This window comes from Micromys minutus (genome assembly GCF_963924665.1).
Source record: "Micromys minutus genome assembly, chromosome: 1".
Classification (NCBI taxonomy): Eukaryota; Metazoa; Chordata; class Mammalia; order Rodentia; family Muridae; genus Micromys; species Micromys minutus.
The window spans coordinates 246,165,120-246,309,298 of NC_137969.1; the positions used below are offsets into that span (position 1 = coordinate 246,165,120).

Genomic DNA, 144,179 nt, shown 5'->3' on the forward strand with positions numbered 1-144,179 from the left:
GGTGCGTAGGTTGAGAAACCCTGAACTATGCATAGTTCATGCCGAATTGCTGCATTAGCTGCATTAGCAGATTCTCTCCAAGTTGGCAAAGGGCAGAAGCTGATGACCTCTTTGTTGATCCAGGTGAGAAACTAAGGTGGCTCAGTCTGAACGGGACAAGGTCTGTGCGGACGCCTTCTTTGTTGTTATTTTTCTCTTTCTCCAGCTCCCTACTTTCTCTCTCCTCTCTCCCAGTAAACATTAACGGGGATCCCTTACCAGTGGGCCAACTTCTGGGCAGATTGTGAGCTCGAGTTCCCAGGAAATCCTTTTGGTTCACTCAGTTTCTAAGCTGAAGGAGAAACGGAAGCAACTCACTTAAGGGTATCTGCCAGAGGTGGATGGAGCACCAGCAGGTGTCACCCACTGAGTCATTAAATCAGACACAGAATGAGTGGTGGGAGGTGCTCCCGCCTCCCTGACCTCTATCCCTCCACCTGTCTCCCAACAGAGACTTCTGTCTTTGTCAGGCCACAAATTTATCTCGATAGCTCTACTCCAACCTTCTGTGTTTGGATTCACAACCGAAATGTCCCTCCCTCGAAGGCTCACGTTTTGAACAGCTTTCCACTTGGTGGGAGGTGCCTCACTGACAGGAATTAGATCACTTGCAGCAGTTCCTTGAGTGGGGAATGCGATTTCTGCCTCTTCCCGATTTGCTCTCTGCATTATGATACATCATCAACAGCTTCTGCTGTGGCTCCTGTTGTCATGGTCTGGCCACATCGTCAGAAGCACCATGATGGATTAAAACCTCTGAAACCATGAGCCAAAATAAATGCCGTGTGTGTGTGTGTGTGTGTGTGTGTGTGTGTGTGTGTGTGTGTGTGTGTGTGTGTCTCTCTCTAATAGTGTCTGCTGGGAATGGTGATTATGGTGATGAAAAAGTAACTAATCCACACCCCCCCCCATCACGCTGCAGCCCCACAGTCTTGGGATAAGTGTTGAGGGAAACATGGCATCTCAATGATACAATACAATAAAGGTTCAGTTTTTACTTATGCAGCAGGAAGCGGGATACCACCTACCATCTTTCCCTTTATAGATGCCAAGATGTAATTAAGCATTGGGTGGTTATTGACTGTGACTTCCGTGTACTGACTGGTCTGTGCACCCCTTGATGGTATGCTTGCTCCATGGCTGTTTGTTGCTAACCATTCCTAGTATGTCAGTCACTTTTGGTTACCGAGACAAACCATCTCAATGAAAACCAGTGATAAGAGTGTTGTTTGACTCCTGGTGTCACAGGTCCTAGTCTGCGGTCTGCTGGCTTGGTTAGCATAGATCTGGGCAAGGCTGAAGCATCATGGTGTGAAGCAGGTGTCAGAGCAGAGACACTTATCCCTTGGGAGCTGGAAGCAGAGGGAGACAGAAAGGGGCCTGAGAGAGGATATACCTTCCAAAGACATATCCCAACGAAGTTCTCCCACCAAATTATGAATCATCAATGAAATAGGAATCCATCTACCCACTGATTTTGACAGAACCATCCTGATCACCCTTTAGTGATGGGAGCTACTAGCTGTTTGGGGACCGAGTCTTCAACACATGGGTTTTGGTAGACAATTCATATCTAAACCACAATGCCTTTTTCTAGAACAATTATGAACATATTTTTTAACAGAATGGCTAAATCATAACTAGAAATCAAACAATTGTCCTAATCTAAACAGTTTTAAACTATGGTCTGGATAGATGAATCAGCAATTAAAGCATGGTACTCATTTTAGGTAGCTCACAATAGCCTGTCACTCCAATTCGAGGGAATCCAACCCCCTCCTATGGATGCCACAGACATTGAACTCATATGCACAAACCCACATACAGACATATACATGTGATAAAAGTAAAACTGGGGCTGGGGAGGTGACTGAGCAGTTAAGAGTACCAGATGTGCTTCCAGCCAGTGTCTGATTCCCAACACCCTCATGGTGGCTGACACGGTCTGTAACTCCAGTTCCAGGACATCTGATGCCCAGTTCTAGCCTCTGAGGACACAGACATGCAAATGGTGCACAAGCACATATGCGGGCAAAATACCTATTGTGATGGCCATTCTCGGTTGTCAACCTAATTATATCTGGAATGAACTACAATCCAGAGATGGAGGGCACACCTGTGACCCAAATCTTGAGGCTGGTAGACATACGCTTCTTGAGACATACCTTTAATCTGAGCCATACCTTCTATTGGAGACCTACATAAGGACAATGGAAGAAGGACAAAGAGGTTTGCTCTTCGCTTGCTTGCACTTACTTTCCAGCACATCTGTTGGAATCTTTAGGATTCCAACTTATACAGAAGACCAGCTGAGACATCTAGCCTCTTGGGACTGAGCAACACAGCTGTCCATTGTTGGGTATTATATATGTTCATTCCATACATTCTGTGCCTCTAGAGAACCCTAATTCACCTATATCCATAAAATAAAAATAAAATTTTAAAAATTAAACAAAATCTAAAATATGAACTCATACATGAATTACATGAAACAAGTACACACCTCTTCTTTTATTTTATTTTTCAAGACAGAATTTCTCTGCATAGTCCTGGCAGTCCTGGAACTCACTCTGTAAGCTAGCCTAGAAATCAAGAGATCCACCTGCCTCTGCTGCCTGAGTTCTGGGATTCAAGGTCTGTGGGTGTGTGCTACCACTACTGCCTCCATAAGCAAAGGAATCTTAAAGAGAGATAAAAGAAAAAACGTTGGTTACTTTGTGAAAACAAAACAAAGCAAACCAGTACATTCCAGTGCCTCTGTGGGTCCCACTCTGGTTACAATTCACTGCAAAAGTTAAACAGCAGATTGCATTCTGTATATAATCTAACCATGGGGGGTCATCTTAACCATATCTATATTACCTATATTAATGTTTTAGAACCCCATGTGATGGTATTGTGGCATAGATAATCTTTGGCAATTTATATCTGTGGTTCAAAGTGTTCACAAAATGTATCTTTGTGAATGATAGAGTCATTCATTTCCACTTTCAGTTTCTCACTTTAGGGCCTAAAATTGTTAATTTATCTATTTGTCTGTTGATTGTTGTTGGGGTTGTTTCCAGGTTTTTGCTACAGTCTGTACTGCTATGAATTTTCTTGTATATGTCTCTATGTGAAAATGAGCAAGAATTTTCTAGAGCATATGCTCTAAAGAATGTTTATACCTTGAAGAAGCAACATATCTCATTTAACAAGCAAGAAGCAAATTCTTTTCCAATGTGGTTGGATCAGTTTACACTTCAGTCAGAACATGTAACTGTTCCTGTTTGTCATCTGCATGATCTTTGCCCATTTGGTGGATACATAAATGTTTACCTCATTTTGTTAATGAATGTTAAGCTTAGTTATTAAGGTATTAATTTATTTTGTATGTGGTATATGCATGTCCATGTACACATATGTGTGCAGGTTTATATGTATTCGTGTATGAGGGTGAATGCTGGGTATTTTCCTCCACCTTGAATTTTGAGACAGATTCTCTCATTTGAACCTGAAACTCCTCAATTTGGCTATATTGGCTGGCCAGAGAGCACCGTGAATCTGCCATCCAAGTTCTCTTGGTGCTGGGATTTACATATATGTGCCACGGAGCCTGGCTTTTACATGGCCCTGGAGGTCCAAACTTAGATCTTCATACTTCCACCATAAGCATTTTCCCAGCAGAGCCATCTCCCAACCCTTGCTAATGATGAAGAATTGACATTAGGCTCCATTTTATGGTTTTACAGGCAATTCTTCTTTATATGGTTTGTTAATCCCATAGATATGAGGGGAAATCATCATCATCTTGAATTACGGCCAAGTTAATTAAAGCAAGAATTTCAAAATCCATGTACATGGTTTGTCTTTCCCTCAAGGTTAGGAGTCAAGAGATCAGTGTTTGAAGTGGAAAAATAAGAGTTTTTATAGCTACAGAGTAGAGGTTTTTCAGATGGGAAAATATTGGCAGAAAAATAGGCAGGGTTACAGAAGCAGAACATAAGTATAACATGTTGGTCATAACAACCTCCTGAAATAAAGACACGGTTGCTAGGTGATTATAACAAGGTGGTCATAAGATAGTAATAAGGTGGTCATGACAAGGTAGTAATGAAAGAGTTAAAAATTTAAATTGGCCCCACTAACCCTGCCTTGAGGACAAGTATGTCTCAAGTCTGAGAACAAAAACCGCAGACCACCTGGTCTCAATAAGGTCTGGCTCTGCAGTCCTGAGAAAAACTAGTATGAAGGTCAGTGTGCTTCAAAATAGGGTGATCTGGAGTTGAATCATATCCAAAAGAGGACAGAGTGTGCCAATTTGAATAAATCAATGAAATTGTTATGCGCTTGTTGCTAACTACCTATGTAATGTTCCCTATAATATGTCCCCCTAATTGAGTTCGGAGTCGACTCCTCTATCTCCTGCGTGAGATATGTGTTGTCCCCAGAGCTCTGGCTCCCCCCCTCCCCGCAATAAACCTCTTGCCTTATTGCAGCAAGATAGGTTCTCTGTGAGTTCTTGGGTTCGAGTTCTCCAGGTACTAGAGTGAGGGCTTCCCCAATTCGGGGGTCTTTCAGTAACAAGGTATAATAATGTGGTTATAACAAGGTGTAACAGGTGGTCATAACAAGGTGGTCATAACAAGGTGGTCATAACAAGGTAAAACAAGGTGGTAATAACAAGGTGGTCATAATGAAGGGATGGTTGCAAGGTGATTATAACAATCTCCTAAACAAAGGCATGGTTGTTGTTTTCTGGAACAGGCAGCACAGAACCATTTGATGTTAAGGTTACAGGTTGGACATAATTCAATCCTCCAGAAACAGATTTAATCATATAAAGGAATGGATCTAGTTTGCCTTTACTAAAAGATGGTTTTCAAACCCAAGACAAAAGCAGGGTGCTTTTTCAGGTTGCATACATATTTTGCATGCTTTTATGTTTACTTAATTAAAAAAAAGATCCAGGTTCTGGACAGTAATTCCTTAAGGATTAATTTGCTGAAGTTTTCCCCAGTCTATAATACACCTTATCACAATCTTTGATAAATACAAATTCACATTTTTGAAGTGGGTTGTACAAAATAGTCTCTTATATTTTTTTTCAAAAGTTGTAGATATATATGTCTTTTTGTTTCAGTTTTTTTTTCCTGGAGAGGGATTCTGAGGAAGGGGTGTTTGAGAGCAACCAAAGAATGACTGGAAGTCAAACCGTGGGTTACAAGCGAATGCCCATGTTCTTCTTGAGACAGCTTTCCAGACAGCTCTCCCACAAGACCACCTTTTCTTACAATCCTAAAAACTCTGGACAGTTCATCTCTTGCAGTTTAAAAACCCAGTATTTATTTACATATCAACTCAGTCTTTACCCCAGATTCCCTTTAGATTATCTCATGAATCAGTATTCCGTGACATCAGCTCCTTGATTCTTAGAAAGAGATAGCAAGTACCTCTTTGTAACATTGCAAATGAATTCAGAGATCTGCCCTTGTAAGCACAGACAATAAGTTAGCCTGGTCATGAGCTAGCTCAGGATACAGTCCCTGAGATACCATTTCCACTATGAATTGGCCCTAACTAGCTCTGCCCCAGGCTGACTTTGAACTCAGCTATCTGCCTGCCTTTGTATTTTTCTAACAAGTTGGATCATAGTGCAGCTATCTGTTTCTTTAGGTTTGCAAAGTTCCTTATACAATTAATATTGTATCATTATATTTTATATAGCTGAGAAATTATATATATTTTAAACTCATGTTTTCAGAGTTCTTTCCCACAGCCTCAGGGGCTACCCTGAAGGATTCAGCATTTACCATTGGGTAAGACATTAGAAATACTCTTACCTCTCAGACTCATGCTGTCTCTGGTTATCATGGAATAATTAATTTTGGCAGAGAGGACATTTCCAGAAGGAGGAACATGAAAATATATGCACTATTACACAAACAAGCCCTGCTAGCTCTGCTCCAGGGGAGGGAACCATGTCCCTTCCCTTATGTGGCCAAGCAGGACTCAACATTTTATATTCACCTGAAATTGTTTCCTGGAGTCTGGTCCAGGTAAAATAAAATTCCAGTTTGTTTTTCTATATAGATCATTGTGCTCTGCCTATTGCTGCTGTAACAAGTTACTACAAAACTTTGTGGCAGAAACAACAGTTTTTTTTTTCTTTCACAGTCTAGAAGGTAGATGTCTGAAGTAGTTTCCACTGGGCTGAATCTGAGGTATCAGTTAAGGCCAGGTTGTCATCTGGAGATCTAGAGGAGAAATTTCAAGGTTTGGGAGACTTGCCTTGCCTATCAGACTTCTACAGATCATCATCTCTCTGTTCCTTTGTTTTTGAATGGGCACAATGGTTAGCCTAGTCCTCCTTGTGTGGACGAACTCTTTCTGGACTGCCGAAGTCTACCCCTCTTTCACGCAAAAGGTCCTCTATGACAAACAATCGAGAAGAAAGTGGAAGATCACCTTCCACCATAAATCAGTCACCTCAAAGTCCATTTTCTGTGCAGACATGATTCACAGGCTCAGGGAATTAGGTCAGGAATGTCTTTGAGGAAGTATTACTTTAACTCCCATAGAAATCAATGAGCTCTTTACAGTTTATTGATTCTTTTCTGAACCTGAATCCAGATGGTCACTCGTCTGCTAGCAATAATAGTAAGAATACCCTCTTATGCTGGGAAGTTGTTTATTTTTTTAATTGTTTGTGTTTTGTTTTTCAAGACATAGTTTCTTTATGTAGACCTGGATATCCTGGAATTCACTCTGTAGACAAGGCTGGCCTGGAACTCAGAGATCTGATTCTGGCTCCCAATTGCTGAGTTTAAAGGTATGTGCCACTCCCGACTGGCTCTGGAAAAGTTTTAAAAAATGGAATACTGTCTTAGTTAGGGTTTTATTGCTGTAAATAGACATCATGACCAATGAAAGTTTTTATAAAGGACAACATTTAGTTGGGGCAGGCTTACAGGTTCGGTTCAGTTCAGAGGTTCAGTCCAGTATCATCAAGGCAGGAGCATGGCAGCATCCAGGCAGGCATGGTACAGGAGGCGCTGAGAGTTCTACATCTTTATCCAAAGGAAGCCAGGAACAGACTGAGCATCCTCAGGCAGCTAGGAGCAGTGTCTCCAAGCCCATCCCCAGAGTGACACACTTCCTCCAATAAGGCCACACCTTCTACTAGTGCCACTCCCTGGGCCAAGCATATGCAAACCATCACAAATACATATTATTTTAACAACCTTTGGAAATAAATATTATTATTTAAAATTTATTGTGTGTGTGTGTGTGTATGCACATGTGAATGCAGATGCCTAGAAAGTTCAGAATAGGATATCAGAAGCCCTGAGGCTAGGGTTACAGACTGTTGTGAGCCTCCTTATATCAGTAGTTGGAATTGCTCTTAGGTCTTCTGGAAGAGCCATATCATGCGTGCTCTTAATTGCCGAGCCCCTATTGTTTCTAGCTCCTATTGTTATTATTATTGTTGTGTGCATATGTGTGCATTTGGTGGTATGTACTTGTGTGTGGATTGCTCTCCCATGTACTTATGGGTAAAGGCCAATGGTGGGGAGTCTTTGTTTTCTTCTTTGAACTTTATTTTTGGAGACAGTCACTCGCTGAACCCGGAGTTTACTGGCTGATCATAGTCTCATGGTCTACATACTTCATAACCAGCAGAGGTTATGGCCATGTGTCACTACACCCAGCTTTTAAGTTGTTTGTGGGGATCCAAAGTCAGATCCTCATCACAATGCACTGTACGCTCTTTACCCACTGAGCCGCCTCCCAGGTTCCCTACACACGATTAGTCTTAGCTTAGCTGTACTCAAGGACAATGACATTAAGTAGGATAGTGGGAAGTAGCTGAGCTCTGATCAAAGCTGAGCTCCAAAGTCCTTGTTCTTAGCCTCATGTTATGATTAAATGAGCAGATGAAGTGACTATGTCTAGTTTTCCTTAGCTGTGTGCTCTTGCCTAAATCACACACCTTCCTTCAGCTTCATGTCTGGTCAAACAGTAACATGTTTCTGTGCTGCTATGAGGGCACATTGAGTCATGTGTGAAATCAGGGCAGGAAAGAAAAACAGCACTCGGGGAACTTATGGTCCATGTGTCACACTGGCAGCCAGGCTCCTTCCATCCCAGGATGGTCGTTAGAGCACTTACAGATTCCACTCATCAAACTGAGTGTTTCTCTTCACCAACCTCCTGCCTTCTAATAGCCAACATTAAAGCTAAGTCTGTGTATTCAAGCAAGTGTTCAGTGAATAGTGTCACCAAATCTTAGATGACACTATGATAGGGTCCAAATATGCCATACCCCTTAGCTCAAGCAGGGCAATGTTCCTAAGTAATACTTAGTTTCAGTAATACATCAAAGGAAAGGGGTAAATTTTCAGTAGTTAAGAGCCAAGGGAAGCTACATAGGCTTTGCTCCCTGTGACTTTGTCTTTTCTTCCTCCTCATACTATTATATTTCTGCTCCTTCCATTGCCCCTTGAACCCTCTTTGTATAGTATGGAACATAAGCCAGGATTTTAGCTTTGGGCTCAGCACCTATTATTTTTGTTCCAAAGAAACATTGAAAAAGGAAAGTAAAGAATGGAGAGATATATGCTCTATCAGATGTAAGTTTACATTTTTCAAAGACCCACTTTGAGTGTGGGTTCTTAAATGTTTTAACCTCCCCTCTAGCCTGCCACCCACCTGAGGTAGTGGAAAAGAAAGGTGATTAGGATACGGGGGAAGTGGACCTGTTTAAAAATTGTTCTTTGGAGCAAATCCAAACTTCGTTGTCAGAAAATCAGCAGCAACAGTTGATCCACTCCCAAGCATTTTATGAATATATCAGCAGCCCAGTTCAATGGTGTCAGGATAGCAAACATGTATCAGCAGCGGTGGCATGACCTAGCAGCCAGACCTCCACTGAATCAGCACAAGTCAGTAGGAGAAACCATGACCGTCAGGGATGCCAGGAGTTCTCTTGTGCCTCTCTCAATGACGTGAAGATCAGTGAAGACTCAAGACCAACAAAAGCATTGCAAAGCTAGCTATGCAAGCAAGCTTCTGTCACTGTCCACTGAGTCCACTCCTAAACATCACATGTCCTCCCACGGGTCTTACCCTACCACGAGAGTCTGTCTCAGCAAAACTCCATGTGAGCCTGTATCAGCTGGCATTACTGTGCTATTATTGGCCCTAGTCCGAGGAAGCTGCCAGAACACCACCAAAAGTTTTTTGGTGCATTTCTCTCCATGGAGTCATGACAAACAGAGCTCAGAAATGCAATGCAAGGTGAACCAATACATGTGTGTCATCAGTGTATCTCATCATGTGTCCTTTTACATGCTTACTTTAACAAAGCATCCTTTCACCTGTGTTTGCTTCAGCAAAACACTGTTTTACATGTCTGCCCCGGCAAAACACCACCCAACACTTCTGACATTCCAAAGAAACTGTAAGTTTCCCCTTCAATCAGATGTGTAGATGGACATTAATCTCCCCTTCTATACATAGGGGATAGATTTCAAGGTGCCTGAAACCTAAAATAAATATCCAACTCTGCATATTAGGTTTTTGTTTATAAATACATATCCATGACAGTTTAATTTATAAATTAGACATGGTAAGAAAGTCACAACAGGAACTAACAATAAAATGGAACTATATTAAGTAAAGTAAATGTAACTAAAACAAGTACTGTGACATGAACAGTAGTAACACCTGATAACCAAAATGGCTTGCAAGTGGCTAACAGGTGAGTGGAGTATATCATATGGAAACTCTGAGCAAATCGACAACTCCTGCTCTATTCTAGCTCTGCCTCAGCTAGGATAGAACTGAATGGCCTGAGATAATCTCTGCTCCAAATGGACCACAAATGCTGGGTAGTAACTTAAACCATGAAAAATAACATTGTATCTGGGGGACATATACATATGTATACACACACACACAGACACACACACACACACACACACATATATGACATATAAAAATAATCACAAGCTGGGGAAATAACAAGGCTGGCAAAGTACTTGCCTATGCATGAAGTCCTAGGTATAAACCCCAGCACCACACCAGGAATGGTAGAATACATGTGTTAAGTCCAGAACTCTAGATGTAGAGGTAGGAGGATTAGAAGTCAAAGTCATTGTTGACTACATAATGAGTTTGAAGCCAACTTTGGCTCATAAAACCCTATCTAAAGCAAGCAAGCAAATGAACAAACAAAAATGCAGTTTAATTAACATGGCACTGGCCTAAAATATGTGTATTAAAAGAGCCACAAGAAGAGTTAGAAACAGATGTGTCTATGGGTACTTGTCATAACACAGAGAAAGAAGCACATATTGTTGGGGGCAAAAATGTGTTATTAGGTGCTGCTGGAACGTGACTCACTAAATAAAAACAGTAATATCACATTCCTATTAATATTACACATTGAAGTGATCCCCCCAGGTGGTGTAAGACCTAATTATGATAGGTGGAGATGTGAAGCCAGATAGAGCAACAGGTAGGGGAATAATATATTTGGGTTTGGGTGATAAGTTATTCTTTTGTTTTGTTTTGCTTGTTTGCTTTTTTATTTGTTTGTTTGTTTTTGTTTTGAGAGAATGAGAGAGTCTCAGTATGTAGCCATATCCTAGCCCTGGTTGCCCTGGAACTGGGTATATAGACCAGGCTGGTTTCAAACTCCCAGTGATCTGCCTTGTGAGTGCTGGGATTGAAGGCATATGCCAGCACACTTAGCTACAATTTTTAAATAGGTTCCCTTCAAATATACTCCCTGTACTAGTCAGGGTTTTAGGGTAACAGAATTATAGAATGAATCTCTATATCTAGAAAGGGAATTTATTAGAATGACTTACAGGCTGTGGTTCAGCTAATCTAACAATGGCTGCCTAGGAACAAAAGGTCCAAAAATCAGTAGTTGCTCAGTTCATGGGGCTGCGTGTCTCAGCTGGTCTTCAATAGATGCTAAAATCTTGAGCTTCCTTCTTCTATGTCCTTATCTAGGATTCTACCAAAATTTGTGGCTCAGATTAGAGGTAGGTTTTCCAAGCTCCTAAAATATGGATTAAAGATGTGTCCTCCTACCTCAAAGATCTGGATTAGAAGCTTATCTTCCCATTTCAAATTTAGTAAAAACCCCTCACAGGTCTGCCCCTCTGTTTTTGAGTTTTAGTTAATTCCAGACATTGTCAAGTTGACATCTAAGACATATCCATCATATGTCCATGTCTAAAATTTCATGTGTTTGGCTATTTCAAAAGAAACATTCTCATTAATTGTAGGACAGCAAGGGCAGAGTGACTAGGCACTGAAGGGCTGGGAAAGCTATTTGTGATGTTCAAAACTATGAATTATTATTTAGAACATAAGACAGTCCTCCAATTTACTTAGGAAGATAATAGGACAGCAGGAAAACAGGCCAAGAACATAAATAGGCATATCTCAGAAGAGGAAGATCCTAGTGGTTAAATATGTAGAAAGTGGTCAACATATCAAGTCATCAAAAAATACAAGCCAATATTAAATCGACACTACTATCTAACATGAACTGGCCATCAGATAAGAGCATGTGCCAGCATGTGGCCTGAGGAAATATGAATTCCTCCTTCATTTATGCACCACTGGTTAGCCTGTCAGTGGATAAAGCCATCCTAGACGTCAGCATGACAGAGAGGCCAAGGCTCGGAGGCTCCAGGACCCAAGCAATTTCTCACTGTAGGTCCATTTTTGAGGACTTGATGACATCATTGGGCATATAACTTGTGGTTTAAACAGGTATGGCCCCCATAGACACAGTGTTTGATTGCTTGGTCACAGTAAGTAGCACTATTAGGAGGTATGGCCTTGTTGGTGTAGGTATGGCCTTGTTATAGGAAGTATATCACTTTAGGGGCAGAGCAAAAAAGACCTCAAAAGGTCACCTATGTTCAAGCTATGCCCAGCCTGGTACAGTCAGTCTTCTTCTGCTGACTGCGATCAAGATGTAGAGCTCTCAGCTCCTTCTCCTGGACCATATCTGCCTGCATGCTGCCATGTTTCCCACCAGGATGATAATGGGAAACTAAACCTCTGAAACTCTAAGCCAGTCCCAGTTAAATGTCTTCCTCTCTAAGAGTTGCCATGGTCATGGTGTTCCTTCACAGCAATAAAACCCTAACAAAGACAGAAGTAGAGTTGGTCAGTGGCAAGATTAATGCCTTACTGATGTACAGAGCCACATGCCAAGCTACAGCCTTGTTAAAGGTCATATCTTAAATCTCCCCCAAAGGCCATGTCTTAAAACTTGGTTAGCAGACATGGTGCTATCTGAAGATGTCAGAAACAAATTAGGTCACCAAGGGTATGCTCTTGGGACCTCTGGCAACCCACTCCTTCTGTGGTCCTGAGGCAAACAGTGTTCTGTCACAAGTTCCCACCGTGATGGCCTGCCACAGCTGTGCTCAAAGCAATTGGGCCAAATGACTATAAACATAAAATTAGGAATCATGAGCCAAATGATTTTTTCTTCCTTTACACTGATTCTGTCCAGTATTTTGGCAGAGGGATGGGAAATGAATACACCGTCTGAAATATCAAACTGAGGAAAAATTAAGCAACCGAATGGGTTCTGACCATAGCATCACTTCGTTTTTTTTTTTTTTTTTTTTTAATAAAAGCAGACACACAAACCCAAAACATTGATTCGTTTTGAGGTATGTACATATACTGGGCATATTTTAAACCCAAGAGAGTGTGTCTGTGAGTGTGTAAGTGGGGCGAGAGCATGGAATAAGAGGCAGGCTCATGATTGGCATGAGGTGAAGAACATGAATAGCATAGCTTATTCCTCTTCCCTTCTGTCCCTATGTGTATATCCCAGCGTGCACCCGTGTGTATTGTATACAGGAAATAAAAAGGAAAGGCCATGACTGCTACTTTGACTTGAACCAAAATGTAAGCGAGTCGAGTCAGCTGCTCCACCAAGGTCTTACATGTCTGTTTGTTTCTTCCCACTGTGCTAAGCACTACCTCCCAGAACTCTAAGAGAGCTGAACTCATCACGGGTCCAAATTTTACCCGAAAGGGCGGGCTCTAACCTCTCCTAGAAATGCCTCACTGATTTTTTTTCAGGATTCAGTTTAGGCCTTTTTTCTAGAAGGCCTTTTGGGATATTTCCCTTCCTCCCACACCAGCACTGCAGGACTGTATTCCCAGACACCAGTCTCCTAGCCTCAGGCACACACTAAGCACTAACCAGCTTATTTTGGCCAGTCGAGGGTCAGGGTCCCCTAGGCTGGGAGTTGAGCTAGCAGGAGGTTGTCTGCACCAGCGGCAGGTCAGCAGAGCAGAGCAGCCACCAAATAACCAGAAAGTTACTCTCACAGGTGCGTGAGAGTCCAAAACACCGCACACTTCCCCCGCTTCACTCTCATTGGCTCAGCCTGCCCGCGCCCATATCCCGCCCCCAGCCCGCCTCCCGGCCGCCTGGGGATGTGAGGAGTTTTGCGCACGCGCCGAAGGGCGGGGCTTACCCCATAGGGGCGGGGCGAGGGACCAGGGAGCCGAACCGCGGTGAGACGTTGCGCGGCAGTTGCGTCCTACCGCGGGCAGAGTCCCCCCCCCCGGGCGGGGGTGGGGCCGAGGCGGCCGCTAAGGTGTCTCCCTGTTCTGGCCCCGCCCCCTCCTCGCGCCCCGCCCCCTTCGCCCGCCCCGCCCCCTCGGTGCGCTGTGCTCGGGCTCCTGCCGCGCTCGTGCTCCCGCGGCGTTCGTGCTCTCGCATCCTGCGGCCTCTTACTCTGCTTCCCCGCGGCCGAGAGCGGGACGAGAGAGTTCTTCTGGTGGGCGGCGCGGGGCTGCGCGCGTCCGGCATCCCGGGGCCGCTCGGGCGGTCCGGCGAGGGAGCCCCTCGGTGGTCCATGCATCCGCCGCCGCCCGACGCCGGCGTCGCGATGGATTTTGGGCAGAACAGCCTGTTCGGCTACATGGAGGACCTGCAGGAACTCACCATCATCGAGAGGCCGGTCCGCCGGAGCCTCAAGGTGCGCGGGACGGAGAGACGCTCCCCTCAGGGCTGCCCGCCCGTCCGACTGCCCTTTGGCGCTCCAGCGCCAGTCGCTGTTGTCACCGCAGCCACTTCAGAGCTTCGTTTCCTGCCGATGGTCGGCCTGTCCCTGACCCCTGACTGGAACCAGCCCTTTACCCTGACTAGAGCTAGCCCTGTCTCCTGACCGAGGCTAGTCCTTTCCTCTGACTGGAGCCAACTGGGTCCCTTGATATGGCCATCTCTGTCTCCGAACTGAAATCAATCGGGTCCCCCGACTTGGTCCCCGACTGCGGCCAGCCCTATGCCCCACCCTGCTCCGGCCTCCCCCACAAACGGCCACGCCGCTGTTCTCTGGGCCAGCCTCCGCAGCCGGCTTCTCAGCCCGTGGTGACTTCCCAGGTTCTGCTCGCCGGCCCATCCTCGGTTTCACACAGCCTTAGTTCCATCTCTTGCCCGGACGGCTCAGGTCCCATCCTTTCAGGGTCCTCCCCCCACCTCTGCATAAGATCAAGCTTGGGTCTCCCTGTGCAGCATGGCCTCCCTTCATCTCCCAAGGAGAGGCACCTTTCCCAGAGTCGTCCTAGTTCAGGGTTTTAAAACCTCTCTCAACCCTTTTCTCCCATCCTGAGTCACCGTGCATCCTCCCAGGCCCTCCAGGACTGTAGGCAGGACCCTGCTCCCCAGGCCTCTTGGGGGGGAGTCAACCTTCTGTTTGTCCCTGAACCTCCACTCTCTCTCCAGCCCAGCAGAGTCATCTTTCCAGCCTCCTGAGGCTCCCTCCAACCCTCACCCTCACAGATGACCGACCTAGTTTATGGTCCTCTTCCCTCCCCTTCTAACCCATCCCTCATTACCTATCTAGAACCTTTAGGTTCCTTTCAGTCTGAGTTCATTTGGTTCCTAACAGGAGCTACAAAGCTTTTCCTTTACTGTCACATTCAACTCCCTTTTAAAACATCTCTTGGTGTGGAAAATGCTGTAGCAGCTTGGGGTATTGTGTTGGAGATAAAAAAAAGTGAATATATAGGTACGTGTGTTCACATGTGGTATGTATGCGTATGAAGTTGATTCCATCAGGTCCTGCAGTCTATAAGAGTAAAGACAGTCCCCCTCTCAGCACCCAACTGGATATCTGTGTTTGATACAGTGTAGAAGATTCACCAGATTAGTTGTCATTGCTAACTTGTGAAGCTTTTTCACAGATAGGGTCATCAAGGGATTTTTGGGAGCCAACAGTGAGCAAATGTTTGTGTGCCCTAATTTGCATTTTGTACTTGACAGACAGCAGAAGAAATAGAAAGATTGACTGTTGATGAAGACCTCAGTGATATCGACAGGGCTGTTTATCTGCTCAGGTATGTCTCAGCCTTTCTTTCACATTATTGCCCTTTGCCTGCTGGGCAAACATGAACTGTTTCTGCAACATTATGTTTCAGTTGCCGATGGTGTTCAGATTGACTGTTCCCCAGGGACAGAGTACTTTTGTGTGCATCAGAATTATGAATTATGTTAGGTCTGGGCTTATGAATCTGAGAACCGAAATCAAATAACATATCTAATTTAAAGAACATTGCCTGGAGGAGGTACTGCAGGACAGCTAATGGTTTGAGTTGAATCACATCCCTTTGAAATTACTTTCCAACTTGCTCAGTAAGGATAGGTAAGATTTAAGGGTACCCAGTGATTAATTTTTAAGCTTGTTGTAGAGAATGAATATTGTATGCAATACTATATGGAAAAAATTCAAAAATGAATTTTTGCCCAGAATATAGTTTATATTACCTTTGCAATGTGAGCTTTATGTTGCTTGCAAGCTTCTTTTTGAAAAGATTAAATTGAGTCTACTCTCTTAAGTTTCAGAGCATCTCATAGGCTCTACAGAATAGCTTAAGACAAGTGGTTATGTTGTTGCTATATGCTTCTGATGATTCTATTAATTATATTAATCACAAAGGTTTCCATTTGGGTTCGAGGTAAGGGGAGTATAGCACTTTGTATACATTTAAGAATTCTTTTCACCTGTGTATCTATCTATCTATCTATCTATCTATCTATCTATCTATCTATATATTTTTTTTTGGTAAATTAGTCTTCACTGTTTGGATTCAGATTCTGAAAACTGGCCTTACCTCCTACAATGTCTCCTTTGCTTAGGTCTGCTTTACTAGCTTCAGGTGATGTCTTTCTTCTTATTCTGTTCTTGATTATAGATCGTAGTTCTAGTTCCATGGTATTCACTGAATATATAAAAAACATTCCTTCTTTAAGATTCTTTCCCCTCTTCCTCAAATTCAGGGCCTTGTCTATGTCAAGCAACGTGTTTACCACCAAACTGTATTCTCAGCCTCTCTTAGGACTTTCCTTAATTATTCTTTACCTTCCTGGTGGCACCCTGATTTTCTGTTCTTACTATCAATGTACTTTCCATTTGAACCCTGTTGATCATGGTCTTCAATAATCATACCAAATAAAACCCAAACCAAACAGACAAACCAACAGATAAACAAAAACAAGCAGGCAGGCAAAACAAAGTGAAGGTGGGCTTGGTGGGTACACCTGTATTCCCAGAGCTGAGGCAGAAGAATTGCTGGGAGTTCAGAGACAGCTTGGGCTACCTAGAGAATGCCAGGGCAGCCAGTGCTTCATAATGAGACCTTTCCTGCCAATTGGCTTTCACCATAAATCTTCTGCAAGTGAACAGACAGTTGAAGAATATTGGATACATTTCTCTTGATATGGAGCAGTTAATGATAAAAAAAAACAAAAACAAAACAAAACAAAAAAACAAGTCCTGCTATGCCTATGGCATTCTTTGTTTTCTTGTAGTGCAAACCCTGGCTTAGTGTCAGGAAACTGAGAGTCTTGCTCTACTTAAGCTGACAGCAGACACCTCATTCTAGATGTCACTGATAACCATCCCTCCCCCCCCCCTTTTTAAAGGTTTTTCACTTTGCTTTTATTGTAGGTTAGAGACAACTAAGTTGTTTTCATTTTATTCAGACATAGAATTTATGGTCCCCTTAATTCTAGAATTTTACAAAGGCCGGATTAACCACTCCCACCTCCTTTTCAGAGAGTTTAAAAAGAGATCACTCTCCTTTAGTTTCTTGTGGTTTACCTACCTGTGAGGAGGCTTGCAAGGTGCTTAGAAAGGGGAACACTAGTTTGCTTGTGTGTGGGTTACCCCACTAAATTCTTCTTTAGTATTGCTGCCCCCTCATCACCTCCTGGGGACAGGTGGAGTTTGTCTTTCTGGCGAGTATCTAGAGGGATCATGGCTGGATTGTCTGAAGGATTCTTCTCCAAGATTCAGGGGAGGAGACTGGGTAGTCTCCTAGATGTACTCACACTGTTTCTGTTAAAGCTTTCCTTTTTATCTGCTCTCTTAGAATGAGCCCCTTGTTTTAAATAACTTAGTCCTTTAAAAATTGTTCTTAATATTCCAGAGCCCAATAGGGACTTCTGTCTTTTTCCTGTGTAGATGATTTTCAGGTTCAGTTTTGAGTGCTTTATCTTTCCTGGTGTTGGCATGTGTATTTTCTGCTTTTGTGTGTTAGATTTTGGTTCTTTTGTTCTCTTACTATATTTAAACTGTTAGAATCCTTTAAAAAAAAATACATGTTCTATATATATGAATGTTTTTCCTGTATGTGTGTCTGTACACCACATGCAGTAAGTGCCTGAAGAAGCATTGAATCCCTTGGAACTGGAGCCCCAGTCCTCTGGAAGAACAGCAAATACTCTTATCCACTGAGCCATCTTTCATCTCCCAATTCTTGTAATATTAATGATGCTACATTATGATTCAGCCAAATGTGTAAGCGTCAGTAGGCAAAGCTTTACAATAATGGAGGTTCTCATGGCACTTAAATTGAATCCAATACCCCATGACAAATAAGTGCACTGTCTATTACTTTGGTCTGAAAGTATGACAGGTCAGTTATCATTGTGATTTTAGCAGAAAGTTTAGAACATTACGATGCTTGAAGATTTAACACAGATGACTGTGAATTTTGCATAAATATGAGGCTGATAGACCCATCTGTGGCATTTAGCACCAAAGCAAAACAACTTTTTCAATAGTCACAGCTTGTATCTTAGTCAAACCCAGATCACAGCATCTTTTTCCTGTTCTCTCTCTTCAGTGTGATTTTGGCATGTATTTTAGGAATGTACTCAAAATATGTGAATAATTTTATTAGAGAAGAGTCTTAAGTATGCATACTGTATTTTCATTAAGTAAAATTTCACTCATACATCTCTTAACTGTTTCCTAGATAACCCTAGGCCCTTAAGGCATTTAAAACGCTTGGTAGGTGTGGCTACCTTGGCTATGCATTGTGACAACCCTGTTCATTCCTCACATTTTAAAATGGCTTTACTGATCTGAGTTTCACATTTTATATGATTTCTTTTAAAGCAGACAGTATTTCTCATGTATTCACAGAACTGTGCGTCTAATGCCACTCTCAATTTTAGAACATTTTTATCTCCCTGTAGGCCTGTAACTGCATCTCACGCCTGAATCCTTCCAGCTTTGGGGACCCCTTTACTAATCTGCTCCCTGTCCTCCTGGACCTGCTTCTGGCATCCCTAGAAATGAATGGTCCATGATGTGGCCTTTGCATTTCACTTCTTTTACTTAGAAACACATCCCCAAGGTTCACGGTAGATCATCATTACTATATTCCTTTTTATTGTTCTACTGCCTGGGCATATGGTAGTTCCCTGCTATCTACAGGGTATGTGTTTCAGGACCCACTATCGGATGCTGGAACTACAGAGTACTAAGTCCTGATATTTAACACATTTTCCATCATTACTAGGCATATAAAACGCACTGTGGCCTTAACTCTTGTAGTTTGAGACTCTCTCTCTCTCTCTCTCTCTCTCTCTCTCTCTTGCCTTCTTGTTGAGAAGTTTACTTTCTTACTTAAAGGAAGCACTTCATGGCTTCTTTCTGGCATATCTAAATTGCCAGCACTACTAGCCCTGTGCTTTAGCCATTACTAAGACACACACACACACACACACACACACACACACACACTGATGTATTGGAGGGCATTGCAAAAAGAGAAATCGTATCATTCTTGCAGAAATGTCATCTTATTTTCAATTTATGAATTTTTATTTCTTGAAATTTCCATGTAATATCTTAATAGTAATTGAGGGTGAAGAACAAAACACAGAAAGAAATGTCTTGCGTAAGGAGGGACTATTGTACCACATGTTCTTGATCCGTTTATCAGTGGATGAACATTTGAGCTGTTTCTACTTAGGTCAGTACTTTTTGGAGCAGTAATGCTGATCTCTTACTGTCACTTAGATCCATGTTGTCTTCATTCACTCTGCCTTTCTTCGTCTGAGAGTATCCCTTTGTCAGACCTGTCTAACATTTCCCATCCCAGGGTCCAGATGCAACCTTGCACCTCGTTTGAGGCCTTCCCTAATGCTAAAATGGCTTCAACTCCCCTGTGGTTTTAGTACCAGTGTGCCTCAAGAGATAAGTATTCCTTTATGCTCCCTAACTTGTACATGTTGCTTTTTATTTTTAACAGATCTCACACTTTTGAAGGACAGGTCATGTTGTTTTTCATTCTTTATTGTTTGTGTTGTGATATGAATATATACACTTCTTAACACAGGGAAGAGAATTTAAGATGGCTAAAACTCTAGAGGAATTAAGCAGCTTGTGATTTTGGGAGTGTATGTGTGTGTGTGTGTGTGTGAGATGGCCAGTAGAATCAGAGTATATACTATTCTGTGCTGATTACTTTTGTGTTTATAGGAAAGCTACTAAGGTTTTAGATCTCTCATGTTTTTCATTTGTAAAGTAGAAATATTCCTGTTTTCCCAAAATGTGAATGGGGGGGCACCAAGCACTGGGGTGCCCAGTTAACTCTAGCCTTCTGTCTGTTTTCTGTTCTCCCTGCTTCCCCGACACTCAGAGCTCAGCATATGAGTCAAAGCCTTGGAGAGGATAGTGCTATTGCTTTTTCCTAATAATTTAATGAAGTTTAAAATAAAGTTGTCAACTGCAGTTTGCGATAGATACCTGTTAGCTTCTTTTGCTGATAGTACATACTCAGAAACCAGACTCTACGAAAGCTTTTTCCACCGAGTGACAGTTGGATTGGCTTGCAGATTTATAGATATTTTGCAAATGGTGCCCTGTCCTAGCATTGTGCTATTGATATTTTGTACTGAATGTGTTCATTGGACAGAACACCTAACAAACTTTTTGTGTTGCTTACTTTTAAAGTCTCTAGAAAATATTTTCCACTTTTTTTGTGAGTTTTCAAACATTTTGCACTCTGGCTTGAACCGAGGAGGTTCAAGGGCAATGAACACAGGGCAGTAAATTGTGGTTCCCACTAAGAACCCCAGCTCACTCTGTGTTTAAGACCCCAGTGGGAGGCAGGCAGGGGCAGCACCAATGGTGCACTTTGTTATCTAGTTTTGGATATATATTTTACACAATACCTGTTCTTGATATCTGAGATATCTGAAAGTGAACATTTGTATGGAAAACCCCACCGCATGCCCGTGTTTTAAAGGGCTTCCATTTCTTCACATGCCCCTGATTTTCACTATTGTTGTGGTTTCTAGTTTTGAGACCGTCTGCTTTTTAGTGCTGATTTTGTGACTCATGGCCCTATGCTGAAGTCCTACAGTGCAGTTTGTTGTTGCTACCCTTTAAATACTTAAGGTAAAATTAGTGAATTTGGGATCTAATTTAAAGGTGTGTGTGTGTGTGTGTGTGTGTGTGTGTGTTGTCTTCTAAAGCAAGCTTTGAATACACACAGAAATGTTCACAGGTCATACATATATAGCTTGTTGAATTTTCCTAAATGGATACAGCTAAGGAGCTAGCATTCATATTAAGAAAGAGAACATTGTTTATTGCGTAGCCTCCTGTGAACTCATTGCATTTTCTTCATCCTCTTTCAGAGGGGAGTTACTCCTTGACATTACAGATGAGTTTGTCTGACTTAGAGAGAGACATACTGTGGTGTTTGTTACATTCATAGTCTCTCTCTCTCCTCTTTCTCTCTCTCTCTCTCTCTCTCTCTCTGTGTGTGTGTGTGCCTGGTCTCCTTGGCTTACCATTACAGAGAGCTTTATCCATATTGATTCAAGAAGCAATAGATAGTTTGTTAGTAGTCTGTTTTCATTGCTTATGGTATTCTTGTAAGAGTGATCACAACTTATGCCCGTGGTGGATATTTACCTGACTTCCAGTTGGAATTTTTATGCACAATGCTGCTGTAAGCATTATATGCAAGTGTGTTAGCAAATATATGTGTTCCTTTGTGATCTTTCTAGAAATAGAATTAATTGGTTGTAGCATACTCCAATGTCTAGCTTGAAAGAGCTGTCTAATGTTTTCTGAAGTGCTGTTATCAGTTTCTGTTTCTGTTAGCAATGCATAAGTGCCCCAGTTGGCGTATTTTTTAGGGAACAAAAGTGACAAACTTTCTAGCACAGCAGTGATGATCTGTCCAGTTAACAGCTTTGGATGTTTCTGTCCTTTGTCCTGACTTTCTCATGTCTGCCAGCTTCTCTTCTTTCCCTACAGGAGAGTTTCTGTATGCTTTTATAGCTGGTGTCTGTTCTGCCGAGGCTGTGGTTAGAAGAGTTTCCATCCCCTCTCCTTGTTTTCTGTTCTGAGGATGCCACTGCAGGCATCTGCTTCCCTTTGTCCTATGTACTGAAGCTTCAGGTTAAAGGACATGAGGTGCTTTGTATATTTGTTTCAGAAAGAGAAGCAAAGTGTGTGTTGGAGTTCTTTGCTTTTTTCCCGAAAGTTCCACTCCAGGTCCCTATTCTTTGAACAATTCCAAGAGGTTCTATTTTTTAAAATTGCTGAGGTTACATCCCCTGTGAGATTGATATATAACTCATTTACCCTTTTACATAAAAATTTCACAACTGCATATTCATTTTTGGCTAGGACCATTGTTTTCTCCAGTATGAAAGAGTTAGAGGTGGAGCTCAGCTGCTTGTCTTCCACCATCACTAAGGGCAAATGACTTTAGTTCTCGGCAAACTATGAATTCCTGTCTTGGAAAAGTTCTAGGTCCCTGAATCTAAGAGGCTTGAAGACGATTTTTCATCTCTGTTTCCCTGTCTTCTGTTCTGAGGACAACCACAGCAGGCATCTGCTTTCTTTTGTGCTATGTACTGAAGCTTCAGGAAGTACTCTCTGTGAATCAGAAAACAGCAGTCTCATGGGATCTGCCTGAAAAGCTTAAAAAATTTTAAAATGGACTATTTTCATCATTGTAAAAGTGACCCATATAATGTCATTGGAAAGGCCTGGGGTTTAATAGCATGACACTACTATGGGAGAGCTGGGTAAGTTTTCATCTTATAACTACAGCTATCTGGTTACTCATTAAAATACTCAGACATTTCTATAATAAAACATCATAGAATTATTTAAAATAAATGATTATATATGTGTGAATATAGCATAGACCAAGTCATATCATTATAATATAGCTGTAATAAATATATGTAAGTTTACATACATGTATATATTTTCACTCCATACACACCTTTCAGGTATAAGTAAGGATTGAATTTTATCTTAAGAGTAACCTATTGGGTTTCCAGTAAACATCTGGGATTGTGTTTCTTAGCTTGAAGCCCTAAATTGAAATGATAGTAGTTTCTTGGTGTTTACATCAAGAATTCATATTTATTATAACAAGTGACAAAAATCATACTTGTCATCAAATTAGGGCTAAATGAAGGCAGTGAAACCATTGAACAAAGCAGTAGTAATCATTAAATATGTATATCTTTGACATAGACATTTACTTAGTACAGAATCTTTTATGGCCCATGTTGGCCACCAGAAGTAGGAGTCAGGGGAAAATGCTGAGGCTCAGGTCCTCATGGTCTCTCTGCCTTATCCTCCCAGGACTGGTATGTGATGATTATATCAGAATTGTTGAATATCTTAGGTGTGCCCTTCTTGATCACATGCCTCATGATGTACTCTTCCCTTCAATCGATCAGGGATGTTAATAAGAGACACACGTTATAGCAGAGCTAGCAGTCACTTTCTAACGAATTTGTGAATTTAAATGGAAACATACCAAATTCTCATCAAGCATTTACATGCCAGGCTTCTCTTAAGAAATGAGTGGGGTGTACTAACAGATACCTGTGTTCAAGGAGGTCATTGTTTAGAAAGCAAATGGTTTTTACAGAGTTTTAATGGCGTAGCAGTCATCCTTGATTCACAAGCATTTTTATCACTGAAGACTAAGGCTTGCTCACTCACTGTGATGGAACTTGGGTAAGCTAGGTCCTTTCTCTGAGCCCAAGCTCAGCCTAATTCTCAGATCAGAACAACCTAATTTAAGTAGCAATACTAATACCTACATTGTAGGATAGAAAGTATTCAAGGAAATGTATGTAGGTTGCACTGGCTCGATACAGAATTGTGTGTTCATAAAGGTGATTTTTTTTACTGTCTTTTAACCCCCCCCTGTTCTCAGGGCACAACATACGTCTTTTACCTTTAATGTGGAGGAAAATTTCCAAGCAGAAATATTATGTGGTGAGACTTTTCTCTCTGGATTTCTAAGTTGCACTATTCACACCTCCAACAATTTTATGAAAATTATTGTATTGAGGTACACTTCAAATAAGTTAAACACACAGTTTGGTGATTTTGAAAAGTAGATCCCAGCAGCTGACTGAGACAGAAGTAGATCCATCCATGCAATAGACAGAAGCAGGGAACCCTGTGGTTGAATTAGGGAAAGGCTGGAAGAAGCTGAGGAGGATGACAACATTGAAAGACCAGCAGTCTCAACCAACCCAGATCTCTTAGACACCGAGCTGGTCCAAGGCCCCCAACACATACACAGCAGAAGACTGCCTGGCTTGGCCTCAGTCAGAGAAAATGCACCTAGCCCTTGAGAGACTTGAGGCCCCAGGGAATGGGAGGCCCAGTAGGGTGTGTGTGTGTGTGTGTGTGTGTGTGTGTGTGTGTGTGTGTGTGTGTGTGTGTGTAGATGTATGGGGACATCCTCTTGGAGACTGGGGAAGAGGAACTGGAGGGGATAATGACTGGACTGTAAAAAAAGATTAAAGATAATAATAAAAAAGAAAAGTAGATCCCTTGTATGACCAGCATTTCAGTCAGCATGTAGTCCATGTACACTGGTGTCCTTTTTCAGTCAGTCCCTTCCCTGACTCTAGGAAACCCCTGGGTTTTATGATCGTTGATCAGCTTTACTTGTTCTAGAATGTACACATGTGTTTTTGTACCTCTTGAAAACGTACTTTACAGTGAAGTGCACTGAGTCATCGGCAAGTGTGTTTTTCATTTTTATAGCTTTACTGAGATGGAACTGACATCCAGTAAGCTCTGTGTATCTAAACAGAGAGATCTGGTGGGTATTTACACCCGTGCTTCTCTGGAACTATTATGATCAGGTGATAAACATCCTAGTCACCCACATCCCCTGCCAACCTTTTTACCTGTTTCCCAGCGCTTCCTCCACTCAGGACAGTGGTGGGCCTGTTTCTGTACTTCTGTAATCTCTGTCACTATAGGCTGGGTTTCAACTTAAGGGATTTTATAGATGCGAATATTGAATATGATGTTCTTTTCTGTACAGCTTCCTTTATTCAGTATAATTATGTTGAAATTCATGTTGATTATCCCACTTTATGGATGTGAGATATTTTGTTTATCTGCTCACCAGTTGATGAACATTTGGGTAGTTTTAGGTATTTTGGGAAGTTTGTGTAGTTTTTGAGTATTAAAAATTAAGTGACTGTAAACATTAATTTACAAACCTTTGGGTGAACTGAGCATAGTAGAACATGCTATAATCCTACAATGTAAGAAGTAAAAACAGGAGGTTCAGGAGTTCAAGAACAGCCTCAACTATAGTGAATTTAAGGTTAGGTTGAGATAGATGAAACCCTGTTTCAAATGTGTGTGTGTGTGTGTGTGTGTGTGTGTGTGTGTGTGTGTTATGTTCTTTCCTTGCTTACTATTAAACATCTAGAAGTGTGTGGTGTGATGTGGTATGGTGGCACATGCCTTTAATCCCAGCATTTGGGAGGCAGAGACAGGTTGATCTCCGTGAGTTAGAGGCCAGTTTAGTCTATAAAGCAAGTTCTAGAAGTGGACTGACTAGGTTATATGCAGGGTCTATATTTATAATTTTATGAAATGTCCAAATGCTCTATTTTATGTCAGTCTGTATGAGCAGCCTCTTTAATTTTAAACCATGCTAGTGTGTGTGTAATGATACTTCATAATAGTCATAGTTTGGATTTCCTAATGGCCAGTGGAGGCCACGTTTGTTTATGAAGCAGCCATAAGCAGTCTTTTGCGGTGACCCATCTATTTGAATCTTTGCTCATTGTTGGATATCCTTTCCAAATATTTTCTTCCAGGTGGTGACTTGCCCTTTGATTTTTTAAAAGTATATCTTTTGAAAAGTAAAACCTAATTTTGTTGAGATATGGTTAATTGATGTTTTTCTTTATAGTTAGTACTCTCTATGTCTTATTTATAGGGGATTTTTGCCTAACATGTCACCAAGATTTTTCTATTTTTTTCTTTTCTTTGAAGAATTTTTAAGAGTTTAGCTTTTGCATTTTAGATCTATGTTCCATTTTCAGTTAAAGTTTGTAAATGCTACAAGTAAGGACAGGTCTTGATGTTTCTTCAATATGGCTTAAGTAAGGGTCAGTTTGCTATTGTAAAATCAGGTATTTGGTTTCTGTTTCTGTCACCTAAGCTCTTCAGTTGCTGTGTCTTCTGGTTCTCCTTCTGGTGTTCAAGAGATGGGCTGAGCCTGAGAAAACCTGTTCTTTTGATTCTAAAATGAGGAGATTGGACAGCAGTTTCACATTTCAACCACTAGGTGGTGATAGTAGAGACTTCAAGATGGATAGCCCAGAGCTAAAGTGGGTAGGAAAAGCCCCAACTCTACACAAAGAACTATAGGCACCAGAGGAAGGCTGGGAGCAGCAGAGGGGGTCTTGCCCAGGGAAGAACACACAACAGTGGGTTGTCTAGTGCCATATTGTCAACCCTGAAAAGACGTACAAATGACATGGAATGGACTGAGCAGGCTAGGTTTAGGAATACATATGTAGTGTGTTCAAGGACAGTTAGTGAAGAAAAGAGGCCGTGAATCCTAAGGAGAGTGGGAAGGGGCACAAGGGAGGATTTGGATGGAGGAAAAGGAGAAATGCTTTAATTGTAATTTCAAAAATAAAATAAAAGGTCATGCCTAAGGCCATTCATAACTCAGAAAGTGGCTGTGCTTCATTATGGATTGGATTCTAGAATATAATCAAACCACAGCTATTTCATTTTACTAACTGGAAAAACTGGGTTTGAATTTTTAAATTTTAAAGTCTTTCTAATGAGCTTTACAAATTATAGATATATCTGTTGGTAATATTTAGGGCAGAATGAGTTGTAGGTAGCATACAAATGTTTATCTATTAAGTTAAAAACCCTGACAGTGAAAACGACCACAGCAGTTCTTAACCTCTTTGAGATCTTTATTTTAAGGTATGGGCGCTCTGCCTGCGTGTGTGTCTGGAGCATGTGCGTGCCTGGTCCCCTGAGAGGTCAGAAGAAGGCATTTGATGTCCTGGAACTGGAGTTACAGAATGATGTGAGCAGCAGTGTGAGTGTGTGGCATTGAACCCAGGTCCTCTGAAGGAACAGTCAGCACTTGTTCCACAGAGTCAGCTCTCCAGCCCATCACGGAAGCTCTTCTGCAGTATGTTATATGCTGGATTCGCTTGGAAGTATCAGCATAAGGTCTCTGATTACTGTCTATAAAGTATGCTTGCCGATTACAAATGCCTACTGAGGTGATGAAACACCATAACCAAAAGCAAAGTGGGGAGGACAGTTCCATTGAACAGCCCATCATCCAAAGCACTGAGGGCAGGGCCTCAAGCAGAGGAAGAACAGCTCTGTAGGCAGGAGCTGGTGCAGAGGCCATGGAGTAGGCACTGCTTACTGGCTTGCTCCTCATGGCTTGCTCATCCTACTTTGTTATTGAACGCAGGACCACTAGCCCAGGGATGGCCCCACCCATGATGGGCTGGGCCCTCCCTTATCAATTACTGATTAAGAGAATATCCTATATTCAGATCTTATGGAGGCATTTTCTCAATTTTGGTTCCCTTCTTTCAGATAAGTCTAGCTCTGTTTCTCTACCGTCCTAATGCTGAAATCCCTTAACAGTTCCTCACGTTGTGGTGATTCCCAGCCATTAACTCATTTTCATGTCTACTTCATAACTGCAGGTTTTTCATAACTGTGTAATATGTATGGATCATACTATAAATCTGTTTTCTGATGGCCTTCGGTGACCTGTGTGAAAGGATTTTTCAGCTCCTGCCCCAATTAGCCACACAGAAACTATGCTTTATATTTGCTTGAAAACGGGATAGTTTCAAAGAGGGAAAGGATTCACCAAAAGGGCAGCTTGGTCATATTGTGGGGACGGTGCCTCTTGTTCTGACTGTGATGATGGGTGGGGGATGGCTTGTGATATGGATGCACAGGAGATCCACTCATATCATGATGAATTGTGTTAGAGGCCTCTGAACTTTATTCGTTAATGCTTTGTTGAGGACCTCTCTCTGCTCTCTGTGTCCATATATGTGTATGTATGTGTGCATGTATGTGGAGGCCAAAGGTTGATGCTATCTTAATTGTTTTTCATCTTAGTTTTTGAGATAAAGTTTCTCACTAAACCCAGAACTTGTAGATTTGGCTGGACTGGCTGGCCAGACAGTGAGCCCTGGACTCTTCTGCACCCAGCTCTCCAGACATGTGCTGCTTTTCCCAGCTTTTACTTGGTTTGGGGGTCAAACTCACATTCTTTTGCTTGCAAGCAAGTACTTTCCCAACTGAACTGTCTCCCTAGCCCCTAGGACTTTTCATCCATGTTAAGGAGAGGCCATGGTCTGTAGTTTGTCCTTCTTGTGATCTTTGCCTACTTGTTTGCTGTAACATTGAGAAAGTATATTGAGAAGGGGCTTCCTGTTTCTGGATGCAGTTTTATAGAAATGATGCTCTTGCCCCAAATGTTGGGTAGACTTAATAAATTAAGCCACCTAATGGTGAAATTTTTTTGAAAAGTTCTTTTCTTAGTAAAACCTGTAGACTTCTCTAATAGATGTAGGACTGTTTTGTACCATCTGTTTCTTCATCAATGAATTTAGTAGTTTGTCAGGTTCTTACTGTACTCTGTCTAGGTTATGAAAATTGGGTTATGCTATGCTGGTGTTCCATACTGCGCTCTCAGGAGTGTGTGACTGGTAGTGCAGTCCCTATGATTTCTGAGATTGGTTGCTTTGTGTCTTCTTGCTTTTTCCTTGGTCAGTATAGCTGGAGCTTTGTCAACCAACTTTTGATTTGACTTTGTTTAACCAAGACTTCGCTGTTCTCAGTTTTATTGACTTTTGCTCTACTTTCTGCTATTTCTTTCCTTCTCCTTGCTTTGCAATTAGTTTTTCCTGTCTCTCATAAAAATTAAGATGGCTGCAGAGATAGACTATATGATCTTACTGAACCATTGTCATATGCATGGTCCCTTGGTGGCACAAAGGTCTTTGTGTAACTCTACTGCATTCTTGCTGTGGAACATATATAAGGTAGTAGATATGCAATTAGCTTTTTTCTGGGAATCACTTCAAGTGTGTACATTTCTCAAAGCATTCTAAGGCTGTGTGTGTGTGTGTGTGTGTGTGTGTGTGTGTGTGTGTGTGTGTGTGATTGTAAGTTGTCAATTTACCTTATAAGAGGTAAGGCCTCACTATGTTTTACATCTTCAATATATGTAAATTTTTCCAGTTATGCCTCAGTGAAGCTTAAAATACCCTTTTTATAGGTTACCGTTAATATTAGTACTTTCTATATTTAAAGAAATGGCACTTTCCTAAAATACTTAATTTACTATGAGGAACAGCAAGACAAAAATTGACTTTCTTAAGGCAAATATGCAGGTGTGAAATGAAGTGAAGAGTTACTTTGGGAACTCACAAAAGGTCTTGGGGGACCAATAGGTAACTGTTTAATCAGATTCTTGTTTTATAGAGATTATTCTTTTGGATAACTTTGAATGAGTTTCCCTGTTGCTGTCTTTACTGTCAAAGAGTTCTTTGTATTTCTAAATCCCTATTTGACTCCTACATTCTATTATGTCCTATTGTATCTCTTCTTTTGTGTAACAGATGGCTGACTGAAGTATCTTTGGTCGTTTGGGGTAGAGATCATGAGTAGGTGAGAGGAGCAGCTCCTGTAGTGTGATATCTCCGAGCTCTTGAGTTCCAGAGGCTTACAGGCCAGGCTTTCAAACCCAGAAGCCATAGCCCTCCAGCCCTGAGAACTAGGGACTCATGGCTCCAAGCTTTCTAGACCAGAGAGGCTTACTTATAGCTTGGTGAACAGGTCAGTGGTTTACTGCTTTGGGCTGTGAGTGCCTGTGGCTTCTTGCACCCAACCTCTGTCTTGCAGCTTGGGGTATTGTGCCTTTGTTTCTTAACCCTCAGCAGCCCCATGGAAACCCTTTGAGCAACTGTCTGCATTCTCCTGTGCTCTGTGGTCTGTCTCATTCTGTGGTCCTTTATTATCACATTCCGTTGACTGTGCTCCCTGTTGCTTTCTGGAACCTCCTAAGCCATCTTCTAAGTGCTGAATGAATACGTCATTCTGTAGCAAGTTTTAGTTGCTGCTACAGGTTCTTGCGGCTGAAAGCTCAAGGTTTCATCCATTTTTGGTATTACCTGTAGTACTACCTTCAGTCTATTCTACCTGTAGTACAAACTTCAAGTAGGCAATAAAAGTTCATTTGGTACAACCTTTATTGGAGCCTAGTGCTACAGCACAGAGGGCAGTGAACCAGAGAGCAGCCACTGGAATCATTCTGCAGAGTTAAAAACAGCATGCTTTATCCAGCCAGAGGGGCCTGGCACGCTTGTGAGCCGCCTTTCACCAGTCACAGTCTTACTGCACAGTGCCTGGCTCCTAGTCCCAACCACATGCTTTACATATCCTCCAAGCACATGCCTGTAACACAGACCACAGACCTTCTGATGAGTCAGTGAGGAGGTGTCGATTCCGAGACATCCTACGTGAGGTTGGCTGCGGGGTAAAGTACGTCACCTTTCACTGAGCTTTACTGTCACTGCATGTTGGAGTTCTTGTTCCTGAGCAAAGTCTCCTGAAACAGAAGTGAGGACTGTAGCAACAGCTGAGGTGTTCCTTACAGTTGGAGTGGAGTTTCCTCAGGACAGTCATTGTGTTCAAAGCAGCCAGCTGCCATGGTGACAGTTGAGCTGATTGCCAAGGACAAGACTTTGTTTTAAAATTGTTTTTACATTTTTGTTTTACGTGTGTGAGTATGTGTATACACCTGTCGCAGTGACACATGTGACAGTCAGAGGACATCTTGTGAGAATGGGTCTTTCCTTCTCCCATGTGGGTCCCGGGGCTTGAACTTCGGCTGTCTCAGGTTTGGCAAGAAGTACCTTAGCCTGCAGAGCCATTTAACTGAACCAGAAGAGATTTCCTGAGCCTTAGGGAACCAGGCACAAGGTTTTGAAAGCTGTTAATCAAATGGTTCTCTCACCCATCCATGATAGCCTTTGTCCATTTAAAAAAATCAAAGGGCTGGAGAGACAGCTAAGTGGTTAAAAGCATGTGTTTTGGCAGTGAACCCTGGTTTCATTCTCAGCACCAACATGTACACATGCATGGAAACCATATACATAAAATAAAAATAAGAAATCTTTGAAAAACCAGTAAAAGAGGCTCACAATAGTGACTGCATGAAACTGACATTCCGTTAGAAGTTAGCCTGTGTTGATTTTACCAAATAAGGGGTTTTCTGTACATGAATAGAATGTACTTTGATATTTTCCTGTTACTTTTTCTTATCCTGTCCCCCCGTTGTCAATGCATATCCCTAATAATTTCACTCCTATTTTCAGGTTTTCCCATCTCCTAGATTCCATATAAGAGACAACATGTAGACCCTGTCTCTGTGGAACTGTTTTGTTTCACTAAGATGATGATTTCTAGCTTCTCTTCAGTTTTCCTGCAAACAAAATAACTTCATCTTTCTTCGTCTTTATATGTGTGTGTGTGTCATACAAGCATACATACATATACATGCATACATGCATATGTTTCATTTTCATTCAATGATGGGAACCTAGGCAGGGTCTGTAACTTGGGATTGTTAGCAGTGCATCTTTAAGCATGGGTTTGCTCATCTCCACAGTAGCTGACTTTGATTCTTTTGGGTATATGCACAGAAAAGGAAATTTGCATTCTTCACAGTACCTAGCATCCCCAGCCTAAAGCCTAAAGTGAAGGCTTGGGTCCTTTTATGTCTCATTAACATTAGGGAGGAGTCACTGTTCCACACAGCTTTTGCACACTGACGTAGTTGACTCAAGATCTCTTTAAGTGTTATTAATTGATTTGTCTTACATTTCTTCTAACCCAGTGTCTTATTTACCGGCATATCAGTCATATGAACAAGCAGGAACTATTATGTGTTACTGGATTTTGTGTGGCTCATACATACTATTCACTCTGGATTTTGGTCATTTCTATGATATCCTTTCCAAATCTGGACTGTAGGTAGCTGCCCCTATTTTTTTCTTCTGAACTTCAGGCCAAGGTGCTTTGCTGGAACTCTGGTATTGAGCTTGTACAAGGTGTCTCCTTTAGAATGTCTTGCTGGTCTTCCAAACGTGAAATTGCATTCATCTCTTTTTTATCTAAATATGTTTGTTTGTTTGTTATTGAAGCCAGACTACCCTTTTAAATCATTTCAATTATATGTTCTTTTTTCCCTATCAGTACTCTGAAGTGCCCAGCCACTAATGGCTGCCTGACAAAGTCTATTATTAGATTGTGCTAGAGGAATGAGAGCAGTGTCTGGTACCCAGCAGTTATGGATAAATACTCCTGCAAGACTGACCCCACCAGTCCACTTGTCTTCTGAAGGTTCAGTAATTGGGTCTTTTCCTTTTCCTGCAGTAGCTACTTATCACACCTTCTGATGCCAGGCTTCAGGTCTCTGTCTTCCAAGTTTGCTTGCCATTTAGTTTTCCCTTCTGAGCTTCTCTCTTAAATTATCTTGGTTAATCCATCTCTCCTGCTGTGCTGCAACACATCAAAATATGTTTTAGAAACACTTTGAAAGGATTTTCTTTCCTAAGTTTTTAGTAAACGGGAAAATCATACAGTTGTTTTAAAACCCTAACAGGGTATGAACTTCCAGAAACTTTCATATTTTGCACACCTTTATGCCTTTTAGCACAACGGCTGAGTTCAGGGATGAAAGCAGTCCTTCATGGCTTCCATTCACTCTATATTCACACTATAGAACTTTTGTCTTCATTGTTATACTTTTCTGCCTATATGCTCAACAACAGGAATACATTTTAAATTGTGATTGGCTCTATACAGGTGCATGTTTATGTGTGTGATTATTAACACATACATACATGCACACACACATATATACATATACATATACATATATAACAAAAAATTTAACAGTACTTATTTTATGTCTATGACTAATAAAACATCAATGCTAACACCAAAATAATCTTAATATAGGATTGTAAAATGGAAAAAATTCAAAATAGATTACATAAAAATAAAATTTAAAGATATCTCAGGTGTGCTGATATTTTATGTTAGTTCTACTCCAGGGCAAGTGGAGGTTTTTGTTCTGCTGGGGAGTGTTGTGAGGTTTGCTGTGAAGTGTGAGGAGAGGAAAGCTAATTCCAAGATGTGTGCTTAAGAGTCAGAGAGCTGTTTTGTGCCTTTGTAAAAAGAGGAAGATAGAGAACCAGCTCAATTTTAGGTAACTGGAGGCCATTCTGCAGCCAGAGGCTGTTCAGTATTTAGTAAAGCTGAGGACTGTGACTCTTTACAGCAATCTCACCCCCGCAAACATAGCATTTTGATAGCAGAAGGCACTCATCAGGAATCATCAGTAAAGCAGTTTTTACAAGCATTGATGTCATTGAATAAGCCATGGGACAACTCTCATGGTAGCATCAACACAGAGATTTCTTTTTTCAGTGACAATGAGGATCACACTCAGGGCACTAGGCAAGTCTTTCCCATTGAACAACGCCTTCAGACCAGATCTCTCTCTCTCTCTCTCTCTCTCTCTCTCTCTCTCTCTCTCTCTCTCTCTTTCTCTCTCTTGATTGTTAATCTGTTTCTTGTTATGGCACTGTGATCTGAGGAGATTTGCTAAATATTATAAACTTAGAAACTGTAGATTGAAATCTTTCTGTAATTTTTTTCTAGATGATAACTTTGAGCAACTCATTGTCTCCTCCCTGGGTTTCAGTTTACTCAATTTTAAACCATAGAAATATATTTCTTCTCTAGTGTAAAGATGAATTAAAGACTGTATGGGTAGTGCTTTGCCTCATGTAATAAGCAAGGCCTTCAGGGTTTTTACACTTGTGTCAGTTATCTTAAAAGATGTATGATGGTGATTATAATCATGTTTCATGGTTCTCTGACTTTATAAATCTTTTAAAACAATGTTTTGAATATTTAATGTTGATTTTGATGAATAAAGAAATAAATAACTATATGGAGTTTTTTTTTTTTTTTTTTTTTTTTTTGTTATGATAGCAAAGGCCTGTTTGGCACCTACTTCCTCATAAATTCAAACAGTGTCAGTGATTTCTGTGCTGTGTTTGATCTTGAGTGAGAGCCACTTGCAAGGTCTCCTTGGCTCTATAGGGAACACAGGTCATCCAAACCCCAAGCTTTGTCAAATAGTAGTACATAGTGGGGTTCTCAGACACAGTAGTGACACGTCAGCCTATCTTTAGGGGATACCATCTACTTCACTTCTCTCTTTAGTAACTGGTTTAGGATTAAGTAAACTGTGTAGATTGCTCAGGCCAGGAAAAGAGAGGACTTTATGCTATGTAGCTCATATTCTTAGGGGAATCTGTCTTCGTGTTGAATTTTGAACTTTTAGATGGTTGAAGTAAGGTACTAGAGTAGTGACAGTATTTAAGAATATAGATTCATAGGATATAGATTCATTGTAATTGCTGGCAGTCAAACCCAGGGTTTCTTATATGTTAGGCAAATGTTCTGCCACAAGCTACATCTCTGTCTCTATCTTGGCCTTTTGTCACTTGATGGGATTGGACAAGGGTTTCATAAACTCTCATTTTAAGAGACTAGAGATAGTCTTTTTAAATTTCTTTCCTCCCTCCCTCCCTCTTTCTTTCTTTCTTTCTTTCTTCTTTCTTTCTTTCTTTCTTTCTTTCTTTCTTTCTTTCTTTCTTTCTTTCTTTCTTCCTTCCTTCCTTCCTTCCTTTCTTCCTTCCTTCCTTCCTTTCTTTCTTTCTTTCTTTCTTACTTGTCTTTTCTTGATAGTCTCGTTGTATAGCCCAGGCCAACCCTGAACGTCTATCCTCATTCTCTGTTGCTTGAGGTTATAGGTGTGTGCTATTATGTTCTGCCTTCCTCATTCAGACACACACAATATATCAACCGTCCTTCTTTGACTGTCTCAAGTTGATTATCACTTTGTGTATTGTTCTACAGTAGTGGGCTGCATAGCTTAGGCTAGGAGCAGGAATGGATGAATAACGTGGTAGGAAAGACTTGACCTCGGTCATTCATTTAGTTTGTATTAGTTACTTTTCTGTGGCTCTGACAAACCCCTCATAGAAATGACTCAATGACTCAGGGTTCACAGGGATAATGGAGGAGGTAGAGTAGAGGGCGGGTTCATGCGTGGATGGGAGAACTGGCATGCTATGCTGTAGTAGCATGGCAGATGTGAGCAGAGGTTGCTAGACCAGAACTCTAAAATACTGCCCCCTAGTGTTCCACATCTGCTACCATGGCTCCATTCTTAAGTGTTCTGAGGCCTCCCCAAATAGCATACCATCTGGGGACCAGGGTCCCAACATGATCAGGTGCACATCCACATATTCAAGCATAGCAGAGGCATGTATTGTGTAGCGTGCAGTGTATTGATGGCTAGCTTTAGAACCTTTATAATGGGATGTAGCCGTGATAGTATCTAATCACTTGTTGAGAGTGTTGAGAGAATTGGCTACCGTGAAGTAAGTCAGGGGTATATTAGCATAGGCCTGACATGTAGTACCCCAGACATTATTTTATCTTGTTATGGGGGGGGGGGTGTCAAAGAAACAGTGCTTTTGGTGAAAGTGTAACTGGCATAGTTGTGAGGGTAAGGCTGGCACAGAAGAAAGAAAACCGGGGGGATGTTAATGTAAGAAACTGGAAGGTCCAGAGGTGAGAGACTGGATTGCAATGAGAGTGGAACTGGCCTCATCCTTGGAAAAATGCAAAGTCAAGGCTTCATGCCGGTAAGGGAGCTCACAAAGTTTAAGGTTCTGGATGTGGCAATAAGGTCCAGCCTGTGACAACAGAAGTGGAAAGCTGGTGTGAAGTAGAGGCAAAGAAATATTTACCGTGTGCCTGTGTGCCCAGCATGGGGAAGTACAAGATCTGGACCAAGCACCCTTGACTGGAGGAGGTTGGAAACTCATTTGGGCACATAGTCCCCTGAAGGTGTTTACTATCACAGCAGAGGGAGTGGCAGCAGTGACAACCAAACTTTATCATAGCAACAAATACCTGGCCTAATGTAGCATCAAAAAGGCATTTTAAAATAGATGTCTTTCCCAGGGGCAAGCAAATAATTAGTAACACTAATTTAGAATTTGAAGGCTAGCTGTCCTAAATCCATCTATTTAGTCTTATATTTTCTCCTCTTCCCTTTTTAACCTCTGGTGTACAAGTGAGATGATTAACCCAGTTCTTTTCAGTGTTTGGGAAATGGCTTGCTGAGTGGCATAGTGCATTGTTTGCATCCTTCTGTTTCTGAGTGAGTGTCCTAAAGAGGAGCCTGCCAGAAGACTAGCCAGAAGGAAGCCATGGGGCAGCCCATGAGTATTCTTTGTGCTTGGCTTTCAATAGAAAGTTGGAAGTTTTAAAATCTTAGAAACATAATTTGTTTAAACAAAAAGGGTAAAAATAATCAGATAATTATTTAAAGATTTTATATGCTGCATTAAATAATTTTTTTCACATAGAATATTGTTCTGGGTCCCTTCCACTCAGTGGTGGTAGTGCAGATAAGTATTAGCCACACATGAGTATTATGTTTATTCTGACTGTGACCAAAATCAGCAGAGGGTAATTGATGGCTCACAGCCTCAAAAAACTCCAGTTCAGCATTCCACCTTAGCAGACAAGTCTACTGTTCTTCATGTCTCTTATGTCCTGTTGGCAACCCTTTTTAAGACTGTTCCTTACACTTTCCTCTAATGTGCATTTAAGCAGACTGACTTAGCCAGGGTTATCATTGCTGTGATGAAACACCATAACCAAAGCAACCTGGGGAGGAAAGGGTTTATTCAGCTTATACCTCCACATCACATAAAAGGAAGTCAGGACAGGAACTCAAGCAGGGCAGGAGCCTGGAGGCAGACACTGATGCAGAGGCTCTGAAGGAATGCTGCTTACTGGCTTGCTTCTCATGGCTTGCTCAGTTTGCCTTCTTATAGATCCCAGGAGCATCAGTCCATGGATGGCACCACCTGAAATGTGGTAGCCCTTCCAAATCAATCAGTCATTAATTAAGAAAATGTCCTATAGGCTTGTCTACAGCCAGATCTTATGGAGACATTTTCTCAATAGAGATTCACTCCTTTCAGATAGTTTGTGTGTCAAGTTGACATCAAACTAGCCATCAAAGACTGTTGTCATTCTGCCTGAGCTGCTGCCGGTTGTGTTCCTTGTTATGACATCGTTTCTGAGGACAGATGGAGAGGGAGGCATTTGTGTTGGATAGGCTTCTTCTCCGGGCAAACTGCTGTGCTTGTGGCTCATTCCACTCAGTCTACAAGTTGTGCTGACTCGGCAGGTGTCTCTCTACCTTCCTGTGCTAGGTTGTTTGCTCTGATAAACATCATAGTCAAAAGTAATGTGGGGAGGAAAAGGTTATTTTATTTTACAGCGTTTAGTCCATTTTGGAGGGAAGTCAGCACAAGAACATAGAGGCAGAAGCTGAAGCAGAGGCCATGGAGGAATACTGCTTACTGGCTTGCTCCCCATGGCTTCCCCAGCCTGCCCAGGGGTAGCATTTTTCTAGTTATCTGGAACCTGTCATCTCAATTGTTAATTGAGAAAACCTCCCACAGACTGGCCTACAGTATGTGCCAACCTGATGAAGGCATTTCCTCATTTGGAGATCTTTTCCCCGGACAATTCTAGTCTGTGTCAAGTTGACAAGAAACTAACCAAAGCACTTTCTAAAAAAATTTTTTTTATTTAAAAAAGGAGAGACCTACCATGGTGGCTTCCAAGGCATGGTCTAGACCACAAATGCAGAATCACTGGACACGTGAAGAAATAAAGTCCCTAGGCCTCAGCAAGATCTATGAAACCTGATTCTGGAGGCTGGGCTCAGTTTTTCCAAGTACTCCAAGGAGATTCTCAAACATGTTAAGTTTGAGAACCACTTCTCTAGCATTTTTGACATCAGGACTTGTGAATTTCTACTCAGCTGTGCATGTAGCTGAAAACAGGAAATGGCCATGTGGCTCTGCTAACAGCTAACAGTTGCTTTGCCTAAAGCAGAGGTTCTTGGGTAATTTTTGTTGTTGTTGAGACATGGATGTTCTTCATTGTGGAGAGTCGTCCTACACACTGTAGGATTTTAGCAGCATCCTGGGTTCTATCTGTTGGGTACCAGTGTATTGTGATGGTGAGAGATGTTGTAGGCTGTCATATGGACCCCAAACAGGTGGATAGAGGAGAGGGGTTCACTGATAGCTGGACCACTGGTTAGTGTGCCCTCTACTTACTGATGGTGTTCACTGTATTATCCAGGCGACATTGTTTTCTTCTTGGTAGGAGATGAACAAGTTATTAATTGATTATAGAAATCTTGGGGTTTTTTGTATTTGTTAGCAATTATGAGAGTTATAGTTTAGGTTCATTTTTTTTGGCTATTATTCCTATGTACAGTAAGCAGTGTTGGCCTCTGAAACATTACTGCTTTGTTAATATTGTATTGTTATCAAAACTAGTGACACCATGGTTTTCTCTTAAAGTAACTTGTCCATTTTATTTGGATACCCAAATAATTTTATTTTAAGTTTAACAGTTAAGTGGTAGTTGTACTTATTAATTTATTAGAATGTGGTATGTTCTTTCACTTTTTTAATTTTAGAAAGATTATTTTAAATTTTATATGTCTGGTATGTTACCTGTGTGTGTATCTGTGTACCACGTGTGTGCATAGTGCCTGTAAGGTCAGAAGAGAGCATCAGATTCCTTGGAACTGGAGTTGCAGCTAGAACTACCATGTGGGTGCTGGGCATTTTAATGGTGTCCTCTGCAAGAGTAGCAAGTGCTGTTAACTCATGGGCCATCTCTTTAGCCCATAATTTAAAATTTTAAATATTTACTTCTATATGTGGGATCAGAGGACAACTTTGGAGTTAGTTTTCTCCTTACACCTGTATATAGGTTCCAGGAATTGAACTTAGATTGTTAGGCTTAGAGGCAAATGCCTTTGAGCCATTTTTCCAGCCTGCTTTTAAAAAATGTTTTCTTTACCATTTCATACATGCGTATAGTGTACTCTGATTACTCACCCTCCGTCCTCCATACATCCCTCTTTCACATTCATGACTTTTTGTTTCCTTTGTGTCCCACTGAGTTTAATCTGGAAGGTCTGTGTGACAATGGGTTTGAACTGTCTATCAGAGCATCCTAGGCCAGAAGTGGGTATACAACTCTATACTGCGCCTCCCTCCTCTTAGGTGCCAGTAGTTCAGCCATAAGTGGTGGGTGGAGCCCACTGAGCCCCTTCTCACCCACAGCTATTTGTTGGTGGGGCCAGTCTAATGTGGGCCAATGCCAGTGTCTTAGACAGTGTTCCAGTACTGTGAGGAGACACTATGACCAAAGCAGCTCCTACAAAACAAAACTCTTCGTTGGGACTGGTTTATAGTTCCAGAGTTTAGTTCATTATCATTTGGCAAGGAGCATGGTGGCAGGCAGGTGTGGTGCTAGAGAAGTAATTACATACTGATCTATAGGGAGGGAGACAGAGACAACACACACACACACACACACACACACACACACACACACACACACACACACACACAAAGAGCCTGGCATGGCTTTTTGAAGCCCCAAAGCCCACCCCTAGTGACATTTCTTCCAAGGAGGTCACACCTCCTAATCCTCCTAATTTTTTTTCAAATAGTATAACTTCCAAGTGGCTAACCATTCAAATGTATAGCCTATGATGCCATTTCTCAAACTTCCACAGCCAGTTTTGAACCATTTTTAACTTGAAAATGAGATCCCTTGCTTGGTGCTCACTCTTGGACTCCTCCGGTCAGCATGTTGTACCTTCGTTGTTCTTTTCAGCATTACTTTTCTCATATCCCTTTTCCTCCTTTCCTTTTATATTTCAAATTCCCCCCTTTCTTCAGCACTGATGGTTTCATTCACATCCTTTCCAGCTGAGTCATTTTCCAACTATCTGCTGGGTTCTGTCACCTCAGTTCTATGTTCTCATAATTAATGACTTATGATCTTTTTGTATTTTTTTGTATTTTCTTAATTTTCTTTTGTAGCAAATACTAGGTTACAGTTACCTTTTTTATTACCTTCTGTAGTGTTGAACATGGGATGCTTTGTCTTTTGAGGTCCAAGTGTTCAAACACACGGGCCTATACTCACACTTAAATCACAACAGTGGTGTATTTGTTTATGTGGCTGATAATATACATTATCAGAAACCGGGTAACCTGAAGCAAGGTATATTGTTTTTGTAGTTCTGTAGACCAGAAGCCCCAAATCAAGAAATTAGTGGAACTCTAGGGATGCATCATGCATCTATTTTTGGTGTGACACTCTGGTGAGTGTCAGCTTATTCCTGGCCTGTGATGACATTTTCCCATTTCTCTCTCTGTGGTCAGATTTTCTCTGCTGTCCTGAGTAGCTCTTTGTCCACTCATGTTACTAGACCTAGATAATCCAGGATGCTCTCTTTATCTCATGATTCTTCTGGGAATTAAGAACACCCCCAGCACTCCAGGATTAGGATGCAGATATATTTTTAGGCATTACCTTTCAACCTATTTTTTTTTTTTTTTTTTGAACTTTAGTTTCCACCTTCTGGCCATCTTCCTAGATTAGCGTAGTTTCCTACTTTGTGCTACTCTCTTTTCTTCACGTTGTCTTTAAATGGTTTATTACAAGAACAGTGTAGTCACAGTCTGCCCCGCTGTAACAGGCCAACACCCTGTGGTCCAGTCTGCCATACTGCCTCAGGCCAAGACTTGCTACTTGGCAGGGCAGCTTTATTCACAACTAGAACATACATCTCATGACAAATCTGCACAACTCTGAAAAAACAAAAAAAATACCTAAAAAGCCTATTTGAACACCTTATATTTAAAACTCACATAGATTCCACAAAGCCACGAATAATCCTTGTTGCAGTCACCTTTCTGTTGCTGTGATAAAACAGTATGAAAGACTTTCCAGTTTCAGAGGCTGAGAGGCCATCACCGTCGTGGTGGGGAGCTGGGGAGCAGGCAGACAGTGCTGAACAGTAGCTGAGAGCTCACTTCTTGAGACACAACCTTGAAGCAGAGAAAGGGAGTCTCAGAATGGCTCCTTTGAAACTCAAAAGCCTACCTCCAGTGACACCTCTTCTCCAACAGGGCTACATCTTTCCCAAATAGCTTCACCAACTGGGGACCAGGTATTCAAATATATGAGCCCATGGAGGCCATTCTCCTTCAGATGACCAGGGTTTTATTTGGATAGAAGTAAAACTAATTTAAATTTATTAGAAGTATTTAGCTGTTACACCATCAACATCTAATGTGTTTGGTGGCAGTTCAGAGCAGGCGGGGTTTCACCCCAGGATTTGACATGCTAGCAAAATGGGTGTTGCTTAGGCTGTATGTTAAAGAAGTGTTTGTAGTTCATGGAAATTTTTTTTCTAGACGAATATGAATACTTTTTAAAGTATTTAGGCCTCTAGAATACCACACAGGTTATTTTGGGAACAAAGCCTCAATGCAATACACCAAAAAGGTATTATATAAAATGTCCTAGAGGGCTGTCAGAGAACTGAGTTTCTTGCAGTTAATGGAGCCAGTTTATACAAACCATTATAGTGTGTTCAAAGTTATGTTTTTGCCTATGTTATTTTAATTGTTGCTGTGATTATTGCTTTACTATTTTACCATAATGCATTTTTATTATTTATGTATTTTATAAACTTGAGCAAACTTTCCAATTACAGAGAAAAGTGTAATAGACTTTTAAAGTATTAGTAAGATTGTTAACACCTAACGACATGCATAGAAACAGGAATTATTACTTTAGCATAACTGTAATGTCCACATGTATTTAAGATTCATTTAACAAAATTTTATTTCTGGCTTTATTTTTATATCTTGACAACATATTTAAAACATTGTAAGGAAGTAATTTAAAGCAGTCATTTTTCAAATTAACCCATTAAATGAAAAATTTAGCTTCTAATTTTAAATTTAAAAATTTGCATTTTCCTTGTAAGTGCTGGTCAAGATATCCAAGGAGCAAGTGTGATTGCAAATCTTCCATTTTTGATGCGACAGAATCCTACTGAAACACTTCGGAGAGTCTTACCCAAAGTCAGAGTAAGTTGGTATGAAATAAGATTTCAATTTCTTGTCCTCCCTCCCCACTGCCAATAGCATGTTTGTCATTATTGAGAGAAAATTTCAGAGTTTTCCTTGCTGATCGTTTCACCCACTAATGGAGTAAAGAGTAAAGTGTTACCATGAGTATTTGAATTATGATAAATATCTAGGAAAGTTAGCTGTAAAGAGTTCCTTGGTGATTTTTTAAGGTAGATTTTTAATAGCTTAAACTGTAACTATCTTTATAAAATTATAGGTATGTCATTTGGTATTTTTTTCAAAAATTAGCACAGTAATTTTATGTCTACATTACCAATAATAATATAATTAAGATCTTGCATGACTGGTCTAAGGCGACTTCTGAAGACTCATCATACGAAGTGTATTCTGGTCGATCACAATTTTAGTTTATATTTATTCCTCCCTAATTTTTTTCAGAATTAGCTTCTTGCTCTGAACATAAATGTTTTCTCTACTATCATATTTCTTCTTTAAGTACATAATGCTCATTGGTTATTAATAATTCATGGTAGATATATAATGACTAGTATTTATTATTTGTTTGTACCTGAGTGCAAAGAACTCTTTAAAAAACAAAGAAACAAGTATTTTTGTGAGCAATCTAGACAGCAGTCAGTCTTTGTGTTGAATTCTCGTGCATCCTAACCACTGATGGGGTCAGAGGCTACCCGCTATTGGAGATAATATTGGCTAGGAATGGGCTTTATTTACTTGCCCCCAGTTTTTTATTTGGTTATAGCTGTTTACAAATTAATTATACATATTTAAAAACATAATTATAAGCATATCTTTGAGGTTTGCTTTTTTTAGCATTATATATAGTATGGTCCCAACTGCTGTCATTTTTATAAGAAGCCCACATTTCCATAAGACAATATGAGGTTTTATTGGGTACCATGGTGATTCATGAGTGTACTAAGCTTTGTTATGTCTCTTTTCCCAGAATCATACCCAGTTTTGACGTGAGTAAGCTTATCTAGATCAGGTCTGTTTGTACCTTTGATTTTGGTAGTGTTAACTAACCAACATTGTTATCATGACATCCAGAAGTACCAGTTGAATGGTAGAATCATCTTGGCTAGGGAGTTCATGTAAGTAAGAAAATGAAGTTTAAAGTAAAACAACCATCAAACTGCATACTGTGTTGAGTTGGTGGAGTCTGGTCCACAGAGAGCAGACTGCATGTCCAGAGCGAGTGCCTGGTTCCCAAAGAGGTCAGAGGAGGTTTTTATTAGGATCCTGAGACGAGTTCTAGTTTTAAGCTGCCATATGGCTTCAGGGAATTGAATCCAGGTCCCCTGGAAGAGCAGCCAGTGGCTCCTAGTTGCTGAGCCATCTCTCTAGCCCTTAGCATTCAGACGTAAAAAACAACAAAAGATGAAAGGTAGACAGCAACAACCTTTAGAGGTTCCATCAAAATTTTGCTAATGTGTTCATAGTAGACAGTTGAGTAACTCCTAAGAAACTTGCCTGGCTCTGGGTTCAATCCCTAGTGCCAAACACCTCCTCTTAAAAACAAGGAGAACACACATTGATTTCAGTTATGCAGTATCTTTATACAGTGTTAATGTATCTTCTGAAACTATCAGGTATGCTAGAGTTATGCAAGATATTTTTGTTTTTGAGACAGTTTCTCTGTGTAGCCCTGGCTGTCCTGGAACTCTCTTTGTAGACCAGGCTGGCTTCTAATTCCATCTGCCCGGGCTTCCTGAATACTGGGATTACAGGTGTTTGCCATCATGCCCAGCTGAATATATGGTTTTAATACAAAGCATTAATGATTAATTGGAGTAAAAACTAATGCCCATTAACGAATTTGTTTTAAGAAAATTTTTTAAATTACTGAACAATTTTTATGTATGTGTGTATGTATGTATGTATGTATGTATGTATGTATGTATGTATGTATGTTAGTCAGGGTCTCATGTAGCCCAGGGTGGTTTGGAACTCAGTATGTAGTTGAGGATGACCCTGAACTTCTGCTGATCCTCCTGCCTCCACCACTCAAGTACTAGTATTAAAAGATTACATCATTATTCCCAGTTCATGTGGTAGTACTGGGGTTCAAACCTGGGGCTGTGTGCAAGCCAGGCAAACACCCTGCAGCTAAGATATAAACCCAGATTTTTATTCTTTCTTAAGGTAAACTAGTAGGCATCCATTATTAGGGCCTTCATCTGTCTTGCCCATACTACTTGAAGGAGTTACAAAAAGGTAGAAGAGTCTCAGGTGGGGGGACCCCCACATCAGAAAAAGCCCATAAGCCGTGCAGATGGACACAGGGGCATGTGAGCACTGTGTGGTTCTGCTTTGCACAGAAACATGTGAGTAAATCACAGAAGATAGACTTAACCGGGGAACAGCAATGGCAGTGCAGAGAGCATCAAGACTTACTGGAACTTCAGGCTGGCGTGTTCTCAGGTCTGCCTGGCTTCTTCCAGTGATCACTTCCCAGTGATTATCTGTGAGCTCATGGTCACTCTGTTCACCTCGACATCCTGCTGAATTCTCAGTTTTGTGGTAAGGCCACCTTGAATGCCAGAGTAAGTGAGCACTTAGCAACAATGACATTTATGATCACTTGTACTTATTTACCGAGCACTGCTTGTTAGGTGTGAGGCACAGTTGTTGTCACTGAAGTAGAGATGAATAGAGACAGGGAACTTGGTCTCCAGGAGGCTGTAGTGCAGAGGTGACCCAGACATTAACAGGCAATCAAACAAAAGGCCGAGTGTAAACACACTGAGACAAAATAGTAAAGTAACGGAGGTCTTTGACTCACTGGGGACAAGGGCAGGTGCTTAGCAACTCACCATGGCCGAGCAGCAGGTGGCCTGAGATGCAGGTGAGGTGGAACAGTGGTAAGTGTAGTTGGGGCTACTGGGAAGGGTGGGGTCTGAACAGAGACCAGGCTGGACTAATGCCCGTGACATTGGATTTGAGGACAGTGGAAAGCTACTGGAGACTGAACGTCAGAATTACTGTCTGTTCACATCTTGTGGGCACTTTGATCAGTGTGTAGACTAGCATGGGACAGTTAGGAAGCTCCAGTTCTGGGTCTCTAAGAGTCAGTGGCAGGCTGGATTAACATGGTGCACTAAAGCAATACAGTGCAGTGCATAGACATCTCAGGAACGTTTATTAGAATGAACAGAGTTCCATAATGGATTGGAATGGATGAATGCCAATTGGATTGCAGTGGGGAGCAGCATCCAGATGGTTGGTGTGGGCATCTGGGTGGTTTTCAGTGTGTGAGGAGATGGTCCATTGAGTATACAGGCGGTAATAATCTGAGTACTTGCTAACATTGGTTCTTCATTATTCACTTTGAGAGAACTTAAAAATATAAGCAGTGAGTATTTCATTCCGAAAGTAACTGTTCCCAATCACCACACTTGTGACTTCAGCCGGACCAGCTTTCAGAGATTCTCCATTGCTTTGCTTCACCTAAAAGAACAGAGGAAAAGAGATGTGGGCGGCTTTGGTCCTACATGTTATGAAATTGTACTGGCGATAACCTTGTTTGTTTGTTTACTACATTTGCATTTTATACTTACTACTGGGTCTTAATTAAAATATGTTTTTAAAAAAATATGGCAATCTATTTTCACTGTTTTAAAGATGAAGGAATTTGACTTTTTCTTTTCTTTGTTTGTTTGTTTTGTTTGTTTGTTTGAGAGAAGGTCTCTCTAGGTAGTCCTGGCTGTCCTAGGATTTTCTATGTAGATCAGACTGTCCTCAAACTCAAAATACTCCTTCTGCCTCCCAATTGCTGGGCTCAAAGGAGTGAGCCACATCTAGCTGAGATGAAGACATTTTGACCTTAAACCAGCAGGAGCTGGAGAGATGGTTCAGCACTTAGGAATGAAAGCCGTTCTTCCAGAAACTCTGAGCTGGGTTCCCAGCACCCAGTTAAGATAGCTTTCAACCACATGCAGTTCTAGCTCCTTGGAATCTAATGCCCTTTTCTAGCCACTGCGGGCATTGAAATCTCATGTGTTCATACATGCAAACACACACACACACACACACACACACACACACACACACACGCACACACATGCACACACACTCACACTCACTCACTCACACTTAAAAATTAAATCTACAAGCAAAATCTTTTGTTGTCAAGATGAAATTCTTAAACTGTATTCCTTTATAAAGTCACAGATGAAGGTGACACTCCACCTAACATAGGATAACGGACTCCATCATAATACAGCACCAAGCAGTTCTTGTTCCTCTTGAAGTTTCAAATCCATTTACTTGTTCATTTACTTAAATTTTGTTCCAAAAGGACATCGTAATATTATTATTCAGCAGAAAATGTGCAGTGTCAGGCACAGAGAATAATTATAGTGAGTATTGACTCAGGTTCTGTGGGGGTCAGCTATTGGATGTTTTATGTGTTTTAATCTCTGAGTCCAGACGATGGTTCTGTGACACACATCCCACAGAGGAAGAGACCCTAGCTAACCAGGTTGCCTACAGCAGGTTGTCAGCCTCATGATTAGCTGATCTGATTGTAGGTCTTTAATGTGTAATTCACTTCTCAGGCTTCAGCCACCTTGTCTGGTTACCACAACAGCTGCACATGGGACCAATTGCTTTCACTTTGCCACCTCGAAGCCACTCACCCAGAGAGGGCTTTAGGAAATACCAACCAATCATGTCTTACATTATTACTTAAGTGGTGAAATGGAGTGACAGAATGCTGTCCCCTTCACTTCCCCTCCCTTTATCCTCCAGAATCAAGCTCTGATCCCAGAAAGCTGAATTTTACTTTATTATAGAACAAGATGATTTCAAGATGTGCTTAAATCATGGGTCTGGAGATAGAGAAGTTGTCTTGGATCTTTTAGATGGGGCCCAAATGCCAACACAGGTAGGTCTCTTAGCAGAAGGAAGCAGAGGATGAAGGAAGGGTAAGAAAGCAGTGAAGACAGAAAGACACAGAAAGCCAGGAAGGGACAGCACAATAGTCAGAAGCCTGTGGTGGGAGTGTGGCAGTGAGCATCTTGGTCTGAGTAACACTGCTTTAGCTCATCTGCCTTCTAGAACTGAGGGAGAGTACATTTCTGTTGCTTTAATGCACCCAGCTTCTGTTAATTTGTAATAGAAGCTACAAGAAAACTAAAACAGATCAGTTTTCATTTCAGATAGAATAAAGCTTCTTACCATGACTTTTGTGACCTTGGCACCTACCAATCTTTCCCTCTTTTTCACAAAGGCAGAAATCTTTGTCACCCTGGCTTGCCATTTTATCCCAGAGCCTGGAATGGTGTTTGGAAATAATAGGCACTCACAAGCAACTTTAGAAAGGCCGTTGATTGGATTTAATGTTCTGAGAAGTCAGTGTCTACCCAGGAGACCGTGATGCATTTGACACTGCTGGCCTGACTCACTGGCCTTGAGTGAGTCAGCCTCAGTGGTGTCTGTAACACTGACTTGTGCTCTCAGAGACACTTCACAGGGGTGGGAGGAGGAGATAAAGTACAGAATAGAAGACAACAGAGACACGGGCTATGAAACCAGTATGAAATTTGATTATTTAAAGTTGGTCACTGTGATACAGCAAGATTTTGATTCAGAAGAAATCTACCACATCCACTTTTAGTACTCTTGGTGACATTATTTTCCTGAGTTGATACAGTAAGAAAATACCAGAAATATCTTCCAGTGTGAAGAATACAGCATTTTTATACTGAATACGGACAGATTCTTAAATGATCTCATTTTGAAATTTGAATAGAAAGCATTCACTTTGCAAATAAAGCTATCTGTGAATGAAAAGCTGCATGTGTCTTTAAAGTCTTATTGGAAGCAGCACAGTTGAGTGGACAGTGATGTGAGGGGCTGTGTGTGCTTCATGCCTTAGATACAGTCTCTCAACTGACAGCACTGTCCGATGTATTGTTCTCACTTAAAGCTGACAGATGGAACAGTCTCAGTGCTGGGCTGTAATGTTAGGTTTCTAAGAAGCATGAAATAATATACTTGATTTTGATAGTGCTTTGAAAAATAAAGACAGTCTTAACTAAGGGATGAGCAAGTACAAGAGAGCGATACAGACTCCTTTCTTCTTTGCTTTGCATCTCAAAAACGGTCTTCTCTTCCTCACTGTAGTTGACATTTTCTGAGATAAAAGTTTAAATTCTGAGAAAAGCAAAAGGGTTTTATGAAAGCAACATAATTATACATCTTGAGCAGAATATGATGTTCCAGGACCCCTGCAGGTCACAGACGGCCTGTGGTGGAGCATAGCATCCCATTGGCCGTGGAGCATAGCATCCCATTGGCCGACACCCTGACTGCAGGCAGGGAGAGAGGAGGGGGAGCTTCCCACAGTGGTACAAGGTTAATGGAGGTTTCCAGCATCAGGGTAAGAACCAGTTGTGCAGGAAGTCAGGGTTATAGAACAGTCTCCCAGCTCTCCAGAGAACGGACACAGCTACAGCTGGAGGAGATGAGCAGGAACACACAGTGGAGACAGCTCTTTTTGTTTTATAGTGCAAAAGAAAATGGCATTAACCATGGTCAGTCATGGAAAATGTCTGATTACGGTTTGTATCTTATGTTCACTTATATTTAAGGATGAAGTAGATTGGCATTACTAATTACTTCATAACAATACGTTCTATGGAAACATAAGTATGCAGAATGGGCATAAAGAAAGACAATTATTAATTATTTTTCTCTTTTGTGACCAGGCCTGACTTAGTCCAGGCTGCTCTCAGATTGTCTGTGCACTGAAGGATGGTCTTAAACCTCTAATCCTTGTGCCTCTGCTCCAGGTGTCAGAATTACAGGCGTGTGTCACCATGCTCAGCAGTTAATGTTTTTACTAGATCTAAAGCTTGATTTATGTTTCATCAAATTGTGGTAGAGAGCAGTGCTCTTATATCTGCTTCTTGGTCATTTTACCATCCATCCTGTCTGTTAAAAATAAATGAAGTAAGTCTTCTGAAATTCTTTTAATATACAGTTGAGCTTAAAAGAATAAAAAAACAATTCCCTGGGATCAAAAATGTTTTTTTAAACTGTTAGCCTCAAAACCCACATGCTTATATCTTTTCTTGAGCATGCCAGAGGTAATCACAAGGTTGCTACAAGAGTTAATTCTAAAGAGCAAGATGAAGCGGAGTCTAATGTGTAGGGACCCTGGCTTGTTTGTTTGCTTCACTATGGACTCTTTCTGTGTTGCTCTGGCTAAGCTTGCTCCCACAATCCTCGTCTCTACTTTCTGAACACCAGTTCAGATGTGTCACCATATCGAAATGTACAGGTTGCAGGACAGTCTGTATCAGATTGGGTTAACTTGGAACTTTGTACTCAGCAGCGCCACCTACAGGTCGCCTCTGTTTGGGACAGAGCAGTAGAATGAAGTGAGCCCTCCTTGGTGCTGTAGATATGATGGTGATTAACTGAGGGAAGGAAGCAACTGTGCCTACTTCCCCAGAACCTTCTCTTCGGTAAAGCAAAGGCTTGATGAGGAAAGAGCAGAACCTGCTGCTTCTGGTGGCCTGTGAAGACCCACTGTTTCTGTGGGAACAGCCAAAGAAACAGCAGCCTCTCCTGGAGAAGAAGGAACAGGACAGTGCACTGGTGACTGCTTCTGGAATATGGTGGGAACATAAGCCTCTTGACCTTGATAGGGGGCAGGAGATGTTAGAGCCAAGGCTACACCTAAATAAAGCAGAAAGGTCTGCCAATGGGAGTGGCAACAAATTTGACACTACCAAAACCTATCCTGCTCCAAGAACTAGCCAGGGGATGCTGAAAAAGCTCCATTACTGCAGCCTGGACTCAAAGGTCCTGACTAAGATGACACAGAATCAGGGAACGAAAGTCACTTATGTCTCCACTAGCCTAACATACAGCTGTAAGCAACAGTGCTTATTAACAGGGAAGATAAAGTATGAAGAGAAACCCTTGCTCAAAAGTGCTGTTGATTCATGGAGGAAGACCTTGGCATTTCAGGCTGCTAGCTAAACACAAAGTAATGTAGCCCACTGTTGGAGGACTCTAAATCCAGTGGTGCTGTAGAGGTTACCATAACAACAGTAAAGCTTAAACCCAGGTGAGATACTGAGTAGATTTATTTGTCCCTCCCCCAGAGCCTGCATAGAATGCATATCAGTTTCAGAGCTGTTTTTTTTCTCTCTTCAGTGAATAATTAGTATTGAATAAAAAATTGTTAAATCCCCAAATAAAGGGGGAAATGACCAAGTATCAATGATGACCCAAGAAGTATAAAATAGGTAAGTTAAATACCTGTGATTAATTTGCTAGCAATCTGGTGGAAAATAATATGCATGGGAAGAACAGAATCAACCAACCAAACTCCCCAGAGCTCCCAGGGACTAAACCACCAACCAATGAGCACATATGGAGAGACCCATGGTTCCAGTTGCATATGTAGCAGAGGATGGCATTGTCTGGCATTGATGGGAGGAGAGGCCTTTGGTCCAGTGAAGGCTCCATGCCCCAATGTAGGGCATTGCCAAGGGGCTAAGGTGGCAGTGGGTGGTTGGGAATGGGAGCATCTTCATGGAAGCAAGGGGAGATCCAAGAATATAAGGACATCAAACAGAGAAACACAGAGATGCACACACACACACACACACACACACACACACACACACACACAAACTTCCAGGAACATGTTAAAACTGCTAAGATAATGGCTAATGGGACCGTGTTGAGAGTCTTGAGAGAGAAAGAGGCAGGAAATAGGATGTAGAGGCAAGAACTGAACTTGTGGTTAGAGGCACACTGCTGGTCAGGAGACTGGCACATATGTCTGCATAGAGACTTGACCATGAGGGCATGGAATTCATGCTTCCTTAGTTGCAGCTAATGCTGAAAACAACTGAAACAGCCACTTACAGGGGATTGGTGATTAAACTGTAGCAGCATAGCCAGTGGATAATGCTTTTGCTTTTATGAAACAAAGTTTCACTGTGTATTCTAGGTTGGCCTTGAATTTGGGATTTTGTACTCAGATTCCTTGGTTGGTGGTGTTACAGGTCTGTACCACCAAACCTGGCTGACAGGCTCATTTCATGTATATTTCATTTGGTACAGGACTTCAAAATGCTTACTAGCAGGGATTTTGTTTATTTGTTTGTCTTTCACTCACAGGGCTTCTCTACTTTGTGGCTTGTTTTGGAAACTTCTGAGCTATGGTTCTTTTAAATTATCAAATGTCCTTCTACATCGTCCCTTTCAGGTTTCCCATTTCTCATATAATTAGAACTTAGTATATTTTGTCTTTTACCTTTTCTCTCACTTTTCCTCTGTGATTTGAGTGTTTAGTCCTGACCCATTGTCCAGGTCACTGGTTTGTGTCTAGCCTAACTTTAATTCTGATTACTGTATTTTTCTGGTCTGGAAGTTCTATGTATCTTTTGTAAATCTTCTACAATCCACTTAAATATATTAGAATTTTGTGTTGCAATTCTTTTCTTTATTCTCTTACAAAATACATCTCAATTGCAGTTTTCCCTCCCTTCATTCTTCCCAGTCCTACCCTTACCTCTCCTCAGCCCCACAGCCCCTCCTCAGCTTCCCTTTAGAAAGGAGCGGGTCTCCCTGTGGTATCAGGCATATATCAGGGCATACTAAGATACAGTAAGACTAGGCACTCAATTTTGTGACAAATGTATTTCTGGGGAGATTCAACACAAACATCTACTCACCTCAGAAGATCAAAATAAGGATGCCATTAAACTCCAGCTTGATGAGCCTGGGAGTTTAATGGGGTTATTTATCAGAGCACGGGTGAGGGCCTAACTGTGGGAGCAGAAATGACTCAAAGCCAGCTGCATTCCCAAAGACTGCACAGCCTGCAAGCAGTCCAACAGTCGGAGAGTGTCATTTCTAAGGAATTGTCGTCTTAAACCCCTTCAGGCAGCTTGGCAGGTTTCTGTTTCTCTTAAGAACCTGGTATGGTCTCAGTTTCTTTGTTGCTCTTGAAGCTTTATTGTTTGCTTACTCTGGGAGGGAGAGGCCCAGTGAATCTGGTCCATCAGAGGCAATTCCTGAAGCAATTTTGAGTGATTTGCCTTCCTGCTTAAGAAGCATCCTTGCCCCATGGAATGTATCAGACTCCGAGGGAACTTAGACACCAGCTCCCTCTTGTTTCTGTCAGGTACACGTGAGCAGCTCTGACCCCTTGTCTGGCCACTCCACCCTCTCTGCCTTAGTGCTCTGCACCATCACGGGCAGTGTAGCCAGCTCTGCTGACCGAAGCTGAGAGTCAGGACACACCTCACCGCTGTTGAGTCTGTTGGGTTGCTTAGTGCTCTTCACCCAAGGCAGAGCTCCCACAGCCAGAGCGGCCTCCATCTCTTAAGCTGCTAGCTGCTAAGAGGCTCGTCCAGAACCAGCAACGACTGAAGGGAAACAAAGTCTAATTACATGCTTGCTTTTTTTGAATTTGCATGAATTCTTGGGACCTGGTGGATCCTTTTTACTATCTTGTTCATTTCTGTGTTTTTATGGAGACAGTTTTTAATACCTGTGTCTAGGTTTTTAAAATGATCCTTGTTGAGAGTATTGATGAAAATTACTCCATCTGCCATTGCCAAAAGAAGTTCTCTTTATTTTTTCCTTGTTTTAATTTCAGAATTAAATTGATGTCTGTCGGTCTGTATGTGTGTGTGTATGTGTGTGTGTATGTGAATGTGTGTGTAGGTGCTGGAGGAGATGTGTCAGATCCCCTGGAGCTGGAGTCACAGGTAGCTTCCTGACGGGAGTGTTGGGAAACAGATTTGTATCTCCCAGAAGAGCAGTGTGCACACTTTACCACTGGACCGTATCTCACATAGGCCAGTTGTTTCCTAACTGGGAACACCTCAGAACCTATGATTCATATTCTGACAAAGATCTGTGATAAATCTCTTTATGTAAGCATTTTTAAAGATTTACTTGTTTATTTTATGTGGATGAATCTTTTGTCTGCATGTATGTATGTGTACCAGTTGCATGCCTGGTGCTCTCAGAGGTCAGAGGAGGGTACCCGAAGGTACTCTTTGGAAATGAAGTTACAAGTCTGGAAATGGGGCTGGATCACTGCAGCTCAACTCTGTGCCCAAACTCCCATGTTGGTTGAAGTGAAGTTGTGTCTGTAGTAGCAGCGCTCCACTTTTGTTTCTATTTTCTCGTTAGAAAATCTTATAAATCCATGCCTTCAAATCCATCTACATGAAGTCACTGTCCTCCTTCGGGTTTTTATTGCTGTGATGAAACACCATGACCAAAAGCATCCTGGGGAGGAAAGGGTTTATTTGGCTTTCATATCTTGGGTCCATTGAGGGAAACCCAGGCAGGAACCTGGAGGCAGGAAGGAAAGCAGAAGCTCTGGGGGAACACTGCTTCCCAGCTCGCTTCCCTTGCTCAGTCAGCTTTGTGATACCAGCCAAGGATGCCTATCCAGAGGTGGGGCTACCTCCCATGAGTCATTAATCCCACATCAATCATTAATCAAGAAAATGCCCTACAGGTTTGCCTGCAGGTAATTTGATGAAGGCTTTTTGTCAACTGAAGTTCATTTCCCCAGATAGCGCTAGCTTGTATCAAATTGATAAAAAAAAAAAAAAATCTAACTAGGACACTAGATGAAATCTGTCTATATAGTGTATGGTTTGGGAGAGCTGTTTATGCCTCAGAGCCATTTTAAAGTCAGCAGACCTAAAACTGAGCTTGTGAGATTTCTTTTTGTTGTTTTACATTTATTTATTTTGATGTGTGTGCATTTAGGTGCATTTCATGTTGTGTGTGAGTGTGTGTGTGTGTGTGTGTATGAGGGAAAGAGGGGGGGAGAGGGAGAGGGAGAGAGGGAGAGAGAGGGGGGAGAGAGAGAGAGGGAAAGAGAGAGAGAGAGAGAGAGAGAGAGAGAGAGAGAGAGAGAGAGAGAGAGAGAGAGAGAGAGAGCGAGCTGAGGGAAGAGGCGGGTGGCAAGTTGGCAGGAGTCATCTCTCTCCTTGTGCTGTGTGTGATTCTGAATCAAACACAGATCCAGGCTTGGCATTTTCCCCACTCTCCTCTATCCTAAGGGGTTTCAGTGTTCTACTGGCTTAAGAGGTACCTTTGGTTCTTGCATCATTACTCTCTGTGTAGTCTATTTATTTATGTCATAAATACTTCTTGAATGTATCCACTTCCAGCCACACTGTGCCCATGCTGGTCTATGTTTTGCTCTGGAAAGCATAGTGCTTTTCAAGTGTGCTCTCTCTCTCTCTCCTTCCAAATCCCTTTCTAATCTTAGTAGGGCAGGGCATTCCAAAGCATTTAGAGCTGTGTGTCTTTTGTTTAAGTTCTGAGGCTTTGCCTCACTGAGCTGCCTGTTCACCGCTGAAGCAAACCTACCTCTTGGCTCCAAACTCGCAGATTGTTTTTTCAGTTCTCTTCTTCCACAAGCTTCCTCACAGTGCCCGGCTCTGCCTGCAGGGGCTGCTTTTTCTCATGTTTCTTGATTTCCTGCCTCCTGTCCCACCCACCCTCAGAGTAGGTTTTTCTTTTTCTTTACACAGGCTGTTACATCTCAGGAGAGGTTTCTCTGACTCCTCAGATATTATCTCTAGGGCTCTCATGGTAACTTGACCTTCTCATCCTTAGCTCTTAGCACAATTTAAATGGTAGAATTAGGAGTATTATTGAAATGTAAGGTACAGTGCTGGTCTTGGGTGATTGCTAAGTCTCTAGCAATCAGCATAAACTTTGAACATGATTAGCTAGCTATTTCTTGAGTGTTCACATGTCTGTGAACAAGAGTCATTCAAAGGTCGATAACCAGATCCTTGACTTTTCCCAACTACTCAGAGTCTGATTCTGGTCCTTAACAAATGTGAATGAAATTAAAATTCTGTCAGCTTAGGAATTTGATTCTTGAAAACACCTGATCTGAGAGGAAATGAGAGAGTCAAGATGGAAGTGCCTCAGTTTTCTCTGCCCTCCTGCATCCTGGCTCATCAGCACCACAGGTACAGCAGGGAGCAGCACTTCACTGTGGAAAAACTCTTGCTAATTAAGGTCAAAGTTCACCATGACCTGGTAGCATTGGCTCAATGCAATATGGGAGACTCCCTTCTTTGTCAGGGGTTCTTCTCTGACACTGTTCAAGGAATTCTAAGTCCCTTATACACACCAGTGCCTGAGGAATGTCATGCAGCCCTAGTTGGATTATAGGATCAATTTCCTTTCTCTTGACAAAACTTGTTCAGCCAGCACCTGAGATTCCTGAAATGCTTTCCCATGTTAATAAGGCATTCCTGGTACCCTAAGCCCCCAACCTTTACCCATCCTGGATGTCTATGCCCTCAGCCCCCCAAAACTTTATAAGCCTTTAATCATCCAAAGTAAAGTTGACCTGCTTGCTGACTGTGGGTCCCCCTGTTTTTTATTCACCATATGTACTCACTGGGTTTTAAAACTCCCTGTTCAACGTCTCTGCTCCCATACTTCAAGATGGAGCCCTACCCTGACCCTCAGGTTTGCAAGGTCCTGCCCATCAAATTCAATCTGAAGGAGCAACATGAGACTTGGTTTATTGGCACAGACACAAACAGGAACAGAAGCACATCTGTGAGCATGTGCCCTACCATGCCCGACTCAGCCTGGTGTTCTACTCTTCTAAGGTGTTTGACTGCCAGTACCTGTGTTGTGGGTCTGGGGTCATTCGGAGAATCACCGATCTGACTTTAAGTTTGGTTTTAGTAAATTAGACAATTTTTATTAAAAAAGAGACTGACCAAGACTAAACGAGAGAGACTTCCTAGGCACAGCCTGGCTGCTGTTAGTCAAAGGATTATAAAGGGGTGGCATGGGGTGACAAAATGACAGTTATAATTTTGGGGACTGAAATTAACTCATATGTTATTTGGGTGCAGGCAAGGCTTGATTTTATAACAGGCATCCAGCAGGTGCCTTGGCTGTCTTAGCAAGCAAGCATTTCATACAAAAGCAGAACCCAGCAATTAGCCTACTTAATCTTGAGACCCATTACCATATAGGAATAGTTGAGGCAGTGAAATATTTTGCAACAATCATTAAACTTTTAGGAGTAGCTCGACTGTACCAGAAAGTGGTTCATCTTGAGCCAGCAGACAGGGTACACTCTAAGTAGGAACACCTTTCTCATGGCTTATACAAGCTAAAAGCAATTTTGTTTTTACAAGCTTAACACTGTAAATGTATCCTCTAAACATAATGTTCACCATCACACCTGTAGCAAGAATGGCGGGCCAGGCCTCTTGCCTTTTGCAGAGGCATCTGCCTCACTACTTAGAAAGCACAGCTGTCTTTACTGGGGCTGGGAGCACAGTACCTAGCAGGAGTCCTCCAGGGACACTGGACATCCCACGCTGCCCTAGGCTTCATGCTGCTCTGGAAACCTTTAAGAGGTTCTAGGTCTCTACCCGGATAACTGGGTACCAAGGTGGAGATGGCATGTAATACAATGAACTGGTCTTCAAGGATTCATGACTACTTAGGGAGGGTTTCCTGCAGACCCACAGGGCTGCATCTGACTCCCCAGTCTGCAAACGTTTGGTTGCAGCATTCTTCTTTTTTGTGGGGACTCATGTGACCCAGGCTGTCTTCACTTAGTATGCTGAGGGTGACTTCCAATCCCTCTGCCTCCACCACACTCAACTAGTTTGTTGTTGTTCCTTTATGTATTGGCCTGGAATTTGGAGCCTTTCCCAGAGTGGTGGTGGGGGGGCACACACACACACACACACACACACACACACACACACACACACACACAGAGAGAGAGAGAGAGAGAGAGAGAGAGAGAGACAGAGAGAGAGACAGAGAGAGAGAGACAGAGACAGAGAGAGAGACAGAGACAGAGAGAGACACAGAGAGAGACAGAGAGACACAGAGAGAGACAGAGAGACAGAGAGAGACAGGGACTGACTTCACCCACTTTGAGGCAGTTAATGCACTGCCTTGCCCTAGTGTTAGCTTTTGTTAGCTTTTTGTTTATTCATACCTTTCAGCATGCTTGTTAGGAACCTGATGGGCTTCATTTCTTTCAGAAGCAGATTGATAACAAAATTATTCATAGAAACTAAAAAATGATTCTAAGACAATTTTAGGGAGAATTTAGGTCAGAAAAAATATGACTTAGGAACGTCCTATTTCCATTTGCTTATAGTCATCACTAGGCCTTCCATTGCTACTGTTTGCTAAAGAAAACAGTTGATTGTCTTCCCTACAAAATACTTAATTAATTAAATACTTCATGGGTCATTTATGATGGTTATTATAGCTACCAAATCTGTTAAATAGGTATTTCTATCATAAATACATTCTTTGCAAAGTATTAAATTGTTACTTTGTATTTATAAACTATAATCCACAATTCCTTCCTTCTCCTCCTCTTCTTCCTCTTTTTTTCTTTATCCTTTTTGTGACCTGTAATTTTACATGATAGGACATTTATTCACTGATTTCCAATAGTGTAGTGGTCACCGTTGCTCTTCCCTTCACAGAGAAGTTCTTAGCATGTTGTTTGTGTGCGTCCTCATCCACCTCCTCCTTATCAACAAGTGCAACTCTTCATTTCTCTGGCTTACAGTCTGCAGTGCTTTCCCCTCTCTGCCTGATTTGCTGTTCCTAACCAGGTAGCCTCTCTGTCTCTCTTCTGGTATGGGATGAGGAAGTGAATAGGATATGTGAGGAAACAGGGGTCCTAGAATTGACATCTTCCAACTGTTTACCGGTAGCTCGGACTCAGTTTTTTGTAAATGTTACAATCTAAGAAAAGAGCTGCCACCTACTTCTAATTACTAAAAATTCCCACATTGATAACCCCGGATTCTTCAAATATTTAAATTCCTATTACTTTAGTTAAAAACAAGCAGTAGAACAGCAATGAGCCAGCGGTGAGCCAGTGTGCGGTCCCCCGGTTCCCCCTCCCGGCCCCAGCTTGCTCCAGGAAACCAGTAACCCTGCATCTGGCTATTCCCAGCTGGACAACAGGGAGTGAGGAACCGCACTCAGACCACCCACTTCCAGGAACAGCAGTGAGCCAGCGGTGAGCCAGCAGTGATCCAGGGACACAAGACTGACAACAAGATGGCAAGAGAAAAGGGAAAGAAAGTACCCCAGGGAAACCAAGACAACCTGGCAACACCAGTACCCAGCTCTCCCATCACAGCAAACAGTGGAATGCCAAACACACCAAAAAAAGAAGACGCAGACCTAAAATCATACCTCAAGATGATGATGGAGATCCTTAAACAAGAACGAGAGGAAAAGCACAAAGAATTAGAAGCTTTTAAAGAGGAAACAAGAAAAACATTCAAAGAACTCAAAGAACTAGAGGAAAACAGATTCAAAGAAATGAAGGAATGGAAGAAGGAATTTAAAACGGAAATTGACACAATAAAGAAAACACTAAAAGAGATAACCCTAGAGGTAGAACAGCTAAAAAAGAAATCAGGAGTCACAGATGCAAGCATTTCCAACAGACTACAAGAGACGGAAGAGAGAATCTCAGGGGCCAAAGACAACATTGAAAACATAGACAAAATAGTCAGAGAAGATGCAAAAACCAAAAAGCTCCTAACCCAAAATGTCCAGAAGATCCAGGATACAATGAGAAGACCAAACCTAAGGATAATAGGAATAGAAGAGGGTGAAGAATATCAACTAAGAGGCACAGTAAATATCTTCAACAAAATCATAGAAGAAAACTTCTCTACCCTTTAGAATTAGATGACCATGAGCATAAAACAAGCCTACCAAACTCCAAATAGATTGGACCAGAAAAGAAATTCCTCCCGACACATAATAGTCATAACGCCAAGTGCCCAAAGCAAAGAAAAAATATTAAAAGCAGTAAGGGGAAAAGGTCATGTAACATATAAAGGCAGACCAATCAGAATCACACCCAATTTCTCAAAAGAGACTATGAAAGCTAGAAGAGCCTGGACAGACATCATGCAGACCCTAAGAGAGCACAGGTGCCAGCCAAAGCTGCTATACCCAGCAAAACTATCAATCACCATAGATGGAGAGACTAAGATATTCCAAGACAAAACTAAATTTACACAATATCTGACAACAAACCCAACACTACAATGAATTATAGGTGGAAAACCGATTACAGCAAGGGGAACTACATCCTAATAAAAATAAGAAAACTCCTAAGCAAGAAAACCAAAAGAACAAAGACATACAGGTAAAATTCAACCTCCAAAAGCAAAAATAGCAGGAAACAGCAACCACTATTCCTTGATATCGGTTAACATAAATGGATTCAATTCCCCAATAAAAAGACATAGGCTATCAGACTGGATACATAAACAAAACCCAGCAATTTGTTGCATACAAGAAACTCATCTCAGAGACAAAGACAGACAGTATCTCAGAGTAAAAGGGTGGGAAAAAAACCTTCCAAGCAAACGGCCCCAAGAAGCAAGCTGGAGTGGCCATTCTAATATAGAATAAAGTAGATTTTCAACCAAAAGATATCAAAAAAGATAAGGAAGGATACTTTTTACTCATTATAGGGGAAATTTGTCAGGAGGAACTCTCAATTTTTAACATATATGCTCCAAATACAAAAGCACCTATATTCATAAAAGAAACCCTACTAAAGCTCAAAAAATACATTGCACCCACACAATAATAGTGGGAGACCTCAATACCCCACTCTCACCAATGGACAGATCAGGGAAACAAAAACTGAACAAGGATACTGTAAAATTAGGAGAGGTTATAAACCAACTGGAATTAATAGATATCTACAGAACATATCATCCTAAAAAAAAAAAATACACCTTCTTCTCAGCACCTCATGGCACCTTCTCAAAAATTGACCACATAATTGGTCACAAAATGAGCCTCAATAGATATAAGAAGATTGAAATATTCCCATGCGTCCTCTCAGATCACCATGGTCTAAGGCTGGTCTTTAACAACAACAAAGACAACAAAAAGCCCACAAACACATGGAAACTAAACAACACTCTATTAAACGATAGCAGGGTCAAAGAAGAAATAAAGAAATTAAGAATTTTCTAGAATTCAATGAAAAAGAAAACACAACATACCCAAACCTATGGGATGCAATGAAAGCAGTACTGAGAGGAAAACTCATAGCTCTGAGTGCTTCCAAAAAGAAACTGGAGAGAGCATACATCAGCAACTTGACAGCACAGCTGAAAGCTCTAGAACAAAAGGAAGCAGATACACCCAAAAGGAGTAGACGGCAAGAAATAAAGTTAGGGCAGAAATCGACCAAATAGAAACAAAAAGAACCATTGAAAGAATCAACAAAACCAAGAGCTGGTTCTTTGAGAAAATCAACAAGATTGATAAACCCTCAGCCAGACTAACTAGAGGGCAAAGAGAGAGTATCCAAATGAACAAAATCAGAAAGGAAAGTGGAGAAATAACAACTGAAACTGAGGAAATTCAAGAAATCATCAGATCCTAATACAAAAGCCTATACTCAACAAAGCTGGAAAATCTGGAGGAAATGGATGAATTCCTAGACAGATACAAGGTACTAAAGTTAAATCAGGACCAGATAAGTCATCTAAATAATCCCATAACACCTAAAGAAATAGAGGCAGTCATCAAAAGCCTCCCAACCAAAAAAAGCCCAGGTCCAGATAGGTTTAGTGCAGAATTTTATCAGACATTAATTGACAACATAATGCCAATACTCTCCAAACTATTCTGCAAAATAGAATCACATGGAAAACTACCTGACTCATTTTTTGAGGCTACAATAACCCTCATTCCTAAACCACACAGAGACCCTACAAGGAAAGAGAACCTCAGACCAATCTCACTTATGAACATTGATGCAGAAATACTCAACAAAATCCTTGCAAACCGAATCCAAGAACACATCAAAACGATCATTCACCATGATCAAGTAGGCTTCATCCCTGGCATGCAGGGATGGTTTAACATACGGAAATCCATCAATGTAATCCACCATATAAACAAACTCAGAGAAAAAAAAAAACACATGGTCATCTCACTAGATGCTGAGAAAGCATTTGACAAAATTCAACAACCCTTCATGTTAAAAGTCTTGGAAAGAACAGGAATCCAAGGCCCATACCTAAACATAATAAAAGCAATATACAGCAAGCCAACATCCAACATCAAACTTAACAGTAGGAAACTTGAAGCTATCCCACTAAAATCGGACTCGACAAGGCTGCCCACTCTTCCCCTACCTATTCAACATAGTACTGGAAGTCCTGGCCGGAGCAATTAGACATCAAAAAAAAAAAAAAAAAAAAAAAAAAAAAAAAAAAAAAAAAATCAAAGGGATACAAATTGGAAAGGAAGAAGTAAAAAATCACTTTTTGCAGATGACATGATAGTGTACTTAAGCGACCCCAAAAATTCCACCAGAGAACTCCTACAGCTGATAAACAAGTTCAGCAAAGTGGCCGGATATAAAATTAATTCCAACAAATCAGTAGCCTTCCTATATTCAAAGGACAAACGTGGAGAAAGAAATTAGGGAAAAGATACTCTTCACAATAGTCATAAAAACTATGAAATACCTTGGTGTGTCTCTAACTAAGCAAATGAAGGACCTGTATGACAAGAACTTCAAAACTCTAAAGTAGGAAATCGAGGAAGACCTCAGAAAATGGAAAGATCTCCCATGCTCATGGATTGGAAGATCAACATTTTAAAAATGGCCATCTTACCAAAAACAATCTACAGATTCAATGCAATCCCCATCAAAATTCCAACCCAGTTCTTCACTGAGTTGGAAAGAGCAATGTGCAATTTCATTTGGAATAACAAAAGACCTAGAATAGCGAAATCCATCCTCAACAACAAGAAAACATCTGCGGGAATCACTATCCCTGACCTCAAGCTATATTACAAGGCAATTGTGCCGAAAACTGTGTGGTACTGGTACAGAAATAGGCACGTGGATCAATGGAATAGAATAGAAGATCCAGAAATGAGCCCTCACGTATATGGTCACCAGATTTTTGACAAAGGAGCTGTAAACATTAAATGGAAAAAGGACAGCCTACTGGCACTCAGCATACAGAAGAATGAAAATAGACCCTTTCTTATCTCCTTGTACAAAGCTCAAGTGCAAGTGGATCAAAGATCTTCACATTAAACCAGGTATACTGAAACTATTAGATGAGAAAGTAGGGAAAACCTTAGAACTCATAGGTACAGGAGAAAATTTCCTAAACAGAACACCAATAGCTCGAGCTCTAAGGTCAAAGATTGACAAATGGGACTTAATGAGATTGCAAAGTTTCTGTAAGGCTAAAGACACTGTCATGAAAACAAAAGGGCAGCCAACAGAGTGGGAAAAGATATTTACCAACCCCACATCAGATAGAGGCCTTATATACAAGGTATACAAAGAACTCAAAAAGCGAGATACCAGAGAATCAAACAACCCTATTAAAAATGGGGTACAAACTTAAACAAAAAGTTCTCAATCGAGGAATATCGAATGGCTGAGAAACATCTAAGGAAGTGCTCAACTTCCTTAGCTATCAGGAAAATGCAAATCAAAACAACCCTGAGATTCCACCTCACACCAGTCAGTTGGCCAAGATCCAAAACTCAGATGACAATAGATGCTGGCGAGGAAGTGGAGAAAGTGGAACACTTCTCCACTGCTGGTGGAGTTGTAAACTGAAACAACCACTTTGGAAATCAGTCTGGTGGTTCCTCAAAAAAATGGACATAGCACTACCTATGGAATAGTATAGAAGATCTATTTATTCCACTTCTGGGCATTTACCCAAGAGATGCTCCAACATACAACAAAGATACATGCACCACAATGTTCATTGCAGCTCTATTTATAATAGCCAGAAGCTGGAAAGAACCCAGATGTCCTTCAGTAGATGAATGGATACAAAAATTGTGATATATTTACACAATGGAGTACTACTCAGCTATCAGAAACAATGGCCTAACGAAATTCTTAAGAAAATGGATGCATTTAGAGAATATCATCCTGAGTGAGATAACCCAGTCACAAAAGAACAGACATAATATGCAGTCACTGATAATGGGGTACTAACCCCAGAAAGCTCTGAACACCCCAGAAACAACCCACAGACTGTGTGAAGTTCAAGGGAAAAAAGAAAAAAAAAAGAAAAAATATATATTTTAATTAAAAAGAACTGTATCACATCCCCCTTTCCTTCCTACAGCCCCTTCCAGTTTCTCTCCTATCTCCTCAAATTAATAACCTCTTTTCCTATATTATTGTTACATATATACATATGTGTATGTATATGTACCCACAAATACTTAATTACAACCTTATAAAAATGTATTTGTATACTTTTATGCAAAAATGCTTAAAAATCTGTACATTTATCTTTTTTTAAAAAATAAAGTTAAAAAAGAACAAGCAGCAACGTGATGGACTTTTCAATCTTACTTTGTAATTTTAGAACACGGAATCTGGGGTATCTGTTCATTGTTATAAGACAGTCACATGATGCTTCTCTGTAGTACACTGTGGAGAGTTGTAATGCCGGTTCACTGGGGACCCTTCTCTCCCTCTACAAGGGAGGCAGCATTCTGTCTATGGCTCACTAACTAGAGTGGATTATAGATGTGCCCAGCACTCTTTCCTTCCCTCCTTACAATTAGTTTTAAAGTAGTTGATGCGGTATCTCGAGTCATTCTCAAAGAGTTTAGGCTGGGCTGCCTGTCTACTGACAGTATAATATAGGAATGCTAACTGTCCTTCAGGCACGCACTTAAACAAATGGAGGAATTTGCTTTTCATCTCCCCCAAGATCTATGAGGATACACACCTATTTATCCCAGGGCTATGCATTTCACATGAGCTTGTCAAGAAGGTGTGACTCTGGAGGAAAACAGTTTTTGGTAAATATGAAATTTATTCTATTACATTTCTGGAAAACATGTTTAGAAATGAATTGATTCCTTCTTTTAAAGCAGAGATGAAATCTTAGTCCATGCTGGTTTCTTAGCAGCCCCTGATATTGAAGTCAGCACAAAAGAAAAAACTAAATCCTGATAAGACTTGTGGATTTTTCAAAAATTAAATGCAAAATAATTGCTGTGGAGTCAAGACTAAGTCATACAGTAAGAAAACAAAGATGGAGGCTCTTTTTGTTCCACTTAGCATGTAGTTTTTCTCTGTGCAAACCTAGGATGTAATGACTCTAGTGGCCAGAAAGCCACTCTTGGGTCTCAAAAGCAGACTGTGTGACTGGAATGTACAATGTGACTCTCAAAATTTATCTGATTAACATTTTCTGTTTCTAAATAAAAGCTATGCTTTTGAAACCTGCAAGTCTGTATGTTGGCCATATAAGTTTTATTTTAATGTGTTCTTCAGATCCAAGATTGTTATAGTATGGGATGATGTTTATTCTTGAAACAGCAAACAAGGGTGATAGGAAGGTTAGTTTCAGAGTATATCACCTATAACCTCTGCACTCATGTGTCTTTTTTTCTCTCACCCAGACTTTTAAACTACATAGTTGATGGTTAGTTGAGAAATAAACATAAGTAATCACATTCGTGTGTGTGTGTGTGTGTGTGTGTGTGTGTGTTTGTGTGTGTGTGTGTGTGTGTGTGAGTTGTAAAAGCTTTTAACAAAACAGCTGCATAAGTAAGTTGGGTTTTTTTTTTTAAATGGGAATTAACCATATCGCATAAACACTTGCCACAGCAAAGGGCCCTGCCCCATGAGGTTTAGAGCTGTTGTGAGCGTCTTAATAGTGAATGCACATATGGGGGTCTGTGAGGAAGACATCAGTGTACAGTTGTGCTTTGCCTCATAGCAGGTAATGGGTTGTCGGGCATTAGCTCAGTGGCCAGCAAGAAAGCCCTTCACTGTTCTAGTGTTCCTTCTGCTAGAGTCGTAGGAGTGTTACTCCCAATGACCAGCAACTGTTTTACCAAGGGGAGCAGGAATATGGTACAGTTTGTAAATTGTTGTGACAGGTGTTGGGGTCAAGCATATCAGGCGCAGCTTCGAAGGGAGATTGAGAATGTGCGCCTATGTGCTTGGTCTTGCCTTCTGTCTGATTCTGCCAACCCCTGTCATTTACGACCTCTTAAGGAGTAGAATGTAGAACGTTTACTTTCAAAGTGGTTTAAAATAGAACAGCCAGGGAAGACATATCTTTAAAATGGTATCAGAGTCCTGGCTTAAGAGAGCTCAGGGAGCCACCATGTGGAAATCTGGGCAAAGGAGGATTTGGGAGCAGATCTTGTATGGCACCAAAATAACTTGGACTTCCAGTGAGAAGGAAAGCCATAGAGGGATCTGAGCTAATACTTAGAATCTCTCTGGCTGCCTAGTGAAGGATAGGAGGGACAATGGTGGGTCAGAGGAGAGAAAGGTTATTTGAATAATTAAAGGTGGAGTGGATTAGGGTCATAGTGGGAGAGGTAACAAGTGGTCAGATTACAGGTCTGTTTTGAAGGTAGGTCCTTTAGATGAATTGGGTGAGTGAATAAGAGAAGCAAAGGATGACCCTGAAGTTTGCAAACTAAGAAGCTGTAAAATCTAAAAGTTGTCATTTACTAAGAGATGAGGAAGATGACAGGAAGCATAGGTTTTTAGGACAGTGGTTCTCAACCTTTCTAGCACTGTGACTCTTTAGTACAGTTTTTCATGTTGTGCTGACCCCATTCATAAAATTATTTTCATTGCTACTTCATGACTGTAATTTTGTTACTGCTGTGTATCAGAATGTATATATCTGGTATTTCTGATGACTTTACATTGTGACCCCTGTGAAAGGGTTATACACCCTCCAATGAGGGGCCTCGACTACAGCCTTAGGAAGAGACCAGAGAAGATATTCTACAAACTCAATATATATGGTAGTATAGAGCAAGACACTGGGCAAACAGTGGTCATTATTTAAATGGTCATTTGCAGAATAAGTTGGTAAATTGTACAAATAAAAGCTGTTTAAATCATTTAAATTTGTATAATGATCATGTTATAATTGACTTTTATTATATAACAAAATAATGCAGAAAAGTTAGTCTTCCCAAGATCACAAAAAGGAAACTTAATGACAGTAAGTATCCTGATGTTCTGATAACTTTGCTCTGTCATTCACAAAATTGACACATAAGAGAAATTCTCACTATTTCCATAATTGAGCAAAACAATTCTGCTCTGCCTTCACATTGTGCATTCATCCTAAAACCAGCAGGCTTCTAGAGGGAGGCACAGTCGTTTTTTTCTATGAAGGAGCTTACTTGGGTTATTTTTTAGCCTTTGATATATTTAAAATGTATATTTGATGTAGGCTTTAAATTTAAATATGCATGTTTAGATTCTTTAATTGGGATGTATGAATGTAATTTATTGTTTAAAAACATTCTTATGTTTAAGAAAATCTTTTAAATTGTTTATTTCATAGTAATTTATTCTATTATCAGTTAAATCGAAGGGAAAAGAAACTACATTTATACTTTTTTTTTTTTTTTGAGAGAGAGGGTATCATTGTGTAGCTATGGCTAGCCTTAACTCCCTAAGTAGACCAGGCTGGCCTGGAACTCACAGAGACCCACCTGCCTCTGCTGCCTATTGCTGGAATGAAAGGTGTGCATCACACCTGACCATTTTCACATTCTTGAGTATTTTCCTGTTCACATTAGAATGTATAATGTTTAGTTATTTTAGATTTTTTTCTATTTAATTATGTGTGCCAGTGAGAATCTGTGGAGGGGTGTGTACGTCTGAGTGAGCTTACTGCAGAGGTAAGAAGGGCCCGTTGGATCCTTGGAGCTGGAGTCACAGGCAGGTGAGAGCTGACTGACCTGCGTGCTGGGAATTGAACTCTGGTCTTCTGCCAAAGCAGTATAAGCTCTTAAGCACCGAGTCATCTCCCCAGCCCTTATGCTGTTTATTTTTAAAACAGAAATTCAGAAAACGAAAATACACGTGATTGAGATTTGACATTGTTTTGCTCAGTAGGATGTGTATTGCCATCAGCAATGTAAAAGTTCAAACCCATCAAAACCACCTAAAGATTTACACATGGATTATCGGTTTCATCCAGTAAAGCAAGAGAATGTTACATAATGTATAAATTCTTGAGATTTAAGATTTCCTAAGAAATTTATCAACTAACGAGTTAAGTATTAAGAATAGATTGATATGGTTCTTTTAAGAAGTTCATACCTTTAAAGGTTGTATTTAGTGAGTCTGCTATTTGATTTTTGTAACCTTGGCTGTTATAACATTGTAACATTACTCTTCTGACCTCTCATCTCTGTAAATAGTAAACTCTTTCTGCTCACACAGGAAGTCCTGCATGTTGCGAGCGTGGAAATGCAGCTAACGGCTGCGGTGTCCTTCCTGACTATTCTTCAGGAAGAATCAATGTCAGTCCACACGTATGCACACTCCTTCCTGCAAGTCATTCTTCTGCACCTGGAGCACAGGGACACAGGTCAGGGCCCAGCATGCTGAGTTACATTCTTGTCTATGTTACCTGGCACCCGTGGAAAGATCCCTGGGTGAGAACACAGTAGTGCCTCCCCCAGGCTTCTCTTTCCTTAGATATTTTCCTTTTCATTTACGTTCATGGGATTACCATACAGTAAGAATAGCGTACATCTCCCTCAAATTACTTTTAGTATTTACAATTTTCTAAAGGTATTCAAGACAATAACTGTAGAAAATGTCTTAGAATAGTAATAACAATGAGTCTTATTTTTTAATAAGATGGGATTGAGGCTGTTGATGGATGAGGTGAGAGTGTGTTTGCTCGAGATGTTAACCCAGTATGTTGCATCTGTGCCCATTAGGTGTCAGCAATGCATGGCTGGAAACACTTCTCTCTGCAGTAGAACTGTTGCCCAAAGAAACCCTGAGGCATGAGGTAACAAAACTGGTTTTCTTTCTTTCTTTTTTTCTTTCTGTAACTAGTAATTCGTGTTACTTTTTTTTAAAAATAAAGTTCTTTTTCATTGTGAAAGCAACACATACTCATTTCAGAAAACTTAAATAATTCAGAAAATGTAAGGAAGAAAAATAATTTATACTTGTGTAATTGGCTGGTTTTAAGTTTCTGAGCTCTAACCTTTATATTTTCCCTCTGTGTGGTTGCTGCTTGTCACACCAGTAATTATATTGAATCTGGACACTTCTCACCCAACATCCTTTTGATGCGTGTATTTGCAAATTATTTACTTGTTAGATGCGGAAGCTATTTTCAGCTTCTCTTTTACTAGCAAAATAAGGCATCTCTGTAGAGCTTTCAAGGTAGTTTTTTAATTGTAACATTCATAAAAGTGGTGTAACCTAGCAAGGGGACATTAATATTTTTAAGTTCTTCACTAAATATGAGAAATACAGTTACCCTGAGTTTTTATGAAAAATAGTGTTTCACTGGGATGTCTCAGTTGGTAGAGAACGTGGCTAGCATGCACTAAAGCCTGCCTTGATCCCCAGGATGTCATTAGCAAGGCATGGGGTCATATGACCATAACCCTGGTGCTCAAAAGGTGAAGATAGGAAGAGGACTTCAAGGTTCTTCCTGGCTACATTGTGAATTCCAATTTATTCTGGGTTGTGTGAGACTGTGTTAACATCAACAATAAAAATGATGTTCCAATTTAATTTGGCAGGCTAAACCCATGAATGTATTTTAACTGGAAATTTCAAATTATACTATTGACTATTTTTCATATATTATATCTAATTGGGTGTATTTATTTAGAAGTTATCTGATCCTGTCCTGTAAGCACCATTTATATATACCATCTCTCTGCCATCCATTGTTATATTTGTATATATTTGTATAAATATTAGTCCCAGTTGGTATTTGTCTTAATTTTCAATATGCTTCATTTTTTCTCTTGAAAATTTTTATTATAAGTTAAGGTGACAAACTAGACAAAACAGCAGATCTGTCCTCTAGTAAAATAACTTTGCATTTTCGAACATTCTCCTTGTATGTATTTCTTTGTGAACATGCCATGGTAGAAGTTATTCGTTGAAATATCCTCCACAGATCTCCTTGTGTCTTTGTCCACATGATAGTTTGTCATTCTATCACAATACCAGAATACTCTCTCTTTTTGAAATTAAACAACTTCATTTTTAAAAACAAAGATAAATGTAGAGATTTTAAAAGCATTTTAAATGAATATTTTTGTCAGTACTTGATTTTTTTTAAAGGGTTGATTGTATGCATTGAAAACTTACTAGTTGCAATGAGCATAAAGTACACATAAAACAAAACAGAACATGGAAATGGTCAAAGTTTTCTTAGTGTATAAGGATTAAACATAATGATTTTTAAATACCAAAAATTACCACAAGGCTGCATTCTTAGCTCTTGAATTATTAGTGATTTAAGGTCTAGGTTACCACACTCTAAGAGGGTGCTATACACTTATCTTTTTTTTTTCTAAGAAGGACTGAGGCTTTCACATTTTGGCCTTCCTTCTTTTTGAGCTTCATATAGTCTGAAAGTTGTTTCTTGGGTATTCAGAGCTTTCTGGGACTAGTATCCAGTTATCTGTGACTGCATATCATATCTGTTCTTTTGTGACTGGGATACCTCACTCAGGATGATATTCTCTAATTCCATCCATTTTCTTAAGAATTTCATAAAGTCATTGTTTCTAATAGCTGAGTAGTACTCCATTGTGTAAATGTACCACAATTTCTGTATCCATTCCTCTACCAAAGGACATCTGGGTTCTTTCTAGCTTCTGGCTATTATAAATAAGGCTGCTTAGAATATGGTAGAGCATATATCCTTATTGCATGTTGGAGAATCTTTGGGGTATATGTTCAAGAGTGGAATGACTGGGTCTTGAGGTAGTACTATGTCCAATTTTCTGAGGAACCGCCAAACTGATTTCCAGAGTGGTTGTATCAGCTTACAACCCACCAACAGTGGAGGAGTGTACCTCTTTCTCCACATCCTCGCCAGCATCTGCTATCACCTGAGTTTTTGATCTTAGCCATTCTGACTGATGTGAGGTGGAATCTCAAGGTTGTTTTGATTTGCATTTTTCTGATGACTAGGGATGTTGAGCATTTCTTTAGGTGCTTCTTGGCCATTCCATATTCCTCAGTTGATAATTCTTTGTTTAGCTCTGTACCCAATTTTTTAACACGATTGTTTGATTCTCTGGGGTCTTTCTTCTTGAGTTCTTTGTATATACTGAATATTAGACCTCTATCAGATGTAGGATTGGTAAAGATTCTTTCTCGTTCTGTTGGCTGCCATTTTGTTTTCTTAACAGTGCCCTTAGCTTTACAGAAACTTTGCAATCTCATGAAGTTCCATTTATCGATTCTTGATTTTAGAGCATAAGCCATTGGTGTTCTGTTCAGGAAAATTTTACCTGTGCCTATGTGTTCTAATCTTTTCCATGCTTTCTCTTCTAATAGTTTCAGTGTACCTGGTTTTATGTGGAGATTTTTGATCCACTTGGACTTGAGCTTTGTACAAGGAGATAAGAAAGGATTGATTTGTATTCTTCTGCATGCTGACTGCCAGTTGAACCAACACCATTTGTTGAAGAGGCTGTCCTTTTTCCATTGAATGTTTTTGCTCCTTTGTGAAAGATCAGGTGACCTATGTGTGAGGATTCATTTCTGGATCTTTTCTTCAGTTCCATTGACCTACCTGCCTATCTCTGTACCAGTAAGTTGCCTTGTAATATATTTTAAGGTCAGGGATGGTTATTCCAGTAGAAGTTTTCTTGTTGTTGAGAATAGATTTTGCTATCCTAGGTTTTTTGTTATTCCAGATGAATTTACAAATTGGTCTTTCTAACTCTATGAAGAACTGAGTTTGAATTTTGATGGGGATTTCATTAAATTTGTTGATTGCTTTTGGTAAGATGGCTATTTTTACAATCATGGGAGATCTTTCCATTTTCTGAGATCTTCTTCAATTTCCTTCTTCAGAGATTTGAAGTTCTTGTCATACAGATCTTTCACTTTCTTAGTTAGGGTCATACCAAGGTATTTCATATTATTTGTGATTATTGTGAAGGATATCTTTCCCCTAATTTCTCTCTCAGCATGTTTATCCTTTTAGTAGAGGAAGGCTACTGATTTGTTTGAGTTAATTTTATATCCAGCCACTTTGCTGAAGTTGTTTATCAGCTGTAAAAGTTCTCTTTTTGGGGTCACAAGTCTACTATCATTAGCAAATAGTGATATTTTAACTTCTTCCTTTTTGATTTGTATCCCTTTGACTTCCTTTTGCTGTCTAATTGCTCTGGCCAGGACTTCCAGTACTATATTGAATAGGTAGGGGGAGAGTGGGCAGCCTTGTCTGGTCCCTGATTTTAGTGGAATTGCTTCAAGTTTCTCACCATTTAGTTTGATGTTGGTTACTGGTTTTCTGTATATTGCTTTAACTATGTTTAGGTATGGGCCTTGGATTACTGCTCTTTCCATGACTTTTAACATGAAGTGGTGTTGAATTTTGTCAAATGCTTTCTCAGCATCTAGTGAAATGATCATGTGTTTTTTTTTCTTTGAGTTTGTTTGTATGGTGGATTATGTTGATGGATTTCTGTATATTGAACCATTCATGCATCCCAGGGATGAAGCCTACTTGAGCATAGTTAATGATCATTTTGATGTGTTCTTGGATTCAGTTTGTAAGAATTTTATTAAGTATTTTTGCATCAGTGTTCATGAGGGAGATTGGTCTGAAGTTCTCTTTCCTTGTAGGGTCTTTGTGTGGTTTAGGAATGAGAGTAATTGTAGTTTCTAAGAATGAGTTGGGTGGTGTTTCTTCTCTCTCTATTTTTTGGAATAGTTTGGAGAGTATTGTTATTAGGTCTTCTATGAAGGTCTGATAGAATTCTGCACCAAATCCATCTGGTCCTGAGCTTTTTTTTTGTTTGGAAGGCTTTTGATGACTGCTTCTATTTCTTTAGGTGTCATGGGACTGTTTAGATGGTTTATCTGATTCTGATTTAACTTTGGTATCTGGTATCTGTCTAGAAATTTGTCCATTTCCTTCAGATTGTCCAGTTTTGTTGAGTATAGGCTTTTATAGTAGGTTCTGATGATTCCTTGAATCTCCTCAAGTTTTTGTTGTTATGTCACCTCTTTCATTTCTGATTTTGTTAAATTTGATATTCTCTCTGTGCTCTCTAGTTAGTCTGGCTAAGGGTTTATCAATCTTGTTGATTTTCTCAAAGAACCAGCTCCTAGTTTTGTTGATTCTTTTGTATGGTTCTTTTTGTTTTTACTTGGTTTTTTTCTGCTCTGAGTTTGATTATTTCCTGCTGTCTACTTTTCTTGGGTAGGAACTAAGAGCTATGAATTTTCCTCTTATTACTGCTTTTATTGCAGCCCATAGGTTTGGGTATGTCGTGCCTCCATTTTAATTAAACTCTTTTAAAAAATCCATAATTTCTTTCTTTATTTCTTCCTTGACCATGTTATTGTTGAGTAGCACATTGTTCAGCTTCCATGTGTATGTGGGCTTTTTGTTGTTTTTGTTGTTATTAAAGATCAGCCTTAGTCCATGGTGATCTGATAGGATGCATGGGAGTATTTCAATCTTCTTATATCTGTTGAAGCTTGTTTTGTGACTGACTATATGGTCAATTTTGGAAAATGTGCCATGAGGTGCTGAGAAGAAGGTGTATTCTTTTGTTTTAGAATGAAATGTTCATTAGATGTTTGTTAATTCCTGTGTCTATGTTCAGTTTCTGCTTTCATGATCTGTCCATTGATGAGAGTGGGGTGTTGAAGTCTCCCACCATTATTGTGTGTGGTGCAATATATGCTTTGAGATTTGGTAGGGCTTATTTTATGAATGTGGTTGCTCTTGTATTTGGAGCATAGATGTTCAGGATTGAGAATTCATCTTGATAGATTTTTCCCGTGATGAGTAAAAAGTGTCCTTCCTTATCTTTTTTGATAACCTTTGGTTGAAAATTTATTTTATTCAATATTAGAATGGCTACTCCAGCTTGTTTCTTGGGGATATTTGCTTTGAAGGTTTTTCCCAGCCTTTTACTCTGAGGTAGTGTCTGTCTTTATCTCTGAGATGAGTTTCCTGTATGCAACAAAATGCTGGATCCTGTTTAAGTATCCAGTTTGATAGTCTATGTCTCTTTATTGGGGAATTGAGTCCTTTGATGTTAACAGATATTAAGGAATAGTGATTGTTGTTTCCTGTTATTTTTGCTGTTATAGATGGAATTACATTTGTGTGTCTTTCTTATTTTAGTTTGCTTGCATAGTTATTTTCTTGCTTTTCCTAGGGTGTACTTTCCCTCCTTGTGTTGGGTTTTCCACCTGTTATCCTTTGTAGGGCTGGATTTGTGGTCAGACATTATGTAAAGTTGGTTTTGTCCTGGAATATCTTGGGCTCTCCATCTATGGTAATTGAGAGTTTTGCTGGACACAGTAACCTGGGCTGTCATTTGTGTAGTCTTAGAGTCTGTATGGTATCTGACCAAGATCTTCTAGCTTTCATAGTCTCTGTTGAGAATTCTGGTGTAATTCTGATTGGTCTGTCTTTATATGTTACATATCCTTTTTCCCTTACTGCTTTTAGTATTATTTCCTTGTTTTGAAAATTTGTTGTTTTGACTATTATATGTCAGGAAGAATTTATTTCTGGTCTAATCTATTTGGGGTTCTGTAGGCTTTTTGTATGTTCATGGTCATCTTGTTCTTAAAGGTACAGAAGTTTTCTTCTATGACTTTGTTGAAGACATTTACTGTGCCTTTTAGTTGACATTTGTCACCCTCTTCTACACCTATTATTTTTAGGTTTGGTTTTCTCATTGTGTCCTGGATCTCTTGGACATTTTGGGTTAGGAACTTTTTGGTTTTTGCATCTTCTCTGACTGTTCTGTCTATGTTTCCTATTTTGTCTTTGGCCCCTGAGATTCTCTCTTCCATCTCTTGTAGTCTGTTGCTGATGCTTGTATCTATGACTCCTGATTTCTTTCTTAGGTTTTCTATCTCCAGGGGTATCCTTTTTTTGTGTGTGTTTTTTAAAATTGTATCTATCCATTTTCAATTCCTTCACCTGTTTGGTTGTGTTTTCCTGTAATTCTCTGAGTGATTTCTCCTGGTTCTTTTGTAATCGTTTCATGCGCTTCTCAAAGATCTCCATCATCATTATGAAGTATGATTTTAAGTCTAAGTTTTGTTTTTCTGGAGTGTTGGGAAATCCACTATTTGCTGTGTTGGGAGAACTGGGTTCTGATGTCGTCAGATTGTCTTGGTTTCCATTGCTTGGGTTCTTGAGCTTCCCTCTTAACACCTTGTTGTCAGTGACTGTTGGTGATCTTTTTGTTTCTGACTGGTGCTTGTCTCTCCTGTGGGTCTGAAGGCCCGTGGGCTCAGGAGGGAGAATGCTCCTGGGTGTTCGGCTCTTTGTGGGCAAGCAGTGAATTCTTATGGCAGAAAAAAAAAAAATTCTGTTTTTGTGGGCTCAGGTGTGAGAGCTCTTGCAAGGCTGTTCTGGGAGCTCAGCCCTTTGCCCACAAGTCCTGAGTCCTAATGATGGAGACCCAGCTCTTTCTCTAGGCCCCAAAGGACCCTTTTCCAGAGAGCACCACACTCCCTACACTCCAAGAACTCCCTGCATTCCTTCGCAGAACACTCGGTGGGCCTATACAGCAGACTCACTCTTAGTCCAGGTGGAAAAGCGCCTGTGCAGCTGATCTGGGAGCTCAGCCTTCCCTGGGCAGATTCCAAGTCCTGATGACAGAGACCCGGCCCTCACTGTCTAGAATACTCCCTTTAAAATGGCACCTGTTATCTAGTAATGATAATAATGTGTACCTAATGGCAGGTGTCTAGACATCACACATAGTGTGAGCTGCTGAGCACAGTACGGAGATGTGCTCTGGTTTGAAGAATGGTGTAAAAGTTAATGGAGCAGTTGCTACTCAAGAGTGCTTAGCATGTGGCCTTCAATAGACTCGTTGGCATGAGAATTAGTATGAGAATGACAGACCACTATTTGTAATTTTTTGCACTGTGCCATGCTGTTGAGTCTTTTAGTGCCTGGACTATGAATAATGCAGCACCATACTTTGGTTTTTATGTTCAAATGATCGAATTTCCTAAATAGGTTTGTTTTGTTCTATATTGTTAGAATGAATATAAAATTCCATGTGAAATAAAGATCAGAGTATCTGGTAACTAACTTGTTTTGCTCTGTTGAAAACGTGTATTTCAAAATTATCCTTCATGTGCACTCGGATTCGTGCAGAGCTTGCCTATGAGCTTCACCTCAGCACTTTGTTTCTAGCTGGTTTCAGTTGAGTTTGTCATCTGTACCTTAGCCAAGAACACAAAGAAAGTGACCTAAGAGTGACCATGTCCCTCAGTTGTAATTCATGTTCTTTAACAATGTTTAAAAATGAAAATATTCTTTGAAGAAGTTGATGTTAGCAACAGGAGTGTACAATTCTCGGTCTATTTATTCTCTAAATTGCTTCCTTTTAGATTCTGAATCCACTTGTTTCCAAGGCACAGCTTTCCCAAACTGTCCAGTCACGTTTAGTTAGCTGTAAGATTTTAGGAAAACTAACCAACAAATTTGATGCCCATAGGTGAGTATTTGTATGTAAGTTTGTTTCTTTTATCAAATTAAACTGATTTAAAATACATAATACTGTATTAGCAATGGGTACTTTTGCATCATTCTGCATTCAAGCTTAGCCAGTGCAGCTACAGACTTCCCAGACAAGAGTCTACTGGAAACATTTCTTTTCAGTTTCATGGGGTCTCAAGGTCAAGTGAAATTATCTTTCAGCGTCCATCTTTGTCTTCCCAATCCCATGCTATGGCTTCTTGTGAGGATAAAATAGCATTATCTTTGGATATCTATAACTGAAAACGTGACGTAAAGACAGAATTTCTGCTTTCTTACATCACTGCTATGAATTCCTTATTTTGAATAATCTTGTAACAGAGCATGTCTGCATTGTCCATGCAGCTCACTTTCATATGGTGGAATTATAACATGAGCGCCATTATCAAAGCAGAAGCATATTTGCCTGACAGATGCCAGAATCAGACATTGCATTGCTATAGCTTTCTGAATTAACTATGGACCTTTGACTGCTGCTACAAAGTTAACCAATATTGTTATACACATAAGTTACAAGTAACTGATGATAAATTCAAATTATGTAAAAATGCAATAAAAACTGTGAAATCTTATGTTAAAGTATATTATGTTAATAAGGTAAGTTATGGTTTTAAAGAATATTTAAGAAATGTTCTTTAGCAATTACATATGTGTATATACAAACATATATATGAACATGTACATACATACACACATATGTATACAACACACACATGTATAATGCATGTTGATATAGCTAACCTGAATGTCCCCTTTTCACTCCTTTCCAGATTCTTCTCCTTCTTACTTTTATTCCCTTTTCTTCTTAAAAAAATAATCTGCCATGTCTAATTAGTGCTGCCTACATGCACATGGATGTGGGCAACCTATCCACCCACCTTGAAGAAAACCCACAGCCACTGGCAGTACCTTTTCAGCTGGGGTGGAACCTCCTGTGTCCCTCTCCTGTCATTGCTGGAATGTTGCCTGGCTGGTTATGCCCAGAATTAAAGCTGCTGTAAATTCCTGAGTACAACAGCCATGCGTATCCCAAGACAGAACTCACAGCCTGTCTCTCCTAGTCTGTTTCTTACATTGTTTCTGCCCTTTCTTCCCCAGTGCATCCTGACACTTGCAGGGCTATTTAGTTAATGGTTGAATGCGCACCAGTGGGCACTTACTCTCAGCACATTGACCAGATGTGAATCTCTTGCACTGATTTCGCCCACTGCCAAAAGAAGCATCTTTCTCAGTTGAGAGCAACACTAATGTATAGGTATAAACATAAATATGTAGAAGGCAGATTGACAGCTGTGCATTTAGCAGAGTGACTGTCGCAAGTTTCTACCTAAGACCTGTAGCCTCCCAGCTGTGGTTTTTGTCAAGATTTACAGTAAGAGGCATGGATTTCCTTCCATGGAGTAGCACTAAAGTCAGAAAGTAGTCCCTTACCACCAGGACAGCCATGCCAGCTGCACAGTAGTCACATCCTGCCTCCCAGGTCAACACTGGGTAATTGTATCTATAACTTGTCCCCACTAGTTATCCACATTTCATCTTCGGGCACCATGAACACTCGCCAGCATGGTAGAAGTTTTCATGTCCATTCTGGCTTGATCTCTCTATAACCTATAGAACAACCAAAGTATGTGGTGTCTTAAGTAATTGTGCCTTACTATGTAGTTATATGGGCAGCCAAGAGCAATATCAGTAGTAGGGAGACAAAACACATCTGGTCCTAAGGTTTTTATTTAATAACCCATATCTTCTCAAGAAAAAAGTGTTTGTTGTGTACCATTGCAGGGTACTGGCATTCAAACTCCTTTATAAAAAACATGTATCTTAAAACTCGCCTGATGAGTGGTTTTCCTAAAGCTTTTCCACACACCCTTAGTTTTGTTTAACCCACTCCATAAGTGTTTTATTGCTGTGAAGAGATGTGATGGCATCTTCCCAACTCTAATAGAAGACAGCTCTTACCTGGGGCTGGCTTACAGTTCAGAAGTTCAGTCCCTTATCACAATAGCAGGAAGCTTGGCAGCATGCAGGCTGACATGGTGAGAGTCTACATCTGGGTCCCGAGGCAGCAAGAAGGAGGGAGGGAGGGAACAAGGAGGGGAGGGAAGGAGGAAGGGAGGGAGTAACTGGGCTTGGCTCGGGCTTTTGAAACCACAGAGCACACTCCTAGTGGCACTTCCTTCAATAAGGCCTTGCCTCCTAATCTTTCCAAGCAGTGCCACTCCCCAGTGGCTAAGCACTCAAATATATGCAGCCATGGGGGCCGTTCTTATTCAAACCACATGACCACCTTTCATCTCATCTCCTCCCCCCATTCCCTGCCCCAGTCCCTGCTTAAACCTTCAACCCTCAATATCTCCCTTGCTACTTTCATATCATATTCTACTATTCCCTCCTGAAGGCCTCTCGCTCTCCGGTCTCATGTGCCCTTTCTAGCTTCCTGATTTTTACAACACGCCACATTAAATATAAAAATCTAAAACTTCAAAGGTGTCCTCTCTCATATGTGATAATTTGATATTTAGGGATTTTTGAAAATATTAGTCTAAGATGTCTGTCCATTTACACATCTTTTTAAACTGTCTTCCTCAGCATTAAAAGAGAAATACTTCCCTTGGTAAAATCACTCTGTCAAGATGTGGAGTATGAAGTTCGATCTTGTATGTGTCGGCAGTTAGAAAATATAGCTCAGGGCATTGGGTAAGTGTACTTCAAGTCCTCATGGCACACAGCACAGTTGCATTGCCAGAGTGTGACTCGTGCATAGCTTGCTCATGTAGTTCACAAACGTCTGCTTTTCTTTATGTGATGTCCTCAGGTGGTCATAGCAGGCCTCTCCTGCGTCTGTGGTAAGAGATAAAAGGGGATGTATTAAGCATGCCAGTGGATATTCAATTAATGCCAGTTTTCTTTGCATCCTGGTTACTCAGTTATAGTTCTGAGCAACCAGATCCAAGAAGGCATATAGCTGAGCATTTCTTTTGGATGACCATATTTTGGCATAGTTATGTACCATGTGCTGTGTCTACTAACCACTTCTTGTACTGTGATCTCAGAACTATTTTCCTGGTAGGTCTTCTTGTTGGATCACTGTGGACTATAATTACCTCAGTCTCATCTAGACGGTGCATATGAGTCAGAGTCAGAATTGGATTGGACAGTATACTTACTCACTTCATAAAGATGTGGAATACCTATTCATTTCCTTTTTTTCCCCAACTGACTTTTATTTTATTTTTCCCTGTTTTAAAAAATGGAAGGCCAAGTGCTTTAGTTACTGTTCTGTTACTGTGAGGTGACACTGAGCAAGGGAACTTATAAAGGGAAGCATTTGATTGGAGGCTTGATTACAGTGTTAGAGGGTTAGTTCATAGCCTTATGGTGGGAAGCAGACAAGAATGGCTCTGGAGGAATAGTTGAGAGCTTTATATCCCAATCAGCATAAAGAGGGGGTTGTAGACACACACACACACACACACACACACACACACACACACACACACACACGGAGGGGGTGGGGACAAAGAGATAGTAGTAGGTCTGGTGTCTGGTGTGGCCTTTTAAACTTCAAAGTCTATCTCTAGTGACACACCCTCTTCAACAAGGCCCACCTCCTAATCCTTCCAACGTGGGGACCAAGCATTCACATACCACTGCACCCAGCCTGTTCACATTAGTCTTCCCTAATTAATTCAGGACTGGTTTTTAAGGATTAATTTATGAAAATAAAATTACAGAGAATATACTCAGCTTCAGTATGTTAGAATACATTTAAACCAATTTGCCTGATCATATATGCACATTTATTTAGTGTTGAGGTCTTTTGTCCTATTCCAAATATAATGGTAGGACTTTAAGGCTGATGATCTCTTACTTTTGGGCCTCTGTGGGGACAGCACATGAGGCTGACAGTGGGAGGAACAAAGCCATCGCTTCTTGACCAAGAGAGAAAATAATGAGGAAAAGGGTGCTACCTGCTTCCGGAGCATGACTCCCATGTCTGGAAATCTCCTAGCATGACACAGGTCTTAAACTTCCCATTGCTTCATTATAATAATCAATTAAAAACAGTTTTGAGCTCTAATGAAAAGAGTAAATTAATTATCTACTTAACATTTAAAATTATTTAACTTCTCACTAGTATAGTATGGTTGAAGATTTAATGAGGAGACATTCTTGAGACAAACAAAAACCCAGTGAGAATAAAAGTTCAAATAAAGTTTAAATAAAGAACTATTCTAAAAATTAAAATAGAAGAGAAACATTCCAATGAATAGCCAATAGTTGTACAAATTGCTCTCTGAGTTCAGAAGAGAAAGATAGAAGTATGAATGGCTTAGAGGTATGCTGTTGGATCTGATGGGGAAGAACTGTCTTGTGCATGTCCTGCTGAGGTTTGGTGATCATACAACAAATGCAGTAATTATAGAAAAATCTTAATCAAGTAAGGAAATGGAAGAAACAATTGTCTGTTGAACTCTTCTTGTTTGCTTTTATTTTTTAATATTCTCTCTTTCTCCTTCTCCCTCCCTCTCCCTCTTCTCCTCCCTCCCTCCCTCCCTCCCTGTCTGTCTGTCTGTCTCTCTCTCCCTCCCTCCCTCCCTCCCTCCCTCCCTCCCTCCCTCCCTCCCTCCCTCCCTCCCTCCCTCTCTCTCTCTCTCTCTCTCTCTCTCTCTCTCTCTCTCTCTCTCTCTCTCTCATACAGGACCTCATTATATAGTCTTTGCTGCCCTGGAATTGACTGTATAGATCAGGCTCAAACTCTGAGATTCACCCAGCTTTTAATTTTTTTGACAAAAATTTATTTGTTTTTTATGTATTTTGTTTTATTGAGACAGCGTCTCTGTGCAGCCCTGGCTGGCATGGGATTTGCTTTATAGAGTGGATTGGCCTTGAACTCAAGAGTTCTGTCTGCCTCTGCTATTGAGTTGCTTTACTGTTTTGTTTTAAAGTCTGCTGATCTATGTGGGGTATAATATATGCTGTCTTCTGTGTTGTATGGAGCAAAGGCTCTATCTGCAGGCTCCCTTCCGTCAGTCTTGGTCCTTGACTTCAGCAGAGATGGAAAGCTGACTAAGACCTGCTTATGATTACATTCTAAACATTGTCTATGTATAAAAGCATTTATCATCCCTTATTCTTTTAGATTGAATATTCAGTGTAGTCTACCATTTTATTTTTTGGTGTAGAAACTAATTATTTTAGAAATGGCCTATGCACTTTAGATAATTAGAAAAATAATGTACCTCAAAATCTAGATCAAATGATTTTGCTTGAATTTCTTCAAATACTGATAATAATTTTTATAACTAACTGGATCAACTCCTGAAGTTTATTTAAAATGGAAAATTATATAATTTATAAAGTGTAACATAACACCCTAATTATTAAAATTTCTATAGTTAGCATTAGTTCTCAGGAGAAATTAGAACTCATTTAATCATTATAAAAATATTAGTAGTATTTCTTAAATGTATTTAAGTCTTTGAGAATTCCATATAGTGTGTTTTAGTTATATCCCCTCCTAACCCCCTGTAACTCCTCCCATATCCACCCTGTGTTTTTTATACTCAGGGCTGCCTCCCTCCCAGAGGGCACTGGCACCAGCGGCTGCTCAGTTGTTGTTATCAGACTCTGGCTGTCGGTTTGCAGCTCTGACCTACTCTCTTCTACTGCTTATTGTGCAGGACAGAACTGACAAAGAACGTGGTGCTTCCTGAATTAATAGAGCTCTCTAGGGATGAGAGTGGCAGTGTGCGGCTTGCTGCTTTTGAAACCTTGGTTAACATGCTTGACATGTTTGATACAGGTAAATCTGTGTGCGCAAGCATCTTTATTTCTGAAAGGCAGTTTGTCCATGTCTTCCATTACTAGGAGGGGGCAAAGGCTGCGTGAGGTGTGGAGTGCTATAGGTGTTCCTCTTTAATGCTTTGTGTGCTTCTGCGCCTAGTGCTGGAGTCTAGTGCTGCCGTGAGCTTCCTACTTGTCAGTTCCCGCTTCAGAACAAAACTGACTCATGTAAATGCTGAAGAAGTTGGCTTGGGACATAGCCCGTAACTTAATTTCCTCAGCTAACTGATGTTAAGTCCTGACTACACCATGTCTAAATGACTAGGGCATGGTTATAACATGTCTAAGAGAGTTCTTTCTTGATAATATTTTAATGCCAGAAGTCTGAGGTGTGAAAGTCAACTGTGTAATTGTAGGGTTGGGCTCACTGGGACTACCAACATTTGATCTGAAGTAGGGCCTCTGAAAGATTATTGCGGTATAGATGATAATTCTATATAAATATTTCAGAGTGGTCATTGAGGTAATATGATAAACCACAGATTTCTTTGCTGGATTGTGCCTCAAGTTCTAAGAGCATTTCATTCTTCATATAGTGAGGTTTCTCCACTTCATATAATGCCTGCTCTGTTAGTCAAAAACTATTGTATGGATTTCCTTCAATAACTCCTGGCGACAAGGCCATGAATGGTGATGGTAACAGCAGTCATAAAAGCATGGCACATGTCTCTGATATGACCTTTCACCTCTCCGGACTGATGCATGTCTGCTGACTTAAGCAACTGTGGGAGTTTTCACCAGTATCTGGAAGTGAGACTTAAGTATTGCTATCATATCTAAAGTATCTGGTCTCAGTAGATACATATACTTAAAGAATTGGCCAACCTTTGAAGATCATCTAAGAGGTAACAACAGTAAAATTAAGTAGACAGGTTAGATTTCAAGTTGACTTTGATAAAAATAAAATAAAGTTACCATGTATCATGGGAGGAATGCAGGAGAGAGCCACAAGTTTCCTGGGCATGCTCTCTAACTACTTAAATTGAAAATATTAGAACTCTGCTGGTTATTCAGACTCAAGCCCCTATTCATCTAACTGTTTAATTGTGGTGACCTATGATCATGCCCATGTGGCTCCTGGACAGGCCCAAACCCACAGCCTCTGGTGATCCCACCCACCATTTCCAGTTTCTCTGTCACCGCTGTTGGGTGTTTCTGACGTTTTCCTTGGGAGCATGCACGTGTCTTAGTTTCCACCCAGTTAGGTCAACAGCTGTCTCTAAATTCTATATCGTTTTGTTTTGTTTCCCAGATGACAGAAGTCAAACTATACTTCCCTTAGTGAAATCATTCTGTGAAAAGTCTTTCAAAGCAGACGAATCGATTCTGGTTTCCTTGTCGTTTCATCTAGGAAAGCTTTGCCACGGACTCTACGGTGGGTTACATGGCCGTTCCCCTCTGGCCCCGTCCTGTCCTTCAGCTCTTCCTGGGTAGCACCTGCTCTCAAGTGCGCAGCCTTGGGAGAACTTAGAACTTGGAGACTTAATTTAGAGCACATTTAAAGATGATGTTTTTATGGATGGCACCTTATTTGAAAAATCAGTAAATGCAGCCTACAGAATTTCTGGGCAATTTGTATATTTAAGATACAGCGTGCTAATAGAAGTTCAGGGTCTTAGCTCTTCGTGTGCAGTGAGAATGACTTTAAAAATCGTTTTTCAAATGATAATAGCATTTCATAGTTCAGCTTAGAATGTAGATCAGCACTCTGGAGTCATGTTGTTTGTGATGATGTAGGAATTAAGCTCTTACCTAGCACTAATATACTTCGTGTAGATTGCAGACATCTGGTAATTGAAGAATGTTTTACAGTGTCCGCTAAGCCCCTGGATCTGAGAGAGTTGATGCGTGTGGAACTATTCTGTTGATGAATTGTATTTCTGATTGCTTTGCCATCTTCCAGGCTAGGTTCTTTAGCTCCTTCTCTGTAGATACATGTGCATTTTTTTTTTCCTGAAAAGACTTTAAAACATATACCATAAATACTCAGTGGTATATTTCCACCAGCTGCAGAAATAATGGAGATATAATTCCTGTTTTCTATAGTTTGTATTTTTTAAATTAAAAATTTATTATTTATTTTTTAACATTTATTTTTCTCTCATATATTACATCCCAACCACAGTTTCTTCTTCCTCCATCCCACCCAGACCTTTCTCCTCCTCTCCCCTGTCCCCCCAGATCAACTCTTTCTTTATTTCCCTTCAAACAATGTTTATATGAATTATTAAAGTAAGCCCACAGTGAAAATATATGACCTGCTAGCTTTCCTCAGAGAATTTGTTTGCTCGTTGCTGTAACTGTGAACCAACCATCTGTAGTCATTTTCCTTTAATATATTGTTCTGGACATTTTTACCGTACTCTGTGTTTCTTTAAAAATGATTTGGTTTGCAATTGAGATGCTGGACTCAGGTTTTACATTTGTTTTAGGAATTTTCACTCCAGATCAGCACTTGAGATTTTTGGAATTTTATAAGAAACTTTGTACACTGGGTTTGCAACAAGAAAATGGCCATAATGAAAACCAGATTCCATCCCAAGTCATAGAGCAGGAGAAGAGATATACTTCAGTGCGAAAGAACTGTGCCTACAACTTCCCGGTAACAGAATACTTGCTCCTGCTTACTGCTCAGTTTGATTATGGCACTAAAACACATGGGCAGAGTCCGCTAAAATATCGACATTTCTGTGCTTGTGTTTAGCACTGTATCTAACTTATAGTGGTACTAAGCAAGTGTTGATGCAATTTATGTTTCTCTTTGTATATTAATTAGAGTTACATTTATCCATTTGGGTTTTGTGAACAATATTTTATTAAATATGCTTAATAGGATGTGATTTCCATGTTAGCAGGATGATTATATCAGGTATTGATGCATGTTTTTCTCTCCTTCCCATTCATCTCCTTCCACCTCCACTAGGCCATGATTGTTTTTGTTGATCCTAAAAACTTCCACATGGAACTCTATTCTACATTCTTCTGCCTTTGTCATGACCCTGAAGTACCAGTCAGATACACTATTGCTATTTGCTTTTATGAAGTAAGTCCAAGAATGAATTCCATGGTGCACATGTTGATTTTCTCTGTGTTTTTTAGATACTGTTTTAATATTCTCTGTACTGTGTTTGCAGACTTGTTATAAGATAGAGACCTCATATTTCTTTCATGTTGTAGTTTTAAGTCTTATTTTTGAATTCCCATAGTTCTCTTTTTAGTATGTTTACAAAATCCATTTACATAAATACATTATATTCATTTACTCATTAACCTACTTTCAGCATATTTAAATATTTACTTTAAGCCAGACATTATAATAGTTATAATTTAAAATGGTTTGTTATATTTATACTTTGCCTCTATGTTGAAGTAGTTTTAGGGTAAGTGGAAAATTGAGTAACAATTATTTACACTTACTGCTTTTACTGCAAGTGAAATTTTAGGAGCATAGCTTTTAGCTTCAGCTGTACGCTTTCTATAAATTATGTAAAAAACCCAACATTTATGGTGAACATAATTAACTTTTTATCTTTGAAGTTGAAATTGGGGACCTGTTTTTAAGAAAAACAGCAAAAACACATGTGTGTAACAGTTGCCAAGCACATGACAAAAGTAAGTTAGTACGTGACAAAAGGTTTCATGTTAGCTCAGTTTGCGGCTCAGTCCATCATGGTGGAGAAGACCTGGTGGCAGGAGCAGAGAGCAGTGCTGCCGTCAGCCTCTCTGTTTATTTAGTCCATTCCCCAGACCGTGGGACAGTGCTACCCACAGTCAGAGTGTGTTCCTGTCTGCTGTTCTGTTGCTCTAATGCACACCATGACCCAAAGCATCTTGTGGGAGAGCCCGGTTTAATAAGGCTTACACTTCCAGATCATAGCCCATATTAAGGGAAGTTAGGGCAGGACTCAGATAGGTGCTTGAAGCAGAGAGTATGGAGGAATGCTGCTTTACATGCTTGCTCTGTGGCTCTCTCAGCTATCTGTCTTACTCAGTTCAGGCCCACCTGCCTAGCAGTGGTGCTGCCCATAGTGAGCTGGGCCCTTCTGTGTCAGTTATCAATCAAGACAGGGCTCCACAGACCTAGCTACAGACCTGTCTGATCTAGGCAGTTCCTTAGCTGGGCTTCCTCTTGCATGGGGACTCTCAGCTGAGGAAGTAGACAACGGAAGCTAAGACAGGGTAGGCCTTTCCACCTCAGTTAATCCAATCTAGAAATTCCCTCACAGATGTATACTGAAGTTTGTCTGCTAAATTAGTCTAGATCCTCTCACACTGACAATCAGTATTAACCATCACAATGTATAAGCTATAACTGTCCATTCAAAGTAGTCACATGACAGCCTCTTTATAATTGATATGATAAAATATTTTTCCTTATAAATTCCATAGTAAATTCTTATTGTCAATAGGAATAGTTTATCATCTCTCTTGCACCTTATTCCATATCAAGATTAGCTGAGAAAGTGCAGGGTATTAATAACATTGTTGAAATATTATTTAAGATGCTTTGGGATATTGAGTCATATTCCTCACTTCTTTAAATCATCACCTTTCTAGGGCTAGAGAGATGACTCAGGGTAAAGTGCCTGCTGAAGTATGAGGATTTTAGAGTTTAGATCACGTGCAAATCTTGGTGGGCATGGCAGCCTGCCTATAATCCATGCCCTCAGGAGGTAGAGATAGGGCATCTTTGGAGCAAGCTAGCTAGCTAAATGGCCCTCGGTTTAAGTGAGAGACATTTGATATATAAAGTGGGAAATAATCAAGAAGGACACCCAACATCAACTTCATGTGCCCACGTGCACATGCCCAAATACATGCAGACATGCATACATACCAATGAAAAAATTTAAAAATCAAACGTTCTGACATTGATGAAATAGATATTCACACTATCATGGATAGGAAATATTCCACCTAAATGACACAGTTATTTAAAGCAGTCCCAGTATTACACAGTTGTATCACCTCTGTAGACTGACCCACGAAAGCTTACTTTTGGAGGAGAAAGAGACTTCCTATTGGACCCTGCAGGGTATTTGTTAATTTAGGTTAATCAACATGCACTCTTCAGAGAAAATTGCCCAAGAGTGGGGTCTATACAAATGTTAGTGTCTCTTATCTCCTTTGTTTAGCCTTTGATTTTAGATTCACTTTGTAGAAGACAAAACAGTGTGTGCACGAAAACACACGCATCCCCCCCCCCACACACACACAGGTGTGCATGCACATCAGTATTCCTGTAATAGGAGTCACTGTGGAGATGTTTTATGTATTTTATGGATACCTAGTCTTCATGTTCTCACAGTCATACCTAATGTGTGTAGGTTAAGTGTAACGTTCAGGTCCCCAAACAGGGCTTATTTTGCCCTTTAAATAATGAAAACTCACCACTGTGCTTACAAGCTTTCTAATCTAGTGTTGATACTAGATTTGATAATTACTATATTGTAACTCTATTCTGATTTCTCAGAAAATGTCACTTTGAAAATATTTCTAACAACTTGAAACAACCCAAAGTGAAAAATTTCAAAATACTTTATTCAGGCATCTATCTACCTAACCCCTGTAAACAAAGCTTGACTCAAGCCGAGTATGTTATATCTTCCTTTCTCACCCGTTAAAAGACAAAATACAAACTGGTGAACTCATCTTTGTGGGTTCTGAGTTTGGTTAGAGGAACCATACAAAAAGTCATTGATGTCAGTCCCTCTCAGACTGAGGACGGGCTCTGAGGGCAATGAGGAAAACCATCTTGCCTTGTTGGGAGTTACTACACACAGTGTCACTAGGGCTTTCAGAAGCTAGAGTGGAAGGGAAAGCCTGTATGCCTTGCCTAGCTATTCTTTAAGGTCCCTTTGATAGCTCTGAGACTTTAACTTGTGAGTGAGGGGTGTGTGGGGGCTGTTCCGAGCTGATATAGAAGTCCTAGCTCTGGGACCCCATCCATTGTACGTGCCCTCCCCTCTTTTATAGTCTCTCCCTGTGCCCACACACGCCAGCATGGGAGAAAACGTATCTATACAGCTAAATTTACTAGAAATTAATTTTATAGTTATATTGTTACTTATTTCTATTTTAGAAGTATTTAATAAGAAAGTAGTTAAAATATGTATTCTAGTATTATATAGTCTCAAATCTGAGAGATTTTATTGTTGTGTTTTAGGTATCTAAACTTCTGAATTCTGGAGTACATTTAATACACAAAGAACTGATAACATTGTTACAAGATGAGTCACTGGAGGTAATATAAGTTTCCATTCTGGCATTTACTTCTTTTTTGTTAAGCCAAATTATATTAGTACCTGTGTCACTGTACCATGGGAAGATCTTAGAAATTAGGTCTTTCAGTACATTTGGTTTTAAAATTAAAGTGTGTATTGTTTTTTTAAGGAAAACCAGAAGTGCCAACAAGTAGACAAAAGAGAAGCTTCAATTAAATCACTGTTGGTATTTTGTTACATTTTTGGTTTTCCAGTCAGGTTGCCATTTTCTATTATAGGTTTTATTCACACTATAATTGCATAGCATTTTAGATTTTTGCCCAGCATAATTTTAAGAGTATATTTTGCCTTGCGCATAGACTTGTGAAGATTTTGAAATTCTTCCATATGATACTATATTTGGCACCTTCCATTCACTAGAGTGACTCTTAGCCTGAGAGGTTCAGCTATGTCACTGGATGTATACTCCTTCCCACAGCTGGAAGGCAGGTTTGAGTATGTTAGCTTTCTGTTAGCTTTCACCAATTTAGATGAGTAGAAGCTGCACTGATTTTTTTTTTCTAAAAAAAGAAAAAGTAATAGGAACACCCAAAATGCTGTTTGCTCAATAATACTTTTTTAATGTATAAATTGGTTTGTGGTGTTAACTAATTTAGAAGATAGATAATAACCATTATAAACACAATATCTCTTTAAAAGGTACTAGATGCTCTTATAAATCACCTCCCAGAAATCTTGGAACTTATGTCTACTGGTGGAGAAAACAGTGTTCAAGAAAATAAGGTAAATCCCATCTTTCAGGAAAGCCGGAGGTTTGTCATCTTATTCTGCATGGTGGTTATGAGGAGATAGCAGAAGAATGTATGAAAAACATTAAAATAGTTCTTGCCTTTGTGCTGGTCAGTGTCCAACCCTCTGTGCATTTGTGAGGATGCAGGGATGCAGCCAGCACATCTCCAGCCAGCTCTAAAATTTACGAGGGGTCTAGAGAGATGGCTTAGCAGCTGAGAGCTCTGCTTCCTTATGAGGAAGGACCTGGGTTCCATCCCAGCACCCTTCTTACACAGTGCACAATCACCAGTAACCTGTCTCCAGAGGAATCTAATGCCTCTTATGGCTTCCTTTGACACTGAACTCAAGTGCACCCTCCATCTCCACACATATGCATACAATTAAACATACATCATACATTATGTACATCTATATGTACATAATGTGTGTATACATACATACATACACACACACAAGTTTTCATGAGTGAGTTACACTATGAAAAGGAAGGGTTGCATCCCAGCTCTGAGTCATATTTGGCAGGAATACCAGGAGATACTGACAGCTGATTGAAAAGATCTTAAGCTCTCAATTACTGTAGTGTTATTAAGGAGTTTGGAGGCCCAACAGTCAGGTACCAATGCACCTGCATTTCCCAGACAGTGAGTGACACAGGCAGAACTTCCAAGTTCTCTCCTTGGCTGTTTCCTGTGCGGCTACTGTATAGGCAGCAGCAGCCTGGTGTAGGTCATTTGAAAAGCTCTAAAGGAAGACCCTTTTCGGACACAGCGTTTCTAAGCATTGAACTTACTGTTTGTACACTAAACATACAAACAGGAAAATAAAGTAGCACCTGCTGCATAGCCTGTGAAGGCTACCAGCATAAGCTGGCCTCTGCAGTTACTGCACAGACATGCCAGCTACCACGATTCTTACTAATGTCTTTGAAATTTGAATTCATATTTTCAGTATTAATAATTACTATAAGCATAACAAATAGGACAATGGGTAAGAATTCTGAAGGTCAAGCTCGGCTAGAGTGAAATGTTAAGAAATTTGGGGCTAGTTAGAATAGTTGCCTTGGTAACCAACCTGATAACCAACCGGTCAGGAAGAATAAAAGGTCCAGGCTCTAGAGATTTCATTTTCTGGTGCCATAAATTTTACTCTAGCATTTTAAAAGAATGTTTGATTCTGCTTGATAACTACCACCCAGTGACAGCTGAGATGCCATCTAAACTCTACAGTCCTTCCCTGGTGTGTGCTTACAGGCCACAGTTGATGGAACTTAGTCACCGTCTGCTCTTCCCTTGGGTTTCTTTGCAGTTTTCCTCACTGCCAGACTTGATTCCAGCACTCACAGCTGCTGAGCAGCGGGCTGCAGCCTCTCTGAAGTGGAGGACCCATGAGAAGCTGCTGCAGAAGTACACCTGTCTGCCTCATATCATATCGAGCGACCAGATTTATTACCGTTTCCTACAAAGAATGTTCACCATCATGATGACAAATGTGAGCCCCGAATTCTTCTGATTGTTTTGAAATTGGGGATTTTATCATTACCAAATTATTTACTTTTTCAAGATACAAGAAAATCAGTTCCTATTATCTTGGAAGGGTAGCTTTTCCGGGAAGGAGAGCCAAGTCTCTGCTCCTCTGATTTGCCCTTTGGTCTTCCACCATTTAGCTGTAGAGCGCTGTGGACAGAAATACAAATATTCTTTGTCCACTGCCAGAGGATTGTGGTGACTCACCTCTGACTTTTGTGTTGTTTTTAGAAGCAGTGTGTGGATAGCCCAGTCGGCCCTCAGATTACCACATAGCTGAAGATGACATTGAGCTTCTGATTCTCCTGCCTCTGTCTCTCTAATGCTGAGATTATAGGTGTATGGCACCATGCTTAATTTCTGTGGTGCTGTGGATTGAACCCAGGGCTTCGTGTGTGCTAGGCAAGTTCTCAACCTACTGAGATACAGTTCTGCCCTTTACTTCAGACTTGTTATAATTCACTGGAGAGAAAGATTGACAGGATATAATATCAACTGCAAAGTGAACTTCTGCTTTTCTGTTTCTTCTTCTGTCCCCACGTCAGCATCTCACATCTGCCAGGCCTTTATTCCCAAGGCTACCTGCAGCCCCCTTACTCTGGTACTGTGACTTTTATAGTACCTTAGGGCAGTCACACTGGACGTGTACAAGCCTTGGTGTAGAGTCTTCTGTTTAAGGAGAGGAGTGACAACTTGCTCTCCATACAGAGAAGTGGAACCTCGAGAAGCTATCCACCTTTTATATGAACTTCGCAGTTTCCTCACTGCCATACTCAATTCCCACACTCAGGCTCTGAAGTGGAGGACCCATGAGAAGCTGCAGAAATACACCTGTCTGTTTAGCCTACAGCTCACTGTACATTCATGACGGCATCCTACTTAAAGTTTTTAATTTTTTTTAAAGCTGCAGCTAGTGGGTATGCAGCTTAGCGATAAGGTCCTTGAAGAACGTGCATAAGGTCGTAGGCCGTCCATCTCCTGTAGCAGGATAAACAAACCATGTTTCTATGTTACAATCTTCACTTTCATAAAAGGGAAATAAGGATCCCTTCATTCAAAATAAGTGTTGGCGTCAAAGATTTAGAAAGTAGAAAAATATTAATGGTATTCTTTTCAGCTTAAAAAAATTAGGAAGAACACAGTATTACCTACCACTCAACAAGCTCATCACATATAGCAATGGAAATCTGAGGTTATGAAATCAAAGGTTATGCTCTAAGTATAATAATCTTAAAATGTGACTTGACAATAATAACTCCTTGTTACTTTTGTGATTGTTCTTTCTATCTGTCTGTCTGTCTATCTATCATCTATCTATCTATCTACCCACCTATCTATCTATCTATCTATCTATCTATCTATCTATCTATCTATCTATCTACCTACCTACCTACCTACCTACCTACCTACCTACCTATCTATCTATCTATCTATCTATCTAGTATATATGTATGTGTGAGGGCACACAGGAACCATGACACATATGTAGTTGTCAGAGCATAACTCATGGATGCGGTTCAGAGGCCCTTTTTATTGTTTTTTGCCCAAAATTAATATTTGTCTTGCATTATAAGAGATATTATATAAGGTACAAACAAAGTATATTTTCATGCATCTTGTATATATACATTTGAAATTCTGTCATACTATACCAAATTGAAGAAGAGAGGAGCAGACTTTTACTTAGTTCATTACCTGAAATTTATTTAAGCTCTATTTAAATTTATGCTTATGTCCATGTGTTAAATTTTTAGTTATAAACCCTAAAAAACACCTTTCTTTTGTATCCACCAGTTAACAATATTATATAGCATGGTACCCAGTAGGGAAGAGGCCACAGCCAGCACCATTGTCTTGGTACCACACAGTCATTCAGATTCCCACTGTAGTAGTCTGGGCTTTAGGTGAATGGAGAATTGTAATATTGAGAAGTAAGGCAGGATGTGAACATGCATCACAATGGGCAGTGTATGCCTGTTTTAAAGGGCTTTCTTTTACAGTATTAAGACTTCCTCTCCAATTTCCAGTATAGGTAACTGGTTGAATTCCTTTAGAATTAAAGTTCTGTACAGTGGTATGATGGGAATCTGCAGGAGAGAAGGTTTGGGACATTGGCTGGGGTCCTTTGGCTCTGCCTGATGGCACTCTCTAATATTACCACCATTGTGTAGAGTTCTGAGCCTTTGCCTGCCTCCACACTGACAACTGTTACAGCTTTGCATAGGCATAAGAAATGGAGATCCCTCAGTGAAGAACACTGTCCTGAGCTTTAGACATTTAGTCTCTAGCCCTAGATACCAGTCCCTAAATTCTTCAGTAGAGCATGAACATGGATCTCTAAATTTCCATTTAACTGTAGTTACTTAACATGTCAGTTACTTTCACATGTAACTGACATGTGGTGTGTTCCTCAAAATGTTTGTCAAATGTGTAGAAATCACTAATATTCTGCCAGCTGAAAGGATGAGTGGCTGCAGTACATGTCACTTAAGATGAGGTGGCAGGGAAATGATGCCAAACATGAGTCATTTGGATGTGACTAAGAAACTGAATTAGCTTGTCATAGGTCATCTTTGTACCTAAGTGATGTTATCATTAAGTAATAGAGATCCTTCCTGAAGGGTGTGAGCTCAGGGTTTGAAAGATAGCGAACACTTCTCATTTAGCAATAGCTTGATTTTGGTTTGGTGGGGAGTAATTGTTGAAAACATCTTAGGGTAGTGATTGTCCTTTTTGTTTTATTTCTTTAAGAATGTCTTACCTGTCCAAAGAGCAGCTGCACGAACTCTATGCATTTTTCTACGATATAATCGTAAACAAGAGCAGAGGCATGAAGTCATTCAAAAATTAATTGAACGTAAGCAATAATTTTGGAAAAATGTTACCAAAATAATTGACCTTAATTGGATCTTTAATGCATTGTATGTAATTTTTTGAAGCTAAATTAGGCTGCTGGTGGTAAAAATATGATGTGTGCTTTTATTTGAATTTTATAGATTAATTTGTATTTGTCTTGGAAACCTTTATGTCAAATTTTTATAGATGAAAATAGTATTTAATCAGACTCTTCTTTTGTGAATTCCAACACTTGAGAAATTAAAATATGTAAATATAAGTTGAATGGCTAATTTCTTCCTTGATGAAATAGCAGTTGGAACTAAAGCATGAATAGAATATTTTTAAATCTAATAATTTATAATACAGTGCTGTTCTCAGTATTAATTTAATAAATATAATATAGGCTTATAATTTTTTATTGAATGGTGTTAACAGCACATATTAAAGTGAATCTAGTGAGCTGTCATGGTTTAGAAACTAGGTCAATGAGTGCAAATTTATTGTAATTTGTTAAGGGCTAAATAATGGAAAAAATATTTATGTTGTTGAACCTGGTAGCAAACATAAACATTTGTCTAGTGAGTTTATTAGTCATTGACTACTTGGCTTTGACTACAATTATGATTAATTGGTTCTTAATAAAACTATTATCCAGACTTCCTAACTACTATAATTTACCATTTTAATCAAGAAATACCACATTTCAGGGAAAATGTATTTTATAAAATTCCATTTAAGAAAAATTAAGCTCAGTGTGTTTTGCTTTTTCATTCCATGGCTTGTTATAGTTCTGTTTTCATTTTGCATGAGAAGGGACTTTCACTTTTAATGGTTCTGTTTGATTTTAAGTATTAAGAACATTGCCTTTGCATGTTTATGTAAAAATGAGAAAATGATGCTTTAAATACTAACCTACAGCACTATCAGTAATTGTGTTTGCATATGACTTCTTTACTTCTGACAACTTTAAGAAAAAAAATAGAATAACTAGTTTAGTTTTAAAAGACTTGGAGAGTTTGTAGCCTGTGTTTAAATTAGTTGACGTATATGCATCCCATCTTCCTGTTTTCTAGGTTTAGAAAGGTATGTGTACACGGTCCTCAGCATGTAGGCAGTGGCCTCTCATAGTGACCTCGGCATTCAGTCATCACAGGGCATCCAGTGGTTATTGGTGTTCAGTATAGTGACACTGATTTCCAGCTTTTGACATGTAAATATTGTAGTCTATAAATCTAGAGCACATAATGACTATTTTTCTCTTATCTATTATATTTGTTAAATAGATTGCTGATAGAATGGAACTTTGCATACATTTTTGGTGTTTCATTTTGTAATATATAATTTCACATAGGAAATACTAGATTATGGTATTTTTGTTGTTTGTAGAGTTGGGCCAAGGAAAAAGTTATTGGAATAGACTTCGCTTTTTGGATACTTGTGAATTTATCATAGAGATCTTTTCCAGATCATTTTTCTGCAAATATTTCTTTCTACCTGTTATTGAATTAACCCATGACCCAGTGGCAAATGTGAGGTACGTATCACTCTGCAAGGTTTGAAAATGTTGTGTTTCTCATTTGTCTGTTGTGGTAAACATTTGCAAACCCCTTTTCTTAGTTAAGCAAGTCAAGTGAGGAATTGATGCTTGCTCTCAGTTGTTTTTGAAGATTGACTTAACCAGCACACATTTATGGGGTATGGCATGATAATTTAATAGTTTAGATATTAGATATAACAATAAAATCTAGGTAGTTAGCATTTTCATTTCCTCAAACATTTGTCATTCCTGTGTGCCCAGAACCTTCCGCCTGGTCTTCTAGCTATTTATAAAATGTACAATGAGTTGCTGTGAACTGCAGTCACCTACTGTATTGAGCGCATACACGAGTGCTAACCTGTGTTAACTGAATTTTGATGTTCGTCGTCTGCCTCCTTCCAACCATCCTACTTGCTAATGGCCACTGTCCCACTGGTCACCTATCTGGCTTTGCACATCTAAGTAGGAGTGTGCAGTACTTATTTCACTACATGCCTTCCTTTTCATCTGGGTGCAGCAGTGTTCCGTTCTCTTAGAGCTGAGTAATCAATATGTTTATGAGCCGTGTTTTCATCACCCAGTTGTCTGCTGATGGACATCTTAGTTGGCTTCATAGCTTGGTTAGTAAATAGTCTTGGGATACAGTGTCACTCTCTTAACTGATATCACTGGGCTGAACAAACCTAAGTCAAAGCCAGCCTGCCAGCCTGGCTGAGTAAATACTATTTGTATAAGAGCCTTAACAAGTATTGCTTATCAAAAGCTCTAGTCCTTAATTTCAAAAACTTTATAATCTTGTGAGCCCATGAATCAATGTTTTCTAGACATGCTTTGGGTAATAAAGAATGATTTATGCTTTATGTGCTTCTCAAGTGAATGTTTTAACATTTAATTTACCAAGTTTGGACAACGACAAGGCTGAGAAAATCCTATTGCTATTTAGAAGAACCTTTTCTTCAGAGGTCAGAAGTGAAGTAAGTTTTCTGAAGAGGACTGGAGAGTTCTTAGTTACAGTGTCCACTGTATCTGTGCTGAGCAGTGAATGAGTTGGAGGCCATTGATGTTCAATGTTGAGAATCGCAGAGAAGAGCTTCTTTACCCCTTCAGATGCACAGAATCAAGGGATACTGTGTAGGAAAAGCTTTCCTTTTGTAGGAGGTCTGCAGACAGCATTTTGTCAATCCTTGGAATGGGATTTAGCTGCCTCAAGATTTGCAAAAATAATGCAGAATATTAACCTGGAGAGTACATGGGTGCAAATGACTCCAGCAGCTGTAAGACATCCCTTTCTAGAACTAGCCTAAAAAGAGGCAGACTTGGTGTTTAATAAAGCAGGGCACCTCAGTGGCAGCTGTCCTTCCTGGTAGGTGCTCTTCACTCCGGCCTCCTTGTTTCTTCTTCACCCAGCTATCTGGACAGTACTTAGCATGTTTCCCACTCTCCTCTTCTCTCACTGCCCTTATTATGCTAAGTATCTCTCCATCCTCATGCCTAAACTTTATGCTTCCCTCACTTAACCTCTTGCAAGGACATCCACCTGGACAGCAGGTTTACTGAGCCAGCTGCAGATTTATAATTTCTAATGCACATCCCAGACTTAATCCGTCTAGCATTCAATACTGGGTCTCCTTTGTCTGTATCTCTTCCTTTTGCAGTCCTCTGTATCTCAGGAGGCAGGTGGTTCATCTTCCCCTTTCTCAAGTCAAATCCTAAACCCCTTTCCTTTATCTCAACTGCAGTCCCTGAAGCCACTCTGCTGTTCCAAAAGACATGCAGAGTGCAGGCTTCTCTGGGCACCTTGGCTGCTGCTTCTGGCCCAAAGTGCTGTCAGCTCTTGTTTGGGGGTTTCTCTATTGTTTCTTTTCCCTCCTTAACCACTTATGGTCTAATCTCAAAACAGCATATGATAACTAGGAAAGTTAAGTTGGATTACTTTACTTCTCAGCTCATACCCTCCAATGTGTTCATTGCATTTGAAATAGATGCCTGGCTCTGTACAGTGGCTCACAGGACTCTTGTCACCACTCAGGTCTCCCCCTGAGCTCATCTTTGCTCTACTATACCTCAGACCTAGTTGGCTAATTCAGAGTATCACTTGGCAAGCTTTCCATGTTGGCCCCAATGCTTTTTCAGACACTTGAGTGGCTTGTTCCCTGATTTTGTAGGTCTTTCCTTAACTATCATCTGTTCAGTGAAAACGTTAATGACTTCTCTAACACTGCCTTCCACTCCCACTCAGCACTTTCTGGCAGACATTCTCTTTACCCATGCATTCTTCTTCCATGCTCCATACTAGAATGCAAACCCCTGATGAACAGAGGATTTTGTTGGTTTGTTTCCATTTTGTGTCATTATCCAGAATAATGAATGCCTTCTAGACAGTAGGCACTCCGTGCATACTTGTTGCATGGGCAGATGAACACTGAGGTTTCCTAAGTCACATCCCCATGACCCGTAGTAGTTATTAAAGTCGCTCTTACTACAGAATGAAACTTTGCTACCTGCTGCCCAAAGTGAAGTCAGCTCTGAAGATTCCTGCAGATATGCATCTCCTCCAGCAGTTAGAAATGTGTGTGAGAAAACTCCTGTGTCAAGAAAAAGATAAAGATGTCCTGGCTATTGTGAAAAAAGTAAGTGTCTCTCCTGCTGAGTTAATGTGTTTCAAAGTATAGCAGAGTTAACCTCAGCTTCCCAGCACTGCCAGATAGAGTAACAAGCTTTGCAAGTGCAGGAAGAATGAATAAACAGCAGGGTGCTTGTTCGGGCTGTTAGCTGCAGAAGTTCCTTCAACTGGCATTTCTAAAGAGCAGTCAGTTTTTGTTACTCAACAGGAGTCCCCTGTGGGAGAGCTGAGCACCTTCCAGCTGTTTGTGAACTTGGCTTAAATGATGACCAATACCTCTTTCCCTAGATTTTATTTATAAGTGATCACAATCAGGTAAAATTAGGAAATTTTACTGACAGGAAAGTTAGAGAAGTCATGTTATCTAAAAGAGAGAGTGATTCACTCACCTGTTTGAAGTTGAAGGGGATGGATCTAGAAACACTGGTTGCTTGACAACAAGCTGATAGGTATCAGAGCCCCCACCATGAATATCTGGCATCACCCTAAGCACATTTCTCTCCAAATGCCATAACTTTAGGCTGTATGATTTTGCTCTAGCATATGAGCTTATTATGTGGATTGTCTGGAAATGTTGGAAAACTAAGATAGTAAAAAATTGGCTCCTGTCAGCATGCACTTCTTGGCATCCTCAATAGTGTCTGGGTTTGGTGACTGTATATGGGATGGATCCCTAGGTGGGGTAGTCTCTGGATGGCCTTTCATTCAGTCTCTGCTCCAGACTTTGTCTCCGAATTTCTTTCTGTGAGTATTTTGTTCCCCCTGTTTAGAATGACTTTATGAAGACCATACTTTGGTCTTCTTTCTTCTTGAGCTTCATGTGGTCTGTAAATTATATCTTGGGTGTCCTGAGCTTTCAGGCTAATATCCACTTATCAGTGAGTGCATACCACGTGTGTTCTTTTGTGACTGGGTTACCTTAAGCAGAGAAGTGCATGCTGACAGGAGCCTGATATAGCCGTCTCCTGAGAGGCTCTGCCAGAACCTGAGAAATACAGAGGCGGATGCTCACAGCCAACCATTGGATGGAGAACAGGGTCCTCAATAGAGGAGTTGGAGAAAGGACTGAAGGAGCTGAAGGGGTTTACAACCCCATAGGCAGAACAATATCAACCAATCAGAACCCCCCCACCCGCCCCCTGCCCAGAGCTCCCAGGGACTAAACCACTATCCAAAGAGGAACCCAGGACTCCAACCACATATGTAGCAGAGGATGGCCTTATTTGGCATCAACAGGAGGAGAGGCCATTGGTCCTATGAAGGCTCAATGCCCCACTGTAGGGGAGTACCAGGGGGGGAGAGGGAAGAGGGTGGGTGGGTGAGGGAGGGAGCACCCTCATAGAAGCAGGGGGAGGCGGGATGGGAGAGTGGGTTTCTGGAGGGGAAACAGGAAAGGAAAGGGGATAACATTTGCAATGTAAATGAAGAAAATATTCAATAAAAGAAAAGGAAAAAAATTGGGTTGTTGAGATCAAAACTTAAAAATACTTCAGCTTTCGAAAACTATACTTAATATATAACTGGTACTGTTATAAGATCAATAAGAAGGTATGAGTGGGTGTGACTTTGAAACACAATTTTGAATGTTGATTGGTAATAAAAGATTAGTTTATTAATATCATACTGTAAACTCTTGTCTTTGAACTCCTTGGGAAAAGAAGGGCTTTTTTGACAAATAATTGGTTGGTTGCATTTTCTTACTGTTGAGTCAGCTGTAATCCTGAAACCTTTCCTTGTAGACAGTATTGGAGTTGGACAGAATGGAAATGTCTATGGACATGGTAAGTACGTGCTAGAAAGAAACATTTCCATCAGCAAGAAGTTGTCACTAATGACTGACAGTGTCGGTTTACATTTTACACAGTTCCAGAAAAAAAATTATGAGAAAGATTTGCTGGATCAAGAGAAAGAAAGAGAAGAACTGCTGTTTCTGGAAATGGTATGTTGTTTCCCATGGACAGTCCTTTCCAGTTAGCATTAGCTGAGCTTTGCTAGTAAACCAAAACCAATTTATTTCAATTTTATGTTGTTCCACATTTCCTAAAAGGCTGAACAAAAGCCTTGATTTTTCTGAAGTTTTATCTTTTATAAATTAGAAGAAAAATTACAGTTGAGAGTGTTTAGCAAAATGAGTTTCTTAAGTGAAACTAACGTTTAAGTAACCACATGTATTCAGTCCTAGTTGAGACATTTTTACCTGTCTCTGGCAATCCATCCTCAGCATCCATCCTTGGCATCCATTCTCAGTGTCCATCCTCAGTGTCCATCCTCAGCATCCATTTATCCTCAGCATCCATCCTCAGCATCCATCCTCAGCATCCATCCTTGGCATCCATTCTCAGTGTCCATCCTCAGCATCCATTTATCCTCAGCATCCATCCTCAGCATCCATCCTCAGCATCCATCCTCAGCATCCATTCTCAGTGTCCATCCTCAGCATCCATTTATCCTCAGCATCCATCCTCAGCATCCATCCTCAGCATCCATCCTTGGCATCCATTCTCAGCGTCCATCCTCAGTGTCCATCCTCAGCATCCATTTATCCTCAGCATCCATCCACTAAAAAGACAGTACTTTTTTATTTTTAGTTTTGTGTTATGTATAAATGATAAAGGAGTCAGATCCCCCTGGAACTTGTTACAGATGGTGTGAGTCATGCAGCATGGATCCTCTGGAAGAACATAACTTGTTCTTAGCCACTGAGCCATCTCTCTAGTCCCCTAAAATATATACTTCAAAGGTTTGCCTGATAGTTAAGGATGTTAGAGAAAATACAGAGGTGGGCAGTGGACGCTTGTGTAAGGACTAAAGCTGGTCCAAGCTAGTTGGGCTTTTATCTGCTGTGTTCCACACACTCACAAGCTGGTGGTCGCTCAGCCTTGCAGCAGCATCTGTTTGAAAACACCATTTTTCTGACATCTTTAGTTTACAGTCTTAAGAGGTTTTCTACAAATCAAACTTAAGTAAGATATTTTAAGTATGTTTGGTCGACTTCTCTTTCCTCTCAGACTTTGTAGAGAAAAGTATTTTGTCATTTGAACAGGATTGAAATAAACATGGTTAAATAACCATGGTTAGACAAATGCTGTGCTGATGAGAAGCACTAAACACCTTGTGGGGGGGTGCTCATTATAGAATGATGCCGGAGTCATTGTTTTAGTTGGACAAACTTCCAAGGGCAAGATTCTGTGATGTAAAAGGGCCACGAAAACAAAACAAAACTCTTAATTTTTTAAATACAAGCACCAAAGGGAAAACCCATGTTTAAGGGTATTTTTTGTGAGGAATATTTGTATCTCTAAAGCTGAGAGTCATTTTCTCCAGAACAAGCTCCCAAACTGTACCTGTAACACAAGGCTGTGTCCCACCAGGAACAGCTAGAGAAGGAGAAGCATCAGAATGATGGGAGGTTGGCCAGTGACAAAAGCTTCGAGAAGAAACGTGAGTGTTCTGTGTCTCCCCAGCTGCTCAGAGTTAGAGAGAACTGAAAAACTCAGGGCCTGTCTTGGAGTCTCAGTCTTCTCAGCAGAGGAATTTAAGAACGCATACAAAACAAAGCTCAGAGAGTAACTATATTGGTATTTAAAAGAAAAGTCTTGAGTAAGGCAATCTGTTAATCTTGGAGGTGGGAGATAAGAAGAGACAAAGTCATGCCATTTGAGTTAAGCTGGAATGGATGTGAACCAGGGGATAGACAGGAGCCCAGATAGTGGGAGGGGAGAGCGTTAGAGAAAGCAATAGGAAAAGCAGACATCTGAAACTGTGTGCCTGCAGCTCTTTGTAATCATTTGCACAGATGCCAGAAAAGGGGGGGGGGGGTATATCGTGTCATCAAAGAGATAAATATTCCTCCTGTCTCTTTATCAAGGCAAATCTGCCTTCCAGAAGTGTAATCGTTCTTGACCAGCTCAACTGGATTAACTCTTAAGGATCCATTCTTCTGGTCTTGGGATAACCAGTGCTACAGTAGCATTTGTGTCTGTGTATAGAAAGACTATGCTGAGTTTTAATTTGGGAGGGAAATTACTTTCTGACACTGATTCTTAAAAGTTACTTTTGAAAATTTGCTGGTTAATGTGGTACAGGTATGAGGAGTATATAAAATAATAATGATAGGAAGCTAATAATAATGATAATGATAATAATGTGAGGCTCAGAGCCTCTGGAAGGGACACTTAATGTTGGATGTCAATTGTAAGTTCTGGAGTTGATCTTCAACAGCAGAGACTGAAATGTGGGAGTATGTAAAGTAAGAGTATTTGGAAAATAGTGCTGGTTAATAAGAATGATTTTATAGACTTAGATGAAATTACACAACTTACGAGAGTTTATTTTAGGCAGAGACTCGAGGACACCAACACAGTGCCTGTCCAAGAACATGGCCATTTCTGTTCCTGGACCCTCTTCTAGCACCCCATCAACAAGTAAGAAACCATTCTGTATTATGAGTCATACATCTGTTTTAAAAGACAGGGTTTCTCCATGTAGTCTTGGCTGTCCTGAAACTCTCTGTAGACCAGACTAACCTTGAACTCAGAGATCCGCCTGCCTCTGCTTCCCGAGTGCTGGGATTAAAGGCCTTTGTTACCACTAACTGGCTTTAAAAAAAACTTTTTTTTAAGACAAATTAGATACATGTTTTAAAGGTATTCATTCATGTCCTTAACAGTGAAAACAAAAACGGAGATCTACTCAGTGTGGCCATGTTGGGAAGGGGAGTGGGTTCCATGAGACCACCTCCTTCCCTCACTGCTAAGTCCATTCTCAGGGTCCTGTGATGAGGCTGAGGTCAACATGCAGTCCTGTCTATCACTGACTCATTGTCTCCTCTGTCATCTCATCCGATAGACTGCAAATCTCGTTCCAGAAGAAAAATTTCCCGATTCGTAGAATTCAGGCTCCCTTTTCTCCCTGCATGAAATTCCCGAGAGCATCTAGTTCCACAAGGCCCACTGTTTGACTGTTGATGGTCAAAGGGTAGGACAGAAGTGTCTGTGTAGAGTCTCTTCATTCCTGCCAACCATTTTCTCCTCCCACTCGGAATGTGTCCTTAGCTTTTTCCAGTTAATGTTTCATTTATCCTTAATGGGCAGTTCAAATAACAGTTATTCAAACTGACCCTTCTGGATTTTTCTGGAAATGTGTGTCCTGAGGAAGACTTCAGGGTTGGAACAACTATGGAGAATTGAAAACTGAGTTTTCCTTCTTTCTGCTTTACTCTAGGCAAAGAGATCAAGAAATCCAAACTGACTCGGAGCCAGTCTTTCAATAGTCAAGCTTTCCATGCAAAATACGGCACCTTAGACAAGTGTGTCAGGTGCGTGCTGCCGGCTGCTTATTCTGAATTACGGCTTGTCTTCTGTGCTCATCATATTTATTTATATGAAATGCTAGTATCACTATAATCAGAATTAACTCTGAATTTAACTTGTGACTTCTGTAAAAATTATCACATTAAAAAAGAAGGTGTTTTCTATGTGTTAAAAATAGGTACTTTGCATTGTCAGAAGACGATTACCATGACATTATATAATATTATAGACCATAGCCATCATTTATGAGAAAGACGGCGGCGTATACTGTGCATACCTTTTAACTTTTATATGGTGTGAGCATGTTCTGTTTGCCAGCAGGCTGCACATGGTTGTGCATTGTGTCATTTCTACATGCAGAGAAGCCACAGGCATGTTCATCCAGTGAGGCAGTCCAAACAGGGCTCTGATTGCAAATGCGTATTTGCTTTCCATTTGTAGCCTAAGTCCAAAGGACGCCGAGTGAAGGTCACAAGTGAAGCAGCACAACTGGCTGCCACTGTTTGTTGTTTGTGTTATGTGCATCTAACGTTAGAGCTACAGGTGTTTGGAAAAGCAACACAACCCGTACACAAGATCAGGGTAGTCAGTGTTCTAGCATGGAGTCCCTACCTCTAACTGAGGAGCTCCTGACAGCTCATGGTTTCTCAGGGAGCAGAATCTCTTTGCTTTAAGGTTATGGCCCCTGGTGGGTCACCTGTGTTCTGGTGGGTGACCCCACACCTATGGGCAGCACAGATTGTACTTGGTAGGTTGTTGGCTTTTTAGTTTGTTGTGTTGTATTTTGTTTTTGTTTTTGCTTTTTTAAAGGAAGGCATGAAGTTGGGAGAGTGTGAGGAGATAATAGGGGTGGGTCTAGGGAGAGTTAGAAGGAGGAGTGTGGGGATATGGTCAGAATACATTCTATACACTGGGCAGTGACAGCATGTGCCTTTAATACAGAACTTGAAGACAGAGACAGGTAGGTTGGTGAGGTCAAGGCCAGCCTGGTCTACAGAGTGAATTCTAGGACATTCAGAGAAATCCTGTCTTTAAAACCAAAGACCAAATAATAACAAAATACATCGTATGAAATTCTCAATAAATATTTTATATTAAAAAGAAAACACAAATGCCTGCAAAATATCATTTCTCAAGATAAAGAAGACATTGAAGAAAACATGTGTTGTTCCTGTTGTCAGTTATACCTTATTCCAGACTGTCAGCTCTAACTGTTGACATCACAGGAGACCCGTGCATTTTCTAGCCAACAGTGTTCTCAGGATGTACAAAAGGATTCTAACTAAAGAAAAGCTAGTCCCACGAAGGCTTAAATGAGCTTACCCAACTTTGCTGAGCATCAAAGAAAAATTTGTACTTTTTATGAAGCAAAAACAATGCTTTTAAGTTATAGAAAAAGTGTATATTTTGAAGCATCAATGTAAGAAAAATAAGATATAAACACAGAAGGCAGGTTTCAAAAGAAAGAGAAGGAAAGAAGGAGAAGAATGAAAAAGAAGGAAGAAGAAGATGATGATGATGAAGATGATTTACAAAATAAGATTGAAACCCCTAAGATTGAAAACTGTGGTTTTGTGTTCTAACTGAGTCACATTCTCTTTCAGCAAAAGTTCCACCTTAACACACACGTCTCCTGTCTCAGGGCTGGTGAGGACTGCCATGCTGTCCCTAACAGGTAAGCAGCAACATAAACATAAAATGGCTACTTCAATAAACTATTATTCCCTTTAAGCAATTTGCCTTTCTAATTCTAGATATGATGTTTTTCTTAAACGTGTGTCTTCATCAAGTCTTTAATCAAACTGTTCCTGTCACTGAGGAAACTGGGGTTCCCTTTTGGGGTTCTTAGTCTATTTAATAAAAGAATTTATAAGCAAACTTGAAACTTGAGGGCAGTTTTATTAGAAGTTAAGAGAAAAACAACAAGATAGGCAAGCTGTAAATCTTAGCAGCTGCCAGGGAAGAGAAATGGAGACAAGAAAAAGACAGAGTTGTGCAGTCTGAGGTAAGCCAGAGCGGCAGACAAGTGAGAAAGAATAAGGGAATCCAAAGTACTAGAGAAAGCACATTTGGGCTCTGGCTAGCATCTCAAAGAAACGGGAGAAGACAAAGGCATGTTATGCCTTTCTGAGTCTGGAATAGGAAGTTGAGCAGAACCCCAGAGTAGCTTTTAGGGACTGTCCTAGGGGGAAGGAATTCTGGGAAGAAAACTATTTTCTCATGAAAAGCTAATTATTCTTCATAGCTCCTTAAGCATGGCTTCCTGAGTTGAGGTTGAGCAGATAATGGTATGCTTCCATCTAGAGGTAGATGCCATTCTTTAGGGTAGGAGGCAACCATTTTCTCTTAATGAGCCTTTGGTGCTACCATAACACAGAAATCAAGGAACTCTTGGCCATATACTAGTTTTTAAACTATATCATGACTCAGAGTGTAACACTTGTAAAGAGAGGAGAAGGAATAATGATCGCTGGACCATGGTCTTCGTGCCTGCTGAGGCACGGACAGATATTCCCAGTAATTTCTAAAGAAGTTCAGCAGAATCCATTTACTATCTTATATACCTAGCAGTTTGTTCCAAGGGCCAGAAGATTTATATAATGGCCGGGTTGTAAATATTCTAGCCACTGTGGGCTAGTCACAGTCACCCAACTCTGCCATTGCAGTGTGACAGAAGCCATAGGCATTGCATGCTGAATAAACTTAACCACCTATGCTGACTTGTTGATTTTACAGTAGAAGACAGAATTATTCATAAAAAAATAGAATATAGTACTAAAAATTACTTGTGGCTTTTTAATTTTGTATGTTGGAAATATTGGTTAAGAGCTATAGTAATGATTGATAAGTGTTATAATAGATAACAGTGGCCTTTAATTTTATAGGACCTGAAATCTTAGAGTTCAGCTACATTTTAGTTTGAGTATTCTGTCTTTCCTTTTACTATTTTATTTTATTCTTATGAAAACTATGTATAACATGCCAGATAGTTTGAAAAGTGTTTTTATTTTCAGAATAGATACTTTCTATAGTTAAAGAATTGATATCCAGACCCAGAAATGAACATGGTAAACCATAAATATCACTGGACATCAGAAGTGCATTCATCATGAGAGTTATTTAATGATGTCATTATCATGTCTGGTGATACATTGAAAAATGGCACTAGACAGACCAATTGGGTACTTATTATTAAAGAAAACCCAAAATTCAACCTCAATTCATATCTCACCTTATATAGAAAGAATTAACTCAAAATGTAAACTTAAGCACAAAAGATAGCATTACAAATTTTTGAAGAAGATATGAAAGGAAGTGTGTAATTTTGGAGCAGATAGATATTCATATTGACCTTAGCAGAATAGTAGTGACATAGTATATTGTGTCAGAATTTAGAACTCGGGATTTTGAGATAGGGTCATAGAAAACACAAGTGAAGACCTGGAGTGGAAGAAAATATACATACCACCTCTGATCTGAAAAGAACTTGTTTCAAGAATGTTAGAGAAGTCTAAGCCTAGGCAGCTAAACTTAAAAAGAACAGAAGATTGGAATGTAAACTTTTAAAGAAGGTAAAGATGTAAGAGTATGAAGAGATGTTTAGCATCACCAAGGAAAAGCAGTGAGAGGCACACAGCAGTGTATGCCTGCAGTCCTAGCTCCCGGGAGTGGGAGGCGGATGGAGCAGGTTCAAGGTCAGCCTTGGCTAGGAGACCTTGTGTCAAGACAAAGCAAAGCAAAGCAGTAGCAATGAGAAAAATGCTCTGCTGCTTGTTGCTCACCAACATGTCTGAAATTCAAATGCTTAGAATGCGAAGTTCAAGGATGAAGAGCACCTTGCAGGCTTCCATTCACAGAGGTGAATCAAAGGAGAAAGAGTGCGCTGGCAATTCTGTCTGAAGTTAAACACACTAAAGAGCCCAGCACATCTACTCCTAAGCATTTACTGAGAAATATAAAACATAGCCAGATAGTTATCATCGTCTATAACTAGAATTATCTAAATGTCTGTCAGTGAACATTTAGGACAAATGTTAGGCCATCCATATAGCACTAGTTATTAAGCACTAATATTCCTATATAGATGAATTTCAATTTTACTGATCACATGAGAAAAGTAAGATGCTATTCTCTGTATGAGTCTTTTTATGTAAAGTTCTAGAAAGTGCAAATAGTCTTTAATGAGGGAGATCGGAGGTCTGTGGAAGAGGAGCTGCAGGAGGAGTGGCCCTGACGGGCCCAGGAGACATTTGGTGATGGCATGTTTTCACATCGCCATTGTGGTAATGGCAGTGGATCATACACATGCCAAATCTTAATGTAGTGCACTTTACTGTATATAAATTATACCTTTATAACATTGACTTTAAAAAAAAGGCCACTGTCTGGAGTGTTTTCTCCTTGGTTAGCATCTTTCTGAGTGTATCAATACCTCTGCCTCTCTATTTCCAGATGACTCATTCCGGACTCGCAATACCAGCAGTGTTCCAGCTTCCTTTTCTCCTGTCTTACCCAGTACGTCCCGTGGGCCAGGTAACACAGCTGATCCAAAGAGCAGTGGAAGTAAAGATGTACAGCCCCGGAAGGCTACCTTGTGAGTACCAAGTGACCCACTGCTGAGTGTGCTGTTTGGCTCAGGGCACCTTCCTTCCCTCTGTCACACTTCAAACAACCAAAAATGTCTCTAGTGAGATGATGTGAGGTGATGCTAGTTATAGTGTGGCCTTCACTGCGTCAGTGTGTAAGAGGTCCTATGGTAGCGTATGACAGAGACATTGTCAGTGTGGCCTTCACTGCATCAGTGAGTAAGAGGTCCTATGGTAGCGTATGACAGAGACATTGTCTCCTAGGTATCTAAGTAGCTAATAGTAGTATCTGATCACCTTACCAGGTGGATAGAGCTGTTGCCACTTTGAAATACCTCAACAGCACAGAACCCAGAAGTATGGGCTCAGTGAACTGAAAATATTTGTTGTCAAAACTTCTGCTTTGAAGTTAAAGATATGAAGGGTCTGTTTTCTTCTCTCGTGATTTCTTTCTGTGTGTTATTCACATCTTATTTGAATTATTAGTTTTTGAACATTTAAAAGAATGTGATACCTTGAAAACCATCAGGCTATAGTCCTGGTTTTAGTCCCAGTTTTTCACTTTCACACCAAGCACCCATGTAGACCACAGGGAGACTTTGGAGACTCACATTTCCTCCTCAGCATATGCCACTAAACTCATGAGCATTTCTTTTTCCCTTCCTGTCTTCCTCCTTCCCTACCTTCCTTTCTTCTGTCCATTCTTTCTGCTTTTGAGATGCGGCTCACCATGTAACCCACTCTGGCCTAGAACTTGAGATCCTTTTGCTATAGCTTGGGCTATATGTTCCCCATTTCACTCAGAATTCAAAATTAAAGATGTTAAGGAACTCAGAAGTCAATGGGACAAAATGCACAAACAATCCCAGAACAGTTCCAATATTGCACAGTATTGGGCCGACGTGAAGGGTGTTCTCTTTACAGAAAGCCTCAGCACTGTTTAGGAGCCATGGGAGCACAGGTGACAGACATGTTGTCTGCAGCACTCCGAGCAGGAGCCATGTGCCCAATTCCAGGATGAGCAAAGCCACTGTGTGAGCTGCCTGGGCTTCTGCACACCTGCCAAACAGCAGGTCTGGCCCACAGCTCATTTAAGGGGTCTCTCAGCTCTGTAGCCTGGGATCTTTCTCTGTCACCCTAGACCCTCTTCTACTACCACGAACTTCTCCTGAGGAACATGGGAGCATCATTGAAACTAGTTATACTTTTTACAGTAAAGACCCCTGAACCAGCATTTTATGGCTGCTTTACATTGCAAGCATATCTTTCCTTTCTGCAGACTGAATTTTCTCATTTTATAACTGATAGTTACGAAAGTGAATCTAGAATAAAGACCAATGAGAACTCGTATAGCGTTTGTACCTTTCTCGGGGTCTGAAGGAAGGCTTGCTAGCATCGCAGCCGTTCCTTCACACATGCCTGGCTGTGCAGCACCTGACTGTCTCACCAGTGGATCTAATGTGCCCGTTAGTTGGCTGGGTGGTTGGTGTCTACACTGGTCTTTTCTCATTGAAGAATTATTCACAATGTAGAGACTGCCAAATCCAAATTAGAAAGACAGAGTCCTCTTTATTTAAAAACAGGCTGATGAAATGATTGCAGAAAGTGTCACTACGTCGCCTGCTTTCCCAAATGCCACCTTTACTATTGACAAACAGTGTGTCAGAAAGGAAGTACAGGTGCACGCAGCTGCTGTCTTCTAGGGGCGGACAGTTGATAGGCCTGAGTAATTTTCTGTCTATACAAAATCGAAAATGTATGAAAAGTTGTGTAAATTAAAGTGGATGTGACTAGGTGTGCACAAGCTGGAATTCTGAGTGATCCCTGATGTTTTAATTCATTTCCTCTTCGTGAGAATTATCACACTGTACGTTTGCTCGGAGTAGCACATTTCCATTATTTACTTTATAGGAATAATTGTTCTGTGTTTTCTTTTTGGCCTCTTTCTCCTTCTCTGCTTCCTTCCCTTCTCTCCCTCCTCTTATTTCCTTCTTTTATCAGAAAATCCAGAAAATCCAATCCTTAAGTCAACTGCTTGGTGAAGGAGGCAAGCAGTCAGCGGAGACTGTGACTGACGGTGGAAAAGCTACAGGGACAGCCAGGCTTGTTAAAGTGTGGAAGGGAAGAAGGACACCACCTGCAGCTGAAGTGAAACTTACCCTATTTGGAATTAGATTTCCCTAGGAGGTATGACAAGTGTTTCAACGTAGGCCCTGGGTCCCCGTGTTCCAGTGCAGTATAATGAGCTCCAACTTGAGCTGTGTTCTGCCTGCTGGACCATAAGGGAGGCTGGCTTTTGTTATGCTAAGTTGTAGCTGTTAGACAGTCCAGAGCAGTCTGAATCAGCCTGTGTGTCTAAATTGACTGCCAGGGTACTTGGGCTAAGACAAAGGAGGTAAGGAAGGCACTGTATGTCCTATGAGCACTCTACCCAGAGCAGGAAAGTCGAACCGAGCAGCTGTCAGTGGTCCTGTGGGTCCTGGGATTCTGTGATGGTATCAGCACCTGGATATGCCCCCAGTCTAGATTCAGCAATGAAAATCTGCAAAGAGTCAGGAAAACTTAAAATGATAGGTTGGTGATTTCCTTAATTCCTAGAATTTCTTTTATAAATGCTTTGTTTACATTTTAGATTGTATCTGTCCTTAATGTCAAATGATGACTCCAGTGTGAACCAGCTGTCACTCCAGGCTGTCATGCTCATGCCATGTCAGCAGCGCCCATTTGTACCAATGCTAATGCTTCCATCAAAATTTGCCTGTGGAACATAGATTGTCCTTAACTTTAAAATGTCACTTCCTGGGATAGAATGTATGAAGCTATTGTCAGCTTCTCTATTTCAAATGCAATCAGCATATATCTATATTGGTATCAGAAAATACTTGTTTTTTAAAGATATATTGATGTATGATAAAGATGATCTAATTTGTGAATGCATACATGTATGTGGTTACTTTTTATAATGTGAAATGGATAATGAGCTTATTTAAAATAAAGCAGAGGTTAATGAGATACCTGTACTTGTGAGAAAAGTTTTAAATACTTTCCTACAGTTCTTACTCTATAAAGACAAGGCAGTTCATCTTTAAATAATGAATTGGCGGGGCAGGACATATCAACTGTAAATTCTCAGGGACAGTCACTTATTGCTTCTTCGTTCTTCGTCACCCCCTTTCTTCACCATGGCCTCTGTGGGGCACTGTTCAGGGACTCAGTCCCTTTCATCAGAGACAGTCAGAAGTAAAGTCCAGGAGTCATGAGAAACTTGACTATCCTGTGTAAGGGAATGCGGTTTAAGTAGTTTGTGTCTCCTGCTAGCATGAGACCTATGGACCTGAATCTGTTGTGGCATGGAGAACTCATTGTGCGTAAGAGACAGCAAGGCTATATCAGGGTTCCAGCATGCCGGCATTGACTCTGTGTACATTAGATACAATGGAGAGTTCAATTTCATTGTTAAATTATACACTTAGTACTTACAAGCTTTTCATACTCCTGTTATCTGTGTGGGATAAAGGAAAGTGATCTGACAGAGAGTAGTCACCACTTATAAAGTTGGAAGTCAACTGCTTAGGTATTAAATTCTCAATTAAAACAGTTATTCAAAATTACTTTTCGAAGTATTTTTTCACAAGTATTAAAAGCTTTTAGAAAATTTTCTATCTTTGTTAAAATTATACCCTAGGAAGATTAAAATGCAAATGAGTAGCAGATAGGAACTCGTTCCTTCTCATCTCTTCATTTTATCAGAAGACTTAATCTTCCTTTAACCAGGGGCAGGCAGAGTGCTCTGTTCCATCTGTGGCAGTGGTGGCCTGCCTATCACTGGATTTGGCTGTGTTTATTCCAGAATGGTAGAGCCATAGGCTTCCTTTTCTAGATTAGATCTAGAAACAAGAAAAGTGCCAGAACTCTCTTTTCAAATTCCTCTTTCTGGTCCTGAGTTCAATTCCTATCACCCACATAGTGGCTCACAACCATCTATAATTGTTGTCCTATCAGATCCCATGTCCTCTTCTGGTATACAGATGAATATGCAAACAGAACATTCATATGCATAAGATAGATCTTTAAAATAATCTTTCTACTGTTTTCCTACAAATGCATCTGAATAACTGAGCACAAGTACCCTGAATGCCAGCTAGTGGCATCCTCGATCCCATCCTAGACCCCAGAGTTATCTGTTCCTAAATGAGCATCTGTTAATGCTTGGAATTACTGTGAGAGAATGTCAAGATTCAGGTGGGGAAATCTGGCTTAGACTGCCTCTTGACAGAACCTCCTACTCATGTTACTCTGGATTTGTCGCCAAGTAACTAATCAATACACCAGTTTTATGTGTGTTTATATGTTAACTAGCTGATTCAAGTGCAGCTACGCACTGAGTCAACATAGCTGACATTTCAAGACTCGTCCTCCGATATCTAATCTCTGATTCTCTCCTAAAGCACTGTCTTATTTCTGTAAACCAGAAATGGCTGCCTAAGAATGCTTCAGCCGTATCTTCATGTTCCTTTCATATTTGGACAAAGTCCATGCTTGCTTTTGTTTAAGCACAGTGGGAGACTGAGGCAAAGGACAGACAATTCAGCAGTCCCTGACAGGTGCTTTAGAAAGAAAAAATAGAGTACCAAGGCTTCAGACTAGAATAAGCAGGAAGGATTGGCTCACCCTGGTCACACTGAGTGGCCGTGGGCTGGTGCTTTACTCCCACAGAGATCTAAGGTTTGACATACTTACCGTTTGCAGTGGGCCCTGCAGTATACACAGTCAAGACCCTTCACACAATCAAGACCCACAAAGGTATTTTCTTAATCAGCAATGAGCAAGGCATGTTTTAGTTGGCAAAGATGAATATAACTCATCTTTGAGAGAGACTATATTCCTCTCTATACCAAAGCAATTATAGAAGGTCATTGTTAGTATATGTATTTATATGTTTACATATAAACTCTTATGAAGAAATGAGTGCACAGATGAAAAAGGTACCTGTCACTCATGAAAGTCTAGATGTGGCCTTTGTTCTGGCCCCTGTTTGTTTTCCTTATAAAATGAAGTTGTTGAACTGGGTGATCTGTGATGGAGCTATGTGGCTGGACGGACTCAGTTCAGTCACTGTGATCAGGATTGACTATGGTGATTCTCTGTTAATTTTAATAAAAAGAAAGAAAGAATTCTGTAATTAAAACCTACTGCAACACACACACACACACACACACACACACACACACACACACACACACACTCGTACACACAGTTGAGCGTGGTGATGGTGGTGCACATCTTTAATTCTAGCACCCAGGAGGCAGAGGCAGAGGCAGGTGGATTTCTGTGACTTCAAGGCTATCTTGGTCTACATAGAGTTCCAGGCCAGCCAAGTCTATGCTGTAGGCCCCTGCAGGGGTGGGAGTTGGGGAGAAGAAGAGTGGAGGGTGGAGAGGGGAGTGAGGAGGAATAGACAGGAGAAAGTCTGGGACAAACTAAAGTAAACCAAGTGCTTTGCAAGAGACAGATCTAGAGAGGGAGAGGCATGCCTGTGTGTCCGTGTTCTCCCCAGAGCCTTTGACCCACACCTGCTGTCCTACCAGCTGCTGTCAGTCAAGGCTTGTGTGCAGCAGAGAAAGGGAGAGCTCCTCCCCAGCTAGTCTTCAGCTAAGACTCTCAGGAACAAGTGTAAAAGGCCAGACAGATTGCACAGGCATCTCCTTAAAGTGTGAATTGTTTTAATTTCAGAGACCAGCCATAGCAAACTGGCTGGGTACAGAGAACCTATCCTTTACCATCCACCAGCGGTGTCTTGTGGTTCAGACCCCTCTGGCTCAGCGCCCGTGGTGACCGAGGTCTTACACACACCAGAGTCACAGTACTGTTGGGTTCGCCACCCTGCCGAGAAATAGGAGCATCCTGGACATCTCCTCATAGATGATGAAGTGAAAAGGCCGGTCCACTTTGATGACAGGAGGCATGGAATAAGCAACAATCTCTGACACTGTCCCTGACACTGCTTCAGTTCCCCTTTCATCCACCTCAAGCACTGACTGTTGTAAGATCTAGAAAAAGAAAGAATGTGGAAGAATGGTTACATGGCAATGGGAAGGGAGAACCAACAGAAATTTTCCACAGTAGTTCTGCCAACCCAGCCATGCCCCTGAGATTCACTGTGGCAGCCCATCTGTGCTAAAAGGTACATGAGATTTAACCAGAGAGTGCCTCAGAAATCTAAGCAGTACCAGAAGGCCATGGGAAGTGGTGTGGGCTGTGGGACATGATGCATCCTGGGCTTGGAACCAGGGAACTTGACTAGCGGATCTCTATATATGCGGGAGTCTAATAAGTGTTTGTTGAACATGTACATTGTGATGCTGATTCTTGGGCTGAGCTGTTGGCCTTTGAAGGCACTTTAAGCTGCCTGGTATTGCTCTCAGGCATTTTTAGGGTCAGCCTGAGGAACTGTGGTTACCTGGTTGCCTGTACTCATGTTGAGGTTATCATACAGGCTCCTATTCACATAGAATGCCATTTTAAATCTCTTAGAATTAACAGTTGTATGGGAAAATGTGAACCCTCCCGATTGTAATGGTGGAAGAGAGAGCCATAGTGCATCTAGGCCAATGCACAGGTATGCTGCAAGAACCCAGAAGGGATGGATGAGTTCCCTGTCTGAAGAACAGGGAGGAGAAGGGAGGCATGTGGAGAAGAAGAGCCAGAGGGTCCTCTGATGCTAATCATGGAGGAGGTGGCACATCCATCGCAAGGAATGAGGGTTGCCAGGTGATAACTGGGAGCTTCTTTCATGCTAAAGGTGGTATAGTTTCATGAGCCTTTTCAGTATTCAACAAAGGTACTGATGGGTGGTAAGCCAGTCTGTATGAGGGGCACATGTTTCCCTAAGCCTTGGGAGAGAAGATGGATGGGACCTTTTCCAATGAGAACCTAGTTAAAAGGGTGTTTGAGTTGCATGGCTTGATGTCCTCAGAACCCCCCAGCTTGGGTACTACTTGCAGTTATTAAATCTAGAGTAGAAATCTCTGCTAGAGCTAGGCATTTAAACAATGACATGGTTTGCAAAGTGTGTGCTGGTTTTAGTGACAATGCATGCTGCCACTGGGCCCCAGCATGATCCCTGACTTACCTTGGACACCTGAAGGTTTCTTGCCATGGCTGAGAGTTGGCTGAGGTCAGCCGAGGTGGAGAAGACCCTCCTAATTCCCATCTGCTTGAGCAGCTCATGCATCTCATACCTCTGGTTCAGCTTGAACTTGGGAAAGAAGACCTCCATTTTCCTGCGGCACAAAGACAGGGGAGACAGTGGCGAAATGGCTGGAGCTCCTGATAAAGATGTGTTCTCTTCCTCCCTCTAAGATTATTTACTTTGTTTGACGGTCTATAGTTAATGGAATCTTCTCATGGTGTTCTGTCTCTGGGAAAATGCCTCTGGGGTTTGGAGCACCACTGTGTCAATGCCAGCAAGAGAATTTATCAGCTCGCTTGCCTAAATCCTTTTTAGTTAAGGACACCGGACTCCATGTCTAGTTCTGTATGTCTGAAAGCAACTCTAACCAGCTTCCTAGGTGCTTCCTGCACCCCAACTGACTACTGAAGGATGCTGTTCTCAGACCAGCACCTCGATATTTCCAGAGAACTTGGGGGAATGGACAGGCAAGGAAAGCAAAGTGGGTTTTTCACTAACTCTGTTTTCTTAGCCAGGGAGGCTCTGGGATATTTATTTTTCCTGTTATAAGTTCTTGGAGAATATGAGATTTGGAAAGGTGAGTTTTATGGCTCAGAAATTTTTTAAAAAGTGAAAGCTACTAATTAAATCAAATTAATCTTATTTTTTAGTTTTCTCTCTCTGTAAAGAGTAGTCGAAAATACATGTAACAATGTTAGAGTTTTTTTTTTTTAAAGAATGATTGACATATGAAAGCTGTCCAGAGCAGTGCCTGGCACACAGCAGCTATTTCATAAATACACCCCTGCCCATCTCTCTCCCTGTTGTGTAGCTGGGCTGGGCTCCATGCTGTAGAAACTGAGGATGCCACATGTCCTACGTTTTAATTCATAGGTGTCATCATCCAGCAAACATTTGTTAGGGCTTATGTTTCAGTCCTTTGCTAATGCTGAAAGGCTTTAAAAAATGACAGAAAAGTGAAAGTGAAAACTGTAACCAGGACCTTCAGCTGGGCTCATCTCTGTACTGTTCTGGAGTGGCAAGACCCAAAGGCACAGCCAGGAGACTCTTTTTGGAGCTGCCTGCCTTGTGCTGCAGCAGGTGGACTGACTCTCAGCAAACATCCAAGACTCTACCCTGCCCTTCCATGTTTTCTCCACACGGGCTCTCCCATGCTCAGGCTGACCTGCTCTCATGGTACTAACCCCCAGCCATACACTGTCACTGTTAGAGTCAGACTCTGGCCTTGCCCTGGCCTGGCCTCTTTCTCTCAGAGCTTAGGGAGACATTTCTAGTCCAGACGTTAGGACTGAGCTCTGAACTCACCATAAGACCTGTTTTGTTTTGTTTCATTTGTTTCCCCACATTCTTAGTAAGTGATATGCCCACTCTTGAGATACTGAGGCCCAAAACTACAGCTACTATTGACTGACTGATACCTCTTTGGATCTGTCTCTATTTTCTTTCTTTTGCTCTGTATTCCATTCCATATCTAGTCATCAGATTCACCACTTCTTGCTTCCTGACAGAGCAAGAGTCTTGTCTGTGTTTTCTCACCTCACCTGCTACCACCATAGTCCAAATGGCAGCCTCTTGAAGTTATCTGGCACCTTTCTGACTGGCTTCCTCAGGGTCCTTATTTGTGCCAGCTCTCAGCACAGGATCTTGTATGGTCTGTTAATTGGGTCCCCTTGAGCCTCTGATCAGAAGGCTCTGTGGCTCCCCATCTCCTGCAGGCAGAGCCCATGACCTTTCTAAGTATATCATGTAAGGTCCTGGGGTGGCTGTCCCTGAATCCTCTCACCTCTTCTGCAATGGCTGCAGCCACACTGCCACTGCTGTTTCTTAGAGCCACCAGCTGTGCTCTATCCTAAAACTGCTTCTAAATACTCTTCTCCTCAGACAGACCCATGAAATTCACTCCCCATCACCAGAGAACATCCCTGGCTTTGCCCCGCACCTGCTGAAGTGCTTTTTCCTCTTACAGTGCTGTTTGTCTACCTTTGCCTGGCTTTTACTGTTGCAGCTGAGACATCAGTAGGTGTCTCAATAAGCAAACAGTTGTATTTGGACAACCGCTGTTCATTAGAACAATGCAGCTAGGCCTAACTGATACTCAGGATGAAGTAAAACAGGCCCTTAGCAATCACTGGGGAGCATGGGTAGTAAACCATGAGGCATTAGGTGAAACTAGTTGGGAGTGTTGATGAGTATGGCAAGTTAAGTTTACGCGGCAGGGGAAGCATCGTACCTGGTTTTCATATTCTGGAGCCATGTCTCCACAAGATCTATGGTCAAGTAGTCTTCCAAGGCCAAATGGTCACCTGTCTTCTCCATGAGGATCACTAGCATGGTGGCATTTCCTTGATAGGGCAGTTTGAGGATGTGGCAACGGAACTTCTTATCAAAGGTGGAGGCAAAGTCCCCCTCCCGGTACATCATGGGCACCTTAACTGCTTTGTATTTGTCCAGGTGGAAAGTGTCAGCCTCGGTGAAGATGGGGTCAAATGGAGTCAGCCACTTCCCTGAACAAGTCAGAAGAGAGCCCCTGTAGATACAAGCCTCCACAGAACACATTGGTCTTGCTCGAGTGGTAGCGGAGAGAATATCCTTCCCTTTATTCCCAACTAAGAGTGACATTCCTTTTTCAAGTGTGCGTGGACCACAGCTCAGGCATCAAATTCCTCAAAGACAAAACTTTAGCTCTACCCATGACCCGTCACAGAACCATCTTCTTCCTGATGCATGAGGGACTCTAGCTACCATATGGCCCCAAAATGACCATATGCAAACATACACCTTACAGGTAGTAGGGTTGTGTCCAGCTCAGCATTACATTGTGTGGCTTTGGAAGCAAGAGAGGCCAGCCACTACATACTGAACATGTTTTGGAGTATCTGCAAATGGTCTTTCTACCTGAGGCTTTGTGAATCTCCTGGTATAGCTGTAAGCTCCAGATTCATCCACCCCATGCCTTGTTAGCGCTAGAAGAAAATCGTGGGATCTCTCTTTGTACTTGGCCTCTGCCATTCATTGTGTGAGCGTGTTCAACCTAGCTTCCCCAACCTTCACCTTCATCCCCTTAACAAAAGAAACAACGCCCCCACTTTGCTTGCTCCATTGACTGCCAGAAAGAAGGAACATGCAACCTGTATCTTCCTGTGGTTGATAGTCACCAAATGTCATGTGTAGCACCTTTCATATGTCGCTCTCATAGCTCTCTGACAGTCCTAGGTGAGGAACAATGACTATAGCAAGTTAGAATCCCAATTTGTATATAAAAATTCCCAGACAGGGGTGGGGCTGGAGAGATGGCTTAACAGATAAAAGCTCAAACTTCTTATACAGAGAACTCATTTGTTTTCCAGAACCCATGTTGGGTGGCTCACAACTCCAGCTCAAGGAGCATCTAGAATTCTGACCACCCAGCATACCTGCACTCACACGCACAGACCCACACACTATAATAATGACGACAACAATAAATCCAAGGGCAGAGATTTTTGTCCCAGATCCCAAAAGCAGGGAATGGGGAGCCCAGATGCAGCCTGAGTCTTGCTGATAGTAAGATGCTCGTCAGTAACCCTGCATGGCCTCTCCCAAGCATTAGATGAAAACTAGGCAGGAGAGATATGGAAACTGAGGACTGCAGGTCTGCAGGTGGTGAGAGTGGGGGCCTCAGGGAAAGCGTCAGTCCCCCCTCAAATGTATACTGACCCTGCAAAGACCCTGTTTGTAGAGTATCCTTTAACACTAACTGTACACTGACCAGAAGAAGAAAGGGGAGAAATAGAGTCAGATTGTTTTGGCTTTGGGGCAACAGAAGATTCAAAATACCTTTGAACAAGATGTAGTCCACCAGAATTAACTTTGTTTCGGGATTAATCTCATCAAAAAGCCTGGGGATTTTTCCCTCAGTCTCTCTGTTAATGTAGTAGTTCATGAGTCCTCTGGCTTGTGAGGAATTTCGAAAATTTGTAGGCACATACTCTGTATCAAAATACTTCTTGGATAGATTGAAATAGGTCTTTTTAATGTCAAAGTCCTTGTGGATGAAGGCAAAGTTACCCTGGGTGAGGCCCAATTTCTGGTTGCTGGAAAAGGTCTCTTTGACCCTCTTGAAGAGGGCTGGAAGGATCAGGGATCCTGCCTGGCTCAGGGCCTGTAGGTTGAGTCCATTTTCTACCTGGACTTTGGTCTCTCCCTTGGCCCCCAGCATCAAGTTCACCATTGCCACAGACAGGCCAAATGGTGAGAAGATCACATTGCCGTCATGCCTCATGGAGATCTTTCGAAGCAGGCTGAACCCAAAGCTCGAAGTCTCATTGGAGAGTTGTTGGCTGGCCCTCAGCCAGTATTCCTCATCATCGTCCCTGGGACCAGTCCATATGTATTCTTCCCGAGTTTGATTCTCATAATCCTGAGACTCCAGGTGCGTGGGAGCCTCTGGTGAATGGGAGCTGAGATTGAAACTCCTCACCAGCCACACCTCTGCCAGGAGGACAGGGAGAAAGAGCCTAGAAACCACCCTCATGTGGTCAGCTGTGGAGACCAGGGGCCACTTCCCTTCATCCTAGGCAGAGAGAAAGAATGAGTGAATGAGAATAAAGACTATCCCAACATCTAATAACATCCTTGTAAGTAAAACATTTTTCCCGTGACCCTTCTTCCTTCCCACCGAGTTAAGTCTGGGCTCCCCTGGTTTTATCGCAGGTTAGCTATACCCTAGACTGACCTGGACTATATAGGTGGTATATTCACCCACCTGGTTTGGGGAGGGGGACATTTTACAAGACTTCCTCCAAGTCCCATCTTCTTGAGCGGGTCCTTGAGCAGCTTGAGGTCCCTCCCCCCAGTTTCTATTTCTTTGCTGTCCTCTAGCAGGGCCAGATGTGGAGCAGGATCAGGTAGGAGTTGGGGCCATTTCCTGATCTGCTTCAGGGTTTTCTTTTATTCAGCCATTAGGCATATCAAACAGCTTCTCCACGCTGAACCACCCAACCTTGATGTGTGACACCTTTGACTAGGGATTTGGAGGGTCCAAGAGGGAATCCAGCAAAGAAAAGGAGGCTTTCCCACACAGTTTTTTGATTTAAGCCCCTCGTTTCCTGCATCTCCTTACAACAGTTCCTGATAGGTCTTCTTTCATTCCTCTACCCACAGCTTCTAGATGGCTGCAAGAAACACAGCTGGTTCTTTTTCTATACAAGACCTGGGTTCAAGTCGCTCAGTCTCATGGCCTCACGATGGCACACACGGGCTGGGGAGTGTGACCCTGCCCTGGCAGCGGCTTTCCAGCCCCACACTCCTCCCTCTCAGTCCCTGTCTCTTCCTCTCTTGAGATTCCTCTGCACTTTCAGATCCGAAACCTGCCCTGGGGCTGTGCCGTTATGTTGTGCTCACAGCAATATATTACCAGTGTCCCAGACGGTCGCTGGGCATGCCACTAAGATGTCCCCAATAGCTCACTCTCCACTGGACAGTAGGAAGGCCTAGATTTCAAGATGCTCAAGCCATCAGTGTTGGGGATGATTGATAGTTCCCATCAGCAGAGCGCCTCACTCTAACCACTGGACCCTAAATCAAAATGTGACAAGAAGCTCTCCAGCTGCTCCCAGTCCTACTTCTGTACCTGTCACAAACCGCAGGCAGTCCCAGGACACAGGCCCTTACCCTTACTTTGCTAAATTGGAACTAATCTGCAAACCAGGAGGAGGTGGGCCCTCACTGCAGCCCAACCATGCTGTTCCTCACCTTGGGCCTCCCCTCCGGAACTGTGAAAACACATGTGTCAAACCTCCAGAATTGACTATTTTGTCCCAACAGCCTGAGCTGCCCAGGAGAATTCTGCCATGGTATTTAATTCTGCCTTGGAAATTAAGGCTTCAGATTAGTTCTGATTCTATAGTTACTATCTCAGCCATCAGGGGATTTCCCAACACACCAGCACAATGTTCTCCTTTCCTAGAACTAAGTCTCCTGAGGCAACCCTGTAACATCTGGCTGTTCCTACATCTGCTTACTGAACAGTATTACTTGTCCTTTTCGGCTACTGATTATCATGGGAACCATCCGAAATATACACAGAGTGCTCCTGGTACCTGGGGCTCCATGAGGTGTTTTGAGGGTACACCATGTCACACACAGCTTGAAATGGGCTATGAAATGGGTAGGAAATGGGCTATCTACCTGACACTCAGCCCTGAGCATGTGTATAGAACAGTACCTCCCTTGCCTCTCCCCAGCCCTGGCTCACTTGCCTGGGCAGTGAGATGTGGCGGGCAAATAAATACCAAGCCTTCAGAGTCCTTCCCCTGGCAGCTGCTATCTACAACAAACATGCGTTTTATGACACATGGAGTCCAACATCAGTGTACAGTCCTTTGGAGTTTAGATGAAAGACGGCATGCTTGCCCTTGCCCCACCCCACTCCCCACTGAAGCCCACTGGGAGAGAGTAAGACAGATCCTCTCCCCACCCCTCCCTATCAGGCACTTTAGAGCCCCCCCTGCCATCCACCACCTCTTACCAGTCCCGGATCTCTGGTGCGGAGAAGCTCATTCAGAGCAAAGAGGCAAGCATACGTTTTGCACCCTGGAGCCTTCAGTAAATATTTGTTAATCCAAAGTGTGGGCTCTTTGGGACTGTTACTGATTAACAACCCTGCTGGGATATGATTGAGTTTCTGGAAAACCAAAGAATTTCTGGTATTGTTTAGGCTCATCCCGTGACCCCAACTATGACCAGAATTCACAAGAAGCTCACCCTCACTGGGGTGGGGATGAAGGTTCTAAAAAGAAGGTTATGGTAGGCCTCATGGCTACTTCTGGGAAACCATAAAAGGATCTGGGTAGAACTTAAGACCCACTCTCTGGTCTGCAAGGAACTGTTAGTCCAGTAGTGGAGACTGGATTCCTGCTGGGTCCTGTCTTACAATATGAACCCTGTCACAAGGTACTACTACCTTCTGTCTCTTGAGACTGACCTTCTCAAGCACCCTGAGCCTGAGCTAGAAGGTTCCCTGTAAGAGACAGCTTTTCAGACCTACCAGCTTGTCATATGTAAATTTTGCTATGTGCCCCTTCCTATCCTTGGAGTGAGACAAAGTTAATATAGCCTGTTCATGGAATTGAAAAAAAAAAGTGATAGGGGATTATAGCTCAGTTAGTTGATTGTCCCCAGAGTTCTGTCCCTAGCATTGCATAAAATAAGGCACAGTGGACCTCACCTGCAGTCCCAGCACTGTGGCAGTGGGAGCAGGAGGGTCAGAAGTTCAAAGTCGTTCTTGGCTACACAGCAAGTGTAAGGCCAGCCTAGCTACATGAGATCCTATCTGGAAAAAAAATGATAAAAGGATTTCTCAAATAACAAAGCAGGTAAGAAACAATAATAATATTCCAATTATAACATAAAGGCAAAAAAAAAAAAAAACCCCTAACATGTCTTTAAATAAAGTGGCATTCCAGAACATCTGTGCTACAGGTGTGGATGGCCATCTGCTCATCTCATGGTGGAGGCCGGTCACTGGACTGGAAGGTAGCCATTGGGGAGGAACTCCATTAAGCAATGCGCTGGTTGACAGGAAGTTTGTGGCCTGTCATCCTGAGAGCTACCTTGCTAGAAAGCAGACCTAGGAGTGGCTTTTATACAGCAGGCATGTGGTCATCAGCTGGCTGCTCCTTGCGGGCAGAGGTGGCTAGCTGACACATCTCACCTGAACCAAGGACTCCCAAGGCATTTTCAGTTCCTTAAACCACAACATTGACATGGATTAGTATATTCTACTAAAGATCATTAACATTGCTGTCTTAGTCAGGATTTTTATTCCTGCACAAAACATCATGACTAAGAAGCAAGTTGGGAAGGAAAGGGTTTATTCAGCTTACACTTTCCACATTGCTGTTCATCACCAAAGGAAGTCAGGACTGGAACTCAAGCAGGTCAGGAAGCAGGAGCTGATGCAGAGGCCATGGAGGGATGTTACTGGCTTGCTTCCCCTGGCTTGCTTCCCCTGGCTTGCTCACCCTGCTTTCATATAGAACCCAGGTCTACCAGCCCAGGAATGGTACCACCCACAGTGGGCCCGCCCACCCTTGATCACTAGTTGAGAAAATGCCTTCCAGCTGGATCTCATGGAGGCATATCCTCAAGGGAGGCTCCTTTCTCTGTGATAACTCCAGCTTGTGTAAACTTGACACACAAAACCAGCCAGTACAATTGCCTTGTTATTGGTTAGCTTGCCTCAGTGTGGGGAGGCAGTTAGCCAAAGAAGTGGGACATTGCTGTTGACAGGCCTAGAGCTCTGTCAGGTGAGTGCCCTCTATCTATTCTTATCTGACCCATATTGAAAGAGCAAGCAAGCTTTACCTACAGGGTGAATAAAAGCCCACTTTCCACATTCCAGTGTAACCACATTTTCCTAAAGCAAACAGCAAGCACAGTAGAGTTTGTTACCATGACCAATGGAATAGCAAACACTTGAGTTCTACTTTTGGGTGTGACAAAATTCCCATCTGTTGTCATCCCTCACTCTTGCCTATGTCATCCTCTGAAGAACAGTTATCACAGGAATGTGGAGAACCACACAATTCAACACCAATCATCTAAGATATCTGGGGCTTTGGGGGAACCCCTTGTTCTGACCACAGGCCTTTTTGTTTCCTGGAAGTAACTATAGAACAAAATAGAGATCTGAAAGATTTTTCTGGAACAACCTTGTTCAGATATAAAGAGGTGAGCAGGCCAAAGGTCACTTTGACACGAAGTGTGGTTTGTGTGGACTCACTGACAGAAGCATGACACTGGGTGGTCTCAGGTCCAAGTGCCTTCCATTACTGGGACTAAATGTGGGCTTCTTGGTTGCTAGGATGAGTGGCTTCACTGTGCTGGCATGATGTCTTAAACTAACATCTGAGATGGGTTCATTTCGGCAGCCAGAATCCTGCTCTTTATATACCATGTGAATGGTTGGTCTGTTAATAGGCCGCCGAGAAACTACACAGGGAAACTAGTTAGGATCATGCCGGGGCAATTGTGGCAGTTGCAGCTCAGGATGGATGTACGCATGCCAAGCTGAGTTCATAGAAAGACTGTTGGCTGCTTCCTCTTTACAGGGTACACAGTCAGTTGCTTCACTCCCGTACCCTTTCCATACTACGTAGGTCCCATGTAACTCTTTCCATCTACTTGATAAACATAAAATAAGTATATCTATTTATTAGCACTATTAAATGAGAGTCATGAATTCTCAAGTAGAATCAATGCTTCTCAACTCATGGCTATTATATTTATAAACTATGTCTACATGTATGTGTTTCTCTAAGCCACATATCTGTGCCTCCAATTCATACATAGGACCATTCCTTGTCTCCCTTCCCCTCCCTTTCCCCCTCCCCCTCCTCTCCCCTCCTCTCCCCTCCTATGTCCTCCCCCCTTCTTCTCTCCTTTCCTCTTCTCTTCCTTACTCTACTCTTACTGTCCCTCTCCTTCCTTCCCTGTCACTCTGTCTCCCCTTGTCTTTGCTTGTCTTTCTCCTCTGGCACTGTCTTAATGGCTTTGTCTCCTCCATCTTTCTGTTTCCATCTCCTTTACCTCTGGGTTTCTCTCTTGCTGGGGATTGAAAACAGGTCCTCAGGCATTCTAGGCAAACACCCTCCCACTGAGCCCTATCCCCAGCACTCTTCCTTGTTTTCCTTCTCCGTGTTTGCATTTCCCTTCTTCACTCCATCCTGCAAGACACATAAATAATATCATAATGTCATATGCTTACCCCACCATGAAAGGCAGATCTGCAAAGAAAACTTGGAGGTTTGCTGGCAGTGTTTTCTCCCGCAAAGGGGGACCATATGGTCCAAGCACCATGTTCCGAAGATGCTTGGCTCAATTCTTTTTCTCCCCTTCTGTGCAGTTATATGAAATTCCTCATTTGTTTTTCTTTTCCATTGGCTTTTAGAATTTTGTCATCTTAATTGTATTGTTGAGTGTGCAGGGTGTTACTATTATCCCTCAAATCTAAGCCATATAAGAAGATGAAAGAAGAAACCCACCCACCCCAACACCCCTGCTACCCCCATTCAACCCTCCCCATCTCTTGTCCATCATTTAACCAGTTTCTTTCAGTTCCCTTTTCTTGTATTGCTTTATATGAGAACAGACATGTGTTTGTATGTCCTTATTTCTTCCTTACGAAATTAGGGTGCGCGGAGTGATTATCGTTTCTTTATATGACTTCACAGTACTTCAGTGTTTGCTCAAATAAGTTCCTCTGTTTGGGCTTTTAAGTAATTTTTAAATGTTTTGCAATTACAAAATACTTTAGGGAGATTATTTTTTAAGGTGCCAGATGCATGTCATTCATTAGCTTGCAATTATCAAAGCAGGGTTTCTGGATCAAAATCAAATGCTTTAAATCATAAGGGTTTTTGTTGTTATTGTTTTTTGTTTGTTTTATGATAATGTTGGAGTTGACTAAGAAGAGGTTTTAATGTAGATTTAATCATGAACATTAAATAAGAGAGAAGTTCAAGAGAGAGACAGTACATGCCTTGGGATTGGTGTACACATAAACACACACACATACACACACATACATATACACATACACACATATACACACATACATACACATACATACACACATACATACACACACATACACACATACACATACACACACAAACACACATACACACATACACACACACATACACACACATACACACATACACATACACACACAAACACACATATACACATACACACACATACACATACACACATACACACACATGTACATACACACATACTCATACACACAAACACACACAAACACACATATACACATACACACACATACACATACACACATACACACACATGTACATACACACATACTCATACACACAAACACACACAAACACACATATACACATACACACACATGCACATACACACATACACACATGTACATACACACATACTCATACACACAAACACACACAAACACAGACAAACACACACATACACACATACACATATACACACGTACACATACACACATACATACACACACATACACACATACACACACATACACATACATACACACATACAAATACACACATACACATACACACACATACAAACACACACACACACACCCTTGATAGCTCTAGCTGCTTTTGTAGAGGATCTAGGTTTAGTTCCCAGCCCCCCATCGTGGCTCACAGCCATTTGTTAACTCTAGTTCCAGGAAATCTAACGCCATTTTCTGACCTCCCTGGGCAGCAGGTGTGAATATGGTGCACACACATCCAGCTAACACACATACACATAAAATAAATACAACTTAAAGAAATGCATTTGCAATAAGTGAGATATTAAGGTGACTTGTGATGGGGATGGTCCAAAATATATTTTGATAAGTCTCAGAGTATGTAAATGAGACAGAATTGGGTTGATAGTCTTTGTAAGTGTGGTTAAAGATGGCAGGAAGAGATGACTCCAGTGAAGAGGTCCCTGTCTCTCACTGCGAAAGTGCTCATAGGGGAAAGGCAGAGGGAATTTGAGGTAGAGAAGGATTACGGGGAAAGGCCACAGAAAGGTGGCTGCAGAAATAGGACTTCTGTCCACAGCCAAGGAATGCAGAGGGCTGCTGACACCCCCAAGCTGGGAGGGAGACAGATCATGGACAAACCTTGCTCTTGGACTTAGCCCTCTGAAATGCCACGACTTAATTTCTTTTTGTTTGAAGCTACTTGGTCTATGGTAATTGGTTACATCAGTTTTAGAAAGCAAATACCGAGTACATTGCTAAATTCCTTTCGCAGGGAAAGTCTGGCATCCACCGCAGTTTGTGAGGAGGGCAGTGCCAGACTCGGGTTCCACCAGCTTGCACTCACATTTCTGCCAACCCAGTTGTCTGCGGGGGGGGGGGGGGGGGAGGGTCTCAGTGTGGTTTTTGTTGGTGGTTCTTTAAGTGAAGTTGAGCATATGTCCAAGTGTTTAATCACTATCCCTCTGTTGGTTTACGTTCATGACTTTCTGCTCACTTTTGTGAAATTAAAATTTTAAATTAAATTATATTATCATATATAAATAAATTATATATCATATTAGAAAGTAATTATATGCTTATAAATATAAAGAAATTATAATTATAAACCAATATCTCGTTAATTTCCCCATCATTTTGAAAAATGACACCATTGAAGCTATCTAAGGGAGGAATGGTGCTTTTTGGCTCATGGTTTCTATCCATTATGGCACGTGGGAAGACTCAGAAGAGGTCCTGGTGCTAGAAGCATATCAAAATTTAAAAATATTTTACAATTAAGCAGCAGGTTTCTTTTGTTTGCTTGCTTGCTTTTTCCACCCACACTTTGTTTTGGTTGATTAGCCCTCATCCCATTTCTAAAGTTCTTATTCCACACCATCAGTCTGCCTGTGTTCAGGTACTGGCACCAGCGTTTTACCTATGAAGTCTGTGTCCTCCACTTTCTGTCTGTCACAACATCCTCTCCCTTCTTCCTGAGCCTGTAGCTTTTCCGGATTATTGTTGTCCTGGATTCCTTGGGCATTCTCTAAATAGATTTTGGTGTCATATTGTCTCATCTATGAGAAAAATTGTTGGTATCTTTACTGGAGCCCAATAAGTTAACATAGTACGTTAGAGAAAGCAGCCTGAACATGATTTTGAAGTCTCTCCCAGGAAGGGACAGTAGGTCGGTGATTTGGACGGTGTCACTCAGGAAGGGGTAACTTTCCACTTGTTCACATCTAACTTGGCGTATTTAAGGAGCATCTTGTTTTACTCAGTGTAGGTCTGGAGCATTCTTCCTTTATTGCTGTGCGGTATCCTCTGGGCTGTTGTTGGCTTTGTGCTGTCATTGCGTGTTTCGTTTATCAGGTGTTTATACATGTGAAAAGTGTCATTTTATGCTAATTATAACCCAATATCTTCCTGAGTTCGTTTGCTGAGTGTGTGATCATTAGATTTCGTGTGCATTTATATAGACTTTGGTATCTTTTGTCTATTTAGCAATGCAGGCATATGACTACAGCCTGAAGATACAGGTTGTTTTATCACCCCACTCCCAGGTCGACTTCGTCGCCTTTAATTAATCACACCATCTGACAAATAATCCTACTACTTCGTGAAATGGCAGTGGGTATAATCAGCATTTTTCTTAATTTTTGCTTTCGTAAGATTCAATTTAATGTTTTTTTTTTTTTTATTTAGGAAAGACTCTGGCTTTAGGAATCAGGTCTGTATGATATATACATATGTCTGCTCGGGCATTCAAGACGTATAGTTAAGAGAATTATCTTTCAACTCTTACTTTTCAGGGTGTATATTTCCATCCTCTGTCTGTATCTACCTAGTCACATATCCATCTTTCTGACTGTATTCTGTATGTCTAGAACCTATCGTGTGATTGTCTGTCTGTCTGTCTCTCAGTATGTGTGTCTGTCTCTCACTCTCTCTGTGTGTATCTGTCTTGTCTGTTTGTCTGTCTCTAATTATCACCTACCGCTCTGGCTCACTTATTTCCTCTGAACCAGGAAAGTGAAGCCACCTCATTCCACAACGTCTCTCTGGCACCCTCTACTGACAGAAGCCAGCATTGTGCCCAACGTGGGATGCAGAAGCATTAAAAATATAGATGTAGATTTGCAGAGGACTTAGAGCTGATGAGCAATGAATGTATGATTTGCATGCCAAAATTGTTATTGTTTCTGGCACAATAATTTATAGTTTAAAGATATCTTTGAAATATTTCCCCCTTTGCCCACATATTTACGTTTCTGATGGGTCCAAGTTCACATCTGGAATTATCTTTCTGCCCACACAACTACTTTAAAATATATTTAATGATCATAATATGTTTCATCTCTTGTCTTCTGAAATTCATAATGTCATGTGTTTTTATTTTATGTGTACGGATGCATATCTGTGCACCGTGTGTGCAGTGCCCACATCGTCCGGAAGAGGGCGTTTATCCCCTGGCACTGGAGTTAGAGCAGCTGACAGGTTGGTGCTGGGAAGTGAACCTGGTTCCTCTGGAAAGTAGCCAGGGCTCTTAACTGCTGATTTGTCTTTCCAGGCCCCTTGTCTTCATTTCTGAAGGGTCTTTTTCTTCTTTCTGAAAACTGTTACCACTGCCCTCCTTCGCTCCCAGAACTTTAAAGACACAGTTCTTTACATAGTTTTCAAGAGGTTTGGTTTTTAGCTTGCTATTCTAAGCATCCTTGAATTTATCAAAATGGACCTAACCATTATATACTGACCAAACCCGGCAAATTTATAAGTTGCTATATTGTGTTGATAATGTCTAATCATTCAAATCTTTTTAATTACATTGCTTTTCTGGCTCAGAGTTCACCCCCAGATCTCACAATGGCACTGGTTTTCATGTCCCTTGGCTGCCCCCCCCACCCTGGCAGTAACTAACTCAGGTTTGTTTCTTTTCTTTCCAGGCCTGGTAGAGGACTCTGCCTGGATATTTTTGTACACGTCCCACTTTAGGCTTGTCCCAAATGCCTTCCTGTCAACTTCAGGTTGTATGGTGTAGGTAGGAATCCCCCAGAATTAGAGTGGGCTTCTCAGTCCAGCACATTGGCTGACTGGCATAACTTTGGATGAGAAATCCAGTCTCACCTTTCTTAACCCTTGTCCTCTGGATACAGTGCATGTTTCTCTGCGTGTGCGGTTTTAAGGGTTTTCTGTTTATACTTGGCTATGTTGTTCTTGCCTGAGGTTCGTTGTGTTTCTCCAGTGGATTAGTTCCATCTGTTGGACCTGCACACTTAGAGCTTTCATTAAGTTTTGGCAAACAAACCAAACCAAAGGAGACACCCAACCATTTGTGGCTAGCTTTTCTCATTGTTGTAACCAAATGCTTGACAGAAACAGCCTAAAGGGGGGAAAAGAAGGCTTATTTTTCTTAGAACTCAGGCATTTCAAAACCATGATCCTTGAATCCAGTCACCGGGGAGCGGTAGAGACACTATGGTGGCAGAAACCTGTGACGGAGGTAGCTGCTTACCTTATGGTGGACAGGAAACAGAGAAATGGAACAGAGGAAGAAGCCAGGGTAAGGAATCACACCCAGTGACATACCTCCAGTGCCTTGTTCCCACCAACTCAGCCCCACAGTGTGCCCAGTCCACAGCCCATTATTGCTGGGATAACAAGTGGGCTTTTGTTTGTTTGCATTCTGCACTCTCTCTCCTGGAGCTCCGATTTCAGATGATAATGCTGTGTGGAAGCCTGGATCACAGGGTGTTTGATTGTTACGGTATTGATTTTGTTGTATACTGGGAAGACATATAAGAAAAAAAATATTCAATCAGCCACCATTGTCTCCAACCAAACACAACCTCCTCCTGGCATTTTAAAATAAGAAGTGGCGTGGTTGGGAAGCCAACTTTCGTGTTTTTCTCTCTCCCTCATTTGTCTCTTAAACCCACTTAGCTTTGTTTATGAAGTTCAGTGCAGCAGCCCTCTCTGCAGTAATTCTGGGTTTTAAATGCTCTTCACCCTTTTAAGGTTTGTATAAACCCGTATAGCCCACGATTTAATGATTTCAACTTTGGTGCTCAAATCTTTGATCCATCTGGGATTGTTTCAAGGATGAGAAGGATCACACGCTTCCTTCAGTCTCTAGTGATTCCAAAGCAATGCACGGCTTAATAAAACATTTCCCCCCCCCCCATTGATTTCAAATATACTCTTGATCCATGCTGTTTGCACTTATGAAAGAATGCATATTCGGAGGCGACCTTACATAGGCAGCACACAATACGAATGGGTGCAATTAGGAACTCGATTTGATTATTTTTTGGCTTGCAAAAAAATGAAGCAAAACAAAAATAAAAACAAAAGAAAACCATAGCCACGCTGGGACAGCAACAGTGTTCTGCTCACGGTCACATGGGACACTTGGGGTAAATGCAGAGGAACTGCCTCAGCATGAGTTGGGGGTTTGCACCTGTGTGTGTGTGTGTGTGTGTGTGTGTGTGTGTGTGTGTGTGTATGTGTGTGTGTGTGTTGTATTAAGAACAGGAGAACCATCAAGAATCAGAATTTATACTACACACATGCTGCTTTTCTCCTCTGCTAACTCTGTGCCGGTCACCATGACAGACTTTGTCTGTCAGCTCTTCCACTGGGCATCCAAAAGTCACCAGCTCCTCTTCCCCAAACTTTCGAAAGACACTCACACTATTCTGGTTTCATCTCAGGAGCACTCTGTGACCTGGCCGGGCTCTGTGTCAGGCCAGTCTCCCTCTGAAGTGACACACTACACAATGGACCTGTGACTGAGATCCAAGGTGCCCCATTTTCTTGTTCCCATCAGAAAGAGAGGCGACTTTGTTGGCTGGACTCATCTCTCTTGTGGTAGGACTATATGGTATGAACTTAATGTCTTCCTGATTCATTTTGAAACCTATCAAGGAGTCACATGATGTCAAAAGGGTGGAACCCTCATGAATAGTATTAGTGCCCTTATTATATTAGGCCCTAGAGAGTTATCTCTGATCTTTCCCCATGTGAGAACAGTGATAAGGCACTGCCTATATATAAATTAAGAGAGGGGACACCATCTTCAGAAGGCAACTGCCCAGGCACTTCAGAGTTTGCAAAAACATCCTTTAATAACTGTTACTTCTTTCTCAGTGGTACCTTCTCAATTGACTTGTCATGGGCTACCCACTCATTACTAGATATCTACTGGTTGGGGAGACCCTGAAGAAGACTGGGGAAGGCTTCTATGCCCTCAAGGTCAGGGACTCCATGGCGTCTCAGGAAAGGCCCTTAGACTGGATTTGTGACATGGCTCATCATCAAGCTGCTCCACGTGAACTTATCAAAGGCCAGGAAGAGGAAGGGCTTGTTCAACTTAATGGTGAGTGATTCAGGGGGCAGGTGTAGGGAAGTCTCATTGGTGGAAACGGGCAACACATTCCCTTCATCCAGTTGCAGCACCGCCTTGTGGACCGCCTGCAAGAAACACACCAAAGGCAGGAAATCAATCCCGGCCAGGAGGCAGGAGTTGTTCACGTCCCATCACAGACATCTCACTGGAAGGTGAAACAGCCAAAGGACCTGAAACATCATGAGCTGCAGCTCTGACTGCACCTGACTTCTGCTCTGTTGGAATGCTGGCTGCACCCACCACAGGAGGTCAGAGGAAGTCTTGTGCTCCATCTTGGACTCTACTTACCAGTCTCTAGGCTTCAAGAGACCACACTCTGTCTACCCTGTGTGCAAACAAGCAGAGTGGAACTTATATGATGTGCTCGTGCCCACTCGGCTTAGGAAAGCCTAGCCTGAAGCAGAAATGTAAAGCCACGGCTGTTGGTGTGTTTCCTTTAATGATTAACATTAGATAGAATTCTGAAGACAGCCAAATGGTCAACAGCTGGTTTAGAAAACCTGGGACAGATCCCACCCTGGCAACTAAACAATGGATGACAGTCAATGTGTTCTTTGCACCACCTGGAGGCGGGGGGGGGGGAAGACTCTCTCATCAATTTCATTTCACAGCAAGTCTGAGGGGCTCTGGGTTGGGGTCCTGTAGCCAGGCAGAGGCTGGGCCATGATTGCAATGGACCTCTGCAGTAGGTCTTAAGGGTTTGAGATCTTGAGTCGGCAGAGCAAAGGTCAAGCATTCCACTGTTCTTGCTGCTGTCAATAATTGTTTTTGCTCACTCTGTGAGCACTTTGAGCTCTTCACCATTTCTAAGTTAAGGATCCTTCTGAGCACCGGGACAATGTCTACCACCCCTATATGAACTTGAAGTTTCCCTCAGTGGTCCCTTTAGGGCTTAGAACAACCAATCCTTCAGCACCTCTAGTACAGGTTAATATTGAAAATAATAGCCCTTCTTGCCTTTTTTAAAATAAATTAATTAACGGTAAGAAGGAGGCTTTTGTGTGGCTGAACCTTCACAAGGACTTTTTCCATTCACATAACACATTTGTTGAGCTCAACCATCACTAAGTAAGACTTCCATGTATGCAAATCCTTTGTGTTTGGAGGACAGTGTTTACATCTGAGTAATGGGAAAAGATTCTGGCACAGGTACATACATAGTAGATATTCAATCAAAATGTTCTAAACAAAGTTATGAATTCAGAACATCAAGCTGAAGACTGAAACATGAAATCGAGTAGAAGGCTTGGTGTGATGCTAACGAGACCTTCACCCTGTCTTCTAGTTCTTTTTTTTTTTTTTTTTTTTTTTTTTTTTTTTTTTTTTTTTTTTTTTTTTTTTGCCAAAGGCTGATCTCATTGTTGCCATTGACAACATTGTTTTCCAGTGTCCATCTTCTGTGGGTAGCTGTCCATCCCATGGTAGCCAAGATGGCTATGACTCTCCCTAGTCATTAGCTTTCTTTGTGGTTGTTTTCTTGCTGAGCCTCTGTTTACTGAATTGTGCTTGAAGGGGCTTGGGCCTAGGGTTTTCTGCTTGGGACCCATAGGACCTCTAACAAATGGGCTGTGTTGCTTCTTACTATAAAGATTTTAGCGTACATTTCGGAGAAAGGCTCCCGAGACACTTACTGTTAATGTCAAGGGAATGTCTGTGGTGATATCTGAGACCGCTGATTGGTTGCTGAACAAGTCCTTAATGCCCACGTCTGCCAGCATGTCTTTAAGGTCATAGGTATTAGATATGGAGAATTTCGGGATGTACAAGTTCATCGGCCTGCTCAGGGTGAAGCAAAAGAAGTTAGAAGGTTCAAGGCTAGGCCTGGCAGTATACAGCGGCACATTCTTTCCCAGAGAGATGTAAATCCCACCAGCATTTGTACCACCAGCCTGATTCACTCACTAGGGATAAAGGGAAAGGTCTACCCTGGATGATTTCTTTCAAGTGAACATTATTTAAACTGTGTTTTTGTTGTTACTTGCTGAATTTACTCAGATTTGTAGGAAGAAATATCAGAAAATCAAAAACAGAAAGGTGTGGAGAATACACAGTTTGGTGATGAAAGTAACTTATCCTGGTTAAAGTTGAGGATAGGACAGGTTTAGATAAAGTGACTGTATTGGCTGGTTTTGTGTCAACTTGAGACAGGCTGGAGTTATCACAGAGAATGGAGCCTCAGTTGAGGAAATGCCTCCACAAGATCCAGCTGTAAGGCATTTTCTCAACTAGTGATCAAGGGGGGAAGAGCCCAGCCCATTGTGGGTGGTGCCATTCCTAAGCTGGTAGACCTGGGTTCCATAAGAAAGCAAGCTGAGAAAGCCAGGGGAAGCAAGCCAGTAAGTAACATCCCTCCATGGCCTCTGCATCAGCTCCTGCTTCCTGATCTGCTTGGGTTCCTGACTTCTTTTGGTGATAAACAGCAATTTGGAAGTATAAGATGAATAAACCCTTTCCTCTCCAACTTGCTTCTTGGTCATGATGTTTTGTGCAGGAATAGACACCCTGACTAAGACAGTGACCATATTTTTGTTAAAGAGATTAACATTGTTAATGAGAAAATAGGAACTCTACACAGGGATAATAAAAAAGCGCCTTTAGTGTAGGTTCCCACTCACTTATCAAGAGCTCTAAATTAACATTGGAAAAGATAGCACCTGAAATAATAAAGTTTTCAAGATACCTGCAAAAAAATTGCTGCCTAGGAAAGTATCTTCTAAGTGTCAGACACAAAGACATACATCTGTGGTTCAAGGGGTGGCATCTCAACCTGGCAGCAGAACTTGGCATCATCTACATTGTAGAATTTGGTATCATAAAAGATGCAAAATTGAAGGGTCATAGAGTCTGGCACTAAGTTTCCAGAAAGTCTCTGAGTCCAATCAATATATAGTATAGATTTCCTATGCAGAACTCCCGAGCAGGGTATGTGAAGGTTCAGTGGAGACCCCAGAATGTTGAAAATAACAGGACCTGGGGATAGCTGCCAAGAAAAATTTTAGGCACAGAATGGAGTCATCTCAGGAAAAGACTACACCATCTACAGGCAGAAAAAGTAGAAAAAAAATGGGGCTACTCAAAGCTGTTGGAGCCTAGGTCATGCCACCAAGAGGCCCAAATGCCAGACATGAAATAGTAGGATATTGTTTTTTGTCTTTATGAATTTTAGTCTTGCTTTGTTCTATCGCTCCTTTCCCAATTCACACTTTTGTCACTGGAAATTTTACTGTCAAATGTTGTATATTGGAAGTATGTAAACTGGTTTCTTTATTTTACAAGGATTTACTATCAATATCATTGTATCAATTACATCAAATCTCAAAGAAACTTTTGACTTTTGAGCAGTATCAATATTGTTAAGCCTGTTGAATTTTTAAAGAAATATTAAATTTATTTTGTATTAAGAGATGGTTTTGCACCTATGGAATTTAATAGTTTGAAACTGATGTTTTTGAGTATTAAGCTGTCAAGGGGTGGACTTGTAATGATTATTCTTCATTGTTTATTGGATTTTAGAATCACCTAGGAGACACACATTTGGATCTATCTGTGATGGTGTTTCCAGAGAGGTTTAATTGCAGATGGACGACCCATCCCAAATGAGGGTTGGGTGTTCTGACTGAACAAAAAGACAAAAGGGAGCCAGTGTTCTGCTTCACTATAGGTGGGCCTAGAAATTACAGCCAATTATTATGGACTGAAACCTCTGAAACAGTAGACAAAAACACATCTTTCCATTTTTAAAAAATGTTTCTCTTTAGTATTTATGATGGTAATGAAGAAAGAACCAACAGAAAAAACTGGTGCCAGGAGTGGGGTAATTTCTGTGAATACCTGATGATGTGTTTTATAAGCCTTGAGAACTGGCTTTTGAAATGTTTGGAGGTATGATCTAGAGAAGCTCTAGAAGTCTGTAGAAAGGAGCCTAATTTGTGATTAGGGCAGGAGCTCAGAAGACCAGAATGAACCATATCTATGTAAGACCCCTACGGTCCTATATAGAGAATAAAGGGTGCTCATGTTTGAGTTTCAAGTGGGAACAAGAGCTGAGTGGGAAATGAGACAAAAGGACATCATTGTTACATTCTGGCAATTCACTTATCTACTCTTTGTTCATGCCCCGAGCCTTGAATGTATTTAAAGATGATGAACAAATTCACATAGCACTGGACGTTTCTAGGCAGCTCTGTAGAGCCAAGACATGGGCTCTGCTGGATGCTTTTGGCTAAACTTACAGTGAGATCAAGAACAAAAGAGCAAAGTGGGAAGATCTAAAAAATATATGCAATCTGGTCAGAAAAAGAGCATGTTAGAAGCTGTGAAGAAGGAGGCGAGGGGATGGTTGTTAAAGACATTTGTATAATTACAAAGAAATAAACCTGGACTTTGTGTCACAATCTTGTAATCTTAGCAACTCCAGACCCCAGAGCAGGAGTTTGATGTGTCAAAGCCTGGTTGAGGTATGGAATGAATTCAAAGCCGGTGTGGGTAAACTCTGCCTTTAAAAATGGGTTATTAGAGATACAGTGCAGTAGTAAGTCTAGAAAAAAAGAGACCCTTGGTTTAATTCTGAGTACTGAATTTTAAAAATGAAATAAGAGTTATGCTTTGAGGTTAGATCATACACACCACAGGCTCCTGACATAAAAGTATAAACCCAATTACAAGACATTTTCTTAAGAAAGTAATACAGCTAGAGCATCATGCTCACACGAAGTACCTAGACAGTTGTTACTCCATGAGTTTTTTCACTATAGTCAGTTGCCCAGGATGCAAATGCCAACTGCGTTGTACTTTACAGAAGCCCCAAAGATCTATAGTGAGGCTTGCTTTATAGTAAAGTCAGCAAGGGAAATAGAAAAGTTGGGAGATTAGTGTTTGGTGAGCTCCCTCTAAGGAATTGATATAAAAATATAATATAAAAGGTGGTTATGGCTATAAAATTCACGAGAAAGTGGGACTAGACTTGTGGTATGTCCCAAATTATGGATAGAGGGGTCATAAGCGTAAGTTCTGGGTTAAAAAACTTCACAGCTGATGGGGAAAGTAAGATCTCTCTCTGTGTGTGTGTGTGTGGGGGGGGTATATACTGGAGAGAAAAGTCTACCTGCCTCATTTTCCAGAAACATACACCTTACAGAAACATACATGCTGGCTGCAGGGCTTACCTTGGGGTCATACGCTTGCCCCAGTTATCAATTGTTTCCCGATTAAGTGCAGCGATGACAGTGTCCATATGTCCCTGGTCTGGAAGAATGAAGAAGGCGGTTCCATTCCCCACATAGTGCATCTGTATCAACTGGCAGGGGATCTCTGAGTCACGGAAGTAACCAATGCTGCCTGACTGGACCATCATGGGCACCTTCACAGTGCTTGTCTCATTCACGTAGAAGTCCTCCTCTTTTGTATTTTCCGGGCTGAAGGGAAGTTCCCATATGCCTAGAAAGATGTAAGAGAGAAGAGATGGGGATATCAACCACTAGGTTTTTAGACTGGAAATTAAAAAATAATTCTAAGACACCCTCTTGTGGGGCAGCCGATCACCACTGTTCCTGCAGAAACCAGCTATTGCAGCTGCCTGCAGTGTGCTGGGAATAGCCCCAGATTTCCAGAGTTGTGATGATCCCCAGAGGCTTAATGCCTGTTCTACAAGCAACTGAGTGGAGCAGCAGCTGGAGGCTGGGCTGTTTTTCCTCAGCCTCTCTGGTGGTTGAGCATTAGCTCTGCTTGAGACTGGCTACCAAACTAAGGAGGTTAGGAATGAGGGGCAGGGAAGAGGTAAACTGGCCTTGAGCCTTGGGTTTAAGGTAGGTCCCACTTAAGCTAGATGCCCGCCTTAGCCTCTGGGTCACAAGTTGGCCTCAGTACGAAAATTCTACTGGTCTTAGAACTCAAGCCATGAACTCAGGGTCTCTGGTGGGAAGGGAGAGGAGCTGGTTTTGGGGAAAATGAACCACCTTGACAGTGTGTTCAATTCCTGAAGGAGGCTCATACATCTGCCACTTGGAAAGAGGAAAGACAATGGGGCTTCCTGTGTCAGGATACAGGATGCCATTAGGCTCACAGTCCCCTCTCACCCTCAGCTGGTGGTGTCACCTTCCAGCCTGTTTGTTTGCTGTAGCACTGGTCAGTTCTGGCAGAAAGAATGTTGCTTCTTAGAATGAGTCAAAACTTGTCTGATTGCAGTTCCCCCCACCCCTCAGCCTCTTCTGTCAGGAGTGAGCCATTCTATTTTTCCTGACTTCCATAGTTGTCAAATAACCAATGCATACAGCCATTTGTTTGCCATAACTTGTCATAGCACTGTATCTGGAGGCTCACATAGCTCACGTAGGCTTTGGTGGAGGCAGGATGCTAGAGAACAGGAGGAATTTGATATAGTCGTGTGAGGGGGGGGAGAAAATATGTGTGTGTATGTATGTGCAGTGTGTATATATGTTTGTGTATATTTGTGTGTGTAGTGTATATGTATTTGTGTATCAATGTGTGTGTGTGTGCTGTGTGTGTATGTGTGCTGTGTTTGTTTTTTAGTATGTGTGCAGTGTGTGTGTGTTTGTGGATATATTTGTGCATTTTTTGTATGCTGTGTGTGTGAGTTTGCTGTTTGCTATGTATTGAGAACTCAAAGGAAGAAAAGAGCTGAGACGCAACTCTAGAAAAGACAGAAAAAGTAGAAGATTCTAGACCAAGGGTTTCAACCTTGATAGTCTGAATATTGAGGGATGATGGCACTGGGCGGAGGGGGGGCTGTGTGTATTTGTTTGTGTATTTGTGTGTGTTCTTTGTATGTTTGTTTGTGTGTGCTTATGTCTGTATGTGTATTTGTGTACATCATGATTAGCATTGTGAGTGGCATGTTTAGCAGCCTTTCTGGTCTCCACTTATTGGACACTAGTAGCTCATGCTATCTCACCTCTAGTTGTGTGTGACATAAACAACAACAACAACAACAACAAAAATCAAAAAAAAAAAAAACCAAAAAACAAAGCAACTGTTCCCCAAGGTTGCCCATTGTCCTCGGGAAGATAGGAGCATAACCTTCCCCTGAGAATCTGTGTTGTACAATTACAGATTTGATTCTTGGGGATGAGGTGCGTCCAAAGTGACATTAGATTGGTGGAGGGGCACACAATGATGACACCTTCTGGGCTGTCCTGTAGAGGTTTTGTTACAGGAGGTCTATCATGAGTTTTGGAATGTATAATTTTAACAACTCTTTTAAGATGTGTTCAAGAATAGCACTGTGGATATCCTACTTCTAACCTGGTAAGGACTGGCATTTGTTTCAGGGTAGGACTGAGTCAGAGATAGCTGAGAGCTCTAGGCCATTTTGAGTAGTATGGCTTTGGTGGCTTTAGTGAGTTCTGTCGTGGAGTGTAATTTCAGATGGTAAGGAGGGGAGAGCAGTACCTTTGAAGAAGATGTAGTTGACCAGGATGAGGGTGGATGGACTATCCAGGTCTGAGAACACATGCTCAATTTTCCCCTTTGTCTTATCCTTGACATACTTGTTGATCAGTTGGCAGGTTTTGGTCCAGTCCTTTAAATGGAGGGTCAAGGCCTCTGACTCATAATAGTGTTTGATGTCTGCTAAGAATGAGTCGTTCAGCTTCAGGTTCTGGAGGAGGAATATGGCATTACCCATGCTCATCTCCAAGCCACTGTCAGACTGCTGGAGAAGGTAATTGAGGTGCTGGAAACTCTGGTGTATCTCAACTTTCGATATCTTTGTGAGGTTGAAGCCCAGGCTCTCAAGAAACTCAGTAGAGGCCCTGCTGCCAAGGGATAGCATGGCCAGGGCCATGGAGATGCTCACTGGGGAGATCAAGGTGTTCTTGTCCTGATTCATGGCCACTAGGCGTTGGTATAAGTTGAAAGCAAAGTCAACATTGGTGGGAGCCAGGCCTCGGTGGGAACTTGAAGTCTTAGTGCTGGCATGGGCGGTCCAGAGGCCACCAGTGCAGAGACAGAGGAGACAGGTATTCAGGGCGAATGACATTGTTTGGTTGACCAGGCCCTGCCAAATTAACAGTACTTGTTAGATGCTATGGCAGTCACACAGTCTGGGCACAAGGTGCTGTGAAAGGCCCATTTTGTCTCCATCCTTCCTTCACATTGGCTGTGACCCAGGCAGTCACACCAGAGCCCTGGGTTTCAGGACCCTCATTTGAAGAAGTGTTTTACTCAGTGTGATTGCTAAGTGCCTAACACATCCCCGAGCATTTTGCCTATATTCTCGTGCAAGTTTAAAAAAAAAAAACCCACAAAATAGACTTTATTTAATAGGCAGCCAGAAACTCAGATAGGTTAAAGTACCTACACAAATCATATATATTCAACATGCAAGAACAAAACAAACAAAAATGGAACCAAGGAGATTTATATCTGACCAAGCTTTCCTTCAAATCTGAGGGCTTGCTAAACCACACTCAGCTTGCACATTACTAAACTCTGCAAAAATGGGTTTCCTTTGGCTTCCAGATCAGAAAGAAAAGGTCACTGGAGGAGCTAGAAGCTGGTGAAGTAATAAAGATGGCCACCAAAGGGCAGTGTGCAGATAATCAGCAAGCTGGGGACAATTGGAATTTTTACTGTGCAAACCCTTCCTTTTACATTCTATGCGCTTTTCAAAAAAGCCTTGCTGTTGACTTGTTGATGGTTTCTGTACTAACCACTGTCTACTGCAGAAATGGAGCTTCTCTGATAAGGTAGGCTTGAGAGTCTCACTCATCTATGAGTAAAACTAGGCTCTCCATTGATGGCATCTGGGAGAGGGAGAATCGGTTCTCTTTAGAAATGTCACCCCTGAGAGACATGTTCCAGTAGAGGGCCCTACTCCTGTGCACATACGGCAACACAAAACAGCCTCAGTATCTTTTTTTTTTTTTTTTTTTTTTTAAGCGCATGAAGTTGGGAAGGATGTAGGACATCGGAGAGTCGGACCTGGAGGAGAAGCAACGGTGAGAGCACTTGGTCGGAACACACATCCCTGTGTGACATTTTCAGACAACAAAGATGAGCCACGGATCAACATTAGACATCCGTGCTTTGGGAGTTACCCAGTCTGGAAAGATAGCATGTGAGACTGAAGTGAGGTCGGGGAAGGACACTGCTGCGCAGAGCCCCCCTGAGACTCACCCTCACTGATGTGGGCTAGAGGTCCTCATACCCATTTCTTCACTCTCACTGGATGGCTCACATCTGGCCGCAGCACTGCGGAGTGTCACAGTCCCTCCACCCACATTCTTACTCTGTTGCAAGCCAGGGCAGAGGTTAGGGGCAGGACAGGGCAGGGCAGGCAAGGCAAGGCTGGTTGGCAAGGCAGGGAGATCGTGACAGTCCCTCAGTGTTTCCTTAGCTCTGGCCTGGCCTGAGACCTGGAGATAAAGATGGCTCTCCTCTGACTTTGTGCCATGTAGCTCCACTCTAGGTCCATCCTTCTCTTCCCTGGCTCATTCCCTCTTGACTTTGAGACTCAGGTGTTTGGTCACTGCCTCCAGGAAGCCCTTCTTTTCCCCCCTTCTCTCTGCCTCTGTCCTTGTGTTCTACACAGGGACATCTTGGTTTCAGCACTGGGCCATACCTGCCTATGAATCCCCTTTGGGGAAGGACCACCAGTCAACAGTAGGCTGGACCTTCTTTTCCTTCCTGCTGTTTCTGGGTAAAACTGTGTGCCTTACTCTCCCTCTGTCAAACCTGCAGGATGGAGATTAAATCCCCCTGCCTCATAAGACTGTTGTGACTGCCTGGTGTGACTGTCATCAGTGCATGATTTACCCAGAGTCATCCTGCACCTCACAATAGAGATGGGACAACAGAGCTGGGTAAAACAGAGTTTCTATATAGGAGTGGGTATGCATCCTCAGAGCCACACCTCTTGCTTTCTCTACTGGAAACCACATGGCCAGTAAAACGGCTCTTTAAGGCCAGACAACAAAAAAGGTTAAGGGTCATGTGTTTCTAGTATTATCTTCCTTGCCGCTCCTCTCTGAAGTGCCTTGGATCAGGTGGGGATTTAAGCATCATAGCTCTTGGTATGATGCAGGGAGAAGCAGGTTCTCCTTCCAGCTGCATCGCCCCCCACTACAGGTTACCAAGTGATGAGCAGGGGGTATGTGGGCAGTCTTTAGAGGGTCCCTGCGTATACCAGCTGTGCACTACAACCGCACCCAACAGTGCTACGTGACACTAACCCATCTGAGCTCTGAGATTCCCTCCCATTTCTGGATGCTAAGGCTGCTCCACCAGGCAACAGGTGGCAACAAAATATAGCCCAAGGTCTCAGTGATGGCCTCCTGCAGTTTGAGTCCAGAAGAACTCAAACCCCAGTGGCCGAACCACAGACTGTGGGATCCGAGACATCCTCCACATGGTTGCCTCAGGCCACAGCTAGCTGCCCTCACGTTCATCTATTGAAATCTCAAGCAAGACACAGGCATGGCTGCGTTCGGGAGTGCAGCAGATGGAGAGGCTGGGACCCTGGCAGGAGCAAGAGGCATAGAGTGCTCTCAAGGGTGACTCACCTCTGCTGTGGGCTCCAGCTGTTCCTTCTGCTTTGCTCTCTGGGATCCTAGCACATGTACAGTAAGGCTTCGGGGAGGCTCCCACTAAATCTTGTTTGCCGGTGTCTTGCTGGTTAATGGTTAGAGGAGGGGGCAGTGGCCTTCGCCATTTGGTGGTCCCCACCCCCCAAGCATCAACCAATGGGAGGCTTTATAGAAAGTGAGGGTAAACACAGCAATTCTGCAAATTAACTTGACACCGCATTCTGTCCCCTGGAGTTTTATTTTTTTAATATCAAAGTGTGGCTGGAGTTGCATCAGTATTTGTGGTTACCCTGTGCCATCTGGCAGGGGACTCATCTGTGCCATTAGTAAGACATGGACTCTGTGAGGAGCCAGGTGCCTAGCACCAGGAAGAGAAGAATCAATCAAGGGTGGGAGAAACAGATGCATGAATGGATGTGTGACCATCCAAGGACTTGCCCTGGGTCATCTCAGGCCTCCCAATGACTCAGTAAACCGACTGTTACTATCTCCCTTCTTTATGAGACTGACTTGACCTAGTTTTGTTTTTGGTTTTAATAAGATTCTTTCAGTAGTTACCAGGGCTTGAACCTGAGACCTTATGCATGCTGGTCAAGGGCTCTGCCACTGAGCTGCATACCTCAGCAGCATCTCTTCTTTAAATAAGGAGATCGAGAAGGACTTGAGATGAAGTGAGCTGCCCTGTAACCATTTCCAGCCCGAACTCCAGCACTGTTTCTCTACCCATGGGTTTTTCCCCAGATCACTTTTGCGGCAGGAGACATACATCCAAGCTATAAGAAATATCATTTGTGTTTGTCTTTCTTCATGACTAGGGCTTTCAAAGAGTGGGAAGGGCTGCAGGGTCTCTGGTCAGTCACTACATCTTTCTTTTCTTTCTCTCTTATTCTGTAGTACTTCCACATCCATTCTGTTACAGTGGGGAGACTCTACCGGAGTCCCAGCTGATACAATCACATGGATTTCACAGGCTAACAGCAAAGGAAAAAATATTTATTGCCTCAGAGTGTCTTTCAGTCCCTCAGAAGACAATGAATAAGACTATTTGTCTGTCCCCGTATCAACCAAAGTGTTCAAGAGAATGTGCCTCTGTGAATATGCACCCTGAGACCTGAGCCCTGGGCCCCAAGTGCAGAGCCTTGTGCCTCAAGCTTTGAGCTTGGAGTCTTGAGCCCAGAGCACCAAGCCCCGATCCCAGAGCACTGTGCTTGGTTGACAGTAGCATCACTTCTAACCAAGGATGAAGAAAGCTGCACCATGGGAAAAAAGAAAGGTTAGAGGTCATACCTGGAAGTTGGGGCACTCCAGTTTTGTTAATAATTGTTGCTCTTTTTAAGCTTTTTATTTCGTAAGCCAATTTTGGTCCTGACAGCCAAGGATTTCTCTCATTTTGATTTGTAGATTAAATATTATTCACAGTTAGCTGAGTGTGGTGTGCTTCTATAATCTGGTACTCGGGAGGCAGAGTCAGGTGTATGATATCATGGTGTGCACTCCAGACAGACCTGAGTCACTCTGCATCTACAGGCTGGTGTTTGCAGCCTACACAGCATGTCTCATTGGTTTGCTCATTTCCTTTGACTTTCCTTGGCAGCTGTTCCCTATTCCTGGCATCTTCAGCATCCACTGATGCTCAAATGCTATACCCACAGTTCATGACATCATTACCCATCCCATGGACTCTCTTGCAGGGGGGCATTTGTTCCCACTGCATGCAGATAGATGCCTAAGTGAATCTGTAACTTTTGTATTCTCCATATTTGTAAAGCCAGTACCATGTAGATGAGGTGAAAATCAGCCAGGTGGAGAGAATCATAAAAGACTCAGGAAGTCAACAGAGAACTCATAGTGCTCAGGAAACTCCTGAAAGTTACAAGATTCACAAGGCCTCTCCTCAAGTTTATAGAACTGGTAACAATTACTGGGTAGAGGAGACTCTTCCACAGGCTGAGCACCCTGCAAGTCATGCCAGCAGCTCCAAGGAGTCTTTTATCACAACCCATCATGCATGCTAGTGTAGAAGCATTGTAGACAGGGGTGATTTGAGTCACCCCTGCTCCTGTGAGTAGGCCCAGTAAACTTGCTGGTTCACTAAGTGAGATTTATTTGGAATCTTTTCCTGGGTCAGTCACAGTAGGACTTTTCCTCAGGAAAAGTCACACAACAGCAGTGCTCTTTGGAAGCTCATGTTCAGAAAAACTGGGCACAGGCCTTGCCTGGCATGGGAAAGATCATGTCAAGCCAAAGACTACAGTGATAAAGAGAAGTCATTTGGCTGGCCTTCCCCAACCTGGTTATTTACTAAAGGAGTCATGAGCTATGTTGGCAAATACAGATGTCAACCAGTGCCATTGGTCAGTGTGTGGGTGACATAGAGAGGCTGGGTGCCCTCCAGAGGGTTTCTAATGCTTCTCTTAAATCTTGAATTGAGAATATTGAACCTGGGCTGGGGTGTCATTGACAATAGGACATGTCTTTTGGGCCAAGAGACCCACCTATGTCCTTTCCTGTTGGTCATAGCCACTGGGGCCACCTGTCCTTACTCTTGGTCTCAGGCTTTGGGGTAGATGCTGAACCAGGTGCTCCTTGAGACTCATCAGCCCTCATCATGGGCAGGCCACTTATTTTGCTTTAGTTTATACAGATGTCCTAATGAGGAGTCTGAACCTATTCAGTTACTTTCTTTGTCTTCCTTCTCCCTTCATACCTTGAGTTCAGTTTTACAATTCATCCAGCGGCATGCATTCACTGAGTTGAGTGCAATG

General features: G+C 41.4%; 3 protein-coding genes across 5 annotated transcripts; 1 reads left to right on the top strand and 2 right to left on the bottom strand.

Moving 5' to 3' along the window:
• Positions 1-13,934: 13,934 nt before the first annotated feature.
• On the top strand, positions 13,935-108,785 carry PPP4R4 (protein phosphatase 4 regulatory subunit 4; the record flags this gene model as incomplete). Of its 2 annotated transcripts, XM_080913295.1 has the most annotated exons (25): positions 13,935-14,057; positions 15,344-15,417; positions 41,746-41,848; positions 67,167-67,314; positions 67,673-67,746; positions 75,330-75,436; positions 78,067-78,174; positions 81,162-81,283; positions 82,577-82,699; positions 83,757-83,926; positions 84,248-84,367; positions 87,491-87,568; positions 88,248-88,331; positions 89,646-89,828; positions 92,615-92,720; positions 94,088-94,235; positions 96,724-96,868; positions 98,601-98,642; positions 98,726-98,800; positions 100,233-100,302; positions 101,199-101,285; positions 102,085-102,178; positions 103,778-103,848; positions 106,626-106,767; positions 108,761-108,785. In XM_080913295.1, the coding sequence occupies 25 exons, from the start codon at positions 13,935-13,937 to the stop codon at positions 108,783-108,785; spliced, it is 2,622 nt and encodes an 873-aa protein (XP_080769421.1). The 2 variants fall into 2 exon arrangements, with proteins under 2 accessions (XP_080769421.1, XP_080769420.1); XM_080913294.1 differs by lacking the exon at positions 103,778-103,848 and having other exon boundaries at positions 102,085-102,206; positions 106,583-106,767.
• A 3,832-nt stretch (positions 108,786-112,617) lies between these two features.
• On the bottom strand, positions 112,618-118,464 carry SERPINA10 (serpin family A member 10; the record flags this gene model as incomplete). 2 transcript variants are annotated; one of them, XM_080918157.1, is made up of 4 exons in its annotated part: positions 112,618-112,809; positions 113,892-114,042; positions 116,182-116,293; positions 117,768-118,464. In XM_080918157.1, 4 exons carry the CDS (start codon positions 118,462-118,464, stop codon positions 112,618-112,620), a joined length of 1,152 nt encoding a protein of 383 aa, XP_080774283.1. The 2 variants fall into 2 exon arrangements, with proteins under 2 accessions (XP_080774283.1, XP_080774282.1); XM_080918156.1 differs by having other exon boundaries at positions 116,182-116,455.
• Positions 118,465-130,617: 12,153 nt separating this feature from the next.
• On the bottom strand, positions 130,618-138,866 carry SERPINA6 (serpin family A member 6; the record flags this gene model as incomplete). The annotated part of the gene is made up of 4 exons (XM_080911799.1): positions 130,618-130,935; positions 132,502-132,646; positions 136,036-136,306; positions 138,278-138,866. The coding sequence occupies 4 exons, from the start codon at positions 138,864-138,866 to the stop codon at positions 130,750-130,752; spliced, it is 1,191 nt and encodes a 396-aa protein (XP_080767925.1). The 3' UTR covers positions 130,618-130,749.
• Positions 138,867-144,179: the final 5,313 nt, after the last annotated feature.